General features: G+C 48.3%; 6 protein-coding genes across 12 annotated transcripts; 4 read left to right on the top strand and 2 right to left on the bottom strand.

Annotated features, from left to right (window-relative positions):
- Positions 1–3662: 3662 nt before the first annotated feature.
- On the top strand, positions 3663–19508 carry TMEM125 (transmembrane protein 125). Of its 2 annotated transcripts, none has more exons than XM_074221655.1 (2): positions 3663–3779; positions 14750–19508. In XM_074221655.1, exon 2 carries the CDS (start codon positions 14907–14909, stop codon positions 15597–15599), a length of 693 nt encoding a protein of 230 aa, XP_074077756.1. In that variant the 5' UTR covers positions 3663–3779; positions 14750–14906; the 3' UTR covers positions 15600–19508. The 2 variants fall into 2 exon arrangements, with proteins under 2 accessions (XP_074077756.1, XP_074077755.1); XM_074221654.1 differs by lacking the exon at positions 3663–3779 and adding an exon at positions 12243–14600.
- An 8941-nt stretch (positions 19509–28449) lies between these two features.
- Positions 28450–42719, bottom strand: C2H1orf210 (chromosome 2 C1orf210 homolog). 4 transcript variants are annotated; one of them, XM_074221651.1, is made up of 7 exons: positions 41441–42719; positions 36186–36253; positions 35827–35932; positions 35551–35693; positions 29631–29858; positions 29164–29332; positions 28450–28838 (listed from the first exon to the last, which is right to left on the bottom strand). In XM_074221651.1, the coding sequence occupies exons 6-7, from the start codon at positions 29180–29182 to the stop codon at positions 28516–28518; spliced, it is 342 nt and encodes a 113-aa protein (XP_074077752.1). In that variant the 5' UTR covers positions 29183–29332; positions 29631–29858; positions 35551–35693; positions 35827–35932; positions 36186–36253; positions 41441–42719; the 3' UTR covers positions 28450–28515. The 4 variants fall into 4 exon arrangements, with proteins under 4 accessions (XP_074077752.1, XP_074077753.1, XP_074077751.1 ...); XM_074221652.1 differs by lacking the exon at positions 29631–29858; XM_074221650.1 differs by lacking the exons at positions 29631–29858; positions 35551–35693; positions 35827–35932; positions 36186–36253; positions 41441–42719 and adding an exon at positions 34334–34455.
- Positions 34934–65560, top strand: TIE1 (tyrosine kinase with immunoglobulin like and EGF like domains 1). Of its 2 annotated transcripts, XM_074221648.1 has the most exons (23): positions 34934–35561; positions 35760–36074; positions 36157–36267; positions 41527–41682; positions 41826–41957; positions 42231–42371; positions 42910–43038; positions 43274–43419; positions 44620–44764; positions 51777–51935; positions 52116–52253; positions 52380–52676; positions 52779–53066; positions 53172–53362; positions 56823–57033; positions 57307–57417; positions 57508–57698; positions 59830–59943; positions 60086–60156; positions 60885–60925; positions 61147–61243; positions 61790–61889; positions 65120–65560. In XM_074221648.1, the coding sequence occupies exons 1-23, from the start codon at positions 35510–35512 to the stop codon at positions 65189–65191; spliced, it is 3408 nt and encodes a 1135-aa protein (XP_074077749.1). In that variant the 5' UTR covers positions 34934–35509; the 3' UTR covers positions 65192–65560. The 2 variants fall into 2 exon arrangements, with proteins under 2 accessions (XP_074077749.1, XP_074077750.1); XM_074221649.1 differs by lacking the exon at positions 52380–52676.
- A 2749-nt stretch (positions 65561–68309) lies between these two features.
- MPL (MPL proto-oncogene, thrombopoietin receptor) lies at positions 68310–92073 on the top strand. Its single transcript, XM_074220859.1, has 11 exons — positions 68310–68391; positions 71158–71347; positions 71697–71893; positions 76827–77233; positions 77723–77876; positions 78062–78191; positions 81021–81876; positions 82069–82228; positions 82344–82437; positions 90770–90860; positions 90939–92073. Exons 1-11 carry the CDS (start codon positions 68310–68312, stop codon positions 91293–91295), a joined length of 2718 nt encoding a protein of 905 aa, XP_074076960.1. The 3' UTR covers positions 91296–92073.
- A 3693-nt stretch (positions 92074–95766) lies between these two features.
- On the top strand, positions 95767–100013 carry CDC20 (cell division cycle 20). Its single transcript, XM_074221645.1, has 8 exons — positions 95767–95962; positions 97722–97912; positions 98033–98178; positions 98312–98540; positions 98625–98821; positions 98908–99002; positions 99204–99432; positions 99521–100013. Exons 1-8 carry the CDS (start codon positions 95856–95858, stop codon positions 99941–99943), a joined length of 1617 nt encoding a protein of 538 aa, XP_074077746.1. The 5' UTR covers positions 95767–95855; the 3' UTR covers positions 99944–100013.
- Positions 100014–100178: 165 nt separating this feature from the next.
- Positions 100179–104777, bottom strand: ELOVL1 (ELOVL fatty acid elongase 1). Of its 2 annotated transcripts, none has more exons than XM_074221646.1 (8): positions 104578–104777; positions 102300–102362; positions 101958–102148; positions 101656–101736; positions 101515–101571; positions 101327–101432; positions 101091–101227; positions 100179–100941 (listed from the first exon to the last, which is right to left on the bottom strand). In XM_074221646.1, the coding sequence occupies exons 2-8, from the start codon at positions 102343–102345 to the stop codon at positions 100729–100731; spliced, it is 831 nt and encodes a 276-aa protein (XP_074077747.1). In that variant the 5' UTR covers positions 102346–102362; positions 104578–104777; the 3' UTR covers positions 100179–100728. The 2 variants fall into 2 exon arrangements, with proteins under 2 accessions (XP_074077747.1, XP_074077748.1); XM_074221647.1 differs by lacking the exon at positions 104578–104777 and adding an exon at positions 102911–103146.
- Positions 104778–119549: the final 14772 nt, after the last annotated feature.

Here is a 119549-nt window from a genome sequence, read left to right as displayed (position 1 = left end):
GAGGCCAGACTAAGGCTCTCCCCAGGCTCTTGCCACCACTTCTCCCCAGAAAGAGCCCATGTGCCCAGCCACCCTCTTCCCCATGGAAGAGGAAGCAGCTTCATTCTCTCCATCACTCCCAGACAATCCCTTTGCCCTTATCAATTCTACCAGTAACAATTATGATAGCACTTGTATACAACTTTTAAGATTTGCAAAGGACTTTGTTGTTTGATCTTCAAAACAACCCTGAGAGACAGGTGCTGTTACTGTTTACAAGAAACTGAAGTCCACAAAGGTTAGACTTGCCCAAGGTCACAGGGCAAGGAAGCATCTGAGATTGGATACCTAACTGCAAGTCCAGATCAACCCACTGCAGCACCCAGGGGGCTCTAGAATGCTCTCCACCCCACCCACACACCCTAACCCATGACTCTCTGTGAGTTCATCTTTCATCACTTCCCTTGGTTTTGGTTTCCTTCCCTGATGCCCAGATCTCAGAAAATACACCTTCACTTGAGCCTACTGTCTCCCTCAAGCTGTTGTCCTGTATCATCATACAGGATGAATGAATAATGAATAAAAAGGCATTTACTAAGCACCAAGTGGCAAGAGCTGTAAGATTCAAAGAGAGAAGACAAACTCCGTGTTCTCAGGAGCCCACAATCTGCCAAGGGAAGACAACACATGGAAGTGGGTATGGGTGTGGGCCAGATAGACCCAGGAGGCTCCTAGAACACAATGATAAGATTTGCTTGAAGGCTACTTTGATTGGAATGTGGCGGGGAAATAGAGCTTCAAATTAGGTAAGTTATGTAGAGGACCTTGCAAACCCTCAAGTGGCATAGAATTATTAGATCACATCAGTATGGAGGCCAGTATGTGGTACAGTGAATAGAGCACTGGACTGGGTCAAGAAAACCTGAGTTCAAATCCCATCTCAGACATTAGCTGTGTGACCTTGGCAAAGTCTTCACTTATATCTGCCTCAGTTTCCTCACCTATAAAATAGGGATAGTAGCAATGTCTACCTTCCAGGGTTGTTGCAGTGTTTTGTAAACCTTAAATCCCTATTTAGATAGATGCTAGCTTATTATACGATATTAGATGCTTTATGCGAATCTTGTGATGTAGTAATCTTACCTTCTTCAATGTCTTTCCAATTTATAAAACCATAGTGGTTTCTGAGGTTGAGCCATGTTGCCAAGGACTTAAGAGATTAGAACTTTTTTTTACTGGCTCTCTGGTAGCTATGGCAGATGAGAAGGTGGGGACAAAAGTAGCAAGGGCAAAATCCAAATCTTAAAGCTTGCTCCAGTGAGCAATGGCAGAGGTTTTCACGAGCAAAATCTTAAAGCTGGAAGGGATTGTGGAAGCTCTCTAATCCAACCTCATTTTTATAGAGGAGGAGGTCAGAGAGGTGGTGACTTGGCCAAGGTCATGCCAGTAGCCCATGGCAAAGCTGGGGTTCAGGTTTTTTTCTCCCTGTCACAAACTCCTAGGAAATTTTGTCCACACTCCGGCCTCCATTTTCTTATCTCCAACTCATTTCTCACCTTCCTCCAATTGGGCTTCAAATTCTGCCACTGAACAGAAGAGCTCACTTCAAGGTCACCAGTGATCTCAACCTCGCTACTCAATGGCATTTCCTCAGTCTCCAGTTTGACCTCTCCAACTTTCTATATTGCCATCCATCCTCCCTTGGCTTCCATGACCCTGCTCTCTCCTAACTCTCCTCCTATCAGTCAGTCTGATTGTCCCTAGTCAGACTAGGAAAAGCCTAGTTCACCTTCTCTTCTATTTTCTCTCACTTAGTGAGGTCTCCAGCACCCATGGGTTCAGATATCCCTCTGCCAATGACTTCTCTTTTAAGCTCTAGGCTCACACTTTCTCTTGGACAATTAAGATTAGACTGTAGGCTACTTGACAAGGAATGTTCCCTAGTGCTTATCACAATGCCTGGCACCCAGCAGGTGTTTGAGAAGTGTTTGTTGTCTGAAGGACTGATATCACTACCCATAGGAATTCCAAACTCACCACTGCCAAATCAGTTTTCCTTGTATTCCCTGCCCCAGAGCCCCTTCATCTGCCCAACTCTCCCATTTCTACCCAGATTACTACCCTCCTTCCACTCATCCAGGCCCCAAACCTCTGATCTATTCTTGGGCCCTCATTCTCTGTCTCTCTCATCCTACATTCCAAATGACTGACCAGCCATGTCAGCCTTCCCTGCACAATTCTGGGGCTGCCCCTTCTCTTCACTCACATAGCCACAGCTTCGGTGCAAGCCCTCAGACCCCAGCATCTTCACAATCTGGCTCCAATCCACTTCTCCAGTCTTATGACCCTTGAGTCACACACTTGTCAGATCAGCTCACTTGGCCTTGCTTATTTCCTATACACAACTTCATCTGCTGACTCTGGGTCTTGGCCCCAGGGTTTTCCCTCCTCAGGTCGACTTCTTAGACTACCTGACTCCCTGGAATCCCTACCTTGTCTCAAGCCTGACTCCCTGGAATCCCTACCTTGTCTCAAGCCTGACTCCCTGGAATCTCTACCTTGTCTCAAGCCTGACTCCCTGGAATCCCTACCTTGTCTCAAGCCTGACTCCCTGGAATCCCTACCTTGTCTCAAGGTGCTCCCACCTAAATCACCAGCTGAGGACTTGTTTGTACACAAATTGCATCTCTGACTCGAATGTAAACTCCATGAGAGAAGGAACTGTTTGGGGCTTAATAAACGTTCAATGGATGAAAGTGAATGGGCCTGGAACCACATAGGGATAGGCTCATCAGACCTTGGCAGGATTCAGACTTTCCTCTTCCCTTAGAATCTATCAGACCCAAAGCAGGACCCAAACTACCCCATTGGGCTGGGTTCCCCATAAATACTCCCCAACCATCTGCCTTAAGCAATCTGAAGGGAGGCAGCCAGAGGAAAGTCGGAGCCCACTAGTGGCAACGGGGGACACGGGGCTCAGGGATCAGCTGGGAGGGAGGTCTGGATTCCGGGACCTGGGAGAAATGGCCAGTGAAAAGACCTAGAGCTTGGGGTGAGGGGCTGAGCCGAGTTAGAGTACCTGGAGCTATACTGTGAGGGTCCTGCTGGGCCAGGGATAGCTTATCCTGGGGCAGGCAAAGTCATATCAGGAGGAAGCTAACGAGTCAGGGACAGGTGTTACCGTGGATAGGGCCCCGGCCCTGGAGTCAGGAGGACCTGAGTTCAAATCCGGCCTCAGACACTTAATAGTGACCTAGCTGTGTGGCCTTGGGCAGGCCACTGAACCCCACTGCCTTGCCAAAAAAAACCCTAAAAGTAAATACAAATAAAAGAGTCAGGGATTGGATAGAGAGTGCGTAATGGGGGCAGTTGTACCCTGAGGGCCCAGGGGTGTGGGGCGGGGGAGCAGGCGGCCGGGCAGCACGCCCCCCCATCCACTTCAAGCCTGCACCCCCTCTGCTTTTCTACCTTCTCCCCCTCCTCCAGCCCGGAATCCCAGGGATCTGGTTTCAAGTGTGGCCCCCGCCCTGCCCAGCCGGGGAATGTCTCCGCCCAGGCCCTTCGGGGAGCGAAGGAGGCGGGCAGCCCGAAGAGCTGCGGCCAATCCAGGGCCAGGCCCAGGAGTGGGCAGGGCCACCGCTGCCTGCCTGGCTTTCTGCCCCAGCTCACCTGAGGCCGCCAGGACAGGTAATCTTCCGTCCGGATTTTCCCTGGATTTGGGGCTCCCTTCCGGGCTCCCTGCCGCCCCAGCTTCGCGGCTGCCGTCCTTGGACCCCATGGCCCCACGCCTCTGCCTGCAGGTCAGTCCTCAGTGTGTCCCCTTGAGATCCCAGACCTGGGGGGGGCAAGTAGGAGCCCAGCCTACACCCCCCCCCACTTCTCTCCTCCGCTCCTGGACCAGTCACTGACCCTCCTGGAGGACAAAAGCTGTCCCGCCCCGCCCGCATCCCAGTGAGGGAGATGGGGGTGCTGGGGGGGGGGGTCGGTGGAGACAACAGGACAACTAAAAGTTCGCGCCTGCCCCCCAGAATTTCGGGCTCTTTCTGGGGAGCTCCATCCAGAGTCCCCAGCTAAATCGGGGCCAAGCGGCGGCGGCTCCCTGGTGGGAGCTGTCCAGGGGCTGAGCAGACCTTCGGGCCCCCGAGGGCGGCCCGAGCTCAGTTTCTCCTGCTCAGTGATAACCTCCTCTCCCCTCTTTGCACCGCCTCGTCCCCCTCCCCCAGCTCCTGCTTCTGCCCCCCACCCCCCACCCCCCCTCCCCCCCTGGGAGCCCCTCGGACGCCTCACCTTCTGCAGGCCAAACACTCCCAGTCCTTGCAATCCCCAGCCTAGAAGTCAATAAACATTTATTGAGCACCTACTGTGTACCAGATGCTGCTCGAAATATGCTGGGGATCCAAACAAAGATCACGGACCACTCTTGCCCTCAAGGAGCCTTCTGGAACGACATGCTCTGGCCCATCCGCGCCCTTCCTGGCGGACCGACCCAAGCACATTGATCCAGATGAGGTCTGAGGGGGCAAAGATAGCTGGGAGTCTCTTCTCCCTCTTCAACCATCCAAACAACAAATATTCCTCTCTGAGTGATCCAAAATGATCTCTTTTATAAAAGATTAGATTTTTGCCGAGGACCTGCGGCAAGCTTTTCAGCCAAAACAGTCAAGATACATCTTTCAAAATTACAATACTCATCGTGTTCCTGTGGTCAAGTTCACCCCATCCCCCACTCTCCTCCCCCCCAGTCCTCTCATTGCCATGAGACAGTCAGGCCTGGAGCCTTGGTCACTTGATTAGGTCAAGCATCTTCTCTTCACTGCAAGCACTAACCTATCCATTAGCCAATCTACAAACATTTATTTGGCACCTATTTTTTGCCAGACAAGTCTAACCAGGCCCTGCCCTCTAGCTGCCTATGGGGTGAACAATCTGATCAAATTCTAAGACTTTGAAATAAAAAGTAATCGTATGTATGAATGTGTTGAGGGGAAGGGGAGACCAGCACCTGGGGGGATCAGGAACAGTTTCCCATAGAGGGGTATTTGCATTTTAAGAGGTGATGCCCTGAGAGAGTGATTCACATCTGGGGATAAGAGACTGGAGATGGGGGAATGGCAAGAAAGCCATTTTGACTAGGATATGGTCTGTATGAGCAGTAATGTATTGTTATAAATGAATGAAAGAAAAACCTGCTAGAGTGAGAGAAAATTGTAGATTTATTCACAAATCCTGCAGGATACGGGTACCTCACCTGGCATGAGGCATGAGGCAGCATTTGAACATCAGATAATTTATAGTCTTCAGAAACTTTCCCCTCCTTCTTGGATTTTCATAGGCTCTCAGAGGTCCACCCATCCCATGACATGTCCCTAATATGATTCCCCCCCAATCATACAATGCATGATAAGCTGATGAGCCCCAATTATCATAGGAGGTGTGGGGGATAATATTCAATTACCTAATTGTGCAAAATCAATTGCATTAGGTCAATATCTCTAGGTCATTTCTTGACCACTTGAGAACTGGGTTCTTCTAATCTTGGGTTTATCATCTCTGCAATGGGATTAGGAAGATTCTCCCAGTTTTGTGATTGGCTGTAATGGATTCCCTAGAGACCCCCCTCCACTCTGTGAAGACCAACAAGGCCCTATATTCCTCACATGTATAATAAGATTTTACATACCAAACACCATGTGTTTTAATGGTGATGGTGAAGTGGGGAATGGGAGACCCCTATGTGCCATTGGGAAAAGAAAAAGAATAGCTCCTGCCCTCTTGGAGCTTCCAGTCTACTGGAAAAAATAGCATATAAATAAATAGGCCCAAGACATGCCAAGAATAGATAACAGCTAATCTTGAGGAAGAAGACTTTGATCCATGAAAGATAGCTCATTACCATAAATTTCTTGTCAATTAGGTTGGTCTGTACTTTAGTAGTATAAGCTGCTAAATTGTAAAAACCTGTTCATTTTAGGAGGCTAGTGCAATGGTCCAGGCAAGAGGTGATTGCTAGAGGGAAAGGGAAAAACCTCAGAAATGGAAAAAAAGTAATAGAAGTTTTGGACTAGCCTTCCCAGAGAATCTGAGACTTGGAAAGGTCACATTTATCCTAACTCGATTCCCCCACCATCACTGACCTACTCTTCTTAATGAGGAATGTGGTCTTACAATCTAAACACAAAAACTACCCTAGAGAAAGGGGCAGAGAATTCAAACAAAGCAAACCAATCTAGGGAAAAGAGCATAAAATTCAGACGAAACCAGATTATCTCTTTAGTCCCAGGAATTGAATGATTCTCCAGACATCACCAGATAAAATGTAGTCAGTTGAGTCTTCAACAATATCCCAGAAGTTTGCTTTGTCAAGGGAGGAGGGACACATAGTTAACCAAATTCAATCTATTATATTTTACTGAAGAAATCTCAAAACTTTGTCCCACACAATCCCTCCTCTTTTATTTTGATGAGATTTCTTCATGTTTCTGAGTTGGCCCTTAAATCTAAATAACAACTCCCAGATCACCTCCTTACTTCCTAGGGACCCTTTTAGATAAGCCCTATAATCACCATGATAATAGGTACTTTTCCAAAATTGTACCTCCTTCCACTGCAAGTTTTTATACCAAAGTCTTTAGAAAGGTCTTCCTGGCTCCAAAATTGATCAAACTAAATTCCTGATTTTGTGTCATTGGATTAACCCCAAGAATAGCTAATATACCTAGTGATGTTCCTTAAATTATTTTTCTGGCAAATGGCCATTTCCACACTTTCCTTGCAAGTCCATACTAACTCACAATCAGTTTCCCTTAATAAATGCCCCAGTTTGCACATCTTTACAAAGGATCCAGGTACCATCATTAATCTCACATGAGTCTGAGGCCACCTATCTCTAAGTTGTACAATCCAGGATATATGCACCCTGCTTCTGGACATATTCAGACATTTTCTGCTCCCCAGGTAAATATCCTGGCCAGTCAGTTATAAACAATAGTCACCCTGAACTGACTCAGTCATATGCCACTGGTGTTTCTCTCCTCTGGATCAGAATCCTGTGCCACAGTGCACCTCTGACCAGGAGCTGAGAATCTAGGTCAGACCCAGGGCTACTGCCACCCACTAATCTCTCTTTCTTTCTCAATGGAGAACATTTTCACCCTGCCTCCCCTCTTCCTTTCCATAAGGAGAAGGGCATAAGTAGGAGTATCATCCTTACAGAGTCAAGAAGAAGTTACAGATAAACAATGTACACATAGGTGAGAGATGGTAGAGATGGAACTGATTCAGTGTCTCTCCTCTCCTCTTCTCCCTTGGAGGCATCCAATGTCCTTCAGCATCCTCTGAATCTATTCCAAAAAAGTCCTCTCCAGCTCTGGTAAATACTTGTCTTCTGGTAAAGAAACTGCTTAACATCTTATTTCAGTTCAAAATGCATGTCTTCCATCACAAAACAATGAGATTCTGGAGCTTATTACAATTTATATTTTGCCTTACTGTCATATTGACACACATACTTCACTTTGAACACTTTTAACTTCCATTTGTATTTTATTACATGAGCAAACTCACAAGCTTGTAACATATACATTCAACAGCCATCTTTGTTCTAAGAGTACCCAACATCTGGTTTAAAATAAAACAATTTTAACATTTGTTCCCATTACAATGACTCTAACATCCTTAACCAAAATGATATTTTTTTCCAAATATTCCCATATTTTCCTTTTCCTGGTGTACTTATCTAACTCACATTCCTTTCCTTAAACTAGAATTTGAAGCTGTAATTATCCCAAGAATTTCCCATTCTTCTCCTTACCTAAATATCCCCTTGAACGCAAATACTAAGGAAACTTAATTCCTATCTTAGCATGTAGCTGATAGCAGGCGTCAGAGACAGGCACCTAACCTATCTCTGGCTATTAGATCCAATTCACCTAAACTTTTTTTAGTTTGCTTAGTAACTAACTATAAAGATCCAGGACATTAAAGGAAAATTCCTTTACAGATATAAGTATTGAATGTCAGTGTCCAGGCAGGTCACGTGGGTAAATCAAATGTCTTAGGTCAGATTTATTCCAGGTGAGATATTATCCAAATGTCATTTTGGGGAAATCAAGTCAAAGGGGTCCAACCTCAGCCATGCTGAAAAGTTGCCCCTTCGGCTGCCCATCCCTGTCACCTGACATCCTTGACCCATTGGCTTCCTTGGCTCCAAGAACATGACATTTTACCCAGTAGCATTTCTTTTTGTTGACCATCCTGGTATCTGACATAAGAGAAAATCAATTAAAAGTCCTGTGATCTCAAATGGTTGTTTTACCTAGTTAGAACTTCCAGTGAATACAATTCACTAAATTCCAATCATAATCTTAATGGAGTCCCAGTGAATGAAACCCCTACCAAAAGCTCGATTATCCTTCCTGGGTCTTTGCCTAAAACCTGGTATTCTAACTATGACTGGCCCTACAAGCCTCTTACTAGAGACATCCCTTTGTCTGAAATCATCTCTACTCTACCTGTATATGAAGATGGTATATCAGAATCCCCGTGGCTAGTGAAACCTCCTTCTAGTCTGTTGTATCTTACAACAAATAAATGCCTCCTTTGTCCAGGAGATTGCATAGAGAAATATCAAATTATCTTGTGTTTATATTTCCTATATTATATAGTGCTTTTACGCTAAAGCAAACAACCACTGCTTTGGCATATGGAGGGATCTCTTTCCCTTTAAGGTTCCTCTCCTGTCTATCCCCTCTCCCTCCACCAGTAGGCAGGCTCTCAGATGGACTCGGTCTAGGGTTCAAGTCTTAACAAGATGGTGGATGGGATTGAGACCACCACGTGTGCAACCCACCACCCCTTCCCCAACCCAGGGAGAAAGCATGGAATCTTTCTCAGACACTCCTAAGGATAAAAAAATCTTTCCTCCTAAAACTTCTTGGTCTTCCCCTTAAAGGTTCTTTCTTCTCTTAAACTCTTCTAAACTCTCCCCAAACCACAGCTTTTCTCTTTAAGAAACCCCCCTCCCTTCCCTTAATTCTGCACAACTACCACTGGCTGATTTCCACATGGGGGCTGCTGCACAACCACCTCCTTCTCCTCTTAGAATGATTTGTAAGCCACTTTACAAAGTTCCCAAAATCCATCTGTGGTATACAAAGTCAAACCTGCTCAAACCTTCTGTCTACATGCTTCAATCCATTTCTATACTTACTTCCTTTTCATTAGCTCCTCTTGACTTTAATTCATACTATTCTGAACTAGAATCACATAGTTTATCCAGCTATAGAAACCACAGATAGGATTCCACTTTTCACAATCCATTTTCCATCCCCAGCTTTTAATAGTTAGCATTTCTTGATTATAACTGCTAAAACCCTGGAGAAAGCAGTCATCCAAAAATCCCTTAGCCTAATCAGAACATTCTGTGTCCCTCCCCGCCCCTTTCTTCAAATGGAGTAAAGCTGAATAACCTTTACAGAGGGACAATCCTTTCTGGAGGGGGGGGCGGCAGTTGATCTATTCTTAAATCCTTACATGTCCCATAAGCTTCTGTAATAACCAACATTGCCAGAATCTAAACTGATAAACACCTGAAGCTTGTTACCATGTCATTCTGGGAAAAGATTAACTATTTAGTTTCCCCTATACTGGCATATCTTGGTAACCACATTATATACTTTAGGATTAACCTGACTCTCTTAACAACCTCTTTTTTTTTTCAAATTAAAATAGCATTTCTTTCTATGATAATATTCACTCTCTTTCCTGTTTCTTTTTATTTCAAAATAAGGTCCCTTTGAACATTTATTTTACTAATTCTTCCTGAAGTAATTTTCTCTCTTAGTCCTTTTTCTAAAAGAGAGTGGGGGAAAAACATTTTAGCACCACAGAATCATGGAGAACTGGGAAGAGAAGGGAACATAAACAGGGAAGGGGGGGCCCTTCTCATATCCATTCCTTTTTAATCAAACTAAAAATCCCTCTTTAAGTGCTCAAGAGACAACCTAGGAGTGAGGAGGGAGGTATCATATTATCTATTGTAACACAGGCAGAAAGCAGGCTCAAGGGAAGAGCCAGAGAGTTAGATAAATACTGCCTAAAAATCCAAAACAAAATGAGGCTACCCAAGGAACTCTTTAGGGGAACTTGCAAACTCCTTTCCCTATTTAACAAATCACACAAGTAAATAGACATTCTAAACACAAAGACAGACAAGGCACAAACACAGATCACACAAAATGCAACAGAATTTTCCAAACTGAATTTCAAAACACAGGCCAATGGCAAATTCCTGACGTCTCAGGAATGTAGAGAGAGGAGATTTCAGCCTATCCTCTGACAATCTCTTTATTTTCCCAGACAAGACAACAATACTTAATCATTTTCTTCTTACTTTTTCCTTTATATTTTAGTCTTATTTACCTGATTTGCCTCGGGGGAAGGCTTAGGACAGGGCCTTTCCCATTTTAAATATTGACAGAGACCTCTCAGGATCAAGTGCCCTTAGATTCAAGTCCCTTACAGCCAAACCAGAAGGGGTCACCCCCAACCCTCAGTCACCCAAATGGACCCTCCAGGAATCTAGTGCCCTCAGATTCCAAGGTCTAGGCTTACCCAAATGGACCCTCTAGGAATTTAGTGCCCTCAGATTCCAAGGTCTAGGCTTAATGTCTTTTGGATCTTTATGCATAGAGGTTTAAAGACTGTTCTTTGTCCTCACTGATGTCAGGTTCTTGCTGTGGATTTGCTGTTCTCTCTGCTTCAGGTCATTTGCACAGAGGGGAAACCAAGGCTTCTCAGAAAATGACAAACTGCCAGAATTTGTGGCAGCAGCGCTGTTTTGCCAAGGCCTGAGAAGCCAAGGTCCCCAATGGGCTTGCTATCCTGGTGACGAGCCCCCAAACTGTGTGGGACAAATGCCACTTAAATAAATTTCAGAGTTCTCTCAAGGTATGAAGAGAAGGCTTTATTCATGGGCCACAATCGATTAGAGAGATTGAGGCAAAAGCAAAAGGTTCAAGAATCACATTTATCCTAATTCGATCCCCCCCACCCACCTTACCCACCCTCATTAATGAGGAGTGTGGTCTTACAATCTAAACACAAAAACTACCCTAGGGAAAGGGGCAGAGAATTCAAAGAAAGCAAACTAATCTAGGGAAAAGAGCATAAAATTCAGACCCAAACCAGATTATCTCTTTAGTCCCAGGAATTGAATGATTCTCCAGACATCAACAGATAAGATGAAGTCTTTTGAGTCTTCCACAATATCCCAGAAGTTAGCTTTGTCAAGGGAGGAGGGGCCATAGTTAACCAAATTCAATCTATTATATTTTACTGAAGAAATCTCAAAACTTTATCCCACACAACTCCATGAGTTACCAAATAAAAGTGTAGAGAGAAGCAAGAACCCAGGACAAAGCTTGGGGACTTCCACAGTGAAGGAATGTGATATAAATGAAGGAATCTGAAAAGGAGTGGTTAGTCTGGTTGGAAGCAAAGAGAGGGTAGAATCCAGAGAAAAAGAGATGAAAAGGCTATCAATGTGTCAAAGACGGCTGAGAGCCCAAAAAGGATGAAGATTGAGAAAAGACCCGTTAAGAAAGATCACCAGTAACTTTGGAGACAGTGGTTTGAGTTGAATGTTGAGGCTGGAAACCAGGTTAAGAAAGGGTTATGAAATGAGTCAGAGGGGCAGCTAGGTAGCAATGGATAGAGCATCAGCCCTGAAGTCAGGAAAATCTGAGTTTCAAATCTGGTCTCAGACACTTAATGATTACCTAGCTGTTAGGGGTGGCTAGGTGGTGCAGTGGATAAAGCACCGGCCCTGGAGTCAGGAGTAGCTGGGTTCAAATCTGGTCTCAGACACTTAATAATTACCTAGCTTTGTGGCCTTGGGAAAGCCACTTAACAGCATTTGCCTTACAAAAACCTAAAAAACAAACAAACAAAAAACCAAATGATTACCTTTACCTAGCTATGTGACTTGGGGCAAGTCACTTAACCCCATTGCCTTGCTAAAAAAGAAAAGAGTCAGAGAAAGGAAGCAACAACAAGAATTTTAGACAGCTTTTCTGGGACTTTGTAAAAGGAAGAAGAGCTTGAGGGGATGGTAGGGTCAAATAAGTTCTGTTTGGGGTTTTTTCCCAGGTTAGGGGAAAGATAAGTGTATGTAGCAAAAGTATAGCCAGGAGACCAGGAGAGACTGCAGATTAGAGAGTGGGGCATGATGGGGAGATGGGGGTGGGGAAGAGAGACATGGCTCTGCTGGAGAAGATAGGATGCAACAGGAACATGTGCTTCTGGAGGATATTGTCTTGCCAAGAATAAGGGCTATCTCTTTTTTCCCCTCCCCATTGAGAAGGCAAGAAATATGATATCCATTCATACAAGTTATACAGAACATTTCCACATGTCATGTGGCAGAAAAATCAATAAAAAGAAAACTTTGAAATGTTTTAATTGAATTCAGAATTCATCAGCTCCCTGTAGGCTGAAACATGTTTCATTATTAGTCCTTTGGCATTGTCTGGCTCATTGTATTAGCTAAATCTTTCAAAGCAGATTTTCTTTACAATATTGCTGTTACTCTGTATAATGTCCTCTTGGTTCTGCTCTGCATCAGCTCATATATATCTTCCCAGGTTGTTCTGAAACCATTTCCTTCAGCATTATTTTTGACAAGGCAATGGGGTTAAGTGACTTGCTAAGTCTTAAATGTCCCCTGAGCTGCCTAGCTGCCCCTCCTCCAATCATTTTTTACAGCACAGGAGTATTCCATCATTTATCACAACTTGATTAGCCATCCCTTAATTGATGGGCGTCCCCCCAGTTTCCAATTCTTTGCCACCACGAAAAGGGCTGCTATCAATATCCTTGTACAAATCCTTTTCCTTCTCCTTTGATATCTGGGATACTGACCTATTGGTATTGCTAGGTCAAAGATATGCATAGTTTTAAAACTCAGAACTACTTCTTCAGAGATGGTGAGGAGAAGATATCAGGTAGGTCTAAGATGAGAGGAGAAGAAGAGGTAGCTTAAGGTGAATGGCCTCAATTTTCTCAATTAAAGGATGAAGTAAGGGTCTCATCTGAGAAGTGGAAGACTAGAAGGGAGAAGAGAAAGCTAGAAACAGCCATTGTGAATTGGAAAGGAGCACAATAGGAGTCAAAGGATGGCATTGCTGTATGAATGAGCCAGTTAAGATGCCTAGCAGATTCATAATGGACCCAGTCAGGACAGGTGGGTGACTTCTGATCTCTCATGGATTAATAGAATTGAGGATTAAGGACAGTATGGAGGTGAACTAGTCAGTTTCAAGATTAAGACTGGAAGAGAGGAAGGTGAAGCCACAGCAAGAAACCAAGGGAGACCGGGGAGGAAGGTCCTGGGGAGCAGAATAGGTGTCAGAGGAGTAAGGCAGAGGGAAAGATGGAATGATGGGAAGTTAGGATCACATAAAAGATTTCCAGATTTTATAAACACTTGTAGGTGACAGATCAAGGGTGTGATCATCACCAGGTGTGGCTAGGGTAGAGGTGTGAAGGAGGAAGTCATGGTAGTTGAAGAAACTGGGGAATTGGAAGGGCAGGGCATTTGAAGGAACATCAGTGGATATACTGGTCTCTTAATGCAGTGATAGAGGAAGATTGAGGCAGGAATCCAATTCCTCCTGAAAGAGGGAAAATTATTTTGGAGCTAGTGGCTACTGGGGTTTGGATTGGGTGACAAATTTGACTAGAGGAAGAGAGATTGCTGAACCACAGCACAGAAGGAGGGTCTGGAAATGGCAGTAGGGAACAAAGACATCTGTGCTCTGGGGAGCACAAGAAAAGGTGCAGCCACTCCTGAGAGGATGACCAGGGATGCCAGATCTTAGAGGGGAGCAAGATCTCAATGAATGCCAGAAAGGGGAAGCATCACTGGAAGAATGCTTCTCAAAGTCTCATCTTGGAAAGCCTAAGATTTTTTCAAGGGAGTCAATGAAATCAAAGTCAGTTTCATGTACCAAGACTTTCATTTTGAATATAATAACTATCTGTAGAAAAAATCCACATAAATAAAAGCTCTCAGGGATAGAGGAAAAGAGCAAATTTTTAAGAGTGTAAAGGGATCTTGGCCCCCTAAAGTTTGCTTAAAGAAAGAAGTCCAACATGAAGTTGTTTGTTCATGTACCAGGGCTTTCAGAGGGCCCTTTGCCAGGGAGCCTCTTACTGATTTTGGCATCTGGCTTCACCTGCTGTCTTCTATTGATCAGGAGCTCTTGGGCATTTGGTTTCAGATTCTAAGTGAGCATTAGGGATCCAGTCCTGAGTGTAACAACTAGCAAGAGCTTGCTATTAGCCAGGCCTGGGAGCCCCAGAGAGGGACTCTTCTCCTTCGGGAAAGGGAGTGCCAGGAAGGGTGTGGGGCTCTATCTCTCTGGGTGCTGAAGGGTTACACTGCAGTCCCATGGAGCTGGTGGTGACAAGAGGCGACTGAGGTCATAGGAGTGGTCTGAGGCTCAATGGGCCTTTATTCTTGGATCTGCTGGGGACACTGGTGGGAGCCCTGCTTTGGAGCTGTCCAGCTAGAAGCCCTACCAGCTTAACATGAAGGAGCCAGAACACTGGAATCTTGAAAGGTGGGGAAGAGGGACTGCTGGCAAGATGGAAGGGGAGAAAGGGCAGTGTTGTTGGGGAAGGGGGATGGTTCTGGAGGGAGCAGAGATCTTTCCGGGGCATCTCTCAGGAACCGCAAGCATGGATCTCATCTATGTCTCTGTCTTCCTAGGTGGCCATGGCTGTGCTGCAGACTGTGAGAAGGGGGGAAAGGCAATCATGAAGCTAAGCTCCTGAGACCCCGTGACTCTCCTTAAGTCTCTTCCAGGCCCCCTACCTGCGTTGCTCCACTCTAGTTCCAGCCTGGGCCTCAAGTGCAACTGCAGCAGATGGCCCACTTGCAAGAATCCCCTGGTCTGCAGCAGCAGGGGGTTCCCATGCCTGTGAGTGGGGTGGGAGCCCCAGATGCATTGGAGGACCATGTGGAACTGTGGTGGTCTCAGGAGCCACGGCGTGCAGCCCTGTGCTTCTCTGTGGCTGTGGGACTAGTGGCCGGCTGTGGAGCAGGTGGGGTGGCCCTCCTGTATTCCACCAACAGTCGCTCGGGTGAATGGCGCCTGGCCATGGGCACCGTCCTCTGCCTGTTGGCCCTACTTGTGCTGGTGAAGCAGCTACTGGGCTCAGCTGTGCAGGATATGAACTGTATCCGGCAACCCCAGCATGTGGCCCTGCTGCGCAGTGGGGGAGGAACAGACAGTCTTGTGGTCCTAGTCAGTGGCCTGGTACTGCTGGTCAGTGGCCTAGTGCTAGTTGGCCTGGCTGCTTCCCCCACTTCTGGCCCAGGACCCAGCCCCAGCCCCACCAGGCCCCTGGCCACTATGCTAACTGCGGGCATTGTCTTGAGTATCATTGGAGCCCTCCTGCTGTTGGGACTACTGCTGTATCAAGCTGGCATGGGAAGTCGCTGTCTCCTGCCCACCACAGCTGCAGGCTCAGGTCGAGGCCGGGGACTAAGGGGTAGCAGCATCTTCAGTATCTCTGGACGGCTGCCAGCCACACCCAGCGTCGCCAACCTTCTCTGACAGCCCTGACTCTCACCAGTGACCTCTAGGTCCAACCACCGCTGCCCTCCCACCTCACTGGCAACCTGCCCCATCAAGAGCCACCTTCCAGCTGCCGCTCTCTTGTCTCTACCCTTCAGTCTCCACCTTTACCTTCTGTCCTCCTCTGACTGCCACACCTGAACTCCCACCTCCAGGACCCTTCTTCAGCCCCTTCTCTGTTCTCCCATCTTTCATCACTAACAGGTTTGGCCTACAAGGGGTGTTGGTGAATGTGGTCTTTCTTGGGCATGTATGTTATCTGGGATCTGAAACCCCATATCTATGCTTATTTATTCTGTCCCTTTCCCATACACAAAAACTCCATCTTTCTTGGGGATCATCGAACCTTCCACTTTTCACCAACTCCCTAAAAGTAGCCAAGCAGAAAAGTCCTCCATCCCAAGTGAGACTCCCTCTGAATCCTTTAAAGGATATATTTGTAAATATTATCTGCATGGCATGTGAGTTAATTAATAAATGCATGCTAACTCCCTCCCCTATAACCTTCATCCCACTTTAGGGACGCCCTTTAATTTCCCTATACCAACTCAGAGATTCCCTTTCATCTAGATCAAGGACCCCCTGAGCTTCCCTATCTCACTTCAGAGATTCCCCTCTGACTCCTTCCATAGCTTAGTCTTACCCCCACCATGAGTCTGTCAGTTCAGAGACCCTGCCCCTCTGACCTTTCATCTCAGATCAGGTTCCCAAATAAAGGTGCTGGACCACACCGTGCATTGCAGTCCACGTTCATGAAGCACTCCCATGCACTGAGTTCTTAGGACAGAACTAGTTCTGACCCTGGCGATGGCTCAAAGTGATCCAGGTTGTTTCAAGGAGCCCCTTGGAGAGGTGCAAACCCAAGGCTTGGTGAAGCCTGAGGCATCCTGGTTGTGGAATGGAACTTTGAGACATCCTATCCAGGTGACCCCTTTTACAGATGAGAGCACTGAGATTGCATAAAGGAAAAGAGCCTGCCTAAGCCCACACAGGGAGCTGCTCAAATAGGTGGGATTTGATCTGATCCCAGAACCACCCCACCATACTGCTAACATTAATTAGCAGCAGCTTTATAAAAAAAATGTCAAGTTGTGTCCTCTGGGACCAAACAAAATATTAATGCCTTGACAACTTTTCACGTGTCTGATGGCAGCGGTCAGTCGGGCAGCCCCTGGGCTTTCAATTCTGGACACAAACCGTGTGACATTTGGCAGGTTGTTAGCTTTCATAAGCCTTCAGATTCTCATTTCTCAGGTGTCTGTCCACTCATCTCACAGGATTGTGAAATTGTGAAGATCAAAGAAAGTAATGGGTAGGGATCCAGAATAGTCCATAGCAGGCTCAGCATCCCCTGGTCTTCCATCCAAGCCTGGGCAGAGATGGCCCTGGCTGGCTCCTCTAAGTGCTCTGGGGCTTAGCAAAGCCCTTCCTAACCACTCTCAGATCTCTGATTATCTCCAGCTTCTCCAAGACCTCCAGAATCTTAGGGATCTCTGACAAATATTGAGACCTCTACAGTATGTATTATCTCTGACCATTTCTAGAGTCTCTGAGATCTCTGGGATTCTGAGGCTTCTCATGCTATTTATACTTAAGGACAAGATGGAGAGAAGAAAGTATAGTGCAGCTAGATATATACCTTCAGGAATACAAGTATCTAGACATGGAATCTGGAGGGCCTGAGTTCAAATCCAATCTAGCTGTAGGACCCTAAGAAATTCACTCAGTTTCTTCATCTGTAATATGAGAATAATAGTAATAGAACCTTCTTGACAAGGCTGTTGAAAGGGTCAAATGAGATAAAGCTTTGTAAACCTTAAAACATTGTTTAAATATTAGATATTGCTATTATCAGGTGACTTGACCTGTGAGTTGTTCTTCAATGGGTTAATATCAACAAGGAAGGAGGTATCCAGAAAAGAGCTCCAGGAATCTGCTATTTAACATTTTCTCTTTTAAAAGTTCATATTTTTTTTTTTAGGCTTTTGCAAGGCAGTTGGGGTTAAGTGGCTTGCCCAAGGCCACACAGCTAGGTAATTATTAAGTGTCTGAGGCTGGATTTGAACTCAGGTACTCCTGACTCCAGGGCCAGTGCTCTATCCAGTGCACCACCTAGCCGCCCCCATTTTTCTCTTTTAGATGGCAGGTTCATACTTTCAGATGCCATAAAACTGCAAAGAATAGTTAATACTGTGAATGGGAGGCAGGATCCAAATATACAGTATTTGGCTCTGGTATCAAATGGAATCTAATAAGATAAAATTATTAGGTTGATACAAAAAGTCTTGCACTTGTGTTTCTAAAAATAATTTGCACAATTATAGTATTAAGGAAAAAAATGACCAGATAATAGTTCCTATAGGGGAAAAAATCTGGGGGAACAGATAAGTGTTCAATGAAAATGAGCCAATTAAACTATTGACAACCATATGAGTAAACACTCCAAATCACTAATAAGAAAAGCGCGAATAAAAATAACTTTAAGGATTTACCTTATTCCAGAAAATTAGCAGATTGACCTAAGATGGAAATGGCCGCTGTTGGAAAAGCTGTGCAAAGACAGGCGTGCTAATGTAATGATGGTGGAGCTCTGGATTGGTCCAAACGAAATTTGGAATCATGCAAAGAAAGTGACTAAAATATCCATAGGTACTGCTAACCCAGAAATCACAATATAAGGAACATACTCTAAGAGGTCAAAGACAGAAAGATTCTACAGCATCAAAATATTCATTCTATTTTTTTGAGGTAGCAAAGAATTATAAACAAAGTAGATTCTCATCAGTGGGGGAATGGCTAAATAAAGGTAGAAAAATATAGTGGAATCTTGTTGGGCTTTAAGAAATTATGAACATGAATAATTCAAAGGAGCATGGGAAAACTTATAAGGACTTCTCCCTCTAGATTATTTCATTTGGGAATCTTATCCGCTCCTATGACCTCAATTATCTCTATCCAAAAGTCTCTCATATCCATTTGTGAAACCCTGACCTCCAGTCTCACATCTCTCACTGCCTTTTAGTTATCTCATATTGGGCATCTGGTAAGCATCCTAAACTCAGCCTGTTGAAAACTGAATTCATCTTTTCCTGCAAACCCTCCCCTCTTCCTAACTTTCCTCACACTGTCCTTGCCACCACCAATTTCCCAGTCGCCCAGGCTCAGAACTTAGGTATCATCTTTGATTCCTCACTTTTTCCCTGATTCCAATCTGTTGCCTAGTCCTGTTGATATTTCCTTCATAGCATCTCTCCTATGCCTCTCTATCTCCTCTGTACCCTTTGGTACAAGGGCTTCCAACACCCTTCATAACCAGTCTCCTTATGCCTTCTATAACCCCACTTACCTTTTAATCAAGGTGCACTGGCTCCTTGCTGTGGTTTAACTAAAACTCTCCATTCCATTGTTTTCACTCACTGTCTTCTATACTGGGACTGCTCTCCCTCTTCATCTCTCCAATTCCTAACTTCTTTTGGGGGGCTTTTTTTTTTTAGGTTTTTGCAAGACAATGGGGTTAAGTGGCTTGCCCAAGGCCACACAGCTAGGTAATTAAGTGTCTGAGACTGAATTTGAACTCAGATCCTCCTGGCTCCAGGGCTGGTGCTCTATCTACTGCTCCACCTAGCTTTTCCCCCCAATTCCTAACTTCTCTGGCTTTAAGTCCAAGATAAAATCCTCCCTTCTACAAGAAGCCTTTCCCCAATCCTCTTTAATACTAGAACCTTTTCTCTTTTGATGACCACCAATTTATCCTGTCTCTCTTTGTATACGATTGTTTACATTTTGTCCCCTTTAAATTGTGAGCTCCTTAAGAGCACGAACTGTTTTTTATTGTTGCTGGTTTGTTTTTTGCTGTCTTGTATTATCCATACTGAGTATAAAAGAGATTTTAATAAATGCTAATTTAACTCACTGATGTAAAAGTTGAGTAACCAGAACCAGAAAACTATATATATATATATAATGACTACAACAATATAACTGAAAAGAACCACAACAAAAAAAGGGAAAGTGAATGTTTGCCATTTTAATGAGTGGTTGGTCCTGGAGAAACGATGAGAAAATGCAGCACCCAGTCATCTGTGCAGAGGTAGAGGATTATGGGTACGGAACACTGCATATCTCAGTTAATATGTTGTTGCTCAGTTTTACTGAACCATTTTAAAATTTTTATTCTTTATGACAAGGCATTGTTCTCTGGGGAGAGGAGGAGGAAGGGTTATATTTGTAAATGAAGGTGACAAAAGAGATCAATAAAATTAAAGCACTCATTTGGAAGGAAATAGAACAATATAGAGAGAGTCAGGTGGGTGTTGGCTAGTTGCTATTCAAGGTGGTGATTACCTGAATAAACACACCAAGCACCACCTCTCACTGCAAGGGCTCATTTCATTGTTAAGTCTCTCCAGAGGTCGCCACCAGTCTGGGGCTTGGGGATCTCAGGTATCATTAGCTGCAGTAATTAACTCTCTAGTTGGTTCAGCCCCCTTCCCAGCCTGAGCTAAGTAAAATCTGTCCCTCGTGGGTTAGCATCCCGTGTCTCAATCTCCGTATATTTATTGGCTGAGATCAGAATTCTTGTAAAATGACTGAACGTTTCAATTAAATAGCAATATAACTATGCATTTAAAGAACAGAACCATTTTCAGGTCACTGTGGTGGAGGGATGGGCCCCTCCCCCTTCCGTCAATTGGAGAGGAAGTAAATGGTGGTGTTTTTCCATGACAACATTCAAAGAAAAGGGGCAGCCAGGTGACGGGGGCTGGACTGGTATAGTCACCCCGGCTCTTGTCTGCCCAGACTCCTGTCTCCTGCCCCTGCTTACCCCAAAGCATCTCTTCCCACTTCCATGCAGGATCCCCACTGCAAGAGTGGGGGAGGGGGGCAATTCTTTCCTGACTACCTCCATTTCTGGTTCCCCATAGATTCTCACCTGGCTTTTGGTAGAAGAAAGTTATCTTCCAAAACCTCAGAAACTTGGGGAGTGCTAGGTAATGTGCATCTCCATGGCAATGCTCCTGGGGAAGGAAGGGGGAGACGGAAGGTCTGGGATCTGATGGACTTGATCCTTGGTGCACAATCAGCAGGGAGAGGAAGCAGCTGAACCAAAATGGGTGCAATCTTAAGAAAGGTAAAGCTTTTGGGCTCATCCCCAGCCAGATCTCATTGGGAGAACTGTGCTCAGTTCTGGGGGGCTCTGCCTGAGAAGAACATTGATTAGCCACGGTGTCCAGAGGAGGGTGACCAGAATGGTGAGGGGCTTTCAGAACTTCAGACTGAGGATTGGTTCAAGGAACTAAGGTTGTGCAACCTGAGTATACTCAGGAGAATAGTGTTGTCTTCACGTGCTTGAAAGACTCTGCTGAGAAGGAACCAGCCTCCCAGTGGGCAAAACCAGTGCAATTAGGAGAAGCTGTGGGAGGTCAGCTTTAAGTGTGATGTCAGGAAAAACTTAGAATGAGAGTTATGCAAAAGTTGAAGGGTCTGCCTTGAGTGGCATCCTTCTAATGGAGGGCAGCATAATAAAATTTATTACTAAAAGTCAGCTTTTATATAGCAATCTAAGATTTATAGAGCACTTTACAAATATGATCTCATTTTATACTCAAAAATCCTGAGTAAGGTACTAATATCCCCATTTTATAGATGAGGAAACAGAGACTGAGAGATTTAATGATTTGCTCAAGGTCACACAGCTAGTTAAGTGTCTTAAAACTGGTCTAGCTGCTATACCACTTAGCTATGTGACAAAGAGATCTGAAGCCAGGATATCCTACCTCTGACCCTTGGCAGTCTTGGGGTCATAGGCAATTCACTAGACTTCTGCCTCAGTTTCCTCATCGATAAAGGATAATAACAATCCTTGCTTGCCCAATTCAAAGTATGGTATGTGTAGAGGCTCCCAATTATTATTAACTAGAGGCTTTTGAGTGAAAGCTGAATACAATAAAATGCAATAATCATTTATTGATGTAACCTCTGAATCAAAGTCTGTAACTATGGGATTCTCCTTATTGGTGGAGATGAATGACCTGCCCTATGTGAGAGGCAGGTAGGAGCTGTCCAGAGGTAAGAGTTTCAGCTCCTGGACAGTCTCCCTTTGGGATTTTCCAAGCAAGTGTCTTTTCTGAGCATCCATCCAATAGACTTCCAACTTCAAGAGAGAATATGGATGTGGGTGTATATTTAAAATATATTTTAAAATATAAAATATATATGTGAATATAAATATATTCTCTGATTTGTTTGCTAGGATTTGGACAAATGAGTTTTCCTGGCTAATTACGATATATATAATATATATATACATATATATATATGTATATATATATTCATTGTGAAATTGATATTTGGTCGGAAAAGGGTTATTCTTGGAGTTAGAGCTTGGGGTTCCCCTCTCCTTTCCAAAATGGCAAACCAAAAGTTAGTTTGAACCTAATTCTATCCCTCAATCTAACATTTAAGAGAGCAGATAGATTTCTAACCAGGTATTCCCTCTCTGAGAACAGCCCTCACACCTCCTGCTGCCCTTTCTAGCAAGAATGAAAGTCTGCCTTGGAGAAAGGTGGAGAGAGAAGAGGCTAGAGATATCTATTCTTCCTCCTTTGGCTCTATCCCATGCCCAAAATGGGGGATATTGATGCAAGAGATTCTCTACCCTCAAGGAGCCTATGTGCCAATGGACAGGAAAGAACATCTTGACCATATATACAGTAATTTGGGAAGAGGGTTGGGAAAGGCCTCTTAAATACAACTTCATTTTTAGTGACCTTTGGTTTCCTTTGTAGGCATCTGTATTTTATTTCCTATAGTTATTTATTTGTTTATTTATTTTTAGGCTTTTGCAAGGCAAATGGGGTTAAGTGGCTTGCCCGGGGCCACACAGCTAGGTTATTATTAAGTGTCTGAGATCACATTTGAACCCAGGTACTCCTGACTCCAGGGCCAGTGCTCTTTCCACTGCGCCACCTAGCTGCCCTGAAAGACCTCTTAGAGAAGGTGAGATTTAAGCTGAGTCTTGATGGAAGCCAAGGATTCTTTTTTTTTTTTTTTAAGGATTTTTGCAAGGCAAACGGGGTTAAGTGGCTTGCCCGGGGCCACACAGCTAGGTAATTATTAAGTGTCTGAGGCCGGATTTGAACCCAGGTACTCCTGACTCCAGGGCAGGTGCTCTATCCACTGCACCATCTAGCCACCCCAGAAGCCAAGGATTCTTAAAAGCATGATGTGAGTAGAGAGAGCGTTCTAGAGGATGAACATCTTGTTCTAGGAAGAGGAAGGAGGTTGGTGTTTCTGGGTCCTGGAGTGCATGAAGAGAAGTAAAGTATTATTAATCTGGAAAGGTAAAAAGAGGTCAGTCTCTGAAGGACTTTAAAAGCCAGTGTTGTTTATAGTTTTTCCTGGAGATAATAGGGAGTTAGTGGAGTTTATTATATAATATGGTCAAACCTATTGAGAAAATTACTTTAGTGACTGAGTGGAGACCAACAAGAGGCCAACAAGTGAACATTCTCCTAGGTTCAGGAGAACCAGTGGAATTTTCCCAAAACCAACAGCCTCTAGTCAAGGCAGGGAGACCCACTGGGGGCTACTGAAGTGGTCCAGGGCTGAGGCGATGAGGGCCAGAGGATGTAATTGAATAGCATTACAAAGATAGAAATGAGAAAATTTGGCCATTGGGAAGATGGGAGAATTTGAAGAGGGTTATCCATCAGAGAGGGGATGGAAAGGTTAAGGAAAGTAGGAAGAGCCTCTGATTAAACCTTAAAAGAAGCTAAGGATCTAGGAAGGAGACAGATAAGCAGGAAATGTGCTCTAGGCAAGGGACCAGTTAGTTCAAAGGCATGGAGGTAGGAGATGGGAATCAGTCAATTTAGCTGGAATGGTGAGTTTGAACAGGGAGGCCATGCATGGCAAGGTGGGCTCAAGTGAGACAGAGGGGGCTGAAGGAAGCAGAATCTCTAGCCTCCTCTTCCCTGCCACCTTTCTCCAAGGCACTTTCAATCTTGCTAGGAAGGGCAGCAGGAGGTTGGGGCTAGTGGCTACCCCTTTGCTATTCTCAGAGGGAAAGGGAATACTGTTAGAAATATATCTGTCTGAGGGGCGGCTAGGTAGCGTAGTGAATAAAGCACTGGCCTTGGAGTCAGGAGTACCTGGGTTCAAATCCGGTCTCAAACACTTAATAATTACCTAGCTGTGTGGCCTTGGGCAAGCCACTTAACCCCATTTGCCTTGCAAAAAAACATATATATATATATATCTGTTCCCTTAAATATGATTAAACTGAGGCATATGATCAAGCTCAAACTACTTTTTGACTGATTTGGGGGGAAGAGGGGTACCCCAAGCTCTTATCTCCAAGGCTTGACTCTTCTAATCAAAATAAGTGCCACAATAAATACACATAGTAATTAGCCAAGAAAGGTGGGAAATTATACAGAGGGAATTCCAAGCTCAAGTACTGGTTGGACTGCATTCTGAGGTCCTCTCCCCCCAACCCAGGATTGGAGGGGAGGGGTTGGAAAGTTTTTTGAGTTTCCTTGGTTTCTCAGATTTGGGGGATCTCAGGGCCTTGAGGTCCCTGAGCTCCAGTTCAAGGGTTAGCTAGATCCAGGACCCCAGATGAGGCAACAAACTGTCTCCTTGGCCCTCCCTCCCCCCACAGCAGCCTCTATCCTCTGGGAAAGTCAGAAAGCCAGAGCTGCAGAAGGGTGCCACCCAACCAGCCTGGGGTCAATGTCCACAGCCTTCTCTTTGCCTTCCGTTTCCTGAACTTCTCTCCCAGCCTGCTCGGGCTGGTCAGGCCCTGCCCCCAGGTATCTGTGCTCACTGCCTTCCAAGGACACGGAGCCCTTACAAGTGGACATTCTCCTCCGTTCAGGAGAACCAATGGAATTTTCCCAAAAGCAATTTTACTAAAGAACTCAAGGCTCAAATGACAGAGAAACAGGAAGCAAGAATGTACAGATCAAAGGTCTCCAAAACTAATTTCTGTATCAGGCTAAGTGTCCAGCACTGATAGAAACCTCCCTGCCTCTCCCATGGACCCCAGGGTGATAGAATACTGGGTTTGGGAATCAAGAAGACCGTAGTGCAAATTCTGCCCCGACTGCTTCCACCTCACCCACTTAAGTTCTCCATCTTTAAAACGGGGACTGTGATAGCTATAATTCTCCCTTTGCTAGCTGGTTGTGAGGATCAAATATAATTCTGACTAAACTGTATTCTCTCCAAGCATTTTTGATCATGATTGCCCTGCTTCCTCTTATTTTCAGGTCTTTCCACTTTGACTTTGCAGAAGCCTCCCCTTCCCCCAAAGCTTCCATACCATAAAATCACAGACTCTCAAGGGATGAGGGATTTTTAGAAGTCTTCCACTCAACTCCCTGCCTTCTGGCTACATCCGTGCCACCTACAAACACGCCCAGGCCTCCCCTACCTTAAAAAGAGCCCTCCCCATTGATCCATCCAACCTTGATAGCCAGCACCCCATAATCTGGCACTTGAGAAGGTTGCCTTCAACGGGTACCTCTACTTCCTTTCCTGTCACTGCCTTCTTAACTCTTTACAGACCTCAGCAGCCACCTGAAACCACTCCCTCTGGGGTGTCTATCAGCTCTCTACTGATTAATCTAATAGGCTTTTAAAAAATCCTTCATGACCTCTCTGCAGCCTTTGATATTGTTGATCACCTCTTCTCCTGGACATTTTCTTCTAAGTTTTTGTGACATTGCTCTCTCCTGACCCATCTTACTCATCCTTCTCAGGCCCCTTTGCTGGATATTCATCCATAGCCCATAAGCTAACAATGGGGGGTCCCCTTAAGACTCTCTCCTGGGTCTTCCTCTCTTCTCCCTCTATACCCTCTTCCCCTGGGTGATTTCATCTTTCATCTTTTTGTTAATGATTTTCAGACTTTTTTTTTTTAGGTTTTTGCAAGGCATTGGGGTTAAGTGGCTTGCCCAAGGCCACACAGCTAGGTAATTATTAAGTGTCTGAGACCAGATTTGAACCCAGGTCCTCCTGACTCCAGGGCCAGTGCTTTATCCACTACGGCACCTAGCTACCCCTTCTCAGACCTTTTAACCTCTTTCCTAATCTCTATTCTCCACTCTCCTAACTGCCTACTGCCCATCTCAAACTGGATGGTCCCCCAGACATCTTGAATTAATCACATCTAAAGTTGAACTAAGACAACTAGGTGGCACAGTGGATAGTGTGTCAGGTCAGGAGGACTCCTCTTCCTGAGTTCGGATCTGGTTTCAGACATTTTACTAGCTGTCTGACCTCGAGCAAATCACTTCATCTCCATTGCCTCCATTTCCCTAATGGAGAAATGAACTAGAAAGGAAATGGCAAACCATTCCAAGATCTTTGGCAAGAAAACCCCAATTGGGGTCACAAAGAGTCAGACAATCAATCACAGCATCAGAGGTTGAGAGGTAAAAGAGACCTCAGTCATATCTAATTCAACTCCCACACAAAAGGAACTGCCATTACTTCACGAAAGCAATAAGTATGGACTGAACACTTACCATGTGCCTAACACTATGCTGGGGTTGCCCCTACTCTGGAAGAGGAGGGGAGCTACAGGGGCCTTGGGGACACAAGTCATACATTAGTTTTCTTTCTGTCACAAGCCAGGCAGCTAGAAATTCTCGACTTGCCTTCACATTTAGTTAATTCTTCAAAAAGTAAAAGACATGACCAGATCTTGCTGTCCCAGTCCTGGTGCTGATTCCTTGTGACTGGATGCTCATAAAAAGGGAAGGAAGCCCTCTGCCCTTAAGAGAGACTGGTAAAGGGCAGCTAGGTGGCAAAGTGGACAGAGCACTGGCCCTAGAGTCAGGAGGACCTGAGTTCAAATCTGCCCTCACAAACTTAATTGCCTAGCTGTGTGACCTTGGGCAAGTCAATTAACCCCATTGCTTTAAATTTAAAAAAAAAATTTAAAAACTAGAGACTAGTAAGGAGAAAAGCCCAGGCATCTGACGTCCACCCTTAGGGTGAACAGAATGTTGGAAAGGAAGGATCCCAGCCTCTTCAGTTCTACAGGGATAGTTTGCTGAGGGGAAGTTATCAAAAAGGACATTCTAAGAGGCCAAGCACAAATGATTCTGATTGAGGATACACAGGGAACTCCTAAGCTAACTAAGCTTATACAGAAAATGGGAGCCCAATGCCCATGGAATCCTTCAATCCAAAGCAGACCACCAGGTTGCCCAGACCACACTAAGATGCTTCTCAGTGGATATCTAGAAAGCCTCCTGGCTTAGCAGGACCTTGGGGAATTCACCTTCTGCCAATGGAGTCAAGGCAGAGATTGCCATGGTTTAGGGGAAAAAGTGAGAATGAAAAAAGGGTGAGGGGGACAGGGAGGATACATCCTATAACATGGGCAAGGTCTCTAAGAATCATGTTGGGCTGAGGCTAGCCATGAAGGAATGGGAAGCACCACAGGGCACCCAAGTCCCCTCTCCCAAAATTTTGCAAGTTGTCTCTCTTCTTTCAGACCCAACACAAAGTACAGCTCCTTCCACAGAAATCTGAGCCAGCCTTGGAACCAATCCCAAAGGATGCAAGATCTTTCTGGCACTCTTCAAACCCACAGTTCAGGACCTTCTGTGTCTACTATAGCCCCTCCAGGGATGGGTCCTGGCCCTTGAAGTCCAGGAACATGGTGTTCAGAAACTCTTCCCCTCACCTGAGAACAGGGAGGTGCCAGTTGCCTCTCCGCCCTGGGGCAGCCATTAGACAGTTTATTTCTACCGAGGGGATGATGCCAACAAATGAAATAAATATTTATAACTTTCCTGTCCTACTTTTACTTCTGTTTTCTCTGCTAGTAAGTTTGGTTTGAGGCCTGAAAAAAATACAAAATTAACAGTGTTTGGCCCTGAATTTAATCCTTGGGGGGATGAAAGCCACTGTCAGGTACCTTTGAAAGCCCTCCAAGAATAAGGGCACTGGTCCCTTCTCTTTTAAACATGAAGAAAGAAGTTGCAGTCTCCCAACTCCAAGTTGGGGAACTGCCCTTTGAGTCCTGGGGAAATTCTAAGACATGTCATAAAAGAGGTGATTCATGATTACTACCTTAAAAAGGGAATCTTTGACCAACAAAACAGAGCAGAGGAAGGGACAAATGAACCCCTCCACCCTTTCTCACAGATACCTAAATTTCAAAGCTAGAAGAGACCTCAGCTGTCCCCCAAGGTCCAACTCAAATAATGCCCCAAAAAGGAGTCCTACAACAATGAACCAGGCCAACAGCCTGGATGGGGAGATCAGAGATAGATTTTTGGCCAGTCTTAGCAGAGCTGAAGTTCAGCAAGGACTTGAACAGTATCTTGTCTCTGGACATGAAACCAAGAAGACCTGGATTCTAATCCTGCCTCTAATGCTTACTAGACATGGATTCTCCTTTGGTTTCCTCATCTGTGAAATGACAGTTTTGGACTTGACTCTAAGGAAGTCTTTAATCTATGATCCCACAATTGCTACAAGGTGAAACACAATCCCAATGGATTCACTCTCTGGTGGCAGAAATCCCTCTCCATCCTTGGGGACTAGATGGAATAATCCTGACTGGACTCGAGTAGGATAGGGAGAAGAAAGGCTGAAAGGGTACTTGCAGAACTTCAGGGAGGCCACTGAATTTACTAGTATTGTGATGAAGCTGTACCTCCTGCACTACTCACCATTCCCTACATCCGCCATACCTCCAGCACTCCTGTCTGTACTGTATCATGCCACCCTCAGTCCCCCAATGCCCCTCCACCTCCCTCAAATACAGACAGGACAGAGCTGTCTACACTGTCTTCAGGTCTGAGTTTATTGGCCATCCCTGAGAACAGTAAAGTGAAAAAGAGAACTGGCAGTGGAAAAGGGGCTTCATTCAGAGGGAGAACCGGACCTCGCTGACTCCTGGCCGTGACCCCTCAGCCTCGGGCTGGATGTAGTTGTCCTCAATGAAGCCGTCATCATCCTTATCATCATCTTGTGGGATCCCGAAAGGGACAATCTTCCCTGACCCAGAGAGTGGACGGTGCCCATAGCTGGCACGGTGCTGGCGGTGGACATGGCACTTGGCAGCCAATGCAATGAGGAGAGACAGCAGCAGAGCCGCAAGAATCACCCCTACCAGAGCAGGCCAGGCTGTGATCCCAGTCCCAGCCTCTGTCTCTGGTACTGCTGAGCTCACTGAGGTCTCTGGACTTGCTGCAGAGACAAAAACATAGACTGAGAAGCATGCTCTAGAGGCACAGCCAGAGCCGGGCCTTGAGGAATGGAATGAACTGGCAAAATGAAAGGGCATCAAGGGCAATGAGAAGAAAGGCATCAGAAGAAAATATTATGACTAACACTAGGCTAAGGGAGAAGGACAGGACATGATTAAAGCCCTGGAGAGGGGAATCTGTTTGCACCTTTGCCTCTCTCAGATCTCATGTTCACTACAGAGAGGGCTAGTAACCCCAGGAAACAGAAAACAAGCCTAGTGGGTGATGCCCACTACTTCCTGCCCTCCCCCCATCACTGAACTCACTGGTGTTTGCCTCTGTCATGGTCCTGAGGCTGCTTTCTTCCTTTACTACCAACCTCAGGGACCAGTCTTGGATCCTATGGGATCACTGAGCTCAAGCAGCTCCTTGACCCACAGCTAGGAAGGAGTCACAGGAATCAGGGAAGAAAATGAATCTCCAGGCCTGAAGAATCTAGGAAAGGAGGGAAGCAAGAGGTCTGTGTTCAGGTTCTGTCTGAAAAGAACAGGAGCCTCCTTCTAAACTCCCCTCAGTCCTCATCCCCAAGGTTTCCCATTCCATTTTCAGTCACTCACTCTCCCTTGACAAGAATACACACACACACACACACACCACACACCCATACACATACTCACAACACACAATCACACCCATACACATACTCACAACACACACACACACACACACACCCCCATACACATACTCACAACACACACACACAGTTATCATCTGTCCCCTTCTCTTTACTCACATGGTCACCACACTGGTTCATTCAAATCCTCATCACAGGATGAACCTCCTAGCTTCTAGGAGACAGCTAGGCTGGCCTCAGAGTCAGGAGAACCAGAGTTTGAATCCAGCCTCAGACATTTGCCACTTACTGTGTGACCTTGGGCAAATCACTAAACCCTGACTGCCTCACATCCAGGGCCATTTCTAGTCGCTCTGATTCACACCAGTCCACTGGACCCAGATGGCTCTGGAGGAGAAAGTGAGGGTAGTGACTTAGTACAGTCACCTCCTCCCTCACTCAAATCCAATTAATGTACTTGTTGTGGCATTACCTCCCTGAGGTTATAGTCTTCTTGGAGAATGAAGAACAAATATCATCAATATGATGAACCAACCCCTTCCTGATCATATCCTTCCCGTCCCCGTGATTCCATACCCCCAGGTGTCATTCATCACTCAAACACCATTCTCCGTCATCCTGTGCCTTATTCCTACTCAACCCATCTCAACAATTTTCTACTCCATGTACTCTGGAATTCCTGTGCCATAAATAACACATTTGTTTTCATCTTAACCCTTTTCTTTTCCCGCTCCTTTCATCTTCCAGCTCATGGAGACCTCATTGAGGTCTATTTCTCTCTTGATCACAAAGCCTCTTGGATGCCCTTTCCAACACTGTTTGCACTTATGTCCATTTCCCCAATTCACAGATGGGGTGGGGAAGTCAGAATATGCTTCCTCCTTATTTCCACTTCCAGGTTCCCCTCCCCCCATCATCACTCAGGAACCTTGTTTGAGGTTTACTCAATCTGTATCTATCACCCACTCAAAATCTTGGTATTTGCTGCCTGCCAACCTCCAAGACATAGCCCTTTCTTCCTCAAAGAGTTCAGCATCTAGTTCACAACTTTTCTTTCCTCCTTAACTCCTATCCTCATACTAGGGGACTTGAACATATATATTGGTGCTCTCTCAGATCCCTTAAATCCTAGTTCCTCAACTTACTGATTTTCCATGACCTTTTCCTCCACCCCACCTCAGCCATACATAAAGATCATACCTTAATCTTGTCATCACCTGGAAATGTATCATTTCCATGTTTATGAACTCTGAAATTCCTTTATCTGATCACAATTTACTGTCATTCTACCTCTGCTTCTCTAGTGCAACCCCAAACTTTGTTCTTTGTTGTCTGTCTCCTCCAATCTTTTCTAGACTATTCCCCCCCCCACTAGCTACACTCTCCTCTCTTCCCCATCTTGATCCCACTGGTGAAACCAGGTCAATCCTACATTTTAATTTTTACTGCTTTCAAAAGTCTCTTGCCCCTATATCCTAACATCAATCTTGCCCTACCAACCTTCAGTCTTTAATTATTCCCACCATCCACTGCTCATCACCCCTATCCATATTCTGAACCAAAATGATGAAAACTGCAAAATTGTACTGCCTAGAACCACTATAAATTTATGTCACATCATCTCAACCCTCACTAGGGCAAGGCATACTTCCCTAATCAACTCTTTCTCTGACCCTCCACAGTACTTCTTCCTAACCTTTTCATCCCTCTTCCAATCTCCTATGACTTCTCCTGCCCCAATAATCCTAGCTCAGAACCTGACCTCTATTTCATTAAAAAAATTGAGACCATTCGATAAGAGCTTCCATTTCTCCCTTCCTCTTCATCTCACATCTGAGAGGAGAGCCTCACACTGAGGTAGGCAGGTGATTCAGGGTAGAGTGCCGGCTCTAGAGTTCAATTCCATCCTCAGACACTTGCTAGCTATGTACACTCGGGCACACAGTAGGTGTATAATATATGCTCGTTTCCTCCTCCTTCTTCCTTTCCAGATGCCTTGTACTACAAGCCCTCTTTATGGCCAAACTCTTCTGTTTACGTAAGTATACAAGTGATCCCATTCCATTCCACCTTCTCTAGCAGCTTGGTCTATCATCCCTATTCTTTCACTTATTTCCAGTCTCTGTCTACTGAGTGTTTCCATCCTACAGAGGAAAAAACCCTCATTTGACACGTCCATCCCTGCTACTTGTCATCCTATGACTCTTCTTCCACTTGTGGCTAGACGACGTGAGAAGGCCGTCGACCGTCAGTGCTTCCACTTCTTTTCCTCTCATCGCCTTCATGCTCTACAGGTAGGTTTTGGACCTCATCATTCAACCTTACAGCTGCTTTCTCCGAAGTTCCCTATGATCTCTTCCTAACCAAATGGAATGGTTCTTTCTCAATCCTCATCCTTCTTGAGCTTTTGCTTTCTACCTTTGTTTCCAAAGGTTGCCATCTTCTCCGTAATACCCTCTTCTCTTTTAGGCTACTCCTCTCTCCAGGTTCTCCCCCTACCTGGCTGATGGCTTCCTATTTGTCTTTTTTACTGGATCTTCATCCAGGTCAAGCCCATTAATTCCTCCAAGGTTCTGTCTCCTCCCAATAAACTCCATCATCTCTATGTAGATGATTCTCAGATTTTTTTGTCCAGCCCTAATCTCTCTTCCTGACCCCCCAGTCTCACATTCTAACTGCTTATTGGACATTTCAAATTCTATGATCTCATAGACATCTTAAACCAATGTGTTCAAAAGTGAACTCATTATCTTCCCCTTTAGCCAGTGCTCCCCTCTTCCTACCTTCCCTATTGCCATCAAGGGCATCACGATTTTCTGAGACACCCAGGGTCGATACCTAGGTGTCAGTTTAGACCCTTCCCTCTTTTTTCCACCCCCTAATCAGTTGGGAAGTCCTGACAATTCTACCTTGCTAACATCTCTCCTTCTCTCCTCTGACACTGTCCCCATGCTAGAGTAAAACCTCATCACTTCTCCCTGGACTACTGGAATAATTTCCTGTTGGTTCTCCCTGCCTCAAGTTTCTCTCTACTCTGCTCAGCTGTCACACTAAATGAAAATCTGACCATCTCACACCCTCACACTCCAGTCAATCAATTCCATTGGCTCCTTATGACCTCCAGGATCAAATATAAAATCCCATTTAGATTTTAAAGTTCTCTGTAACCCAGTTCCTTCCTGCTCCTCACTCTTTATAGCCACCCTCTCCTCATCATGTTCTCTTTGATCCAATGACACTGACTTTCTTGCTGTTCCTCCTCCCCAAGACAGGCGTTCTCATTATTGTCCCCCATTTCTGAAATTCTCCCCCTCCTCACTTGTGCCTCCTGGCTTCTCTGGCTTTCTCCAAACCGCAGCTAAAAACCACTCCCTCTGCAGAACCTCTCCTATCTCCCCTTAATGCCTTGCATCTGCTGCTGATCTCCAATTTGTCCTGCAGATAAATTCTTTGTCCATAATTGTTTGCCTATTTATTTTCTCCTTCATTAGACTGAGTTTCTTGAGAAACTTCCTTTGTATCTTGGCATTTAATACTTGTTGGTTGATGATTATAATAACCCTACAAGGGTTGTTGTGAGGAGCAAGAGAGCTAATGGAAGCAAAGCATTAACAAACCTCAAAGTACTAGCTTGTACTATAACTGCAATCATTCTCCTTATTTCCCCAACCCTCCCTCTCCAATTCACCCTCCACACAGTCACAAAATCATCTCCATGAGGTACAGATAAAACTCTCACTCAAGAAACTTCATTGGCTCCCTATTGCCTCTGAGAATGAAAAAAAAAAAAACATTTAAAGTCTTTTTAGCCTGTCTGTTTTTTCATGGTTATCACACCCATTACTTTACTTTATGACCATGATGTTCTTCTGTTGTTTCCTCAGACTCAAGTTTCCCACTTCCCATCTCTGAAACTTTATCTCAGCTGTCCCTCATGCCTAGTATGCCATCCCTCTCTTCCTCTTGGGAACTCTTCCTTCAGTGGTTGTCTCAGGTACCACCTTCTACAGGAAGTCCATCTTGCTCTCCACCCCTGGGTGAGCATTCACTGTCCCTCTCTTTTTCTGTCTTCTCCCGTTTCCTTATTGGTACCCCAAATAGAATGTAAGTCCCTCAGGACAGGGACTGCTTATTCTTGTCATTGTAACCCTCACAGCTAGTCTGGGTAGAAGTCTAACAATATTTTAGTATCAGTGTGCCAGGGGAAGGATGAAAGGAGGGATGATAGTCCCAGGCGCCCATCAGGAACACAATCACCCTCCCACCAAGTTCTGAGTCTCAGAGCCTCTGTGGGGGTTCAGCATAACACACACAAATACACAGACACACACGCACACCCCGCCTTAAGAACTGGCTCCAAGACAACCCCTGGGCCCTTCCCTGGCTCTATACACACCCAGCCCAGACCACAGATACAGTGAAGACCCAGAGGCACAAACACAACCAACACAGCAGACACACAGGTGTAGGTGTGGAGGCTGCCAGGAGAGACCCAGGAAAATCAGCAGGTGCCAGAACAGAACTCGGGAGGAGGGCATCTAAGGCACCTGAAAGCTGTCAGTGCTGAGGGAGCCCCACCCCCCGCATCGACAGACTCTGGACTCAATGCCCCCCCCCCAGGAACTACCTCCCTGCCCTTGCACCGACTGGACTACACGGGCATTCACCAGTCACCACGCACTTGCAGAGACCTGCCCTCAGAGGCACAACCCGATGCCCCCCTTTCCCCCACAGGCACACACCCTAAATCTGTGACCCACCCCCAGGGACACACACTGACAGCACCTCCCCTCCAGGGCAATGAATGCTCGCGCACTCAGTCCCGCCCCCCACGGCCCCCCAGTACCCAAGGACCCACTCACTCCCAGGGCCACACTAGCCAGAGCCAAAGAGGAGCCCGTTCTCCTGCCCTCCGCCGGATCGCCCCACCTGAGGCTCCTGGACAAGGCTTCCGGACAGGCGGGGGCGGGGCGCACCTGGGCCGGAGGGGCGGGGCGCACCTGGGCCGGAGGGGCGGGGCGCACCTGGGCCGGAGGGGCGGGGCGCACCTGGGCCGGAGGGGCGGGGCGCACCTGGGCCGGAGGGGCGGGGCGCACCTGGCTCCCGAGGCGGGCCCAAGGCGGGGGGGCGGAGATGCCAGTGGGCGGGGCCCCATTTTTGACCAGACCTGTGGAAGGCCTCACGGAGCCCAGGCTTCGTGACCTCCTCCCGTGTCCGAGGCGTGGCCGTGGCTGGAGAGCGGGGGAGCGGGGGGGGGGGGGGCAAGATCTCTACCAGCCTGAGCCTGGCTGCCAAGGAGGGAGGGAGGCCTGGGCTGGGCTGGCCAAGGAGGCCCACGCTGTCGGTGCCCGCCCCCTCCCCGGCCAGAACAATGACCCCCTCCTCCCCCTCTCGCCGCCCCAGCCCCTGCCCCTTTCCCTCCCCCTGAATGCTCGGAAGCCCAGCCTGTTTCCTCCTTTTCCTGCCTAGGGGCTGGGAGGGGGCAGGGTAACCAACCAGAGGAGGAGAAGGAGGGGGCACTGTGGTGTCCCCTGCCTTGGGAGGGAGGGTTCCCCCAAGTTCTCCGGACCGGCCTGGGGAAATGAGCCCCTTCCCTCGATCCAAGAGACACAGGGAAAGCCCCCGAGAAAGGAAGAGAACCCCAGTCCTGAGCTTCCTGACCCCCTCACTGCCTAATTGTGCCCCTCCCCCTTTACCCTCCTACCCCTCCCCACCCCCAGCCCTAGCTGCCTCATTTCCTCCTGGGGCCCAGTGAGCAGGACAAGCCAACCCAGGCACCAGCATCAGTACGCACACACTGACCCACGAGCGCTGATGGAGCCATTGCCATCGCCGGGCGGAGGTCCTCACTAGCACACACACACACACACACACACACACACACACATCTGGCCTGTCCACACTGATGGGCACACAACCAGACCAACACAAAACCTAGTCTGACCCCCAGGGAACCAGACGGGCTCAGACACGAATCCGGAAAACATTGCAGCCACAGCAAACACAGGGCAGACCTGGCCTGACTTCATCCTTAGGCCATGGGCCAAGGAGGCCCCCTTCTTCTCCTCTTCCTTCTTACCTCCCAAGTCGGTAAGTCTTGCCCCAGAGCCGAACTTCAAGCTTATTTGCTGTCCCTTCACGCTATGGGCTAGATTGTATCCCAATCCTCACCAGAAGCTGAGGATGGTGCGGGGTCAGTGGGGATCATGCAGTCTCGGGTCCCTAGGAGTCATCCAGTGGTCAGCTGGGGCCCTGAGTCCTGATCACTCTCCTTATCTTGAACCCCAGGGGCAGCAATGGATCTCACGCTGCTGGCAGACCTCCGCCTCACCGACCCCCAGCGCTTTTTTCTGACCTGTGTGTCTGGAGAGCCTGGGTCAGGACGGGGCCTAGATGTCTGGGACCCTCCATTGCTTCTAGAGAAGGATGATCGCATCATTCGGACCCTCCCTCGCCAACCCCTACATTCAACAAGAAACGGGTCTCGTCACATCACCCTTCGGGGCTTCTCTCAGCCCTCTGACCTCGTTGGTGTGTTTTCCTGCATAGGTGGAACAGGGGCCCGGCATACACGTGTGATCTATGTACATAATAGTCCCAGGGGTAAGTGTGGAAAGGGGCAAAGTGGGGGTTTGGGGTGATGCTGGCCCTACTTGCCCCCCCTGACCTCACCCTGGTCCCCCAGCCCACCTGTTCCCAGATAAAGTGACTCACACCGTGAATGTTGGCGACACGGCTGTGTTGACTGCTCGAATCCGAACAAAAAAGCAAGGAGATGTGATCTGGAAGAGTAATGGTGAGTGTGAGCCCTCCGTTGCCCCACCATACATGTGGACATGCTGCCACAAACACCCGTGGCCACACGACAAACTCTGTGTTGCCAAGAACATCCCCACCCCCACCCCCTCACTCCTTGGGCCTCCATTTCCCAGTCTGTAAAATGAGAAGACTGGACTAGGCAATGTCTAAGGGCCCTTTGCGTCTATAAGGGGACTACAAGATGGAAAGGCAAAGGCAGAGGGTCATTCATTTCTCTAGCTCATGGCAGACTGGGCCCTCACCAGCACCAACAGCTCCCTGCTTCCTCTCTTTTCCTGACTATGCCAACTTGAATGAGTTAGACACTCCCTATTGCTTAGAGTGATTGGGATTCCTTTGCTTGGCATTCAAGACCCTCCACAGTTTGATACCACTTGCTCAGGCCAGTTATGTTCCCTTCTACAGTATAAGCTCCAGCTAAGTCAGAAAGAAGGCTCCATGAGGGCAGGGTTCCCATGCCTAGGTGCTTGTTCAGATGCATCTAGAGAATAGGCAGACAATTGTCATGCCATCTACCTCAGCAGACTTTCCTGACGTCTGCCATTTGCAGGGTCCACTGCTAAGCAATGAAGAGGCTAGGGAGACAGACGGGCAATACATCCATGAATAAAGGTGACCCCTCTCCTGAGAGCCCATAATTTAATAGGAAGAAGGACTCTACTCAGAAAACCACCCTCCAGAGAAGGGTGTGATGAAAGCTAGGAGAGTTCACATCCCAGAGGTACCAGGCTAAGGAGGAGGGAGGGATTTCTAGCTGGGGGAATCAGGAGTGCCTTCAAAATGGACCTGGCTGCTGTGGGGTACAGAGGATTCTAAGCCAGGAGCAGAGGTGGAGAACTGCAGGATTTGTCAGGGTGGGCCTCAGTAGGGCTGGGGCAATATGGAGGCCTGGGAAGGCCACACTGGTCTGGCGTTTCTCCCTCCCAAAGACTCCCTCTCCTAGCTCTTCTCTCCTTCATTTGCCATACATCCCTCCTTCATCCTCTTACTTTGAACACTAAGATACCCAGCCCCCAGGAGCCCACTACAAATAACCCCATCCACTTCATTTGGGGGCGGGGTGGGGGGAAGAGGGGCTATTCTCTTACAGGTCACTGCACCACTGACCTCATCCTCCACCTCTCCTGGTGACTTGTCTGAACTGCAACATCCTAATGTTCTTTCTCCTTATAGACTCTACACACACACACACACACACACACACACACACACACACCCTTCTCCACCTGTCTGAGCTGTAGCCCATCTTCAGTCATTTCAGCCATGCCCTTGAACTCCCCCTCAATGCAGAATCTCACTTCCCCAGGATCTTTCTTCCAATGCTCAGCCCTGAATGACCCCTGTGCCTCTATAGTTCCTCTGCTCCTCCCAGAAATGTGTATAGAGGCAAGCAGAAATGATGCCTTTTGGTAGGTCTGGGCTCAGTCACCATGAGTCTGATTGGTCTTGCCCAACTCCCTTCCTCTGCTAACTGGACAAGGGAGCCATCCAAACCTCATTCAAGACACTGATCAAGTATTAGCTAGCAGAAAGCCTCACACACATGACCTCTTGCACCATACTGACATAGACCCAAAGATCACGACATGTTCAGTTCACCTAAAGGAGGTTACATCTCTCTAGCTTGTCCACAAGGTGGTCATGGGAGACTTTGCCAAAGGCCTTGCTGAAATCCAGAGGTACCCTACCCAGCAGCACCTGCCCTGAGCTGCTGGAAAAGAACCAAAAGCTAGTCCACTCTGGCTAATTCTGGATTGCTCCATCCTGGCTCTTAGGGCTTCCAGCTTCCCTTGAAACTCAGTACTTGGGATTTGATGGCATGATAGCATGATAGAAAGGGGCTCCCAGGGACCTAGAAGACCTGAGCATATTTCTATGCAAATGGAAAGAGGGCCTGGAAGACAACAAAATGCCAAAAAGCAGAGGGATGAGAGCTAAAAAGTTCTGGAGGCAATAGGAAGGAAGGGAATCAGGACCCAAAAGGAGACTAGAGATAGTTGGGGGGTGACAGTCAGATCTGCATTTTAGGAGGGTCAGTTTGGCTTGGGATCCCCTGTACCCCACAGCAGCCAGCTCTGTGAAGAACAGATTAGAATGAGGCAAGGAGACCACCCAGCAGGTAAATGGAAATAATCCAGAGGTGAGCTAAGGAACAGTACCTGAATTGTGACTTTGGGCAAAGAGAGAAGGGGGCACAGAACAGGAATGTTCCAAGGGTAGAAATAGCAGGATCTGACAACTGATTGGATATGGGAGGATGATGGTGCCCTCTACCCTATAGGGAAGCTAGGAAGAGGTTGAGGGGAAAGGTGGTGGATTTGCTTCTGGACATACTGAGGTTAAGATGTCTGCAGAATATCCAATTCAAGATGTCCAAGAGGCAACTGTAGATGAGAGGATTGAGGGTGATAGGGAGAGAGGTTAAGGCTGGACAAATAAATTGAGGAGTCATCTGCAAAGATGATAACTGAATCCTTGGGAGCTGATGAGATCACCAAGTGAAATGGTATAGAGGGAGAAGAAAAGGGGGAAGGGAGGCAGGGGAAAACACAGATGGGACGAGGAAAGAGGAGACGCTTGGGAGCAAGTTCTGTATAGAATGAGGGAGGGAAACAATACTAAAAACCAGATCAGGGCAGCTAGGTGGCACAGTGGAGCCCTGGAGTCAAGAGAACCTGAGTTCAAATATGGTCTCAAGACACTTAATAATGGCCTAGCTGTGTGACCTTGGGCAAGTCATTTAATCCCATTGCCGAAAGAAAGAAAGAAAGAAAGAAAGAAAGAAAGAAAGAAAGAAAGAAAGAAAGAGAAAGAGATCATCAAGCAGTGGTGAAAGGAGGCCTTTCTGAAGCTGTGAATTATAGACCTGCCCAGAGGGAAGTCAGATGCTTGGTCAGTGACCTACCTGGTCAAGCAAAACTTAGCAGCCCAGGAATAGGAATGGATATAGTGGGAGCGGGAGGAGACCCTGAGTTTTTCTTATCAGTCTCTCCTACATCTTTAACCTTTTTCCTCCTCTCTGATGTTAACATTTATATAGAATTTGACATATATTATCTCATTTTATCCTTGTGATATCCTTGAAATCTCTATTTTACAGATGAGGAAACTGAGACAGAGGTGACATGACTTCTCTAGAGTTGTAGGTATTAAGGCAAGATCTGAACTCAGATCTTTCTAACTTGAAGTTCAATGTTCTGTCCATTGCACCATCCAACTGCTCTATAAATACTTGCTCTTTGCCCTTTATCAGTCCCCTCAGTGTACATAACCCTCAAGTCTCTGATCTAGTGTTTTGCGATCCTCTCTAGGCCCTCTTGTTTTGCTGTTCAGTCATTTTCAGTCAAATCCAACTCTGTGACTCCATTTGTGGTTTTCTTGGCAGAGATAGTAGAGTGGTTTGCCATTTCCTTTTCCAGTTCACTTTACAGATGGGAAAACTGAGGCAAAAGACTTAAGTGACTTGCCCAGGATCATGTAATTAGTGTCTGAGGCTGGATTTGAACTCAGGAAGATGAGTCTTCTTGACATCAGGTCCAATGCTCTATGTCATATGGTTCCACCTAGCTGTCCCATTTGTTAGTCCTATGCACATATCGGCTGAGCATTCCATACACACACGCGCACCTCCCTCCAAACCTGCTCCTCCTCCCTTGTGTGTCCTGAGGGACACCTCATGGGTTGGCACCATGACTTATCATCTCAGCTTTCACCGTTCATGTTCTGTAAAACTCTTTCCTTATGACAGCTCTGTATGATTGGTAGTTTTGGGGGGGCTGGAACTGGAGGATTAGATGGGGGGACAGGAAGGCAGAACCTAGCATGTTACTAAAAAAAGTGTCAGAGCAGGCAGCAGGAACCACAGAGGGTCTAGGAATGGAAAAGGAAATGGGTAAGCTAGGTCAAAGGACAGCTTCCTTTTTCTGGGAGTGGTGGCTATCTGGGGGGGTGGGCCCTGTCTGGACTATGTCAGCTTCCCAGGACCGAAAGAGGCTGACTGAATTTACTGAAGATCTGAACAAAGTACCCCAAATAGCTGGATCAGAGCAGGGGAATGGAGTTGGGGCTCCCGGCAGAGGGATGGACAGAGCCTCCCAGCCACCACCAGGGAAAGCAGGGCTACAATGTGTCCCTCCTCCCTCCCTGTATACAGTTAGGCAGGGGGCACACGGTTACAATGTAGTCTGTAAGGAATCTCCCAGTATCCATCTGCCATTGCGTCCTCGAGGATCCCCTGCCCTGGCTGAGGAGCAGCCAAGGCTCAGAATAGGGAAACCTCCATTCCATTCGATTGGCCAAGCCTTCCATAGGTATGCCGGATGATGCGATTGTCCCTTGATGCTTGCCCCCATGCTCTGGCATACTGGAACTAGGGGACACCCACCCACCACCTTCCACTGCATCTGATTCTTTCTCCAGTTGGAGGTATGACCTCAGAGATCCCAATGCCCATAGGTCCCACTTAGTTTTCCTCCTTCAGGCAGGGCCTCTGCCTCCGTCTGCCTGCCATTCTCTGCTCTGCTACCCTGAGGGGCTGCCCCACCAACATCCACACACTCCCTGTGTATTCTTCACCAGGACATTGCTCCTTTCCTCTTCCTCATCATACCTAACAAATGCCAGTCCAATCCATTCTTCTCTCAGGATCTCCAAAGAAGGGGAATTCACTCCCCCTTGAGGTAGCCCAATTCTCAGGCTACCGCCTTATAGCTTCTCCCACAATGCTTAGGGCTCAGTCCTTTGGAAGGACTAATCCTTCCAGAAGAATTCTCTTCAAATACCTTGTCCCTTGGACTTCAGAATAAATAGGCCCATTTTCTTTAACTCATTCTCACTTGGCAAGAAGGCATCCATATAGCTTAGAGCCCCTAGGTTACATGTGGGAGCCTCCCCCTCTCCCCGAGGATTCTCCAGGCCTAGAGGGCTAAAATGGACTATTATGTATCAATAGGCAATCCAGGCAGTCTCCCTTCTGTTTCCTACTTCGTGGCTGCTAAGGAATCTCCCTAGACCTTTCAGAAGCAAAGTCATTAGAGCCTCTAATTGATCCAAGTCTCCCAGCTGCACCACCCCCATCCACTTCTCAAGAGGCCTCCCCCTGCTCTGAGCTCTGAGCTAGCCTAAGGTCTCAGGCAGAAAAGGGACCTTACCTCAAAGCCTGGGTGTGCAGCATGGAGGACAAGGATGGTAGGTCCTGATCACCATCACCACCTTCCTCTTTCTCCACCTTCCCCAGGTTCCTTATTCAATTTTCTGGACTTCCAAGAAGCCCAGGATGGGCAATTCAAGATGAAGCTTCAAAACCTGAGGGCCTCTGATGGGGGCATCTACAGTGCCACCTACCTGCAAGGCAACCCCCTGACCAGTGCCTTCTTCAGGGTCATTGTTCGAGGTTAGAGAGGACATGAATGGGGCAGCTGGGAGGGAGTTGGGGGGAAGGGCAGGGTGTGAAACATGGTCTGGGCTGTCCATGAAGCTATTGGGCACAGGTTTGGGTGAGGGAAACTGGTCAGGCTGGTGACTCCTCTCCCCCAGGTTGTGGTGCAGGGCAATGGGGACCAAACTGTGCCAGAGACTGCCCCATCTGCCTTCATGGTGGCATCTGCCATGACCAGAATGGCGAGTGTGTGTGCCCCCCTGGCTTCACAGGAACCCGCTGCGAGCAGGGTAAGAGGCCCATGGATCATGTTGGAGTCAGTTGATACCTGGGAAGGCTGGTGGTACATGTATTCAGGGAGGGGGCTAGAATGGGACCAGGGCTCAGGGCTACTAGGGGCCTGAGGTAAGGGATGAGCTAAGGGTAGGGTCTGTCTTATGACCCAGGGAAAGGAACAGGAGATTCAGGTCCCTGGAGTTACTGGGAGGCCTCAGGACTCAGTCTCAGAAATCCTGAGAGGATTCCTGGGGAGGGCAGAGCCACCCATACACTTGTCTATCCAGCCTGCAGGGAGGGCCGATTTGGGCAAGACTGTCAGCAGCAATGTCCAGGGACATCAGGCTGCCGGGGCCTCACCTTCTGCCTCCCTGACCCCTATGGCTGCTCCTGTGGGGCTGGCTGGCATGGTGGCCAGTGCCAAGATGGTAGGTGTCTCCTGATTGCCTTGATGTTGCAAGACACTGACCTTTCAGTCTATCTGCCATAAGGGCCTGCAGGTACCCCATCCCCCAGAGTCAAGGAATCCCTCTTTCCCCTTCCACTGTGCCCACTCCATCCTCACAGAGCAGATACTACAAAGGGCAGGACAAAGAAAGGCAGAAACACAAAAACCGTCTATCCTTATGGAGCTTCCATTCTAATGGAAGGAACAGGTGTGCAAATAGAATGGTAGATACAATACATCTGCAAAGAAGGAAAGTCTCCTTAGAAGGAAAGGCTCCTTGGTCGAAGGGAATTCAGGAAATCCTCCAGCAGATGTTAGAGGATTGTGTGCCCTCTGCCCCCCACCTGTACCCCTCTGTCCCCCTACCTGTGCTGCCCATTCTGTTTGCCCCCAGCCCATGCCCCCTGTCTTCTCCCAACTCGTATGCCCTGTCTCTTCTTCCTCCTTAACCAGTATCCCTTCTGTCTCTTTAGCTAATGTTCTCCCATTTTCCTACCTGTGCCCTCTCTTCCCTCTAGCCTGTGCCCCTGGCTGGTTTGGGGCCTCCTGTTACCTGCAGTGTCGATGCCAGAATGGAGGAACCTGTGACCGCTTCAGTGGCTGTGTCTGCCCCTCAGGATGGCATGGAGAACACTGCGAGAAATCAGGTCTGGGGGAAGGCTTAGCTTGTAAAGAGTGGGGAGGGCCGGGGTGGGGGAGGGCCCAGGGCAGAGCAGGGGAGCTCCTGGGGGCACGGGGGCTACACGCCCTGGTTCCACCTTAGCCAAAGTCTTTGGACAGGCATAGGCTGCCCACTAACCCATCTGCCCCCTCATGTGTCCCTGAGAAGCTACATACAGGTTTACATATACACACACATGAGTATCTCCACCCTCCTCCTAGACCGAATCCCAAAGATCGTGAACATGGCCTCGGAGCTGGACTTCAACGTGGGAGCCATGCCTGTGGTCAGCTGTGCAGCCACAGGGAACCCCTCCCCTGTACGGGGCAGCATGGAGCTGCGAAGACCCGACAACACAGTCTTTATGGTCAGTGCCTCTGGTGACTACACTGGCTGACCTTTAACCTTGCCCATTGGCTTCATCCTTGTTCCACTCTGACCCCAGAGAGTGGAAAGAGCTCTGGGCGGTGACTAGAGGCAGAGGGGCCTCCACCCAAATCCTCCTTGGATGTCCACTGCTCATCTGTAAAAGAAGGGGGAAGCCAGGACCTTACAGTTATAATGATACTCTAGTCCTGTGACCTAGTGACCTCTTTATTATCTTCTGAGCAGCCCTTGACTGGCCTCAGGGAGCATTTTGCCCTCAGCCCAAGTCCCCATCCCAGCAAATATATTGGCCCAAAGCTCCTTCCTTTCTCTCACTCTCACTCTGCCTCTCTGACTCTTTCCTCTATTTCTGTCTCTCTTACTATTTCTCTCTGTCTCTGCTTTTCTCTTTCCTCTCTGTTTCTATTTCTCTTGCTCCCTCCTCTTTATCTTTCCCTCTCTGCCTTTTTCTGCTTTTCTGTCTCCATCTTTTTCCCTGTTTCTCTCTGAATCTCTGTCCCTCTCTCTCTCCCTCTGGCTTTCTTCTTTCTATCTCTCTGCTTCTGTCTTGGTTTTTGTCTCTCTGCCTGTCTCTGTCTTTTTTTTTTTTTTTAGGTTTTTGCAAGGCAGTGGGGTTAAGTGGCTTGCCCAAGGCCACACAACTAGGTAATTATTAAGTGTCTGAGACCGGATTTGAACCCAGGTACTCCTAACTCCAGGGCCGGTGCTTTATCCACTGCACCACCTAGTCACCCCCCTGCCTTTTTTTAATCTGTTTCTGTTTGTCTCTGTCTCTCTCACACACATACACACAACACACAGCTTCCTCCATTCTCTCCTTCATAAAATGAGCTAGCCCAGATCACCTATAATCCTGTGAACTTTTACATAGACTCTTACATGAAAAGTGTGTACAAACATGTGGAATAGGAACAATCAACACCTTTATGGTGCTTTATATCCAGGGTTTCATTTCTCTACCACCTGGTGATGGAGGCACTACAAGCACATGTGCATCCCCATTTTACAGGTGACCTGCCCAAGGTCACACCTAGAAATCATCAAAGGTAGGACTTCAGTCTGGTCTCCCAGCCCTCTATGCTCCCTTGCTGCCTCTCCATGGATGTGGGCTCTTAACCTGCCCATGTCCATGTCAGTCTCTGGATCTGCACTAACCAAGCTCCCTGTTCACCATCCACAGCCATCAAAGGCGATCATGGAAATAGACAAGACCACTTCTGAGTTCCAGGTGCCACCTGTGAGCCTTGCGGACAGTGGCCTGTGGGAGTGTCGAGTATCCACATCCGGGGGGCAGGACAGCCGGCACTTCAAGGTCAACATCAAAGGTTAGGAGATCTGGGAGTATCTGAGGGATGGAAAGAGAATACGATCCAGGGGTCCGAGATGGAGGAATGGCATCAGGAAGGGTCAGGGATGAGGTCAGAAAGCCCTGGGACTGGGCTCTCTTGTTTAGCAGAGCCAGAGAATGTGATAAGGAAAAGTTGGGGAAAATGAGATCAAGGAGCTAAGGTACCAGGGATCCTAGAATCTGGCATCTGCCAGAACTAGGTTCTTCCCCAGCACAGTTTGGTCCTATCCCCAGTCCCCATGGCTAAAAGAGGTATCCCACCCATTTCTTCTAGCTAGTCTGTTCCCCCCCTATCTCTAGCCCCAACCTTGCCCTGAGCAGTTTGTTCACTTCCCAGTGTATCTCATTTTCCAGTCTGATTCTGTCAGCTGAGTCACATTCAGGGGTTGCTTCTCCCACCTAGATCTCTTTTAGGGGATTCACCTGGCTTCCAAAATACAGTTTAAGCCCAATCCCCTGTGGGCCTCCAATGAACTGAGCCTGGCCACCTCCTCAGACTCCTAAACCTGGTCCTTGACCCATAGGAAGGAGGGAAACAACCATTTAGGAAATACCCACTAAGTGATGGTAACTGCTTTATAAATATTATTCATTTGATCCTCCCAACCACCCTAGAAAGTAGGCACTATTATTTATAGTTGAGTACATTGAGACAAACAGAGCTTAAAGTACCTTGCCCAAGGGTACACAGCTAGCAAGTAAAAATTCAAACTCAAGTCTTCCTAACTCCAGGCCCAGCATTCTATACACTGTACCATCTAGCTGCCACTACAGAGGTGTTTAATGAATACTTGTTTAGCTGACTTATTCCATGGTACCCTCCAAAGTGGAATTCCTTCTCCACATCATCTCTTGTTCTTGTCCAATTCAGGCCTCCCCCCTCCCCAGGTCCATGTCCATTGGGTCTGGGTCCCTTCTTCCACAGCAAATGAGCTTCCTTCATTCCTAAGCTCTCCATTTCATGAGATGGACACTAGACTGAAATAAAGTAGGATGTCCCCACAGGACATCCCTTAAAACAGTTGGAGAGAGTTCTCATGAACCTTGAATCTCCCTTTTTTTTAGGTTTTTTTACAAGGCAATGGGGTTAAGTGGCTTGCCCAAGACCACACGGCTAGGTAATTATTAAGTGTCTGAGACCGGATTTGAACCCAGATACTCCTGACTCCAGGGCCGGTGCTTTATCCACTGCGCCACCTAGCCACCCCTGAACCTTTTCTCTGGCTAAACAACCCCAGACCCCAGCCTGGCTATCATCCTTGGCCAATCACCAAGTCACCGATACCACTCAATTATAGTACCCAGAACCAAACATAAAATTTCAGTGTAATCTGGCCAGGACAGAAGAGGTGCAGCTGCCTCCTGATTCCTACCTACTCTGCCTCTCTTAAAGAAAGCTTACCTTTGCATCAGCTATCTTTGGATACTATATCCCATTAGGACTTACGCTGGGCTTGTGGTCAGCTAAAACTCCCAGATCTTTTTCAGAGCAATGGCATCATTACCATGCGTCCCCCAGAGGACTCTTTTGCAGTTGATATCTTGAACCTGTGTGAGGCTTTACAATATTTCTCTTGGATATTGTTATCTTATTCAATTCAGCCCAATTCTCTAGCCTTTTTAATTGATTTTTGGAGCCCAGGTCTGTATTAGCTATCATTCCCAGCTTGATATCAGCTACAAATAGCATAAGCCTACCAACTGATAACAATGTTCAGTGGTAAAGGGAGCAGCATAGATCCCTGGGACTCCACTAGGGACAGCTTGCCAAGGTGACATCAGACTATGAAATGCTTTTTAAATGTAGCTGTATTTGTATTCTAATCTTGTCCTCATGGAATCTAGAGCTTCGCTGTTGTTTGGTTGTGTCCCTCTTTTCTTGATCCCATTTGGAATTTTCTTGGCAAAGATACTAAATTGGTTTGCCATTTCTTTCTCCTTCTCATTTTACACATAAGGCATGGAGGCAAACAGGGTGAAGTACTTACCCAGGGTCACACAGCTGGGAAGGATTTGAGGCTGGATTTGAACTCACAGAGTCTTCCTGAATCCAGGCTTAGCACTTTATGCACTATGGTATCAACCAGCTGCCCAGAACAAACCTTAGAAGTCAACCAGTCAGGGGGCAGCTAGGTGGCACAGTGGATAAAGCACTGGCCCTGGAGTCAGGAGTACCTGGGTTCAAATCTGGTCTCAGACACTTAATAATTACCTAGTCCTGTGGTCTTGGGCAAGCCACTTAACCCCATTTGCCTTGCAAAAAAAAAAAAACTAAACTAAAAAAAAAAGTCAACCAGTCCAACCCTCTCATTTTCTCTCTTTTTTCCCATCTCATCATCTTTCCCACAAGAATAGTATAGTCAAACACTCCTTCCAATGGCTTAGTGACCTTGAACCAAAAAAAGGGAATGAGGGAAGTTAAGTATGACCCATTTTTGATGAAGCTAGGCTGGCTCTTTGTGATCACCGCTTCCTTTTCTAGATCCACATTAACCTCTTTAATGAAACTAAAATGTTCTCAGGAATCAAAATTTCCCTTTCTTGAAAACCAAGACATTTGTCTTTCTCCAGTATCGTGGTGCCTCTCCTGTTCATCATCTTCTAGGTATCATTGAGGGTGGCTCTGCCGTCCCCCTGCCAATTCTTTTAGGACCCAAGGGTGTCATTCATCCAGGCCAATGGACTTGATTTCATTCAAGGCAGCTCTTACCATCTCCTTTCTTAGTTTGTTAGAGCTGCACTTGCAATCTAAAGGTCTTTTTTTCTTTGCAGAGAAAAAAAGAAATAAAACTAGAACTGAGCAATTCTGTTTTCTCTCTTTTGTCAGTGACTATCCTGGTCTAACTCCAGTCTATGACCAATCCTTTTTTGCTCATTATTTTCTTCATATTCACAAATACTGCAATGATTCCATGATCTCCTTAATTCTGAAATTCTAGGGGCGGCTAGGTGGCACAGTGAATAGAGCACCGGCCTTGGAGTCAGGAGTACCTGGGTTTAAATCTGACCTCAGACACTTAATAATTACCTAGCTGTGTGGCCTTGGGCAAGCCACTTAACCCCATTGCCTTGAAAAAAAATCTAAAAAAAAAAAAGAAATTCTATCATGGTTCCAACAATATCCTTTTCTCCAGATCCATAGAGTCCTTCATTTGTTCTATCTCAGAATCTGCTTTTGTCATAAAAAGATAAATCCAATAGATAACTGGATAATTGAAGTCACTCATCATAACACTGTCCTTCCTCCTTAGGCTTCTGATCTGTTTCCCAAATTCCTCAACTATTTTCTCTGTCTAGTTACTAGGTTTTTCATTTATGCTTCTCTGAGGACCTTCATCCAAATATTCTTAACCATCTTTCCCCCCTTTGATTCTGCATTTCCTTAGGTGACTATTTCATCTTAGCATACAATTCCCTATCCTCTTTTCCCTATCCTGTCTTCTTAATAAGGCATACATATCTGGTCCAGTCAAGGGTTTCATACCATCAAATCTTAAGTGATGCCAATAAGATCAGACTTAAGTCCTTGTGCTGACTTCATTCTTCTCATATTTTGGTTTCTGGTCTCACTCTACTGAAAGTTCTGTTTTAGATACTAGTCATTCAGATGGACAGCTAAGTGGTTCACTGGATAGAGTACTGAGCCAGGAGTCAGGAAGACTCCTTAAGTTCAAATCTTACTTCAGTGTGACCCTGGACAAGTCACTTAACCCTATGCCTCAGTTTCTACATCTGAAAAACTAAAGAAGGAAATAAACCACTCCAATATCTCTGTCAAGAAAAGCCTAAGGGGCAGCTAGGTGGTGTAGTGGATAAAGCACCGACCTTGGAGTCAGGAGTACCTGGGTTCAAATCAGGTCTCAGACACTTAATAATGACCTAGCTGTGTGGCCTTGGGCAAGCCACTTAACCCCATTGCCTTGCAAAAACCTAAAAAAAAAAAAACCTAAATGGGATCACAAAGAGTCGGACACAACTGAAAATCAACTAAACAAAGTAAAACAGATAGCACCAAGGCCAGTAGCTTTCCTCAAACTTCAATTTCAGCAACCTCTATTAGGCTGCCTACACCTTCTGATTCTCTCCCCCCTTCCTTCTCTCCTCCTTCCCTTTCCTCCCCTATCCTTTTCTACTTTTCCTGATTTCTCTTTTTCAGCTCTTCCTCTGTCTGCCTCCAATACAACACCATCACTACTCTCCCAAGGCATTTCCCTTGGCTTTTATCTTTCAATTAGCAATCTTATCTGCCCTAGGGCTTATATTATTATCTCCCTGAAAAGGATATCCAGGTTGAGTCCCATTTTTGATGTCCTCTCTTTGAAGGATCACTCCCAAATTTCTCCTTGGATATTCTGAATCAGGAAGAGGAACAAGGAAATATTAAGTGCCTATTTTTTCAAATAGTTTTCAAAGTGTTTTCAAATTATTAATTCCTAGCTTCTTACCTTGTTTCCATGAAATATCATCTCATTTGATCTTCACAGCATCTCTGGTAGATAGGGATTATTCTAGTTCCATTTTAGTTGAGGAAATTGAGATAGAAAAGATGTTAAGTGACTTGCCCAGGGAGTCACAGCTTCTATGCCACCTAGCTGCCATATCTGGTACCTCAGACTCATCCTGCCCCAAGCAACTCACCATCAGCTCCCAAAACTACTACTTTCCCTTCTCTCATTCCAGGGCACCTAAACTCAAAAGTCAGAGCATTCCTTTCCCTCTCATCCTCTCTCCATCTCATCAGTGGCCAGCACCAATTGGTTTTTCCACATAATCTATCCTATGCTCTTTTATTGTAGTTGTGTGTATGTTTTGCCTCACCCAACTCCTTTGTCACTCAGACAACTCAAGGGGTGCAGTGGATAGAGTTACGGGTTTTTCAGTCAGGAACATCTGAGTTCAAAGTGGCCCTCAGACACTAGCTAGTGACCCTGAGCAAATCACCTAACTTCTATCCACCTTGGTTTCCCCCACTGTAAATAGGGATGATAATAGCAGCTGAATACTATGGTGGTTGTGAGAATCCAATGAGATAAATGTAAAGTGCTCTTTGTTTCACTTGATACATCCTGGGAGCTACTGAAGACTTTTACCAGGTGCAGGCCGTGGTCTGTCCTCAACCTTAGCCATAAGGAATGATGGAGGAGGGGTCAGCTTGAGGGGAATATGAGTTTCATTTTGGAACGGATGAGAAATGCCAAGCAGACATCTAGGTAGAGAGCACCCATAGATCCTGGTAGTGGAGATCTGCAGAAAGAAGGGGGCCCAGATGACAGAGTCCTTTGTAGAAAGAAGAAATGAGAAGATATAGAGATGGTGACTCAGGTCAGGGCCCTAGGGAGACATGAGGGAGCAGGATACTGGTCACCAAAATGAATGGTCTAAGAAAGAGGAGGCAAGAACTGTTAAGGCCAACAGAACATGTTGGTCCATGGAGAGGCAGCTCAGTGTGCAATGAGATTTGAGGGAGCAGGATTGAGAAGAGACTATTGAATTTAACAGTGACCCTGGAGTCTGGCAGAAAACTAGGAAGCCAGAAAGGTAACAGGGAGGTGAGGAAATGGAGGCACCGAGTGGGAAGGCCCCATTCAATGGGGACAAAAGCTTGAGGGGAAGTCAGGTCCCAGGCTTATTAATGGACAGTAGGAAAGGAGCCAGTGGTTAAGGGGAGATTGCACATCCATGTGAGAAGGCATGATGGAGACAGCAATTCCCTGGAGGAAACAGGAAGGCCTGGGATCAAGGGCACTAGGAGAGGGCTGGCATTGGCCATCTCTTCCTCAGATGCTAGAGCAGGGCTGGGGCTGGGAAATGGTGAAGAGGGGTGTTGGGCTATAGAAGAGATCTGGCCTGGAGCTAAATTGGAGGTTAGCGCTCTCTGAGGAGTTGGGGGAGGTCGTTGGATGGGAGACTCAGGCGGAGAGGAGGAGGCCTGCATCAGTGTTGCAGATTCTGACAACAGTCAAAAGATTGCCCTGCCCTGGCTGGGCATGTGGAGCAAGCTAAGAAGGCAGGCCACTTGGCTTCCTATCTCCCTTATCAGCTATGGAACTTCCATGGAGGTCCATGGCATGAAAAGATCCATTCAAGAATGTGAGGAGTGGGCATGGGGCAGTGATTGGCACATGCTTACCTTTTGTTCTGCTCTGTCCCAAAGACAGAATTCAGAGTCATGGGTAGAAGAAACAAAGAGAGATTTAAACCTGTTATTGGGTGGGGGGATACAATGGAGCTGTCCCACAGTGAAGGGGACTGCTGCATAAGGTCGTGAGGTGTATGGGCACAGGTTAAGAGGGTCATTTGGAAGGATTCTGAAGCTGGCTTCAGGAAGACCAGATACAATATTTAAGGCTGACTTCCAATTATGGAATCCTATTATCTTCAAGATCCCCCTGGGAGGGGGCAGCTAGGTGGTACAGTGGATAGAACACCAGCCCTAGAGTCAGGAGTACCTGAGCTCAAATCCAGTCTCAGACACTTGATAATTACCTAGCTGTGTGGCCTTGGGCAAGCCACTTAACTCCATTGCCTTGCAAAAAAAAAAACTAAAAAAAAAAAGATCCCCCTGGGAGTGGGGAACAGAAGCCAGCTGTCTGGCCTACACACCACCTCTTTCCATCTCCTGCACTGTCCTATTTGGGGATCTCACATCTCCCTATGGTATGATCTTAAAGTCTCACAGATTTGGGGATCCAAAGCAGGAAGGCATCTATTTTCCTCATTTTATTGATGAGGAAACTGAGGCATGTGGGCATGTGCATATATTATACCCAATGCCACCCCAGAAGTAGGTTGTCAAGAGCTGTGAACCTCCACCCTCAGCTCTAGACCTGTGATCATGGCCTTTCCCATGTTTCAGGGACCACCCCTGCCTTCAATGGGCACTGGGAGCAGGAAGGCACCTCTCTAGCCTAGGGTTGGCTCTCTCCTTTCTATTAGTCTGTAAACCCTACAAAGCACTCATCTTCATATAATGCATTCCCCTCTCCTAGTTCCTCCAGTGCCCAAGGACCCACCCAGGCTCCTGGCTCGCCTCAGTCGTCAACTTGTGGTCTCTCCATTGGTGCCATTCTCAGGGGATGGGCCCATCTCATCAGTGCGCCTATGCTACCGGCCTCAGGACAGCTCTGCAGCCTGGTCCACAATTGTGGGTGAGTGAGCAAAGGGGCAAGGGGAATCAAGGGAGAACAAGAAGAGCGAGGAAAAAGGCATTGGCTCTGGGCCAGGGGGAGGTGTCAAAGGAAGGTTCATCCTGGTCGATGGGAACCCTCCATGTTCTCCCTGCATTTCCTTCTTACTTTTTTGACCCCTGGGACTTTCCTTCTCGGCAGTGGACCCCAGTGAGAACGTGACACTGATGAACCTCCGACCTCAGACAGAATACAGTGTTCTGGTGCAGTTGAGCCGCCCAGGAGAGGGGGGTGAGGGAGCCTGGGGGCCACCCTCCATCATGGCCACTGACTGCCTTGGTGAGATTCCTGTCCATCCCTGGGGGAGTGAGGGTGGGGTAGACACCTGACTGATGAACGCTGTAGCCCTTTTTCCCTCCTTTGACCCTTGGCCCTAGTCTGCCTAATGCTGCCCTCTGGCTGCAGAGCCCACATTGCGACCCCGACTGGAGGACTGGCATGTGGAGACCCCGGACTGTCTTCAAGTGACCTGGTCCTTGCCTACTGTGCCTGGTCCCCTGGTGGGGGATGGTTTTCTATTACAACTGTGGGACCCAATCCGGGGTCAGGAACTGCGCAAGAATGTCACCTCCCCCCAGGCCCGTACTGCTAAACTGAACGGCCTCGTGCCCGGCATCTTCTACCAGCTGGAAGTGCGACTCTACCATTGTTCACACCTGGGCCCCACTTCCCCAGCAACACGTGTGCAACTGCCCCCCACTGGTACAGGGACACTGGATGGAGGGGAAGGGAGGGCTCATACTGGGAGGGAGTGGGAATGTGGGAAGGCCTGGAGGACACCAGTGGTCTGCTTTCCTTCCCCAGGTCCCCCAGCTCCAAGGTTGCTCCGAGCTGAGGCCTTGTCAGACTCTTCAATCCAACTGACCTGGCAGCGTCCAGAGGCTCCAGCCGGAACCATTGCCAAGTACATTGTGGAGCTGCAGGCTGTCGGGGGCTCTGGGGAGCCATTATGGATAGACACAGAAGGAAATGAGGAGAGCACCATCATCCAGAGTCTCAATGCCAGCACATGCTACCATTTCCGGGTTCGAGCCAGCGCTCAGGGCCCGGGAGATTGGAGTGAAGTAGTAGAAGAGACTACGCTGGATAATGGTAAGGGGAGAGGAGATCCTTCTCTAGAGGAAGCCATGGAGGGGGGGAGCCATCTGTGACCTGACCAGTCTCTCGTCATCTCCCTCCTTGCCTCCTTCTTCCCAGGACTGAAGAGTGAGAGCCCGGCCCAGAAGAGCAGAATGACAAACCCTGACCTGGACCAGCAGCTGGTGCTGGCGGTCGTGGGCTCCGTGTCAGCCACATGTCTCACCATTCTGGCTGCGCTGCTGGCCCTAGTCTGTATCCGCAAAAGCTGCCTCCATCGAAGACGGACCTTCACATACCAGTCCGGCTCGGTCAGTGGCCTGGGCTCTAGCCTGGGGCTCCAGACAGCAGTATGTGTGTGGGTGGATGAATGTTTGCGTCTCTTCATGGCTTGACCTGCTGCTGCCTCTCTCATCTGTGTCTGTCCATCCCAGTGGGTCTGTCTGTCCTTATGGAATTGGGGCTGTGCCCTCCAGCCCTTATGAGGGGGCTCTGTCTGTCAAGGGATGTCAGAAAGGGGAAGACTGGGATTCCCAGAGGTGGGGGTGCCAGACTGGACCAGACCTGAGACAAGGACCTCTCAGCCCTAGAGGTCCTTCTCAAGTCTGGTGGGCCCTCTGCCTCAGGTTCTGAGGTTCTTTCCCCTTCACTTTAGCCTTCTGCCAGGTAGTGTGAGAGGTGGGCTATAGACCCTCCACCAAGGTCAGGCCAGGCCATCACTGTGTAAGACCCTGCACATAAGAATCATAACCAAAAGGAGTCCTCGTCTTCAAAGAGTTCACCCCCTTCTAACTCTTTTTTGTGTCACCTTACCCTATTAGAACATAAGCTCACTGTCTTTTTCATTTCTACTCTCAGTGCTTAGCATAGGGCCTGTCATGGAATAAGCCCTTCATAAAGGCTTCTTCTACCTACTTTAGAGATGGTGTAGGAGTGGGGGAGCACAGCTTAGACACAGAGACAGAAAGTCATTCAAGGAGAGAGATGACCTTGGCAAGAACTACGCAGCCGAGCTGGGCCTGGAAGGAAGCTCAGGGTCCTGTGCATGAGAAGGTGAAGGAGTGTGTTCCCCAGATGAGTCTGGACCACAATCATGTGGCTAGAGGCAGGAGATGGATGGAGTGATGTTGTAGAAGAGATTTGACAGCAGAGTGGATGAGAGAGATCCAGGAGGACCCTTTTGTAGTAAAACCTGCGTCACCGAGAGAGACCGAAGGTCAACAATTCTAGGAAATTTCAGAAGAGGTGGATCTGGGAACATCCAGGTGGAGATGTCCAGGGAGTAGATGGTGATATGGGACTGAGGCTCATGGGAGAGGCTGAGGTTTACAAGAGAAATCCAGACCTCATCTATTCAAGAGTGATCATTGCATCCAGGGGAACTGGGAAAGTCGAAATGTCAAAGTGAGAGAGAGGAGAAGAGGGCCCAACAGGTCAGAACCTTGAGAGACTGCCATTGTTAGGGATAAAGGTGAGCCAGTAAGACCTATTCTGGGTCCATCTCAGAGCTGGAAACTGGGAAAGGATCACATCTAGCTGTTTAGTGGCCAGATTAGAGGGGCAGGGACCACTAGGTGACTCCAGAGAGTCCTATGCTTGAACTCAAGAAGAGTTGTGTGATCCCAGGAAAGTCACTTTGCTGTTCCCTGCCTCAGCTTCCTCAGTTATAAATGGGGATACTAATAGCATCCACCTCCCAAGTCATTATGAAGACTGAGATATTTGCAAATTTTGGAGTTCTATGATGTTGTGGTTGTTAAGACTGCAAATCGTTCCTGCCTTTGGGAAGGTCATTCTTCTGGGGACACAGATACAGCCTTAGGTAATACAGAAAGTAATGCTGGGAGGAAAGAAGCTACTGCTCAGATTGGGGCACAAGGATAAGGGAAGGTTTCTTGGAGGAGCTCACATTTGATCAGGGTCTTGAAGGACAGATGAGCACTTTGCTGGTCAAGCTCGGGGGGGGGAGTGTTGTGAGCTGAGGGGGAAGCATGAGAAAATTCAAGGCCTTGGGTCAGCACCAGGCATTGTGAGGAATCCAACAAGGGACAGAGAGGAGGTGGAGGGAATAAGATGGGTGATACAGCCAAGGTGGCGGAGTAAAGAGTTAGACTACTGGACTGTGGAGGAACTCCTCCAAAGGGTTGGGGTACCGGCAAGGGCAGCTTCAAGGGAAAGCTAAGGGTTCACAAGTGAGTAGCAGAGAAACCATTTGGACTGGACCATGGATGGGAGGGGGGGAGAGAAGCATACGACCGGAAAAGCAGGAAGGGGCCTAGTTGCAAAGGACGTTAAGTGCCAAACAGAGAAGTTTGTATTTGATGCTGGAAATGGGGGCGGGGAGCCACTGGAATATACCAAGCCAGGGAGCACCTAGAGTCTGCTTCTCCAGGCAGTGAGCTTGGCTCCTATTCTTTGCTAAATTCTAAATTGGATGATAAAAATGAGAGCTAATGAATATCTATAAATGAGGAGGCAGATTGGAAGGATGATTGCAAAGGACTGTTCCATTTCTATCTCTGATCCCATGCTTGCCTGCAGAAAGGAAAGTGGGGACCACAAAGAGCCAGAATGCTTTTCAATGAACAGCCATACTAGTCTAGCCATGTTTCCCTTCCTGGCAGCAGCCCCAGGAGGATGGATGGAGGTGATGGTGAAGATAAGATCTTCCCTGGATTTTTTGTTTTTGTTTTTATAAGGCAATGGGGTTAAGTGACTTATCCAAGGTCACACAGCTAGGTAAATATTAAGTGTCTGAGGCCAAATGTGAACTAAGTAACTTGACTTCAGGACCGGTGCACCATCCACTGTGCCACCCAGTTGCCCTCATCTCTGGATTTTAGCAAGGTTTTTGATAAAGTATCTCATGTTGTTTTGTGGAGGGATTTGGGCAATAAGGTGGATTCAAAAGCAGTTGACCAGTTGAACTTAAAAACTAAGCCATCAATAAACCATTATCAACTTAGGATGTCTAATGGATGGTCCCAGGGGTCAGTTGAACATTTGTACCATGGATTTGGTACATTCATTAATCTTGCTGATAACACAAAGCTGAAAATTACCCAAAGGTTTAAGGGAATTGTGAACTCAATATAAGTGGGAAATTAGAAAGCAAATGGAAGGATAGGCCATGTTGAGAAGCATTCTGTTCAAGAGGGAGGAGGTAATAGCTCCATCTTGTCCTGATCTGATTAAATCTCAACTGGGGTCTTGTGACATCACGTCCGGTTCTGGGAACTAGTCCAGAAGACGACCATTGGTGACCTGGGGTGGGGGGTGTCTAGAGGAGAGCAATCAGGGTGGAGCCCGTATCCTTGAGGATCAGTTGTGGAAACTGAGCATTCTACCTTGGAGAAGAGAATCTTGGGGGAGACAATGAGATATGTGTGAAGAACTAATCTGGAAAGGAGCTCAACCTGTTTCTTCATGGGGAACAGTAGGGGGTACTCTGCAAAAAGGCACAAAGAAGGTCCTAATGCAGAGAGCTGTCCCAGCATGGAAAGGGCCACCTTAGGAGCTAAAGGACTTAGCTTCCTGGAGGTATGAGATATGGCAATTCTTGTTCAGGAACCAATGGCCCCAAGACACTGTGACTCTACATTAACCTATATCTCTGCATGTAGGGCAATGTGTCTGGCAGTATTGTTTCTCTCTCCATGTTCACACGTTGCTGAACCCATGAGCCCTTATCTGCCAATAGCTCGGGATGAAGGCTGGGTGCTGTCCCTATTTTTCATTACCTCAGGTGATGGTCTATTCTGTCCTCACAAGGGAGAAGAGACCGTCCTACAGTTCAGCTCTGGGACACTGACCTTGACCCGTCGTCCGAAGCCACAGCCGGAGCCTCTGAGCTACCCGGTCCTGGAGTGGGAAGACATTACCTTTGAGGACCTCATCGGGGAGGGTAACTTCGGCCAGGTCCTTCGAGCCATGATCAGGAAGGATGGGCTCCAGATGAATGCAGCTGTGAAGATGCTGAAAGGTTCCAATCCTGTCCCAGCCTCCAGTCTCCAAAGTCCATTCTAATTCTAATATGGCAAGCCCTGACCCCTGAGCTTCTACCACAGCTCTGACCCTTGACCCCCTGACCCCAACTGCCCAGCTGTAATCCAAATCCCCTGCCTCCATTCTGACCCATACACCTCCACCCCCATTTAATCAAACCCCAATCTACCGAATCCAAAGTCCATGTTTCATCCCAATCCTGGGGCCCAGTGGTCAACTTGACTCTGATACTGACTCCCACTGGCTCCAGAGTTCGCCTCAGAGAATGACCACCGGGACTTTGCTGGAGAACTGGAGGTGCTGTGTAAGCTCGGACACCACCCAAATATCATCAATCTGCTGGGAGCCTGTGAGAACCGAGGTGAGACCCTCCTCCCCCGGCCCCCTGACCCCTGACCCCAGAATCACTCCTGATTCTGATCTGACAGGCCTCCACCTTCACCACCCCCAGGGTACCTGTACATCGCCATCGAGTACGCTCCCTACGGGAACCTTCTGGACTTCCTTCGAAAAAGCCGAGTGCTGGAGACTGACCCTGCCTTTGCCCATGAGCATGGCACAGCCTCCACACTCACTTCCCAGCAGCTGCTGCGCTTTGCCAGTGATGTGTCCAAGGGCATGCAGTACCTGAGTGAGAAGCAGGTGCAGTCCTTGGGGAGATGGGGAAAGAGGGGGTGGAGCTGGGTGAGCTAAGAGGAAAGCTAGGCAGATTAGTTAAGTGGCCAGCATTTATTTAGTCCCTACTGTATATCGGAAACATGCTGTGATATGGTCCAGATCCCCAGCCCAGGAGGAACCTCTTGCTCATATCTTGTCTTCCTTCTTCCTTTTCTCTTCTAATGGCTAAACTCTTGCCCCGGGAAGGATCTCATCTCCCCTTTTTTCCCTGGCTCCCTCTAGTCTTATTCCATTCCTCCATCTGGGAAGTCCAAGGGTAAGGGCTCCAGCAGGCAGCCCCTCCCTTCTCTTTCATACTGCCTCTAGAAGTGCATAGGGGAGCAACATGGTGGCACAGTAGATAAACACTTGCCCTGGAGTCAGGAGGACCTGAGTTCAAATTTGACCTCAGATTGCTACTTGCTGTATCAACTTGAGCAAGTCACTTAACTCTGTTGCCTTGCAAAAAACAAAAAACCTTGGCTCTCTGCCAGGAACTAAGCCCTAAGGATATGAAAAAAAAAGCCTTCTAAGGATTCACATTCTAAGGAGAGACAATGTTTGAGTTAAGAATGGAATAGTTGGAAGGTGACTCCAGAGGGAGATAGCCCTGGCAGCTGAGGAGCTGAGAGAAGTCAGGAGCTCCCCTAAATCACCACTGATCAAATCTAATAGTCTTTTTCCAGTCTTCACCCTTTTCTACTTCTTTGCAGCCTGTGATGCTATTGATCACCCTTTCCTCTGGGATCAAATCTTCTCCAAGTTTTCAAGATACTTCTCTCTTGTTTCTCCCCCAAGGCTTTTCTCTGTTTTTCTCTCTCTGTACTCATTCCTTTGGTAATCTCAGTGGCTCTTATGGGTTCCATTGTCATCCCTGTAAAGGATTCCCAGTTCTATATATTCAGCCCTAACCTCTCTCCTGATCATCAATCCTATTGTAAAACTAACTGCCTATTGGACATCTAAATTGAATGTCTTAAGCATGACCTTCACCATTTGCAGTGGCCTCTGGAATGGGACAGGGTCTTCCCAAGTCATTTCCCAGGACCTGGGAATGAACTCTCTTTTAGAAAGGGCCTGGCTAGCCTGGCTGGTCTGATAATTCTCCACCCAGAAATGGTCTGAGACCTGAGGCAATGAGGCAAGGTGATCTAACATGGAGAGCACTGAATTTGGAGAGAAAAGACCAGGGGGTTCACCTCTCCCCTCTTATAATCTTGGATCAGTCTCATCTCCCTGGACCTCAGTTTCCTCATCTGTGAAGTAAAAGAATTTGGACAAGATCAGAGATTCACAGAATTGGAAACATCTAGTTTCCCCAAAAGGAATTCCTTCCTTCCCCTTCCCATGGCAAACTCAACAAACATCTGTTCATCCTCTGCTGAGTCTTCCCTGAATTGTGATGAGCTCATTTCTTTATTAGCTTTGTGCTCCTCGAAGCAGTGCAGCCCTGCCCCTGTATCCAGGTTCCCCTTTCCCAGCCACCCACCCGAACCCAGGAGGCTGGAGAAGCTTTGGGATCAGAGGCCTAAGGCTATTTGTCCACATCCAGATAGTCTGCATTTCCTAGGGAAGTCAAAACTATGCCCTTCCCAAAAAAAAAAGAATCTTTCTCACCTATAATTGATGCCCCAGATATGCTTTGTAGGAGATGGACTCTGTGCTAAGCTAGCCCCCCTCCCCTAGGATCCAACTTACTCTGTGGTTGGAGCAGACCCCCTGGCATGCCCATGACCTGCCGTCTCCATGAGCTCTGTGCCCAGCCCAAGCCCTCTGCCTTGTTCTATGGCCACATTCCACCTTGTACAACCTCCTTTCATCTCTGGAGCCACAATGTCCCTACTACAAGGCCTTCTAGATGCTCAGTAAACTTCATGACCTGTGCCCTCTGCCCTCATACCTGTCAGCAGTGTCCCCCTTCCTTGAACCTGTTAGATGCCCCGTACCCTCCTCTTTTCACCTCTAGGCCCACAGTGGCCCCATGTCCTTCACACATCGACCTTTACATCTGCTCTCAGCTCTGGACTCACAATGCCCCCTTGCCCTGTACCCACACCACTCCCTGAGTCCATCTGCTCTCAACCCTGGACCCACAATGCCCCCATGTCCTCTGAAGTTCATCCACAGGGATCTGGCAGCCAGGAATGTGCTTGTTGGAGAGAATCTGGCCTCCAAAATTGCAGACTTTGGCCTGTCCCGAGGGGAGGAGGTCTATGTGAAGAAGACGATGGTGAGTCTGGGGCTACTCATAACAGTCCTCAGCAACCCCACAAGCCTCCACACCCCAGTCCCAAATCCCATTTATTATTATTCCCTCCCTCCTGCCCTCCATGTGGCCCTAACACTCTTACTTTGTTTCTCTTTGGTCTCAGGGTCGACTCCCTGTACGCTGGATGGCAATTGAGTCCCTGAACTACAGTGTCTACACCACCAAGAGTGATGTGTGAGTGAGAAAGGGGTATTAAGGTCAATCTAGAATATGGGGTCTGGGGAGAAAAGGGGTGATAGGCTAGGAATGGAGAAAGGTGATGAGGAGAAAGGGTAGGTGTAAGGAGAGGAGGAGGGGTGATGGGATGGGGTAGAGAAGGGGGGTGATGGGGTGGTAGAGTGAGGGAGAGGAGAAGAGATGAAGGATGGGTTTAAGGAGCATGAAACAGAAGGGTACCAGATAGATCTGGGGGGGGGGGGCCTGAAACATCTTCCTGAACTCTAGGGGTCTAGTGAATGTCATGGGGGATAGACTTCCCAACAGAACCTAGACTGAGGGCTCAGCCTAGCAGACACCTTTGGATCAAACTAGGAAGACATTCAGGGAGACACTGGGGGTTGAAGGAATGGCAAAGAATGGAGAGCCAATGGAGGATCTGGGGAACCTGGCCTGGGGTTAGGGGATATTGTCTATCTTGCTCAATGGTGCCGTTCCTCTTGCCCCCATCTCCTAGTAGCAGCCTCCTCCCTTCCCTGGAGGAAAGAGGACTTTATTGTTACATCATCCAATATATTGTTGTTAGGGGACACTATGACATTGTTGTCCATCAAGCTGGGTCTGGCCCCAGTGAGTCCCAGCTGGTGTTCTGGAAAGGGAGAGAGGATGAGTCAATGAGGGAGGAGTGTACGGGTGGCCACCCTGACTCACCAAGGCTTAACAACACTACTCTCTTCTCTTTGCAGTTGGTCCTTTGGGGTCTTGCTCTGGGAGATCGTTAGCCTTGGTAAATCCCCTGTCCCTTCTCCCTAGTCATGTTCCCCATTATCACCCCAACCCTCCCATCTCCATCCCAAACTCAATGGATCCCAACCCTATCCATTTTCATGGAAAGCCATTTCCAGTTCAGTCACATCTCCCTGAATGACCCCATCCGTTTTACCCATTCCCTACTTGAATCTCCCCTCATCAGCCCCTGCCCTGCCTTAGCCAGGCCTCCTCTTGCAGGGGGCACTCCATACTGTGGAATGACATGTGCTGAACTCTATGAGAAGCTGCCCCAGGGTTACCGGATGGAGCAACCTCGAAATTGTGATGATGAAGTGTATGTGAGGCCCTGCCCCTTCTTGCCAACACCCTTGAGGGCCCCGGGGCCCTTAGGACTGAGTGTTGGCAAAGTCTTACTTTAGCAAGACTGAAAATCAGAATTGTGCCACTCCTCAAGTCTGAAAATTGTCTGGGTCTTGAGGGTCTCCTCAGACTGAGGCAGTGTCACTCCCCCACCACCACCAACAGGCCTCAAGAGCAGAGACATACTGTCCAAACTCATGGCCCATGATACCTCACCCTCACACACACCAGGCCTTGAAATTAATGATTCCCCATCTATGGAGCTATCTGGTGAGCCCCTTTTAGGGCCCAAAGGTCTATAATTTCTCATCTCCTAGACCTGAGACTCCCCGCCCCACCCCGGCCTCAGGGCCTGACTGTCAATGTTTCCCCACTCCCCAGATCTGAGAGCCAGTAACCTCCCACCAAACCTCCAACCTGAGGATAAGTGATGCTTCACATTTACCCACATATTCACACCCTAGTCCTGGGGGTCCATATTCCCACCTCCGGTCTGATGTTAGTGACCCCCACCCTGTAGGTATGAGCTGATGCGCCAGTGTTGGAGGGATCGACCATATGAAAGGCCACCCTTTGCGCAGATCTCCGTACAGCTTGGCCGCATGTTAGAAGCCAGAAAGGTGAGAACATCTGGCTGACTGCAGGAGGGGAGGCCAGCTCCCAGAAGACCCTTTTCTCTTTCAGTATCACCCCCTCCCCTCCAAACTAACCCCCATCCCTGTTGCCAGGCCCCAGGACGACTTTGCTGACATCCTATCTTTCTTGGCCTCCCTCTGTCCTGGAGAACAGGACACAAACTTTAGGCTCTGAGCTCTGGGTTCCAGGTCCCAGGCTTTGGGTTCTGAGCTCTTCCCCTTCTGTCCCATCCTCATTGGGGCCCTTAGCCCTGTGATAGATAGCCCAGAATAGAAGCAAATGAGCAGAATGGGGTTAAAAAAAATCAAAAGGTTAAGGGACAACAATCTTCCAAGACTGGCGTCATGGCAGCTGAGGCTGCAGCAGGCCCTCTTTGGTCATTTCCATACTCAACCATATTCCCTTTATTCAGTTCTTCTTGGAAGCTGGGCCCTTTGCTCCAGACTGAGAGACTCTGATGTCTTAGAGAAGGAGGAGAAAGATGCTCAGAGCAGGATGGGGGAAGCAAGGAGAAAGGAGCACCTTCTGAGTTGGAGGGGGTTCCATAAGCTGAGATGACAGTGGAGGGTGGCCTTGAAGGATCCAATTCAGGTATGGAGGTGGGAGAAAAGAACACCAGAACTACAGGCAAAGCAGCCTGTTTTGACTGGAACACAACCTAGGCAAAAGTGAGGAATATGAGAAGAGGGAAGGGTTGTAGGCTAGGCCTTATAGCTTGGAGAAGCCATGTCAAGATCAGAAGTTGATGTTTTTTGTAATAGATATTGCAGAGTTATGCATGAGGATGAGTGACACGGGAAGAATTCCATCTGGGGTGTCTCAGAGAGTGCCACCAAGGCACACTGGTGAAGGGACTGCTGCCTTCTCTTCTAGCTCTGAGAGTCTGCAGTTCTAGGGAAGAGAAAGGAGAGCCTGGCTTAGGTGGAAGTCCAAGTCACAAAAGTGGAAGATACGGGGAACAGAGGAAGATGAACCAGGAGTCTGTCTTCTCCAGGGCCTCCTGGAGGGAAAGGAGAGAGACAAGGGTGACTGGGAAGCTGAATGGGCTTCCTAACAGGACTCAGGGAATTAGGAGAGGTAGATTTGGGGAAGGGGGATGAATTTAGTTTGGGGAAAAAAATGGGACTCAAGGATAATCAAGGCTAGACCTTGCAAGGTGAACACTGAGACCAGAAGAGAGAAGAGACAGAAAGTTATGTATTGAATAGAATCCTGGACTTGGAGTTTGGAAGACATGAGTTCAAATCCTGCCTCAGATACTTATAGTTGGGTGACCCTGAGCAAGTCAGGTAATGTCTGCCTGCCTCAGTTTCCTCCTCTGTAAAATAAGATTGATAATAGCACCTACTAATCAGAGTTGTTGTGAGGATCATAGAAGCTAACACTGGTAGAGTGCTTTTCAGATCTTGAAGAACTAGAAATGCTGAGGATCAGGGGAAGGTCTCAAGAGAAATAAAGACCAGTGAAAGAAGCTGGACAAGAAGCAGGAGCCACGTGGGGCCTTGATCTGGCATTGCTTTGGAGCTTTGGCTTGCCAACAGTCCTAGCAGCTGTTCTGTTGCCCATCCAGGCAAGAGACCAGGCCAGCCAGGCCATTACCACCTCCTCTTCCACAGGATCCTGGTGGGGGAAGGTCTCAGAGCCCACCCTGACTCTCCTAACCTCAGGAGGGCTTTTCTGATCAGCTCCAGGGCCCTTATGCAGGTCCTCTCAAAAGGAATGTCTGTGCCACTCTCCTCCATTGATTTTTATGTTGGGGGTGGCAACAGGAGGCAGACCTTGGACATTTTCCTGGTATTATTAAGATCACCTGGATAGCTCTCCTTGTTCCGTTTAGTTTGGGGTATTCCCATTCTGACTGAACTGAGTGTCTGAGCAACTTGAGACCTGCTGTCCATCATCTCCAGGAGGAGTCTGTGGCCACCTATCTCCCTTTTCACTAAGCTGGCCAGCCTCAGCCTGCCTATGTCCCTGTGGACATAGCCCTCCATCCCTTTCACATGACCCTCTCTTTAGAAGGTACTAGGGATAATCCCCACCAACGTCTTCATTTTCCAGATGAAAAAACTGGGGGTGGGGGAGGAAGTGACAAGGTCATCTGCTAGTAGTGGTAAAGCCAGGATTCAGACCCAGGACACTGGGAAACCACTACAAAATTCTCACAAGGGTGGAAGGGAAGGAGAGAAAGAAAGAAAGAAAGAAAGAAAGAAAGAAAGAAAGAAAGAAAGAAAGAAAGAAAGAAAGAAAGAAAGAAAAAAGGAGGAGGAAGGAAGGAAGGGAGGGAGGGAGGAAAAAAAGTGGTGAACTTCCTATCCTTAGGACTCATCAAGCAGAGATATTACAATACCTACAGGTGGGGGAAGATTCCTTTGGTGTTGAAGTTGTGCTGATATCCCTTCCAGTTCTCAAATTCTATAGTTCTGTGTTATTTACATCAGAATGGGAACACACACACACACACACACACACACACACACACACACACACACACACACACAAAATCTCCTAACAGGTTTATTATCCTTAGAAGCCCTCAGGTCCTACGTGTGAACTGCTTAGTTGTTTCCCAGTCCTTTATCCAAGATGGAGGAGGAGTTGACATTCATCCCTTTAATTTTGGCTCTGGAGATCCAGGCCTATTCTGAAGCCTATCAGTCACTGACACTCAGAGTGTCAGCTCTCTTCCCACCTCAAACTCTTTTGCAAACTAGATGAGCCTGCCATCTACACTTTTAGCCAAGTCACTGATAAAAGTGCTGACTGGCCCAAGGTCAAGCACAGATCCCCGGCCTTGCCTGGTGCCCTCTCCCCAAGTTGTCACTGAGCCCATCAGAGAACCACATCTGGTTATTCACCTAGCTCTCACTCCATCTGACCCTCCTTTCATCTAACCCACATGTCATCATCTTCTCCCCAAGAGCTTTATAAGAAACTGTTGAATGTCTTACTTGAAACCCGGTCAGACATAACAAGTATTCTCCAAAACTCTGAGTCTTCTCCAGGTGTCTCCTCCTAGCCTCTGTCCCCATCCCCAGAAAACTGGGTTTTCTATGACAAATTCCTGTTGCGGAATCTGGGGTTGGCAAGGATCCGGAGACATATAGAAAATGTAAATTGTTAGGAGGGGATGGGAGGAGGATTATCTCCTAGAGGATGGCTCTGGGGCGACCCTCTGATGCCAACACTCACCTCTCTTTCTCTCCCTCCCTCCCAGGCCTATGTGAACATGGCACTGTTTGAAAACTTCACCTACGCAGGCATTGATGCCACGGCCGAGGAGGCCTGAAAGTGTGTGGTGGCTCTGGCCTCCCTACTGGCCCTTCAGCCCCCGGTGGACAGGTGCATGCAAGTTGATCTCCTTCAGCTTGAGCCCACAAAGCCCCTATGATCTCAGACCAAACAAACTCAGTGAATCATAATTTTAGTTTGGCAAAGAGAAGGGGGTACAGATGCTGGCGCAAGGATCCTCATTCCAGCCCTGGACAGTTCCTACCTCCCAGGGTAGTGACTCCTCCTCCATTGGGTTATTACTACCCATCCCTTCCAGTAAGCAATCCTCCCTGACTGTAGTTACTCCTTCCCCATATAGGCCTTCCCACTCCTTTGCCCTCATTGGGGCAAATAAGGCCAATAAAATATTTGGTTCTGTCTCAAAGACTTGCTGTGATGGATTTTTTCTCTCTGACCTTGGGCAAGCTGGCCTTACCCAAGGATTGGAGGTGGGGTGGGCAGGGCAGGAAGGTTAGATGAGTCAGATATGAAGCCAGGGAAGCTACCAGGACTCCTGGGACTAGAAATTGGGCTCTGCCTCACATTGTCATCCTCCTGGATCATGTTCTCCCCTACATCAGACCAAGAAAATTAATTTAGAATTAATGGAGGATGGGGCAGAGAGGAGAAAAGAATCTGAGGTTACAGTGGTCCAGGTAGAGGTGGTGAGGGCCTGAACTGGAGTGATAGCCATGGAGGGAGATGGATGTTGAGGATGTAGAATAGTCTAGATCTGACAACTGACTAGATGGGTGGAAGAGGAAGTGAGGGAGTCAACAGTCCAAGGTGACTCCAAAATAGCAATCCTGGATGACTGGACTGATGGTAAAGAGAGGGAGGGAGGCTTGGAGGAGGGCTGGGCTTAGAAGGGAAGGCATTCTAAGTGGAGATGACCAGATAGTCATTAAAAGTACAGTCACCTGCCCAGGAAAGGGAACAGCAACCCATGGCAAGGAGTTGGCTAAGTGAGAGAGTATATCAAGAGGACTGGATGGTCCAGCAGGGAGCCTTGAATGAACCTCACAGTGAGGGGGAAGGATAGTGGTCCTTTGTGATGAAGAGCCAGCAAAGGAAACTGAGGACGGGCAATCAGACAGCAGTCAGAAAGACAGGAGGGGGAGTACCAAGGGGGAACAACTGCCTGGAGGGAAGGGAAGGTATCTCTGAGAAGGAGATGCTTCACCACTGCAAAAGAAACAAGAATCCAGAACAAAGGGAAAAGGCTAGATGTTGCTATTGATGACCAAGGAAGAAAATGGTTTCCATTTAGAGTTGGAGAGACACATTCCAGGCCAATCCAACCCAACCAGCATTGAGTAGATGTTTCCCCTTACCAGACACTTCCTAATGGGTTCCCAAAGACAAGTAACAATGGGGCCTACCCTCAAAGAACTGTGCATACCAGAACATATGCATGTATATGTATATAGACCTATAAACACATGCTCATAGACATATAGACAATATAGAAAATATTTTAATTTAATTTTTTATTTTTATTATATTGTATAATGTATAACATAGCTAAAGATAGATACATTAAAATTGTGTACACACACACACACACACACACACACACACACATATATACACACTGCCTCAGACAATCATTACTTAGCTGTGTGGTCTTGGGCAAGTCACTCAACCCATTGCTTTGCAAAAAATGCAGGGGGGAGAGCATTGACAGCTAAAAAAAAATCCAGAAAGGCTCCTAGCTGGAGAAGTCATGAGAGATGGGCCTTGAGGGACTTTTTGAGGGGTATTATTAAGCACCTACTATGGGCCAAGGACAGGAAAGGCTGTCTGTGCCAGATGTGGGAATGAGTAAGCTGGGCTGAAACCAAAAAAATGTGATGGGGAGAAGGAAGGAGACAATATGATAAGTCTCGGAAGGTGGGGCTGGCACCCAAGTCAGAAGGGTGTGTATGGGATGCTAGGGTAAGAGGGAGCCACTGAAGTGCCAGACATGAGAGCTGGTGAGACCTATGCTTTAGGAAAATCCCTTTGGCAGTTATGGGAAAGAGATGAGAAAGAGGAGACACTGAGGCTAGGAGATCTCCCCCAGAAGGTTATTCCAATAACACAATCATCCTCTCTAGACTCAACAAATAGTCCCCTTGTCTTTGCTTACCAAAGAAAATGCACCTAACTCCTCCTGAAGCAATCCCTTCTACCTTCAGAAAGCCCTGATTTCTAGGAAGCTTTTCCTAGTATCAAAGCTAAATTAGTTTCTTTGCCATTTCACCACCATCATCACCTTTGGTGATGGTTCTCCCAAGGCAACCAACTGGGTGGGAAGGGCTCAGCTCCAAGAAGGTTTATCATCAGTGTCCCGAGAGTGATAAATGGGTTAGAGGTATGAGAGGGAGCCCCAGGTTCCTAATATGTGACCAGGAGAGGTCAAGTAGATGGTCAACATCTCCAAGGGACTAGCAGCATTAGAGCGATGTGGGAGAAGGATTCTGGGCCCCTCCCAGTTGGAAAGCAAAATAGATAGAGTTCGTAGCTGACCTGAGATAATTACTAGCTAAGTGACCTTAGGTAAGTCATTTAACCTCTGATTATCTCAGGTTCCTCCTCTATAAAATAATGATAATAATAATAGCACCTCTCTCCATGAGTTATTGTGAGGATCAAATAATATAACAGTTGTAAAAGTATTTGACACATGATGGTTACTATATGTTAGCTATGATTATTACTAATAGTAATTATCCCTGGGAGTTTGGGGCAAAATGAGCAAGGAGAGATGCTAATTTGGCCCTCCCTGGTCCACTGTGAGCAGGAGGCAGCCTCTCTAGGACTGCTATAGGGTGGTGGATGAAGGGGGGGGGACAAAGAACCAGGCCATCCTGGTGCCCACCCCCTTCCTCTCCAAATCCACCCCACCTTCCCTCACAGGTCCCCAGACTTCCTCCTCCCAGACCCCAAGCCTGGGGCCCCAGTGTGGTCAGGGATCAGTTCCTCTCCGGCCCCTGGGCTGCCCAGAGCTGAGGCTGGGGCTAGGAAAGGGAAAGGGACAGGACGTAGGGCCATATCTGACAGGAACCTGTGGGCCTGGGGTAGAGAGAGAGAGCTGGGGCCCAGCTTCCTGAGGGGAGGACCAGGGTCGCACGGCCCACATGCCCAAAGGGATGCCAGCCTGGCTGTTGATCCTACTCACCTGCTGCCTCCTCCTCTTGCCCAGCTGGGCTACCACCCATGTCAGCAGTGAAGGTAAGGGGGCAGAGCAGAGGTCTTGTGACCCCCCCCAAAAAAAACCCTCCCCCAGAGCCCTGGCATCATAAGGTATGGGAGGAATAAAGGGAGAAGATGAAGGCGATAGGGGAGAGGCAGAAGGACATAAGGGGCAAGGGAGAAGGGAGAGGAAGAGGAGGGAAGAAGAATATAAGGACAGAGAATAAGGAGGGAGAAAAATGAGAGGGGGATGGGGGGAGATATGGGGAAGGAGGGCAGGGTGAAGGGGAGAGGAAGTCTGGGGAGAGGGAGAGGAGAGATCTGGAACACTGACTGTGCTGGGGATGGCGACTTTGTTGATGGAGGTTAGGATGATCCAATCAGAAATGGAGCAATGATCAAGGACCTACTGTGTGCACAGCACTGGGGGAGACCCAAAGGCTCCAGCCATACAACACATAATTGCACATTCATTTCTTCAGAAAAGGACTAACATAGGAACAAGTGTCCTGGGAAGCTGGGACTGACCAGAGATGGAGAGATGGGAGCGATCTCCTGCCGGAAATGACTTTTGAATTGGTCTATAATTTGGCAGGAGAAAGGGAAAGGAAAACGATCCTCCCTAGGCCTCAGGAGTAGGGTGCGCCAGAGAGAGATGAGAGCAGGACTCTCAGGATAGGATGAGAGCCAGACCTTGAATTTCCTAAGTCTGGAGGCCTGCCCCTACCAAAGCAGGCTGGCACCCTCTCACCTTTTCTGCCCGGCGATGGATGGGAGTATTCTACCATCCATGACACATGCCATGATTTAATACCTGCCACACTAAGACAAAGGTTGCTCCTGATGTATTTTTCCCCTGCCAGGCCATGGGGGCCAATGTCTCAGAAAAAGGAGAACCCACAGCTGCCTAGACTACTCATCTGGGTCTCACAGCCAGTAGGCGTCAGATGGGTGACTTGAACTCAGGTCTTTCCCATCCAACTGGCAACTCTGTTATTCTACTGTGCCTCTCAGATACTTCTCTCAAACCTCAGTTTCCTTAACTGTAAAATGGGGACAATCATGTTTGCACTGCCTACCTTTCAGGGTGAACTTTAGAGACAACAGTGGCACTTGGTGGCTGGAGAGCTGGCCTTGAGGTCAACAAACTCTGACACCTATTGATGGTATGACCATGAGCAAGAAATGTAACATCTTAGACTCTCTAAGGCTAGAAGTGGCAGAGAGGGTGCTATGCTGTACTAGTAAAGAGAATCTCTTCATGTGGGAGTTCCTCAGAAAATGAAAATCACTTCTGTATCCCTATTATTATTAAAGTGTGAAGGGACAAATTTTCATAGGAATATTTTATTCAGGGACAGGAGTGATAAGAGATAAAACTAGGAAGTAGAAAGGCCTTGAAGGCCAGACAGGGGGAATTTGAATATTGGGGAAATGATAGGGACCTGGCTTTGGTCCAGCAGTTCTTTGGGCAGCTTAGTAGTTCTCTGGCCTTATCTCATTGGTGATTCAAATCCTGGGATGATCCAAGACCTGCAGGCACTTTCTTTTGAGGCAGCCAGGTAGTTGAGTGCATAGAGAGTTGGATTCAGGAGGACCTGAGTTCAAATTCAGCCTCAGCCACTTACTAGCTTTCTGACCTTGGGCAAGGCACATAACCCTCTCTGCCTTAATCCACTGGAAAAGGCAATGCCGAATCACTCCAGTATCCTTGCCAAGAAAACCCCACAGATATTTGATGTGCTATGTATGGCCCATTGAGTCACAAAGAGTCACATAGGATAGAACAACAGCACTGAGGGTTTTTGGTTTTGTTAACAAAGAAGTGACCTGATTCAATGGAGGGAAGAGAACTATTATTTTGGCTGACCCTGGTGCACCTCTCCCACCTGGTCCTTCTCATTCTGGCCTCTGACTTGGCTGTCCTCATGGTCCAGGAACATCAGCGAGAGTTCAATACAGAATCAGTGTTGTAATTCTCTCCCCAGAGCCAAGGACTCAGGGCCAGCTCTGCTCCAGACTGAATTCTGGCTCTGCCCACTAGATCAACATTTATTAAGCCCCTCCTGTATTCAGGCAATGTGCTAAGTTTATGGAATACAAAGAAAGCAAAAGGATAGTGGAGTTCCCAATGTTCAGGGAGAGAATATGAAAACAGCTGTGTAGAAGAAGCAGCACCCCCCCCTTCCTTACACCCCAGACTCTTCTCCTCCCCCAGCCTGCCCAGGTCCTTCAAGTGGATCTCCTGTAGATCCTGGCCTTTCCCTACCTCTCCCCCTCTTTTTTTTAAATTTTGGTTTGTGCAAGAACTGGGCCCAAGGTCAAATAGCTAGATTCATTATTAAGTGTCTGTGATCAAATGTGAACCCAGGTCCTCCTGACTCCAGGGCTGGTGCTCTATCCACTGTGCTACCTAGCTGCCCCCTGGACTCCCTCTTTTAGAAAGGAACTTTACCCAAAGGCCAGAGGCCACCTTAGGCTCTGCCTCAGTGACAGGGTGAGCTGCGGCGCTGCCTTGAGTTTGGAGGGCTCAGCTCCTGGCTCATCAGTCTCCTTCAGGTGCTGGGAGACTGCTGGGAGCCTTCCTGCTCTCTGGCCCCTGTAGAGAGCTCCCTGTGCGGCCTGTTCCCCCCCCCCCCCCAGTGACCCAGGTCTCTCTTCTCCGGGGCACCCTAATAGCTGGAGGACCGGGAAGCTGAGGATGGGAGGGTGGATTGGTGACCAGCTCAGGATGCAGCCAGCCTGTGCCTCTCGCAGGGCCCGGTGACCCCTGATGGCCCGGCCTTGCTTTTGGCTCCTACCCAGATGCCTTGCTCCTGGCGGCTGAGCCCGAGCCCCTGCGCTGCTTCTCCAGGCAGTTTGAGGACCTCACGTGCTTCTGGGACGAGGTAGAAGAGGAGGAGGAGGAGGAGGAAGAGGAGGCCTGGGCTGAGGAAGAAGAGGAGGGGGGCCAGCAAGACCCAGGGCCCTACCAACTTTTCTTCGCCTACCCCGGGTGCGTGCTTTCCACGCAGAGATTAGTGCCAGCCTCACCCACCGGCTGGGACTGGGGGGTGGGAGAAAGAAGTGGGGAGGCGGGAGGGGGCAGGGCAGGGGCACAGGTCTTCCTCCAAGTGGCCCCCCTCCGCTCTCCTCCGCCCTTTCCGTCCTTCCCAAACTGATCCCCAGAGTCTGGGGGGTCCAGCACTATAGCCCGGGTGGAGGCGGGGTGGGGGGCGTCGGAAAAAGAGGTGACAGGGAGTAAGGCAACGGGGTGGAGGGGTGGGGGCGTCGCAGGATGGCAGCACGCTCTCCTCTGGCAGCTCCCACGCCGGGAGGGCACGGGGGCCTCTGGGGTCCCTTAGATCGTGCCCGGCCCGCAGGGAGGAGCCCCAGGTGTGCCCACTGAGCATCCAGAAGCTGCCCACCCGAGGCCTCCGCCACGTCTGTCAAATCCAGCCTGCAGACGGCGTGCGCCTCTTTGCCAAGCTGACCTTGTGGGTATGGGACCCTGCCAGGGATCGGAACCGGACCCAGCGAGTGCTCAGCTTGGAAAACGTGGGTGAGGCGCTGACTCTGAGGAGGGCGGGCACCTCCGCGCAGCCCTCCTCCTCCCCAGGCTCCTCTCCGCTGGCAGCCCTGTCCCTTCCCCTGCCCACGATCCTGTCCTCTCCTCCAGCTCTGTCCCTCCTCCTTCCCCACAGCTCTGTCCCCTCTCTCCAGAGGCCTGTCCTCTCTCCTCACAGCCCTGTCCCTCCTTCCTCTCCACAGTCTTGTCTTCTCTCCTAACACCTGTCATTCCTCCCTTCCCATAGTCCCATCTCTCACACCCTGTCCTTCCACCCTCCCCACCAGTCCTGTCCTCTGTCCTCACATCTCCCTCCCTCCTCATTCAGAATCATAGAATTTAAAAGCTGAAAGGGACCTCAAAAGCAACAGTCCAAATCACATCCAAAACTGCCCTCCCAACATAGCCAGGTAGAGGCCAGCCAATCTGTGCTTAATGACCTCCGAGAAGGGGGAGCCCATTATCGCCTAAGATGGCCCATTTCCATTTGGGACCTGTTCTGTTAGGAAGTTTTTAGTTTTTTTTCTGACATTCATTCTAAACTTATCTTTTACAACCCCCCCCTTTCACTCTCTCCCCCTGGGGTTATTGGAGCAGAACATATGGCATGTCCTTCAGAGACTTGAAGGCCGCTCTCATAACCCTCCAGAATCTTCTCATCTCCAGACAAACATTGGAGGTTCCTTTAGTCACTTGTCAACATACTTCTTAAACTTTGTCACCCAGACCAGACCACAAACTTCCAGGTGTGGTCTGAGCAAGACAGAGGACAGAAGGACTGTCAACCTCTCCCAGTGCTGCCCATCCATTTTTCTGGCTTCCACACTCCAGGGAAAAGGGTTGCAACATCCCAACATGCTCAGGCCTGGGCTAGACAAAATATGGATGGCCTTGGAAGCCCAGCCCTCTGCTTCTGGGCTCCTCTTATGTTTGTGAAATTGATTTTCTGCACTCTCTTATTATTGCAAGACCACATTTATGCCAACTGGATTGCATCTTATTAGATGTGACCAAACATAATGCTCTTATTAGCATGTGGGTGGAACTTTAGAGTTTCTTGAATGCTTTAAGAAACATCATCTCATTTGATACTTATATCAACCTGAGAAAACGGGTGTCATTGTAATCTCATTTTATAGATGAGGAAACTGGGGTAGATGAAAGTGAAGTCACTAAGGGCACTTGAAGTGAAGATGGGACAGATAGCTAGTAGTGTCTAAGGAAGGAAATGAATTGGAGACTTCCTCTAGTTCTCTAGCTACTAAATTTCCTAGTTACCCCTTAGGTCTTTTGGGTTCTTGTCAGTAGTAATAATGATTAATAACAATGATTATGGTAATCTGATATTCAGATAACAATTTTAGATTTACAATGGAGTTTACATAATCATCCCATGAAATGCCTCAAAAACCCTCTACTGAAGGGTACTGCTGAGGTTAGGATAAGAGGAATTAAGCAATTTTCTTAATCAGGGTCATGCTTCTAATGTGGAGATGGGATTTGTACCCAGTTCTTACTCATTCCAGGTCCAGTTGAATTTAGGTCCACTGAGTCACCTAGCTCATCCATCTAGCCTGTTTAGATTTTTGGGTTCCTGACTTTCCTCCTCCTCCTCTTCCTCCTCCTTTCTTCTTCTTCTTCTTCTCCTCCTCCTTCTCCTCCTTCTCCTCCTCCTCCTCCTCCTCCTTCTCCTTCTCCTCCTCCTCCTCCTCCTTTCTTCTCCTTTCCTCTTCCTTCTTTCTCTTTCCTCCTCCATTTCCTTCATCATCATCATCATCTTCATTGTCTTATCATTTCTGACATATTTAGATAGAACTTTTTGGTCTGCAGAATACATACACATATATGTGTATTTGTATATGTATTATAAATGCATATATATGTATATCATATCCCATAGAACCTGCTGGATCTGGAATGAGGAAGACTTACATTCAAATCCTGTGTCAGACTTTTCAGTTATCACTAGATATATGCTACCTTGTTATCATCAGCAGCAGCAGCAGCACCATCATTATCCTGTTAGGAGGGTATAGCTGAGGCTGAGAGGGAGTCAGTAATTTGCTGAGCATAACACTTCTAATAAATGCTGGGAGTTGAATTTGAACCCAGGTCTTTCTGACTGCAAGTCTAAAGCAATTTCAGTGCACAGTGTTGTTCCCCATGCCTTAGACTATGTGTCAGCTCACTCTCCCAGATTTCCAGACAGTGCAACATTGATAAACCTGCCATCTGTTCCCATGAAGCTAGTACTAAAAAAGGTAAAGCACATCTTAGGACCCTTCCATTGGAAACCTCTTGCCAAGATGCCACTGAACCATCAGTCACAGCTCTTAGAATCTGACTATTTCGCCAGTTCCTAGTTGAGCTAAATGTACTCTTCTCTATTTCCACAGCTCATCCTTTCCCCAAAGAATAGCATGAGATAACGTTATCGAATACTTAGTTGAAATCTAGATAAATAGCATGTATGCTACTTCTTGAACCCATTAGTCAAGCAACTCAATCAAGAGAGAAAGTAAGTTTAGTTTAGCAGGACCTATTCTTTTTTTTTAGGTTTTTTTGCAAGGCAACAGGGTTAAGTGACTTGCCCAAAGCCACACAGCTAGGTAATTATTAAGTGTCTGAGGTCACATTTGAACTCAGGTCCTCTTGACTCCAGGCCAGTGCTCTATCCACTGCACCACCTAGCTGCCCCCAAACAGGACCTATTCTTTAGGAAGCCAGGGTGGTCATTTGGAATTACTGCTTCCTTTTCTAGTAGTCACCTCTTAATAATTCATTAGAATTTTGCCAGGAATTGAAGTCAAATTGAAGTAGGAATCCATTTGCTTTCTTTTTTCTTTTTTCTTTAAAATATATGATTTTATTTAATTGTTTCTCAATTACATTAAAAAAACACTTTATATTGATTTTTTAAAATCTTGAGTTTGAAATGATCATCTTCTCTTCCTTGCCCCTTGAGAAGGCAAGAATATATTGATTCTTTTATATATATATATATATATGAAGTCATGCAAAACATCTTTTCATATTAGCCATGTTGTAAAAGAAGATACATAAAAATACTTTTTCAAAAATCATAATGCATAATTTGTCCCATTTGACATCTTTCAAGTATCACTACCAGAGACTTGGTAATCCATTCAATCCAATTCAATAAACATTTATTAAGATTAATGTACCAGCTATCTAGGATGCAAAGGCAAAACACAAAGTCCCTGCCCTCAAAAGGTTAACCTTTTGTTGCACCCAAGGGACTTGAACCTCAGGGCAGCCCAGTGCTCTCACCATCTTTTTCATTCTCTTCCACATCAACTCCCTCTTGGCTGCTTTTGTTCTGTTCTTTCCAATGCAAAGGTCATCATCCTTGGCAGAAAGAACAGAAGCAAAACAAGACACGAGCAGCTCAACTTTCTTGGTTGTCATTTATCATCAACCCTTCCATCTCTTCTCTGATTATTTTCTCTTTCCCAACAGACAAAAATCATATGAAAGAGCAAATGAATCCAAGCAAATCAAAAAATCTAATGAAACCAAGCAAATTAAAATTCTGATACCTCAAATTATTTTGTTCTCTTCCTTGCCAGTTTCAGTTTATTTTGAGCTTTCGTTCTTCTGATATGGTTCTCATAGGGCCATCTCAATCCTATTTTATTCATTGTTACTTTCCTTACTTTCATGTTCCATATTTATCTTTTCAAAATTGATGTTGGTTGATGTTTCCCTTACATTCACTATAGTCTCTTTAGACATCTTCCACTTTTCTACCTCATTACTATTATTTCCTTTTGGGTCTTCAGAATTTTATTCATTAGAGTTTCCAACCATTCCTGGGGCTGCATTAGGATTTGCGTCTATAGGACCCTGCCTACCCTTTCCCTGAACCATTTCAAATATGCTTTCCCCATATCTATGGTTATGCCCAGATGTTCTCTTCTTTATCACAAACTCCAAGAGGCATTGGTGACTTTTCTGTTCTTTTCCCATTATTTCTAGCCCCTAACCAAGTTCCTCTCCACTGATAAAACTCACACCCAGGCTTTCCTCTTGTCAATGCCTTTATCTTTTGAAAGAGGAAATTATCAGTAATTCATCAAGAAGTTATTGGCTTTTCTAGTTGTATGACCCTGGACCCAATTACCTCCCCCCCCCTTCAAAAAAATTATTAACTTCTGTTTTTTGAAGAGACAGAGATTCCCCAGCATAGAGTGAAACCTCCCATTATATAATTTCATGTCATGTGCTTCTATTCTGGTCATATGATATCTTTTCCAAACCCATCATCTCTTTCCTGCTTCTAAGTAGGTGGTCTGTAGTCTAATGAAAATTTCTCTTCAATTTCTGTTTCCTCTCATCTTCCCTCATGCTTTCCTCCTCTGATTCCTGGATTTCCTCCCAAGAACTTTTCTTCTTGTTATTCAATTCCATCCTAACTCTTGCCCCATGTCATATTCCTATTGTGGATTTTATCCCAACAACTTTCTTGTCTTTAGGTTTCCTAAACTTTAGGATTATTAGTTCATCCCATCTGTTACCTTTACCTTCTTCTGTGTAGACATCCAAGATCATGTTTTTCTACCAGCCTCCTTCCTGGATGTTGTCTCTTGTGAATCTTTGGGTGTCTAAACTGCTTTTTTCCTTCCTGCATTGTAGCTACTCACTCTGCTGTCTGGCTTGTTGGAGATTCTAGGGCAATTTTCTCCCTTTCCCCTCCTTTGCAATAAAAGCTCTTTAGATTGACAGAACACTAGGCTACTTCTTAGTTGTGGATACTCACTCTAGCTTTGTACTTACAGTCCTGTCCATCTTCATTCCCCTTGAAGGGATTATGTAGTAGTATGATTTGGGGAGTTCTTGAGATGGTAGTTGGGGAGCATTTGGAGTGATTAAGGAAGTACTGAGGTGGTGGGTCCTCTTCCCCCAGGCCTGCCTGCCCCACCTAGGAGCATCACTGCAGTAACTTCTGGTCAGACTGGGGAGTTGCAAGTCACATGGGAGGTATCACCCTCAGAAATTAGTGACTTCATGCAGCATGAACTCCAATATGGCCCATCGGAACCCAGCAAGTCTGTTCAGGCCACAGTCACAGCACTGCTCCAAGCTCCCATGTGCTGTCCCTTCATGAAATGGCCCCACAGCCAGCCACACCAGGCCACTGCAACCCCTAGGTCTGACCTGACTGCAGCTCAGCTTCTAGGGAACCAGTCTACACAGCAATACCCCACCATCAAGGGACCTTCCAGAAAAGGATACATGAACCAGGGACCAGCCATCAAGAGACATACAGTGCCACCGTGGGATGGACCAGGGCCGCCTGGGGCCACCAGAGAAGTACCCAGCTTTCTCTGGCCCCATCTTCTCCCATCGTAGACCAAAACACTTTGGTTATACACAGAAATGGCCATGGAACTCCCTAATGCCCTGTCTTGAAAGTTATCCCCTTCCTCCCCAAGATATATTCAGTATTTGAAGATCGAGGTCTCACATGACCCAGGAATATCAGCTTTCTCAGGGATACTTTGAGACCAAGTTCATTATGGATGAGCCATAGATTCATCACTGAATCAGTCCCTCAGGAACCCAATATAGCCCCCGCCCCACTCCAGTGAGGTTTTATATCCCTAGGAGGCTGGTCTTGGGAAAAGAACCACATACATAGCCTTCTTCTAGATGGTAATAAGCTACCCATTAGTGTAGGTATCCAAACAAAGGTTACGATAGGGATATGGTGGGTGGAGTAGAGTACATGGAGGTAGAATAGAGGAACCCTTAAGTACCACCCATCTCTGAATCTCAGATTCAATGATCCCTCCTTTTCAGTCCCTACTAATTGGTGGAAGCTGTATCATCTCAGGATTTCAACCTGGGACCTCATATTGGCTCCAGCTTCGGAGCAAGCCTGATGGGATCTCCCTCAAGGGTTTCTGGGGCCCCTGGTCATCTCCTGTGACTGTGACCCTGCCACGGGATGCAAGTGAGTCACCTGGAGGAGGGCAGATTGATTGTGTAGAGGAATAGATATGGGGAGAAAAGCAGAATTCACCCCCTCTCCCTGCCCCTCACACACACACAAAATGCAGGAGAAATTTGGGGGGGCTGGAGGGAAGGCAGAAGGGATATTTATATGGGGCCCAATCTAGTCTTCCTCTCTTGGCCTAGGGGAGATTGGGCTGCAGTGCTTCACTAAGGACCTGGAAAACATCAGATGCCAATGGCAAGTACCTGACCATCCCACCACCTCTCAAGGCTACTTCTACCACTGGAAAGCTGGCAGCTGCCCTAGGGCCAGGTGAGTAGGTAGGGGGTGAGTCAGTAGGACTGGGGGTCTGGGGTAAGGAGAGACCTAGGTCAAGGGTCACAGCTGCACCAATGAAGAAAGGTGTGGAATCAACTCTCCCTCTCCTTTACCATCCTTATCTAAACCAAAGTCAAACTCTGGCTACCATTCCTCTGCAAGGTCAATCAATAACAAGCATTGGGGCAACTAAAGTCTATGTATGGGGCGGCTAGGTGGTACAGTGAATAAAGCACTGGCCCTGGAGTCAGGAGGACCTGAATTCAAATCCAGTCTCAGACACTTAATAAATACCTAGCTGTGTGACCTTGGGAAAGTCACTTAACTCCCTTTGCCTTGCAAAAAAACAAACCAAAAAATTAATAATGAGCATTGATTGAACAGGGATGGTGGGCCAGGAGGGTTTGGGGATATAAAGAGCATGCTCCCTGCCCTCAAAAAAAACTCCCAATCTAGTGGAAGGCAAGTACACAACTACATACAAAAGAAAGAATAATCTGAGAGGAAAAGGCCCTGGGAGGGCTGAGGAGCAGGACCAGGAAATGCTGGATCTTACACTAAGAAGCAGATGAAGGGAAAGAGTATTCAAGCAGCTGGTGCAAAGGCTCAAAGACTCATTTGAAGAACCCCAAAGCAGGCAGGTAGAGCTGCATCATCGAGTGCATGGAGGGGAGTTGATGTCAAAAGACTGGAAAGGCAGGAAGGGGTTCAAATGTGAAGAGTTTTTGATTGCCAAATCAAGGACTTTTTATTTATCCTAGAGGCAACAGGGAGCTGACTCTTTAGGAAAGTCACTTTGGCAGTGGAGGATAGATTAGAAAGAGAGAGTCTTAAGCTAGGGAGATAAAATAGGAAGCTGTGGCAATCATCCTGAAAAGGGGGATGAGAGCCAATTAGGCTGATGATCATGTGAGAGGTAAGAAGTGGACAGTGAGATGTTGATGGGCTGGAAACAAGATCTGGTCAAGGCTTGGATATGTGAGATGAGAAAAAGGGAAAAGACATGGATAATAATAATGATAATAGCTAACAATAGTACTATCAATGGTTCATATTTATACGGTTTTATATTATTTAATCCTAATCATCATGGGGGAGTGTTATTACCCTCCCTTTTACAGATGAGCAAACTGAGACAGGTTGTGACTTGCTAAGGTCATTCAGGATTTGAATTCAGGTCTTCTTGATTCCAAGTACAGAGCTCTAACATAATTTGTGAACCTGCTGGATAACTTGGGAAATGGTGGTGCCTGTAACAGTAATAGGGAAGTGTAGAAGTGGGAAGAGTCTGGGGGGACAGGGAATGAATTCTGTTTGGAACATAGCAAGTTTGGGATGTCTTTGAGATATCCCATTTGAATATCCAATAGGCAGTAAGACTAAATGTGAGACAAAAGCACAGCCTGGGGCTGGTGCTACAGTCAGTCTGGCTAGAGATGGTGATGTCCCCCAAGGGAATTAATTTAGGGAATGAAAAGTCATTCATGAAATGCTCACTATGAGCAAAGTGCTGTTAAGTACAAATAGAAAAATGAGCTAGTCCCTGCTCTTACTGTGCTAATAGGAGACAATACATCTAGGAGGTTTCAGCTTCAAGTCAGCTGAGGCGAATGAGTCCTAAGAGTACAGCAGCAAGGCTGATGGTAATGCATCTCCTTTATGGTAATTTCCATCATTAAACCCTTATCTCTTTCTGGCATTGAGCCATTTGTTCCAAGGACTTTTGGGGAAAGAACTTTTCACTTTCCGAGCTTTATAGTGCTTATGGCTTCTGGGAAGGCAGACTCTGCAGGCAATGGTCATCTCTAGCTATGGAGACAGGACTGGAAGCGAGACTAGAAGTTGGGAAGGGGTGTGGGTTGCTGCTGGGCTCATGGTATCAAGTTCTGAACTGTATACCTCCAGACTCTGAGGGAAAGTGGTGGTCAAGGTGGTGGCTATGGTTTAACCCACCTGCCAACTCCTGTCTCAATTCCCAGAATGCCTTGCTATATTTGTTCTTCAGTCAGATCTGGTGGCAGTAGGGGCAGAACGGCTTTTTGCCACTAAAGTTGAGATCATGGATGATGGCTAAGGTATTGAGCTGGAAGTGGGACCGACCAGTAGTCTGGGAGACACTGCTGGTCCAGGGACTTTGGATTTGTTAGGAAAGATGATAGAGAAAAAAGTCCTCAATATGAAAAGCCCTTATATGAAACAGACATTTGACCCTGAGCAGGTCTGTTTGACTTCAGCCCAAGGGAACCCCAAGTTTCTCTGTTCTTGGATCAAATTAAGTCAAGTCACACTTCCTAATGTGCCAGGCAATCCGTTTTAAGCACTGAAGATACAAAGGGAAGGTCCAAAGCAGTCCCTGCCCACTTAGGGTCTACTGGGGAAACCAAACAATGATGGGCCAACAAGATAGTCCAAAAGCTGCACAGAGGTCCAAAAGGATGAGATGTGGTCATCTGGAGATGGGGGGGAGCTCTGCCTCCATTCTCAGAGGAGAGAGAGACAGAGAGAGAGAGAGAGAGAGAGAGAGAGAGAGAGAGAGAGAGACCTCCTAAGCCTGCCTGACATGTGAGACAGGGCAAGGGCAGTGCATTTGGAGAGCTCATCCTCAAAGCGGGGGACTATGTGCAAGCAGCTAGGCACATCCCCAAAGAGGCGCAGGGTAGCGGACGGGTCATCAGAGAGGGGAGGACTCCAGGAAAGAAGGGTGGGATTGGAGGTGTCTTAAAAGGAGCCAGCAAGTAGAGATCGGGGTAGGAGAGGGGACACCATCTCAGTAGCAGGGGAAGGCATGGCGATGGGGGCTGGAGAGTCTCCTTCACGGGACAGCAAGCAGGCCGGAGCCACTGCATCCCTGAGTGCGGGGAGAGAGGGAAATGTCCAAAGCCAGAAAGGGGCGAAGGGGACAGCGGTCGCCCCGCTAGCTCCTGGAGGTGGGGGGAAGCGCACTGAGCGTGGCCCCGGGAGCCGGGCTGGCCCGGCCCTGCGAGGCGGCAAGGGTCGGCTTCGCGCGGTCTATGCAGGGGCAGCGTCTACGCGGCCCGGCAGCGCATGCACATGTGGGCACTGGGCGTGTGCTGCGCCCTCAGTCTCCGCGTGGGGGCGGGCGCTTGTCCGCAGGGGCCCGGCCTGGGAGCCCTGCGAGAAGATGGAGCCCGGGCCGGGAGCCTCGGCGACCCTCTGCGGCTTCCAGGCCCAAAACGACAGCGCGGTCCATGTCCTGGTGGAGGCGGGCGGCGCGCGGGGCGGTGCCCGGCAGTACCTGGGCGGACCCTTCTGGACGCGCCAGATCGGTGAGCCCCGCCCCGCCCCGGGCTCTGAGCACCAGCTCTCCGCCCCACCCCGCCCCTGCCCCGCCCCAGCCCTGAGCACCAACTCCTCCGCCCCTGCCCTGCCCCTGCCCCGCCCCAGCCCTGAGCGCCCCTGCCCTGCCCCTGCCCCGCCCCAGCCCCGCCCCAGCCCTGAGCGCCCCTGCCCCGCCCCGCCCCACCCCACCCCTGCCCCGCCCCGGGCTCTGAGCGCCCCCTCCTCTGCCCCTCCAGTTCTCACTGAGGCTCCGGAGCTGCGGTGGGTGGCCGGGCCCAGCGGGCAGCTCAAGCTGACCTGGAGCCCCCCCCCGCCCGGGCTGCCAGGCAGGACCCACTACCAGCTCCGCTACAAGGGGCAGAAGGCCGGGCGCTGGCAGGTGAGGGCGCCGGCCCCTTCCCCGCCCGCCGAGGCGTGGCCACGGCGGGGCGGGGCCTGTGAGGGAGGGCGGGGGGGGGGGGGGCAGAGAAGCCGGTCCTTAGTCCGCCCCCGCCCGGACGAGCGGGCGCACGGACCAGTCAGAGGCCACAGAAGGCCTCTGCTCCCGCCCCCTCCGCGCGGGTCCCTGCAGGTGCTGGAGCCTCCGCGGGGGGCGCTGGGAGAAACGCTGGAGCTGCGACCCGGGGCCCAGTACCGACTGCAGCTGCGCGCGCGGCCTGACGGCCCCACCTATCACGGGCCTTGGAGCGCCTGGTCTGCGCCTGCGCTCGTGGAGCTGGCGCCCGAGAGCGGTGAGGGGCCGGGGCGGGGCTCGGGGCGGGGCTCGGGGGCTGGAGCCGGGGAATGCGGCTGCGCAGTGGGGGAGGGGGCGGAGTTGTGACCTCCGCGCCCCGGACCCCCCGCCAGGCTGGGTCTCCGCGGTGACGAGCGCGGTGCTGACGCTGAGCTTCGGCGGCCTCCTGGGCCTCGTGTTGCGGCGCCTCTTCCCCGCGCGGTTCAGGTACAGGCCCTGCCCTCGGGCGTGTGCGCATGCCTGGCCACTCTTCCCTCCCCCACCCGGACACTGCTGGATACAGATGGATACAAATGGATACATAGTAGCAGTGGGAGGAGCCCTTGGGAAGAGGCCGGCCCTTGTGAGCTGAGGCCGGGGCAGCCTGGGAGGCTAGAAGGGGCCAGGGGAGGAGGCAGCGCCTACCAGGCAGTGCCATGGCCTTTGAAAGGCAGGGAAAACCAGGGGCGAAGCGCCTCGAACGCCCTCGAGGGACTAGCTCGTTATCTGGAGACAGCAGGGAGCCACCGATGTTTGTTGAGTAAGGAGTGCCCGGTGACCCTGGATTAACTTGAAGTCTGTGAACTTGGGTTTTGTGCTATTTTGGATGTCTCCATAAGTGCTTTTATAGAATGGACTTCCTTTGTAATTCTAAGTATTTTATCCAGGAAGGTCTGTGACATCCATTTAACAACCCTTTTAAAGGTTCCAGAACAAGACCTATATTCTAGATAGTTAGAATGACTCTTTAGGGTCGTGGTTTCAACACGGGCTACTTTGGTGATGGCATTTGAAGGATCCACCACCTGGTCTTCCTTGCTGTCTCTCCTACGCAGTGCTGTCACTTGAAAGTCTCATAGGTATATCCTGTGCAGAACTCATTATCTTTCCTCCCAAACTATCCTCTCTTCTCAATTTCCTTACTATTGTGCAGGACACCAGCATCTTCTCAGTCTTGGTTCGCATCTTCAACCTCTCATTCTCTTGCCCCCCACACCCCCATCCAGGCCACTCTCCCCTTTTCTCCTTTGAGGACGCTACCATCCTCATTAACTTAGACCTGGACTATTGCCTACTTGCTGAGCTTACTGCCCACACCACCCCTTCCTCTGAGCAGATTCCAAAGGGATCTCCCAAAATCCAGGTCTGATCACCCCAGCTCCAAGTCAGCTCAGTCCCCTCTGTTGAGCATTTGAAGACCTCTCCCATCCAAGGCCCAAGCTACCAGTTCCTAATTGTACCTTTGCCCAGGTTGTCTCTCATACCTCCTCATCTCTCTCCTCTTTCAAATTCAGCTCAAACATCACTTTCAGAAGGCCTTTCTAAACCTTCCCTGGTATCTACTTTGTATATCATGGATATTGAGTTAGGGAGTCAGACACATTTATTAGGCTTCTACATTGTGCTAAATATTGGGGGAACAGATACTTTTTTTTTAATTTTTTTTTTTAGGTTTTTGCAAGGCAAATGGGGTTAAGTGGCCACACAGCTAGGTAATGATTAAGTGTCTGAGACCGGATTTGAACCCAGGTACTCCTGACTCCAGTGCCAGTGCTTTATCCACTGCGTCACCTAGCCGCCCCTAAACAGATACTTTCAAGAAGAGTTTCTGTTCTTAAAGAGCGGAAGGTTTAATGGGAAAGCCTACACCCAAGAAGAAGCTGAGGGGTGGGGAGAAGATGGAGGCCAGTTGGGTGAGAAAGGAAAGGGCGACCTGAATTGGACTGGGTCTGTAAGGTCATTGTCCTGAACAGGAACTTCCTCCACCATTACGGAGCTTAGACCTAGAGCTGACTGGGGTGCCCCAGCTGTCAACTGTTTTGCCTGGAGCCAGAGCTGATGGATATCCACACAAGATCTGAGGCCAGCTCTCTCCTCCATTAGAATGGAATCTCTTAGAGGACAGAGATGGCTGGAATCAGTCCAGCTTACTAGGCTGTGGTTTACAGCCAACAGTCCCATTGGTCTCCCTGGCCTCTCTGTGGTCCCCTCTGCCTTGTCTCAGGCCCTAAATCTGGGAAGGAATCTGGGGCAGTTGTAGCTGCCAGAGCATTCTGTCCTTCTCAGAGCAACAAATGTGTTTACAAATGTCTGCTGTAAGGCCTCAGGCTTAGGACAGTGCAGTCTCCAGGGGATGCTGGTTGTTTGCCCAAGTAAGCAAATGCTGAGGAAAGATCTAGATAGTCCACTCCACTGAAGTTGGGGTGGTGAGTAGGATGAATAAAGAGCAGCTTCATTTCACCAAATAGGGAAGGTGGACAGGGAGTAATATGAAATGAAGACAGAAAGGTGGGTGGGAGCCAGTTTGGTAGTAGGCCATTTGGGCCAGCAGTTACCATTCAAGCCTTCTTGCCCAGATTGTTCAATTTGGACCCCCTGAATTCCAGTACTTTTCTCCACCAAAATTATCTTACTAAACTCAGGTCTGACCATGACAGACTGCAGCTAATCTCCTCCTCAGCCCCCTCTGCTTTCTTTTTGCATGTTCTGGAATGCTCATCCGCTTCCCCTTCACTTCCTAGAATCCCTTGGATCCTGCAGGATTCCTTTCCTTATTCCTCTCATGCTCCTCCTCTCACCCCTTTCCCCTAAGCCTCTGAGCCCAGAAGGACAGGGACTGCACTTAACAGGATGCTTGGCCCCAGGGGTTGTCTCATAAACCAAATTGTACTAGATTGTTTAGAAGAGACTTTCCCTAAACCCATCTTGGCCCTTGAGACCTGCCCTTCTTTTCTTCAGATGCTTTGAGATCTGTTGTCCTTTTGTCCAGAGGGACATCTCACACCATCTCTGAACTATCAGATGAGGGGTCAGCCTTTGGTCAGGGCCGGGCCAGGTGACTCCCTCCTCATATCTACCACCTCTGGAACAAAGAGACATCATTCAATGATGTTTAAGTTTAGTAGTTGCCTTGCTGTTAGCAGAGAGAAATCACAGCCCCTCTCAAGCATTCAGCAGCATTTATTAGACATCTGCTGTGTGCTTGCAAAAAGTAACACTCAAACACAAAGTACTTTTGGAGGAAGACATGGTAGCCCTGGAAGTCTTAGTTTGGAGGTAGGAGACTGGGGACTTGTTTTGTTGTTTTTATTTTGATCACTGTATTTCATTTTTTTTTAAGGTTTTTTTGCAAGGCAAACGGGGTTAAGTGGCGTGCCCAAGGCCACACAGCTAGGTCATTATTAAGTGTCTGAGACCGGATTTGAATCCAGGTACCCCAGTGCGTTATCCCCTATGCCACCTAGCCGCCCCTGTATTTCATTTTTATTTTAAAAACAATACTGTGAGGACAAACACCCCGCATTAGTAATTAGGTGCTCAGATTTGGAAAGGATAAAGTGCTTTAGCTGAACTTTGAAGGAAAATAGCAACACTAAGAGGTAGAGAGGAGGAAGGAGGGCATACTAGGCATGGGGCACAGCCAGGGCAAAGGCCACAAGATGGAAAATGGAGTGTCAGGTGTGAGGAAGGCCAAGGTAACCAGACTATAGTGTGAGGAAGGTTTTCAAAGCTAACCAGAGGAGGACTTTGCTCTTTATCCCAGAAGCAAAAGAGGGCCTTTGGAGTTTTAGTAAGAGTGAAGGAGTCAGAGCTAAAGTTTAGCAGCTGGGTGATGGATGGATCAGGGAGGCCATCAGGGAAGGCCTTGCCATAAATTTGGTGAAAAGGGTGGCAGCTGTGCCATTAGAGCAGAGGGTTGGATCCAAAAGATGCTCCATGTCATCTGGGCTGAGGAGTCGTGAAGGATGACACTAGGGAGGTAATGGGGGGGGGGGGGTGCCCTAGACAGAAAAGGGAAAAGAGAAGGATGCCTCCTGTTCAGACCATGCTGAGTTTGATGGGCCTTCAGGAAACCCAGCTGCACATGCCTCTGTCCTGCCTCCATGCTATCAGGCCAGTCTGTTTCCTCCCTCTAGTGCTAAGGGCACCACCCCCCATTCTCTTCTTACCCTTCACAGCTTCATTCCTTCACCCATGTGCTGTACTCCCATGCTTCTCCCTTAAACTTCCTGGATTTCCTCACTAGAGTAGATCTTTGGGGCACAGTACCTCTCTACATCCTTCTACAATTTATGCCGAGTTACAGGGACCCCCTTAGGAGGTTGGCTTCCTTATAATTAAACCTCTCATTTTCCCTGCTTATTTCACATATATGATATTTTCTATATGGATTTGTGTAGACATCTCTAACCATGGGCTTTATTATTGTCTCTTTTCTTGGACATTTTGTCCTAGGAACTAAGGCTAAATCCCAATTAGTGCAAATAATTAATCCCATTATTGAATTCTCACTATTTGAAATTATCATTCTATGTAAAATCTGGCTTTTGTTGGTGTTTTTCAACTTATCTGAATCTTTGTGTGACCCCAAGGGGTTTTCTTGGCAAAGACACTGGAGTGGCTTGCCATTTCTTTCTCCAACTCATTTTACAGATGAGGAAGCAGGGTTAAGTGACTCCCTTCGTAAGTGGGTAAGGTCAAATTTGAACTCATATCTGACTCTAGGCCTGCCATTCTATCCACTGTGCTACCTAGTTGCCCCTAAATATGATAACCTGATGAAAAATAAAGCCCATTGAAAATAGAATAAAAAAAACTAAATTTATTATTGTAACACAATAGCAAAGAATAAGAAAAAATATTTTTTCTGATAAAGGTTTATTACAAAGTATAAATATAGTTATAGAAAGCAAAATTTAAAGAAATTACAATTACTAAATTTACCTGTAGATATAGGTAAGCCAACCCAAATTATGTAGATAAGCCTCTACTGATGTTGAAAATGTCATTTAAAATATTTTATCAACACAAACTGTAGTGCTCTCTTTAAATCTTCATGAGAAATCGGTACGCAGAATTTTATCCACATCTCATGAATTTGCATGCTCACATTCTCACATAATGAAACAAGTGTAGCTTGGTGGCCTGGAACATTTTCTAAAATCAATAATGCCTTTACTGTCCTTGCAATATTTCTTAACAGTTAGGTTAAAATGAACTTGAAAAACCAGTCTTTGGAAATAACTTCAGTCACGAAATCAGTGGTTGCCACCTCTCAAAATGGGATGGTTTCAATATTGATAAATACTCCTTTTCTGAATTATCTCCCAACAAAAGTGCTAGTCAAATTCAGGTAAAGTTTTTTGCTTTCTTAGAAATGAAAGTTCTGGAAGGTATCCTTTCCTAGAAGAAGCCTGTTTTATCCAACTGAAAAATGTGTTGATCAGTGTATCCACTCTCTTCAATTTTCTTCTTCAAAACATCAGGATATTTTGCTACCACATCCTCATCTTTTAAAAAAAATTTTAATATTATTCAATTGAACTCTTTTTAAAAATAATTTTATTTTCCCCAGATACATGTAAAGACAATTTTTTAACACTTCGAGTTCCAAATTTTCCCTCTCCCTCCTTGAAACAATAAGCAATTTGCTAGAGTTTGTACATTTGAACTCAATTTTTTTAAATTAATTTTTATTAAAGATATTATTTCAGTTTTACAATTTCCCCCATCTTACTTCCCTCCCCCACCCCCCACAGAAAGCAATCTGTCAGTCTTTACTTTTGAACTCAATTTTTAAAGCTATTAGCCAAGCACAGTAAAGTCTCTTCAGTATCCACTTCATTTTCTTTCCCTGCCTTAAATATACTTGAAGCTTTTGTCTAACGAATGGTTTTGTTGTGATAACAGGAATGCATTGATGATTGCAGACCACAATCTGCACTGCTAAAAGATACTCCACTCTGATCATTGTAACACTTCTGCTCTTCAGAGTTGTTTGCCATCCACAAAAGGCTGATGCAACTTTGCTTTTTCCTTTTATTTCCCCTCATATTTTATAAGATTCAGCCCCTCTGGCATCATGTCCTATATTTGGACCATGTTTGTATCATTTAATTACATCATTATTGTTTTAATGTCATAGCAATGCTGCCTTTTTGTGCTGGTTGTTTCCTTCTCATATATTCCTCCTGTTGTCCATTTTAGGAAGGGCTTTTTAAAACCCATTAACTCACCTATTAGGTGATTTGGTACAGAACAGCACACCTCACCCCCATGCCGTGACCCATATCTCATCTTTTAATTTGGCCTGCCTGAAATATGACCTGGTTGTTTTCATGATTTACACCAAATACTGGTCATAGAATCATAGATTCAGCCACAGAAGGGACTAGTGCAGCTACTCCAAGCCCGTTATCTTAAAAATAGAGCAGCTGAGGGCCAGAAGGGGGAAGTGACTAGCCCAAGGTCATCCAGCTATCCCATGCTGGGAGTAGATTTCAAGGCAAGGTCCTCTTTTGTTGGAACTGCATGTCCCTACAGGACCCAGCTGGGCTGGGTTTCAGGATTGTTCTCCCCTTTTCTCTTTAACTATAATTAGGCTCACAAATCTCTAGGACCCTGGTCTGCCCTTATTGGGGGCTTTTCATCAAGGTCAGGAGGCTTAAGTTAGGACCAGTGAATCCACAGCTCATCCTCAAGTACCTTCTTCTTAACCATCTGTTCCCCTTCTCCCATCTTCCTTTCTCTTTTGAATTGCAGCAGGGGAGGCCCAAGGTCCCCCTCTCCACTTGTGTTCTCTCCAAGCACAGTAGGCAGTATTTAATAGGAGTCCTCAGGGTCTGTCACTGAATTGGTAGCGGTAGCATTGTCCTAGATCCTAGAAAGGCTAATGATCAGGAACGATGGAGAAATGTGAACTAGATGATAAAAGGGAGAGGGGCTTAATAATGGATAACAAAGGGATTCACCAATTGAACAGCTTCAAAAAGTTGTTGGTAATAGTTTGGTGTCATCCTGCTAAGAGCATCGTGTGATAAAGGCCCTGGAGACCGGCCCTGGAGACCTAGGCTGACCTTTTTTTTAAAATCCATGAAGGGTGTCATCAGTCAACAAATATTTCTCATGTGTGAACTCTGTGCCAGTCTCTGCTAGTGACCAGGGATTCCAAGAAGAGTACAACCAGGAGGTCTGCCAACAAGGAAGGTGACAACATGTAGAGTAGACCAGAGATGGTACCGCCAGGTGTCAGAGAGCCAGGGTAAGCCCTTGGCCTGGTGCTGCTGGAATGAGAGGTAGGAGGGAGAACTGGACCCTCTACTGGGGGTCCTAAGGACAGGGTGAGGAAGAGTCAGACTTAGACAGATCCAGAACTGTCACAGAGGCCTCACTGTGTCAAGGGGCCAAATATTCAGACCCTTCCTAGGCAAGTCAAACCACCCCCATACCTCTATTGTGTACTGCAAAAGGAGACTCCTAATAGCCTCTATCCAGGTTGTTCTGAGGATCAAAAAGGAGAACCTACAGCAAAACATTTGATTATGCAGATCACCAATAGGCAGACCACCACCACTGATGTTTGAACCTAAGCATCTAGTAAATGCCTGCTGTATGCAGGCACTATGCTGAGGGCTAGAAATACAAGGGCAGAGCCAGCACCAGGTTTTAATGGGGGAGACCACAGGCAGACGAGTATGAAGCCAAAAGGTTTTGAGAGGAGAGGTATGAGTGTTATCAGGGATGTGGCTGCCAATTAAAGGAATGAGAGTTGGACCCCAGCTTTCAGAAGTCAGGAGCTCCAGTCAGATCTTGTTTGGTTCTGGTGGCCCCAGTTTAAAAAAGTGAGAAGCCAGAAGGTATCTTCAGGAATGACTGAGCAAGGACCCATCAAAGAAACAGGAGAGTCTCCAGGAATGAGGTCCCTGACTTCAAAACTATTGTGGGGGGGGGAGATTGAAAGTGGCCCCAGAGGCTAGATCCAGGAGTAGTGAGAGCAGCGACCAAGAGGACTGTTTGGGCCTGGATGTCAGGAGAAACAGCAATCTGGTTCCTGGTTTTTGAGAGGAGAGAGCTAAACTGCCCCTTCACTTCCTTTGGCCACTGTTCTCCAGGGATGCTAGCAGTGCGGGTCCTACTGGGGGACAGTTTCTTTCTATAGTGGTCAGAAACAGATAAGACGAGGATCTGAGACATGGGAATCCCTGGAGGATCGGCTACTTTGCCATTGCCCTGGGGACTCAGCTGCTTTAGATGAGGTTAGGATTTCTTGGGCTAGATCAGAAAGCCTTGGACAAGGTCCATGGCTGAAGTTTAGAAGAGTTTAGTCTCTTGTCTTGAGGCCAGTTGGAAGAGAGACAGGAGACCAAAGTGAGTCCTTCCTTCTGGGGCAGACTTGAGGGGGCAATTCTAGATTGATGAGAGAGTTCCCAAAAGCGATGGCCCTATAGGCTGGGGTTAGAGCCTGGTTCTACCATCATCCCAGGGGATGCTCATGGGCAGGCCCTAACTCATCCTACCCTGCTCTGCCCTATGTCAAGCTGTGAGAGGTCTTAAGAGAAGACACTGGGTGCCAGGTCAATGGACAGGGGAGGGGCAGGACACCTTGTTCTTGGAACATACTAGAGGAGCAACTTCTGAAGCCTGAAATGAGTACACCAAGACCAAACTTGCACCTTGTTGTAGGAGCCTGAATCCTAGAGCGCAGGTTCCTGGGTGCTCCCTGCTACCCCCTCCCCATTGCCAGTAATACCCATCTCATGGCTCCTTCCTCCGCATGCAGGGCCTTGTGGCAGACCCTCTGGCCTCCACTTCCTGACCTACATCGGGTCCTTGGGGGCTTTCTCACTGAGCCCCCAGCCTCCATGAACCAGGTGAGTGAAACCCTGTCTCCTTAGATTCCTCATCGGATCTGCTTCTTTCCTCATGGTCCCTGATCCCATCTCTTCTAGCCCAAGGCCTCAGGCTCAGGAGTAGACGAAGAGGAGGAACCAAGCCTCTTGGAGATCCTTTCTGCATCTGTGGATGGCCAGTCTCAGTTGGACTACCCAGTATTGCTGCAAGCTGACCATTTGGGGCCCTGGTCCCCACCCTTGGCCCCGACCCCTTCAGATTCTGAACTTGATCCCACAACCCATATTGACAACTACTCCTACCTACCTCATTTGTCCCAGCCTCCCCCACTCTCCAGTCACGGCCATCAACCCTTGGACAAAGTACCTTTCCCTAGAATCCCAGGGCATGAATGCCTTCCGGTGACCCCCTTCACTCCACTGCTTTCCCAGGTGAGCTCCAGCTCAGCTTACTGACCCTCTCAACCTCCTGGGGGTCTATTTCACAGGGTAGGTCACAAGCCTAACCGCATCCCCATCTTTGGAACAACCTTCCATCCTCTGCTGTTCACCCTCCCAGGAAGGTCTCCCAAACTAAGTCCCATAGAGCCCAGCTGTTGCACACTGCCCCCCCCCCCCCCCCCCCCCCCCCCGCCTCCCTGGTGTCCAGCCCTAACACCACTTCCCAAATAGGGATGATGAACAAGGCCACCTGCAGGGTCCCTGGCCTGGGCTTTGTCTCAGCAACCATTGCTCCCCAGAGTGGCCTACCCTAAGGACTAGAGCCTTGGGTCTGTTCTAAGGACAAACCTCTTAATGAACCAGCCACGTATCCTCTGCTTCTTGCATCCATGCCTCATGTGGCTCATTCCCTATCTAGTTGGAACCCTGGGGACTGGACAGGCCTCTTCTTCTCTTCCATTGCTTCTCAATAAAGGTTTTCTTGAATGACTAATTGAGTTTCATATGCTGGGGACAAAGCTGAGGAATGATCAGACCCTTACCCATTGTCACAGGGAAAAGGGGACCTGCCAGTCCCCCTCAGCCTGGCCTCACAGCAGGGGTCATTGAGCAATGACCAGAGCATTGAGCAAAGGCCCAGAAAAGCAGGTGAGGTTTTTCTCTAGAAAGAGGCACTGCCTTTCTCCACTCCACCTGGGGGTTGGGAAGAGCTATAAGCCCTCTTTGTAGGGCCATCCACCACCTGGAGATGAGAAGACCCAGCTAACTTTCAGTCCTGTGTGACCTTGGAGAAGCTAGGCCCTTTTGCTTCTGAACATCTATTCCTGGCCCAGCACAGGGCCTGGGACACAGGGACAGCCTCAGAGTCAAGAGGGCTGAACTGTGAGGGCTAGGGCTCTTTAGGACCCCAGGCCTGATAACCTGACATGTGGAACACTCTACAACTTGCTTATTTCTCAGTTCAGGCTCTATCCTCCCCTCCCCCCACTCCAATTTCACAGAGGAACAAACTAAGCTTCAGAGATGTCCATTGAGTGTCAAAAGGAGGATTTAGGCCAGGCCTCAGGATTCTTAAGGGGTCTGTACCAAATTGAAGAATACTGGAATTTGTGGGGGAGAGTGGATAGGAGAACAATGAATTGATGTGCCAGGCTCACCCAAGGCCTCAGAGTTGCCCCCAGCACATGCTCAAGGATTAATGTCTTGGGTAGAGCCAGATGGTAGAGAGCCTTAAATGCCAGAAAGAAGAGAAAGAGAAGAATCCTTTAATTTCTGAGGTCTAAAGAACTCTTTGATCTCCATGTTTCTGCCATATCTCTCAGAACCTGTCTTAAGAGGCCTTCAGTCAGCTGCCCTTCACCCTCTGGTGGAAACCCTCCAAAGAGGGGAACCCACCTCCTCCCAGGGCAGCCTGGAGAGAACTCCAAGCAGGCTTCCTCAGGTGGCCTACTTGCAGCTTCATTCCTTTTGATTCTGCCCTCTAAGGCCAGGCAGAATATCAGTTTCTTTCTGAAGATACCTGGCATGGTTCCCTTGGCCTCCTGGGCAGGTTGGATGGTTGTTTTTTAATCTTTTGCCAACTTTAAAGAGTGCCAGAATCCTAATCACTTGACTGACAACAGAGAGTTGGTCATTCCCTGTATTCATTATGAGCAAGTGATTCCTTCCTCTGAGCTAGAGCCTGCCTCCCACCTGGAGGCCTTTCAAGAGCTGAGGCAGGTGCTGAAGGTGGGTTTTGTGACCTCAAATTTCTATTTCTGTGCTTGCTTGCTTCCCACCCCATCTCTTAGGCCCTTTTCATTATTCTCAGTGCCCCTCTACCCCACACTCTACCTCTTGAGTCCTCACCTCTCAGCCCCCGCCCCCCCCTCCTCTTTGTACCTCCATGCCCACGTCAGCTCAGCCTCCCCTGAGGGTCTTCCCCTCCTAGATTTTTTTTTTTGGTGGGAAGAAGACTAGGTTAAAAAGGTCATTATCTGCCTCATCTCTCATCCACCTTAATCAGTGAATGGGCATTGCCTCACTCCAACAGAGATCTGTAAAGACCCCAGCTTATAAAGGTCAAGGTCTCCGGCTGTACCCAGGGCTATCTTCAGTGGTCTTGAACCATATCTGGCCACTGGAACTAGGTGGCTCCGGAGGAGAAAGGCTGATGACTTAGCACAATACCCCCTTACTCAAATTCCATTCACCTGCTTATCATGGCAATACCTCCCTGATGTCATGGTCCTTTTTGAGAACAAAGGACAAACATCATCCTCTAGTGAGTCAGTTACAAAGTCCTGTCCAATCTTCCTTTGACATGTTCTCCACAAGGCTGAGTGACGATTCCTTCCCCAGAAGGTCTTTGTACTGATTATCCCCTCCTCACCACTTCCCTGGAATATTCTCCCTCACCACCATCTTTCAAAATCCCTGGTTTCCTTTAGATCCTGGTCCAAATGTCCTCCCCCAAAGAGTAGGGCTTGCCTACCTCCTTCTTGGTGCTCCAGCTTCACTCTGACCAGTTCCCTGCTAGTTTAAATCCAAAAAGAGCATGAAATTAAACCCTTGTAAATCCATCCAGCTGCTAACAAAAGAACCTTCTTAGCTATGACCTATCTCTCAGGATAAAGCATTGATTCAGGGGCTCATCTCCTTAGGTGGATGTCTGGAGCTGGGCTAGCATCTGAAACAGTGACCATGTTACCCTCCAGAATGATTTCAAGATCTTTGAAGAGAGAAGCAAGCTAACTGGGCAAGATGAGCCAATTGTTCCCATCACATTCTTCTGCTTATCTCTCCCCTAGAATGTAAGCTCCTTGCTTCTTCTGTGCCTGTGCACAGAAGGTACTTAATCCTTTTTTGAATGGTTGAAGAGTTTCTTATGATTGACTTGTGATAGGTCACTTCCCAAGATCTAGGCTCACTAACTCAGTCCAGCAGCCTCAGGATCCTGACAGGAGCAGTCTGGCAAAATGGTCCTCATTATTCTCCTTGCCCCCAGCTTCCTTCCTCCAAATAATAATTCTGTGGATGCTGACAGATTAATTCTGAGCCCAGGCTGGATCATGTCATACCCTGACTCAGAAACCTTATGGAGTCATCTCCTCAACCCCATCACCCACAAAACCAAGTCCAGACTCCAGTTACCTTCAAGTTCGGGCATGACCCCTCCCCCCCAGCTTTTCTGTTGTCTCCTCACGCACCCCTCAAAACTGGCCAAGCTAGCAGCCAACCAAGCTGGTCTCAGGAAGACCTAGTAAGTTCAAGTGGTTTCTCTGATGATAACTGTAGGAGCCTGGGCAAATTATTGCCCTCTTCCTAGGGTATTATTGCAGGAAAAGCTCTCCCATGCTTCCATTTCCCACCTTCCTCTCTTGTGGTCTCCACAGCCTCACCAATCACTTCCCTTTGACCTTCAGTTCTGGAGCCAAAATCAAATCCACTGCCACCGGGTCACCCTCAAAGTCCTTTCTGGATCAAGGGCTCCGTCACTCATGTTTTCCCAATTAGGATTAGAGCTGGAGCTGGTTGGGGGCAGGGGCTCATAGTCGGATCCCCACTGCTTAGCCGAGTGCTCGGTACCACCCCAGAGCTCCAGAAATGCTTTTCATTCTTTTAGCCATTACTTATGCCAGCCTCTCAATGTGCCAGGCGACTCTCCAGGATTCCAAACCTCGGAATAGCTGCCTATCTGGCGACTGGCAGTTTCCTGCTCTGAAATCCCTGCCTGAAAACCCCAAACCTTCACTCTGCCACACTCCCCTCCCCGCCATGAAGCGCCTCTGCCTTGTGTGGAGGTCCAAGGCGGAGGGGTGTTCTCCCTGGGTGGCAGCCCCTGCGCCTGGCACAGCCTCTCTCCGGCCAGGCTTCTAGGATTCCACTCGGGTCTAGCCCCGGGGGACCCCCCAGGCCTCTGGGGCTGCTGCGCACAGGCAGCAAGGGCAGAGGCAGGCCTGGGATCCTGGGCCTGGGGGGCGCTTTCACTGCCCAAAGCCCCCTGAGGCGTGCCCACCAGGAGGGGCTCTCCTCCAGCCGGACCCGGGCCAACTCCAAGCCCGGCCGGCCGAGGGGCGGGGGTCGAGTCGGGCCGGACGCCTGGGAGGAGCGAGCCCCGCGGCCCGGCAGGGAGACCAGTGGCCGCGGCACCCCACGCCCAGCGCCCGGGGCTTAAACCGGAGCCTGGCACCGCCCCTCGCCCGCTCCGGCCTCCCTAGCGCCGGCCACGCCCCGCGGCTGCCGAGAGCCGCCTAGCGGCACCGCCCCACCCCCAAGCGCCGTGCTCCGCCTCTGCCTCGGATGCGGCTCCTCATTGGCCCCATCCCCAACGTGACCCCGCCTTATCCCCCCGCCTTAGCCTGAACCTTTGTTTCTCATTGGTTCCGTATCTGAAAAGATCCCGCCCTCACCTCTTCCCAGGCCCTCACTGGCTCTAGTCCCTCGTCAGGCTCCTCCTCTCCGTCCTCTTCACCATGCCTTCTGCCTGGCTGGGGTTGGCCTCTCGCGAGGAAGGCGGGTCTCGGAGGAAGTCCCGCCCCGAGTCCTGGAGCCAATGGAGGACGGCGGTTGAGGCCGTTGGATTTGAAGCGGCCAATGGGAGCCCGGCGGGAGTCTTCAAATGGCGGCGGCCGGAAGCCCCCGGCCTGCGCGGGCCGAGGACGAAGCGGCGGCGGCGGAGCACGAAGCGAGACCGGGCCGAGGTACGGGGGGGAGCTCCCAGCCGGGGAGCAGGGGGTCGGGGGAGCGAAGTGGGGCGCCGAGTGTGGCTGAAGTGCCGATTGCGCGCCGCCCCGGGCTCGGAGGCAGAGCAGGGCTCGCCGGGCCCAGACCCCCGCGGGAGGGAGCCCGGGGCCCGAACTGGGGGGAGGCGGAGCGGCGGCGCCGCCGGGCCGGGCCGGGCCCCCGGGGAGGGCAGGGGGAGGCCCCCGAGGCAGGACTGCGCGCAGGCCCTGGGGGACTGGCAGAGGCCGGGGTCTAGTGACGGCGCCCCCGGCCAGCGCACCGGCCCGCCTGTCCGGGCTTGGACCCGCCTGTCCGGGCTTGGACCGGCCTGTCCGGGCTTGGACCCGCCTGTCCGTGCTTGGACCCGCCTGTCCGTGCTTGGACCGGCCTGTCCGGGCTTGGACCGGCCTGTCCGGGCTTGGACCCGCCTGTCCGTGCTTGGACCGGCCTGTCCGGGCTTGGACCGGCCTGTCCGGGCTTGGACCCGCCTGTCCGTGCTTGGACCGGCCTGTCCGGGCTTGGATCCCCCTGTCCGGGCTTGGACCCGCCTGTCCGGGCTTGGACCGGCCTGTCCGGGCTTGGATCCCCCTGTCCGGGCTTGGACCCGCCTGTCCAGGCTTGGACCCGCCTGTCCAGGCTTGGACCCGCCTGCCCGGGCTTGGACCGGCCCGGCCCGAGGGGGAGGGCCGGGTCTCCCCCGCACCGGACCCCGCCCCTCTGCTCCCCGGGACCCCCTGCGGCTCCTCCCAGCCTTTGTCTGAGCCCCACGCTGACCGTTGCCCCGCCTCTCCTGCCGGGCAGCCCTGGCACCAACCCGCCTCCTGAGCGCCGCCCCCGCTCCATATTTGCCTTTATGGCCAGGCGCAGATTAAGCACTTGAACCTGCCCTTGACCCGAGCTCTCAGCCCTCTTCCTTAAGGGCTCCTTCAGGGAGAATTGAGTCAGGCGGTTCTCTTGACCCTATTTGGGTTTGTCTTGGCAGAACTACCCGAGTATTTGCCATTTCCTTCCCGCTCCTTTTGTGGAGGAGGAAGCTGAGGCGACTTGCCCAAGGTCACCCAGCTAGGGAGTGAGAGACCAAATTTGAACTCAGAAGATGAGTCTCCTTGTTCCAAGCACAGGGCTCCAGGCTCCTCCAGCAAGATAGTCCCTGCCTCCCGGGGGTTGGGCGCTCAGATGCTCTGTAAATACTGCTCATTACTATGTTCTGGAAGCAGGGAGCTAGTTGTTTTGTTCTGGTGAAACCCACAGAAGTCTTTGAATGTTTTTGCTTTGTTTTGCTTTTAATGTTTACAATGGATAGCCTTACAAAGGAAACAATCCTATTGAAATAGTAGTTTTCAAAACAAGTTTGGACCTCAGATGAAGAGGTTCTAAGCCTTCTGAGGCCTCTTCCTGTTGATAAATCCTCCATCTTCATTTTTAGAAGGTAAAAATCCACAGGTGTACCTTAGAGCAATGGCTCTACTGCCCCTTTGCTTCCTATTCCTGTATTGATGACTTTTTGAACCCAATTCTAGGACTTTACATTTATTCATTTAAAGTCAATCTTAATAAATTTTAGCCTTTTTTTTTTGAGGTATCTGCAGTGCACCATCATCCTTGATTCCCCTTACCCATGCTCTGTCCCTTTCTGTCCCCTGCTTGTCCCCGCCTAGTCCAGGTTCTCCCATTCTTCCACATGGAGAGCTGGCTGCCTTCCACCCGGCCTCTCCTCAGGAGCCTCTCTGTTCCCAGGTCCGGTACCATGGCTCAGTTTGTGTTTGAGAATGACCTGCACTCCCTGCTCCAGCTGGACACGTCTATTGCCAATGCACCTCCTGCTCGATGGCAGCGCAAAGCCAAAGAAACCCCTGGTCCCCCACCTTCCCCAATGCGCACAGCCAACCGATCACACAGTTCTGGGAGAACGCCGGGCCGGACTCCTGGTGAGTGAGGCCTGCAGGGAAGCTGGGCCTGGGAGGGGGACAAGTAGCAAATGACATTTTTGGCATGACCTAGGGATCATGGGAGAGGTCAACTCTCCCAGCCTCTCTCTGTCTTCTCAGGCAAATCTGGGTCTAAGACACAGAGTACCCCCAGTAAGGCGGGTGGAGATCGCTATATCCCCCATCGAAACGCCTCCCAGATGGAGGTGGCCAGCTTCCTGCTGAGCAAGGAGAATCAGCCTGCCAACCATACACCCACTAGGAAGGTGCGTCTGCAAGTGTGTGTGTGTGTGTGTGTGTGTGTGTGTGTGGTGGTGGTGGTGGTGGTGGTGGTGGGGCACCTGCTTGTTTGAAAAGCCAAGCTGACCCATCCCTGACCTGGAGACCTTCCCTCTTCAGGAGCAGCAAAAAGCTTGGTCCTTGAATCTCAATGGTTTCGATGTGGAAGAAGCCAAGATCCTGCGGCTCAGTGGGAAGCCCCAAAATGCTCCTGAGGGCTATCAGAACAGCCTTCGAGTACTGTACAGTCAGAAGGCCACCCCAGGCTCAAGCAGGAAGAAGACTTGCCGCTACATCCCCTCCCTTCCTGACCGAATCCTCGACGCCCCTGAGATCCGCAATGACTACTGTGAGTGGTCACAGACAACTGGGGGAGTGGGGGTAGGAGGGGTCAGGGACTCTGGATCCATCCATCCTCTGCTCTCTGTCTCAGACCTGAACCTGATGGACTGGAGCTGTACCAACATGCTGGCGGTGGCTCTGGACACATCTGTGTACCTGTGGAGTGCGGGCTCAGGGGAGATCCTTCAGCTCCTGCAGATGGAACGGCCGGGGGACTACGTGTCATCTGTGGCTTGGATTAAGGAGGGGAACTACCTGGCTGTGGGCACGAGTAGTGCAGAGGTTCAGGTGAGGGCTGGAGCAAGGGGCCCTGAGGGCAGCCCAGAGCAAGGAGGTACATCTGATGCCCTAACCTTCCTTCCCTCCCTCCCCAGCTGTGGGATGTCCATCAGCAAAAACGGCTTCGGAACATGAGCAGCCATTCAGCACGTGTGGGTGCCCTGGCCTGGAACAGCTACATACTCTCCAGGTCTGAGCAGGGCCCTTGTCCCTGGGAATACCCACCCACCCAGCTCTCTCTTTTTCTCTACATCTTCCTCTTTCCATCTCTTTCTCTCCCATGTTCAAGCATCTCGCCATGGTCCTGCTGGGGGAGGGTTGTTTGGACTTATAGGGGACTTATCCACCAGGGCAGTGATGGGTCTTAACCTTAGCTGTCTCCTCCTCCCAGCGGGTCTCGGTCTGGCCATGTCCATCACCATGACGTTCGAGTGGCTGACCACCACGTTGCCACACTGAATGGACACAGCCAGGAAGTGTGCGGCCTACGCTGGGCCCCTGATGGCCGCTACCTGGCCAGTGGTGGCAATGACAACTTAGTGAACGTGTGGCCCAGCGCTCCGACTGATGGGGGCTGGGGGCCCCTGCAGACCTTCACTCAGCATGTGGGCGCAGTCAAGGTGAGAGGCCAGGAAGACTGTGGTGGAGACACCTCAACTGTAAGGGGTTGGCACTCTCCTCACCCTTATTTCCCCTCCTCCCCTCTAGGCTGTGGCCTGGTGTCCATGGCAGTCCAATGTGTTGGCCACCGGAGGCGGCACCAGCGACCGGCACATTCGGATCTGGAACGTCTGCTCGGGAGCATGTCTCAGCGCCGTGGATGCCCAGTCTCAGGTGTGTGCCATCCTCTGGTCCCCACACTACAAAGAACTCATCTCTGGCCATGGCTTTGCCCAGAACCAGCTGGTCATCTGGAAGTACCCAAGCATGGCCAAGGTGGCCGAGCTCAAAGGTCACACAGCCCGAGTCCTAAGCCTGACCATGAGCCCCGATGGATGCACTGTGGCCTCTGCTGCTGCGGATGAGACCCTGCGCCTGTGGCGCTGCTTCGAGCTAGACCCTGCACAGAGGCGGGAACGGGAGAAGGCAAGCGCAGCCAAGAGCAGTCTCATCCACCAGGGCATCCGCTGAGGCTGGCCCCAGCTCTCTCCCCTGCCCCCTCCGGGTTTTATTTTTCTAATAAAGACATCTGTCCCCCTGCCTCCATCTGTCCTCCCTCAAATCCATGATGGGTATCCCCTTAGAGGGCTCAGAAAGATTTTCATTTGGAGCAATCCCCAAGCTTTCAGAGACCCTCCTCAGCTGCTGAGCCACAACTCTCCCCCTAAACATAAACGCCCCAGGACACATCACACCTCTAAGCCACTGATGTTTCCTGTCACTTTAATTAAGACAACGTGTGAGTGAGCAGCCTCTGTGGGCCACGTTCTCCCTGCCCCGTGCCCCTCCAGCAGCAGGGCAGATATGGGGTGAGAACCAAGTCCCCGGTGACCAGGGGAGGATTATTGCTGACCTCTTCAGTGTGAGAAAAGTTAAAAGGCCGCAGGCCTGTGGTTGGGGCCAGCCCTGAGTATTCCCGTTCCCCAGACAGGCTGGCCCAGGGTGGGGGGGAAGGGGGCATGTCCAGCTCAAGCTGCACCCCCACCCCCAGGGCTGTGCTGTGGCAGAGGGCAAGGGAGCCCCTGTGGTTAAGGGTAAGGTACAGGGAGGGAGGGTGGTTGTGGTCCCTGTGTGCCAGCTCATAGAAAGAAGGGAAGAGTCCGGGTCTGTCCCCCTGCTCTAGCCAGGTCCTGTGACCCAGCAGCAGAGACTGAGACATGATCCACAGACCCCCCCTGCCCAAAGGTATGGCTGCCCTCAGTGCAGCCCTGAGGCACTTAGGTGGTGGGCGAGGGCCAGGGTGAGACCAGCCTGGCTCAGTTCGCCTTGACTTTGGGCATCCCATTCTGCTGGGCAGCCCTTGGCAGCCGTTTGCCTTTTGTGTAGGATTGATACCAAAAGTTGGAGAACAGCACAAAGAAGATGGTGCCATACATCCAGATGAGGTGGATGATCACAGGGTACTGGTAGTCACAGCTAGGCAGGAAGTAATACTGAGAGATGTGCAACGAGACCAGCACAAACTGGATCTGGAGAAGAGAGGACTGGACTCAGGATCAAGGAGAGGGGAGGCCAATGGCCATGGCAAGAGCCAGGCTTGGGCTGCCCAGAGATGGAAGGAAAGGAAGAGAGGAGGAATGGGAAATGGAGGAGGCTGGAGAAGGGGGCAGGTTCTCACCAGCTGGATGGCTGTCATGTGTTTCTTCCACCAGAGATAGGGCTGAGCCGCAGGGCCTAGAGCAGACAGCCCATAGTAAAGGTACATGACCACATGGACGGAGGAGTTCACCATGGCATGGAAGGAACCCATTCCTCCTGGAAAGCAGAAAGCAGACCAATTGGGTCAATGCAATGTTGGCTCTTAAGTGAGCCAGCAGCCTCTCCAAGCCCACCACTAGCCTGTCCCCTCCTCACCTGGGGCCACCCTAATGCCCCACCACCAGCTCCAGGGCAGCACAGAGTGATGGAAGACATGCAAGAAAGTCACCTGACCGTCCTTCTTTCGAAGAATAAAGATTACCTGTAGGGGAAGGAGTAGTGGTCAGGGCTGAAACCTGGCTTTCCCCAACCTTACCTTGCCCCCCCAAGCCATAAACACTCACCGTGTCCATCAACTCGATGAACTTTGAAAAGAGAAAGAGCCAAGCCACGCGAACCATCTGCAAGGTGGAAGGAAGGAGGTCCCCAGTGAGGCCCCCACTTCAAGGCATCCCAACTCCACCCCAACCCAGAGTTCAACTCACCCGAAGGGCCTCAGGGTTCTGGGAATAGTCCACGGGGTCACAACGCCATGTGTAGGTGCTCAGCCAGCCAGACATCAGGAACTGGGGGTGGAGGGAAGAGATCAGGGGCCGTTTTCCCTCCTCAGACCCAAGGCCCTCAGAGGGCTCTGCTCCACCCACCCCTATTTGCCTGCCTTTCAAACTGGAGACACCCCTCTACATCCAGTCCATTGTGGGCAGGGGACAAGGAGAAGGGCAGCAGGGTAAACTGTGCTGAGCCAACTTCCCATGGAGCCCCTCCAGCACTGGACCCTTCACCTCACCTCATAGACTATGTAGAGGGAGAGAGCCACCAGGGAGAAGTTGTATATAACCATGAAGCCTCGAAGCTGGAATGGTTTCCGATTGGCCATCAGCCGGGGCCCCAAGGACAGCACAAAGTAGACATAACCGACAAGGATGGAGGTCATGAGCAGCGGAGTGTCCATTAAAGGATAGCCCTGGAGCCGGGGATCTGGAGACACAAACAGTTTTAGGGATTTGGGGGAGGGGGAGGTTGGGAGAGGTCAGTGACAGGGACCTGTGGGGGATACAAGCACAGGCTCAAGACTCGGGGAAGCTTGGAGGGCTGAGGAGGGAAGAAGTCAGAAGGACTCAAGTCTCACCTGCTCTCTTCATCACCTCCTGGTACATGTTCATTAAGAACTCCATCCTGGCTGGCTGAGCTTCTGGGAAGTGGGGGAAAGAGGAGGGTCAGATGGGGTCCATAGACATCCCACTGGCCTAAATGTGGAAGGCTGTGAACAAGCTGCCCAGGGATACCCGGATCCTCTGGGTAACTAAGTTCAAAAGGAGTGGGGACAGCAAAAGGCATGGGAAAAGAAGCAGAGATAGAGAAGCAAGGGGGAGTGGAGAGGAAAGGAGAGCAGGGACAGATTCGAGGCTGGCCGGAGAGGGGAGGAAAGCCCAATCAGGGTCGAGAAGCCAGGGGGCCCCTGGGATCCTCCTCCTCCTCCTCCTCCTCCTCAGAGCACTCCCTTGCCTGCCAGGGTCGGGGTGTTCGGGGTGTTGCTTTTGCCCTTTCACAAGCCCAGGATGCCTCTCCGTGGTTCCAGATGCTCTGCTCCCCACCTCTCCCTCTCCCCGCTTGCTCCCGGCCCCAAGCCTCCTTCCTTCACCCGGCCTCCTCTGCCCTCCCAGGGCTGGGCGGGCAGCCGGGCACCGGCGCCAGCCCCGGCACCCTTCGTCTTCTCTCCCAGCTCCCGGCCGCGCTCACCCAGCTCCTGGCTCTCCCCGGCCTGTTCTGAAGTGCAGGCGGCCCAGCAGCTGCACCTGTCTGACTAGATCGGCCAGCGGCCCCGCCCTCCACCCTCGCAGGGCGGGTCCGAGGAGGATCCGGGCCACAGGTCAGCCGCCAGTGGGAGCGGTGCAAGGGGAGCAGGTGGGCGGGGCCCGAGCCGGCCCCGATTGGGAAAGGACTCACTGCCCCGGTCCCGGTAGTAGTAGTCCCGGTCCCGGACCCCTCCCCATCCACATTCCCAACTGGCCAGACAGGCTCTCACCTCCAGGGGGCCTGGCAGGCCGGAAGGGCTGGGACTTGAGGCAGACGAGGGGAGCCCCCAGGCCGGGCCCCAGCCTTGGACCGAGCCCACACGCAGCAGGGGGAACCGGTTAAAGTGGGGAGCACAAGCCCCTCCTCAATGGGCCCCCAGGAGCGGTCCCTTCCGGGGGCCTGGCCAGCCCCAACCCCGAGCAGCTCCCTCTTCTGAGTGGGTGGCAGGAGTCCCTGGCATGTAAGGGGGAAGGCAGCCGCCATCTCCCAATCACCCCTTCCTGGAGGGAGGGGTCCCAACCAGTAGGCAGGAATGTCAGAGGAGGGGCGGCCACCCTGGGCCCTCCGGAATTCCCTGATTGGCCACTAGCCAGGCCCAGATGCAGCAGAACAAAGACAAACTGAGCCCCGAGTGGGCCGGAGAGCCAGGAGTGTGGGCCGCAGATAAGCTAGGGAAAAGGAGCCAGGGCCGTGGCCGCCACCCCCACCCCGGGCGCTCTGCGTGCACTGGCTCCCTATTGCCTCGGAAGCGAGGCCTCCCTGGAGCATCCGTGGCCCGGCTCTCTTCTTCAGGACCTTTCAGTGCTTAGGCAAGAGGCCTGGGGCATCCTCGGGCCAGCCCGTGCCTGGCCCCACACCCCTCCGCCTCTGCCTGGCCCGCCTCTCTCTTCCACCCCAGGCCGGGTTTCAGGGGCTTCAAAGCTCGGCTCAGGGCCGGCCTGGATCCCAGACCCCCCCCCCCCGCGCCGGGGCCGCCCTCCTCCCACCGCGCCCCCACAGCCACCCAGCAGTCTGTATATTCTGGTCGTGGGGGGCTTGCATTTTTATCTTTGTGGCCTCTGCCCGCAGTGCAGGCTCGGGGCACGGGGCATGCTTAAGATCCTTAACGAATGGAGGCAGGAAGGAAGGAGGGAGGGCAGGAGGGCAGGCAGGAAGCCGGGCAGGCCCCACCCGCGCCCCCACTGCCCGCCCCTCCCGGCCGCAGGTGCTCCGCCAGGCTCGTGGGCACAGCTGACGGCCCGTCGGGGGGCTGCGGGCCGGCCGGGCCGGGCCCCAGCGAGGAGGGAGGCGGGCCCCGCGAGGCCCAGCATGCCGGCCCAGGGCTGGCCCCGGCGGCCCCGGGGCGGCTCCCGGGCTGCGCGCACATGCCCGCGGCGCGGCCCCGGCCCGGCCCGCGCGGGCACTGCCAGGCACGGGCAGGGCCACGCGCGCACGTGCTCCTCCCCACCTGAGCTGGCCCCGGGCAGCCCCCCGCCCCCTCCTCCCCCCTCCGAGCCGGGCGCGCCGGGGAGGGGGCGAGGGGCAGCTGGGCGGAGCCCCGCCTCCCGGCCGCGCCGGCCCCCGCGCCCGGGCCCGAGCCCCGCCGGCCCCGCCCGGGCCCAGGAACTCACCGGGCCCAGCGAGCGCGCGCACAGCTCTGCGGGGCGGGGGCGGAGCGGCCGGCGGGGGGAGGGGGCGGCCCGGGGCGGTGGGTGGCTGGGTGGCTCAGGGCGTCCGTCCGTCCGGCCGTCGGTCCGTCCGTCCCAGGGCCAGCCCGGCCGCCACTTCCTCCTCCGCCTCCTCCTGCTCCCGGAGCTGCCGCCGACTTTCTGTCACCCCAGGGGGAGGGCGCCGGGGCCGGGCCCGAGGGGCGGGGGCGCCGCTGATTGGGCCGGCCGGGGCCTGGAGGCCTGGGAGGGCCGGGAGGGCCGGGAGGGCCGGGGGGTGGGGCGGGCCTCGGCTCGGCCCGGCCCGGCCCGGTCCGGCCCCGGGGGCGGGGCCTGGGAGGCGGCGGGGTCCGCTCCGGACCCGCCCGGAAGCTTTTACCCAGCCCCCCCCCCGCCGACTCTGCCTACTGCGCCCCAAGACCCCAGGTCCGGCCCCCCTCTTCCCCTGAGCTCCGAGGGCCTCGCCCCCCATGGCCCCCAAGGCCCCTTCCCATTCTGAGGCCGTGCTGCGGCCTGCCGGCCCCCTCAACCTGGCCCAGGCTAAGGCAGGTCCCAGATGACCCTCCCTGGAAGCTGTGGGCATCACCCGGCCTTCTGCTGGGCCCAGGGCCGGGATGCTGCAGAGCCCTCCGAGGGGAACACCGGGGAGGCAACGAGCTACCCCTGATTCTGAGCCCGCCTCCAGCCCCCCAAGACCTTGGGCATGGAGGAGGGACCTGAGCTGCCCTGTGGATCCCGCAGGACAGAGCCAGGAGCCACCGGAGAAGTGTCAGAGTTGGGTTATTAAGAACTTCCCAACATCCGGAGCCGTGCCGTGCCAGGGAGCTGCCCCCTGAGGGGATGAGCTCCCTGTCCTTGGAGGTTTTCAAACCGACTAAGAACCACTTGCTGTTGGGGCACGGATGTCTTTGGCACTTGAGCTCAGGAACTTGAGTTCCCTTCTCTCAAAACCGAGGATTTCCAACATCCCAGTCAACTTCTTCCCTAGTCAGAATCCCTTCCAAAATAAGGGGCCCCCTTCGGAACCTGTGCTGCAGCTGTGATCTGAGCAGAGCCCAGTTTGGGGGAGGCCATTGGCACCCAGGCTAGGAGCATGAGCTTTTACAGGCACCCAGAGGAAGGACCGGCCTCCCTTGATCTCTTGGCTGCTGCCATATTTAACCTGCCGTCAACCAAAATCCGTAGATTTTTCCTTCCTTGTGGTGAAGGCCTGTAATTCCCACTCCCCGTGTGGAAACTCCCTCTACCAAAGCAGATGGGCAGCCACTCTGCACATTAGTCTTAAGTTACAATCTCAGTAACACAAACCACAAGACTTCAAACAAGCCACTATTACGTGTTGTGTCCCTTGGCTGATTTTTTTTTTACATGAATTATTTTCTTGTCACAGCCACATCTTACCAATCCAGTTTTTATAGGACTGCTGGGTTTTGTTAAGAATGACCATTTATGGGGGCGGCTAGGTGGCACAGTGGATAAAGCACCGGCCCTGGAGTCAGGAGTACCTGGGTTCAAATCCGGTCTCAGACACTTAATCATTACTTAGCTGTGTGGCCACTTAACCCCATTTACCTTGCAAAAACCTAAAAAAAGAAGAAAAAAAGAGTGACCATTTCTATGGCATTTTATCTATGTTCTTTCATTTTATCCTCACAACCACAAACCGTGAGGTAGGGGTTATTGTGATCATTCTACATGAGAAAATTGAGGCCTGAACAGATGAAGGGACTTGCCCAGAGTCAGCTAGCTAATAAGTAGCCAATTCAGACTTTGAAAGAGCAATCCTCTAGACCCCAAAATTCAGTTTCAAAGATACTTAGATCTTAGATACTAAGAAACTAAGATCTTAGATAGTAAGATCTAAGAAACAGATCTTATCAAGTGCACAAAAGAACAAAGGACATTCAAAACCCTCCTGTTTTTAACACTTAAGATACAAACTTCTGGGAGAGGATTCTTTATTTTACAAGAACTACTAGAAAGCAGTTTGCAGAAAGTAGGCTTATACCAACATATTAACTGCAACACACACCACAAGAAGTTTCAAATGAATTTTGGTCTAGCCTTAGGATTTAGTGAATTTCTAAAGAGGAAACGCCCTCTGCCCTTGTAGAAAGGTATCTATTCTTCGATTTGTAATCTCAAAGACTTGCCTGGAGCCTGTTCAGGGTCACACAGCCAAGTGAGGCTTGAATGCAGGTCTTCCTATTCTGAGGGTAGCTCTCTATCTGCCAGGTATTACTGTCTCAGGTCTAACAAATGGATAATGGGAGTGAATGTCAAAGGTCACCTCATTAAAAAAAAGCAACAACAATCTAGAGGACAACAGAAAGTCCTATCTTTCATTAAAGCTGACAAGGGAGAAAGAAGAGGAATTTATATTGGCACAAACAAAATCAATGCCCATAGGATAATTTTTATAAAGGAGAGGAGGGGAAGAAATGTTTTCAGAATATGTCTTTGCTATATTTTGGATATCTTTGCTATTCAAAGTTTATTAGGAATTGACTCAAATCAAAGAGACTAGAATTCAAGACAACAGAAGAGGGGTTAAATCATATGAACAGTTTTCAAAAGAAGGAATTCCAACTACCAACAACCATATGAAAAAAAAATACTCCAAATCACAAATAAGGTAAATGCAAGTTAAAAACAACTTTGAGGATTCACCTCACAACCATCAAATTGTCAAAGATGGGAAGGAGTGGAAATAATGTTGGTGAGGCTTGAGGAAGACAGGCACACTAACTTCAGAATGCTGGACCTGAAGGCAGCAACACCTGAGTTCAAATCCTTCCTCAGACATTAACTAGCTACTCAGTTCTGAGTAAATTAGATAATCTCTGCCTCAGTATCCCCCTTTGTAAAGTTTGGATAATAATAGCACATACTCACAAGATTGATACAGGGACCAAATGATAATATTTGTAAAAGCACTTTGCAAACCTCCAATATGTTGATATCACATAAATGGTATCAACATACTCTGTGAATTGGTTCAGCCATTCTAGAAAACAATTTACAGATATGTGAGAAAAGTTACCAAACCTGTTTATATCCTTTTATATTGCAATCCCACTCCTGAGTTTATACCCTAAGTCAATCATAGTAAGAAGATGCCACCTATGCAAAATAGATATAGCAACCCTGTTTGTAATAACAAAAAAACTAGAGCAAACTGTGTGCCCAATGACTGGGAGCAGCTGAAGGATTATGAAATATGTAACGGAATATTACTTCACTCTTAAGTAATGATGAATATGAAGAATTCTGAGAAACACAAGAGTTATATGAACTGATGCAGAGGAAAGAAAAAAAATCAGAAGAACAACAGAAGCAGTAACTACAATTATGTCAAATGAAAGTACCACTAGAGGATAACTAAAGACTAAAAGCTGAGGTCAAATTCAATGATCAAGATTGGTTCATTCCTTCCCATTAAGTTGCCAAAGGGCAGCTATGTGGCAGAGTGACTAGAGCACCAGTCCTCCTTCAAATCTGCCTCAGACACTTGATACTTATTACTGTGTGACCTTGGTCAAGTCACTTAATCCCATTATTGCTTTGCAAAAATAAAAGAGGAAGAAATGATCAAATGGAAAATGCAAAGTTGAGAGCATATACTATCTTTTGCCTTTTTTTGAATCCCTCACCCCTAACACAATGCCTGTTGATTGACATGTAACATCAATTGTTTTTAACAGAACTGGTTTTTGTTTTTTAATTAGGGGAGGAGGATTATGGTTTTGTCCTTTTCCAGATAGTTAACTGATCTGTCAGAACCAAATGAGTGAACACAATTTAATGGAATGGAAGATTTACTAGAACTAAATTAACCTTCCCCCTTTTTAATTGTAGACTGTAATTCATTGATCATTTTCCCAATGTGCTCCTTCTACAAGTCAGGCCAGTTCCTTTGAGATAACTTTTGTTTATTTGAATATTAATTCAATAATATCTTTAATTAATTCAACAATATATTTAAGTACCCTTTTGCTCAGTATAAATGTTGGAGAGGGGAGGGGAGTTGATTTGCTTCTCTTTTAAACAGACCTAGAAGGCTTTCCTTAATTTAGTGAGATTCTTATGGACTAAAGGTCCTTAGGACAAGGTTTGCCTGCTGGCCTCAAAACCCCTAGTAATTAACCCCAGCTATATAATCCCTCTGGGGATTATACTTGTTTGGGGCTTGCCTGACCCTATTTTCTTCCTTGGCCATTGAACCTGCCTAGTTTATTGTTGAGTCTATTGGAAGTCTGTTTTGGATTTCCTTGCAGTGGCAGAGTTCCACTGAAGAAGTATCAGATGCCTTTTTGGAACCAGGAACCAGGATAAAATTTGGTCCTACAAAGGAATTCCTACGGTTCAGGGACCCCTGACAAAATTCTAACATGCTCTGTGTGGAAGGGGACACTTTGAGATTTTCTGAGTGATCATGATTCTAGCCTAGTTGAAGGACTTACCTGGCAATTTTACCCACATCTGTACATGAACTTGATGGGATCAATCTATGAGGGAACTGAGCTAATTTGAGAACCTGTATAGGGTGATATAGGGAAGTGTACACTCCAGAGGCATTGGGGGTAAATGCTTGTATTTTATTCTTGCTCTGAAATAAAATTGATGTCAAAACTGTCTGGCAAGTGATTAAAGGAAACTGAGACATTAATCCCTGACCCCTAAGTTTTGGAAAGAATACAACTGATAGGGGCATGATCCAATGACAGTAGAGAAAAAGTCACCCACAAATCCCTCAGGGTATCCTGGAATCATGAGGGAGAAATAGATAATCTGGCTAAGAGAAAGAAGACCAGAGTTTATTGATTTCTCTTAAAGTCCCTCTTTTTCAATTCCAAGTCAATTGTTTTTTCTGCCAATTATCTTGCCTTCTATTTTTTTAAATTTTTTGATTTTGTTCTACTAGTTCTCATTTCCTGAAGTCACTGCTTTCTATTTTATTTTTATTTTCAAGAAGTCAGTTCCCTGAACAAAGTTTACCACTTTCTTTTCTAAGTTATTTGTTCTCCTAATCCTTTTTTGTTTTTAGGTTTTTGCAAGGCAAATGGGGTTAAGTGGCTTGCCCAAGGCCACACAGCTAGGTAATTATTAAATGTCTGAGACCAGATCTGAACTCCAGGGCCACCTAGCCACCCCCATAAATGGTCATTCTTAACAAAACCCAGCAGTCCTATAAAAACTGGATTGGGAAGATGTGGCTGTGACAAGAGAATAATTCATGTAAAAAAAATCAGCCAAGGGACACAACACGTAATAGTGGCTTGTTTTGAGAAGATTTGGTTTGAAGTCTTGAGTTTTCTGTTACTGAGATTCTGTTACTTAAGACTAATTTGCAGAGTGGTTGCCCATGCTCTATCCACTGTGCCACCTAGCTGCCCCCTCCTAATTCTTTCTTATAGAACTTTTATTTCTTTTTTTAATCTCTTGCTTTATTGCTTCCAGGTAGTAAAAGAAATAAAGTCTTCATGTAGTTCTTGTGGAAAATCATTTTTTTCCATTTTGAGTCTCTGCTTATGGTTGATTCAGAATTACTGGTATGTTCTTTCAGGATTTCTTGATATTCTTTGATACTGGTTTTCTTTGAATTATTTTTTATTTTCTCCAATTTCAATTCCTGAATAGGGGCTCTGTACCCTTTTGAAATTCTGTCCCTTGCTTTACTTTTTTTGGGGGGAGTGACCTTTCTAGATCTCACCAGGTCCCCTGATCTCTTGTTTTCTCCATCTCTTGGGTCAGTCTATTCTAGAACTTTGAAGTTCAGAGTATTGACTCTTCAGAGCCCTCTCAGGAACAGAGTGCTAGGGACCTTGGAGTTCCTGAGTCTGGGCTACCCTGGTCTGAGCACCGCCATCCCCTCTCTGGCCATTTGTCAGACTTTCTGACCTCTCCAGGCCTTTCTTGGGAATCCTTCCACTCTTGCTGCATCTAGACAGAGATCTTTGTGGACTACATATGTCTCTGGTCTGGGGTAGAAACTGGAAGGGTGGGTATCATTAACTTTCTGTCCTCCCTTCCTCTTTCTTATCTGTGGGTTTCTGGCCAACTTTTGGTACTGTTTTAGAGTGAATGAGTGAGAAACTTTAGTATCTCAATCATTATTCAGACTAGTGTGAATGTCAAGATTTTTCAAGAATAGGAATTTTGGGAGTCTTCTTTAGTAACTGCAATTTTGGGACACCTTTAGCCACTGGCCTAGCTCAGTGGTACTTCTCTCTCTTTAGCTGGAGTATTGAAATTGTGTAGCACTGACCACACACAAGTATTGTAGCTTGAATTGATAGTGTTCTTTCAGCCTGAGCAACAATCTTAACCCAAGATTAAAAGATGTTTCTCTTCTTTGAATCTCTCAGAGCCTCAACCTTTCACTTTTAGCACCTACAGGCAAGAGGTGAGAAAGGTCTAACCTTTCCTAACTGAATATTCTTCCCATTTCAAAGTTTCTTCCCCCTATAAGGAATCAGTGAAAGGTTAAAAAAAAAGTTGTCATGCACTAAGGTTGAGCCCTCTCTTCCTGGTATATGTGTAAGAAGAGAATGTATCTTAGTATAGGGAGATATTTCTGTAAAAACTGTTTTCATTACCCTGCCTTAGTAAATACCCATTCTAATAGTTAATGACAACTGGCTGATAAGTCAATGCAGAACACACCAGTAGGGGCTTATGTTAGGAACTTCTACCTCCTTCAGGATTATTCCTAGAATACAGTCAGCTGCCTTCTGGGGAACTAGTCTACAAAACTGAGCAGTTGTGGATATAGCCCAGAATGGCAGGGGTGCTAAAAATTGAAGGAACTGGGTTTAGCCTGGAGAAGAGAAGATTCAAAGGGGATATAACAGTCATCCTTAAGTATTTGAAGCACTGTCCTGTGGAAGAGGGATTAGAGTTGTATTCTTTGGAAGTACTAGGAGCAATAGGTGTGAGGGAGAACAAAGAAAGATTGCAAAAAGGGAAATTTGGTCTTAAAATCAGAAAAATTTTCCTGGCAATGAGAGTTGATCCAAAATGGGATGCGTTGCCAGGGCAAATGATGAATTCTCAATCGTTGGGGATTTCTTGGTGATGTGGTACAAGTGATTTTTTTGTCTAAGCGTGCTTTGAATGAAATGATCACTTCCAAAATCTGAAACTTTTTGAGTTGGCTGGATTTGTTGATGGGTCCTGAAATGGGGGTGTGGAAGGATAGAGGGAGTGGATGAAGTAGGTACAGTGAGTCAAAGGTGATCCAAGATGCCTCAGAGGGTTTGACTAGTTCATGTGTGAGGATAGGCATACTGACAATTTGAGGGAATTCAGGATTAGGAACCAGTTTTTCAGGGAAGATGAAAATATTTGGCCTTAAAGGTGACAGCCCAACTTCCCAGTGTTGTCAACAGACAGCTGAACATGTGAAACAGGAATTCAGGAGTCTGGGACAGAATTGGGAGTCACCTGTATGGAGTTAGTCATTGAAACCCCAAACTTCAGATAATCTCCAGAGCAAGGGGAGCAAAGACAAGAATTAGAGTGGGAAGGAATCAGGGAGCAATCACCCACTCCCTTACCATCTCTGAAGATCTGTGGAGGGGAAGCACTGACCATACACACATCCCCCCAAAACTCAAAAGGGCAATATCAAGAAGGAACTTTTATATCTGAAGATGATGATGTGGTGGAGAGCCCTTGGAAGATCACTAACCAGCCAGTCATTCAGCGAGTCCTAACTAAGTTTCACCTAACCCCATTTTTGTGTTCTCCAGACCATGATTTCTGTTGTTGTGTTGTTCACCTTCTGTTCTTGAAGAGGGTCAATGATATCAGGAGGGTGATATTTTGACTAACTCATGATTTGAATTAAAGTGAGGCAGCTCGAAGAGCTAGACTAAAGTAAGATAGTCTGCCTTCAAAGGTCTCACAAGGGCAAACACTGGCTTACCCTAAAGTCCAGGAGGACAATGCTGGAGAGAGGAAAAAAACAAGCTGTAAGACACAAGAGATAGGTAATTTATGAAACCATAAAAATCATCAAATTTCATAAAATTTATGAAGGTTTTTTCCTTGTAAGAATGAAAAATGGAATTATATGCTCTGGTTAGCTGGGTTAAAGTTGGTGAGAAGATCATTGCCCTCTGAACTCTGGGATGTTTGGTTGAAGTATTCTCATCCCAATCTCATTTTTTGAATAATGTCCTCCTGTCAATGCCAGCGTAAGGAAGACATGAGGAGTCCACAATACCCCATAGACCAGATATCTGGGAACCAGGAAGGGGTACATACACAAGACACACAGACACAAACACACACATAGAATCACACACACACATATACTGACATAGACATACACAAACTTACACAGATACTAACATAGTCATACACATACATACACAGAGATGCATACAGGCACATACAGACCAACATAGAAAAACCTAGCTGCAGACACACAGGGACACACACAGACACACAGACATACAGATACCAACCCAGACACAGAGAAACACAGATGCTCAGATACTGACACAGACACATATGCAGACACAGACATAGACACACATATACACATACAAACACACACACATAATACTCTGGGAACTGGAGGGTGCTGGTGGGCAAGGTGAGACTTGACATCTCTAAACTAAAATGACCAAAAACAGAAACCCCTCTTGTATTTTACACCCTGGTTTTTCTCTCCCATAGAACTAAAGCTATTCCTGTCTTAAACTGTATACAGGCTTTAGGGACACCCTATATAATGAGATACAAAAGATATACAGAATAAATACCAGGTCACCAGTAGCTGGAGATGGGGTTGAGAATCAGTATAGGCTTTCTTTTGTTGTTTGATTCCATGATCCCATTTAGGGTTTTCTTGGCAGAGATACCAGAATAGTTTATCATTTCCTTCTTCAGCTCATTTTACAGATGGGGAAACTGAGGCAACTAGGATAGTGACTTGCCCGGGGTCACACAGCTAGGAAGTATCTGAGGCCACATTTGAACTAAAAGGAGTTGTCTTCCTGCCTCCAGGCTCAGCCCTCTATCCACTGAGCCACCTAACTGCTCCAGAATTCTTGCAATGGGGGAAACCTGGCCAATGACCTTAAGATGGACAGTGGGATGTCTTGTCCAGGGAACAGCAAGTGGGCCTGCTTGTCTAAAATAGAAAGTATATGGAGACAGTAAATATGGAGGAAGAATCCTGGGAAGTCACATTGGGACCAGGCTGTGAAAGACTTTAAAGTTGACTAAGGATGCTGAGATTTGATCCCAGAAACACTGAGGAGCCTGTGGGGCTGGCTGAGTGACAGGGGGTGTGGGCCAGTGACTTGGGCAGAGCCGAATTTGAGTAAAGCTACTCCAGTCATTGAGTCAAGTGGGGAGAGATCCAAGGCAGGCAGGGGAGCCAAATGGGAAACTCTGGATCTGGTCCAGGCCAAGCTTGGCAGGAGGGCCAGAGGAGGCCCGAGTCTTGACCAGCTGGAATGTTATGACCACTCCAAGTCAATTCCAAGGAGGCCGGGAGGCCCGGGGTGCTTTGGCCTTGGGGCAGAAGTCCAGATTGATTGCTCAGTGGGGGAATACAGGCAGCCAAACTCTCCCTGGGGCAGAGAATGAGGCCCAAGCCAAAGTGGGCTATCTGAGGCATTCCTGCCTGGGGGCCCCACCCACCCTGTTCCTGGAGTGGAGAATCTCCCCTCCCACCTCCACCCTCTAGCTTTCACTCCCCTCTCCACCAAACAGTTCCTTAAAATCCACGTGTTTTAGGAAGTCTCCTTGACTAATAGGAAGGAACTGAAGGTTTCCCCCAGCCCCACCCCATCTGACTCACTCTTCACTCATAACAGGCTGTCACTCAGCTTCCTGTGATTTGGGGAGGTGAGTCTTTCCCCATGGAAAAGTGCTGGCTTTGTAGGCTCAGGATGGACAGGAGGGAGAGTGGAGAGGAAAGAAAGAGACAGAGGCCCAGAGAGAAGGGAAGGGAAGCAGACCTGTAAGGGAAGACACCCCCCCCATGTCCATCTCCAAGCTGAACAAGGCTAGAGCTGGAATCCCCTGAGCAATACCCTGCTGGATAAATAGTCATCCCCTTGCAGGTTGGTAGCTATGCTCCTTTCATCAAAGGCTAGACTTCTCTAGTGTTCAAGAGGATACCCAGGGGCTCTAGTAGTCTAAACATGTTGGGGCTGGAGGCAACTTGGGCAGATGTATTCCTATTCTTGTCTTGAAGCAATTTATGGTCCCTTGGGACATTTGAAGCTCTGACTTCAGCACAGCAGAGGGCTGGGAAGGAAGAGGGCAGGTTTTCTGCCATTTCCTAGCTCCCCAGAGACCAAAGGGAAAGGGGCAGATAGAAGGAAGAGCCCTCGGAGTCACCTACAGCACTGGCTTCAGCCCAGCAGTAAGATGAGGAAGGGATTGGTCTCAGTAGCTTACTATGACTCTATGATACTCTGCCCAAGAGTGAAGAAGGAAAACACCTTCCGCCATGACTCCAACAAAGTAAATGGAAAGACCAGTAAGTGAAACTGAATGTTGTATAATTAGAGAAGCCCAACCCAGAAGAGCTGAGAGAATGTGTCTCTTCTCTGCAGAAACAGGGGATTATGGGTGTGGAATGCTGCCTTTGTTGTCAAATACAACCAACTGGTCCACTGGTTTTTCTGAACTGCTTCTTTTTTCTTTTTTAAAATCTTTGTCCAAAGGAGGACTCACTGATTATTGCTGAGAATAGCTAAATCAATCACAGCTAGATAATTGTGTACAATGTTCTCCTGGTTCTGCTCATTTCCCTTTGCATCAGTTCATCTAAGTCTTTTCAGGTTTTACTGAAATCCTCCTCCCCATCATTTCTTATAGCACAATATTATTCCATCACAGTTATATTACTATACCAATATATTACCATAAATTGTTCAGCCATATCCTATTGATGGGGCATCCCTTCAATTTCCAGTTCTTTGCACCAAAAATGAGGTGCTTTATTATTGTACATATAGGTCCTTTTCCTTTCCTGTTTTAATCTTTTTGGGACCTGACCTAGCAGTGGTATTGCTGTGCCAAAGAGAATGCTGGTTTTCCTAACTCTTTGGACATAGTTCCAAATGACTTTCTAGAATGGTTGAATCAGTTCACAACTCCATCAACCATGAATTACTGTCTCAATTTTCCCACATCCCCTCTAACATTTGTCACTTTCCTTCTATGTCATATTAGCCAATCTGATAGGTGAGGGGAAGTATCTCAGAGTTGTTTTAATTTGCATTTCTCTAATCAATAGTGATTTAGAGCAATAGTGATTTAGGTTTTATATGACTATAATTTTATGTTGTCTGAAAACAGCCTGTTCATATCATTTCATCATTTATCAATTGGAGAATGGTTCCTCTTTATAAATTGGACTTAATTCCCTACATATTTGAGAAATGAAGTCTTTTGTCAGAGATACTTGTGAAATTTTTTTAAGTTATGTTTATTAACTGTAATTCCTTCTTTTCTACTTCCCCCTTGTTTATTCTACTCTTTTCTTTTCACTTTGTCCATCCCCAAAACTATTTTGCTTCTGACCACCACCTCCCCAAATCCACCCTCCCTTCTTATCAACTCCCCCCCTTCTCTTATCCCCTTTCCTTCCTATTTTTCTATAAAGTAAGAGCTGGAAATTGAAAGATGTCCATCAAGTGGGAAATGATTGAATAAGTTGTGTTATATCAGTGTAAAAGGAATAATACATAAGAAATATATGAGGTTTCAGAAAAAATTGGAAAGACTGACAAGAACTGATACTGACGCATAGTATACCTTAACAGGAACATTGTGTGATGATCATCTATAATGGACTTAACTCTTCTCAGGAATACAGAGATCAAAGACAATTCTAAAAGACCTCTGAAGAAAATGCCATCCTCATCCAAAGAAAGAACTATACAATCTGAATGCAGATCAAACCATATTATTTTCACATTTTAAAATTTGTTTTGCTTTTTCCTTCTCACGGTTTTACCCTTGTTCTGATTCTTCTTTCACAGCTTGACTAATATGGAAATACATATGACAACATTGTACATGTATAAACTTTATTACATTACTTGCTATCTGAGTGTGGTGGGAGGGAGAAAACTTTACAAAAATGGATGTTGGAATCTTAACATATAATTAGAAAAAGAAAAAGATTTTAAAAGATAATCATCTCTTCATATTCACACCTGTGCCCTTTATATGTATTCCTTCTGACCACTCTAGTAATGAGAAAGTTAGTAGTAGTTAGAAGAATGGTCTCATTTAGGAATGTAATCAGTTTCTCTTTTCTGTACTTTTTAAGCTTGAGTCTTGTATTTGAAAGTTAAATTTTCTATTCAGCTCTGATCTTTTTATCATGAATGCTTTAATCCCAGCTTCTTTGCATTCCAAAATACCATATTCCAAGTCCTCTGATCTTTTAATGTAGAAGTTGTTAAATCATGTGCTATCTTGACTATGACCCCATGATATCTGATTTGTTTCTTTCTGGTTGTTTGCAATGTTTTCTCCTTGACCTGAGAACTCTAGTATTTGGTTCTACTATTCCTGGGTATTTTTATTTGGGGTTCTCTTCCAAGAGGTGATTGATGGATGCTTTTCATTTCTATTTTATTCTCTGATTCTAGAATATCAGTGCAGTTTTCCATGATAATTCGTTAAAAGATGATGTCTAGGCCCTTTTTTTGATCATGGCTTTCAGGCAATCCAGTTGTTCTTAAATTATTTCTCCTCAATCTATTTCCAAGTCAGTTGTTTTTCCAATGAGATATTTCACATTTTCTTCTACTTTTTCATTCCTTTGATTTCTTTTATTGCTTCTTGCTGTCTTATGGAATCTTTAGCATCCATTTGCCCAGTTCTGAATTTTAAGGAATCATTTTCTTCAATGAGATTTTGTATCTTTTTTCCATGTGACTAATTGTCCTTTTTAAATTGTTCTCTTCAGTGGATTTTTGTACCTCTTTTATCATTTGGTCTAGTCTGCTTTTTTTTTTGTTTTTTTTTTTGTTTGTTTTAGGTTTTTGCAAGGCAAATGGGATTAAGTGGCTTGCCCAAGGCCACACAGCTAGGCAATTATTAAGTGTCTGAGACCTGATTTGAACCCAGGTACTCCTGACTCCAAGGCCAGTGCTTTATCCACTATGCCACCTAGCCACCCTAGTCTGCTTTTTAAGGTGTTATTTCCTTCAATATTTTTTTGGTTGCCTCCTTAACAAAGCTGTTGCCTCTTTTTTCATATTTTTTTTTTGCATTATTGTTCTTTCTTTTCCCATCTTTTCCTCTAGCTCTCTTATTTTATTTTCAAAATCTTTTTGGAGTTCTTCCAGGAATTCATTATGAGTCTGAGATCAATTCAACATTTTTCTTTGAGATTTGGATGTAGCAGTTTTGACTCCTTAATCTTCTGAGTTTGTGTTCAAATCTTTCTGTCACCATAGTAACTTTCTCTGGTCTGGATCTTTTTTGTTAGCTCATCTTCCTTGCCTTTTTCTTGACTTTTAACTTTCTATTAAACATGGGATCTTTTACTTACATATAGGGGGTACTATTCAAGTTTTTTTTTATAGCTAGTCTTGGTGGATCTATAAACTTTTAGTTCTTCCAAAATATAATCTAAGGAGAGATATGTTTACTATTCTCCCTGCCTATGCTCTAGTCTTTGAGTGACCACAAGCACTCTTTTCTGCCTTGGAACAATGACCAGGGTCCTTCATTCTCCTGCAGCCTCAAGCTCTAATGTGCCAATATTCCTCCTCACCCTGAGATCATGACTCAGGATTGTGACCAAGATCCACATATGGGCAATACAATAGAGTGTCAGCAGAGAGATGCTGTAATCTCCTTGTGAGCTCTGGAAGAGTCACTGTCATCACTGATTCAGCTGCTCCAAGGCCTGATGCTGGTTTGCTGGGGTCTGGTCTACCGGCACTCCACACTCACCTTGGTACTATAGACCTTTTCTGTTGACCTTCCAAGTTTTTTTGGACTAGAAAATTGATTCATCCCATTCTTTCATATGTCTTTCATCTCCAGAACTTGTTGTGATGCATTATTTAAAGTTATTTGGAAGGAAATTTGGGAGGGCTCCAGGAAGTCTCTGACTTTTCTATGCCATCTTAGTTCTACCTGAGAAGGAAGGTTTTGACTGCTATTTGTAAAGAGACTCTATTATAACTATTGGAAAAAACTGTGAGAATACCTGAGGTATTGGTAGTGTCTTTCTAAAGCTTTTACCTCAAGCTTCCATCCTCGTGTGCTCTCCTCAATATCAGTCATCAATGATAGCATACCCATATGGTGCAGTAGATATACAAGACCTGGAGCCAAGAGGACTCATCTTCTTGAGTTCAAATTCAGTCTCAATCACTTCCTAGCTGTGTGGCTCTTGGCAAGTCATTTAACCATGTTTGCCTCAGTTTCCTCATCTGAAAAATGAGCTGGGTAAGCAAATCATTCTAGTATCATTGCCAAGAAAACTCCAAATGGGGATCCCAAAAAGTCAGACATGACTAAAAATGACTGAACAGGGACAGCTAGGTGGTGCAGTGGGTAGAGCACTGGCCCTGGAGTCAGGAGGATCTGAGTTCAAATCCAGTCTCAGACACATAATAATTGCCTAGCTGTGTGGCCTTGGGCAAGTTACTTAACCCCATTGCCTTAAATAAATAAATATATATATGTATATGTGTATATATATATATATATATATACATATATATATATATTTAAATGACTGAACAGCAAAGAGTCTTCAACCAATTTGCATCAATAGGGTTTTTACAAAGGGATATTTACTGAGAATATAACAAGAAGAGAAGTATAAAATATATCCCCTTAGACTGGGTATACATTCTCCTTTAGATCATCTTGGTCCCTGGGAAGAGTGGGTCTAACCTTAAAACAGTTGCTATAAGGCATTTAGAGCA

This window comes from Macrotis lagotis, chromosome 2 (genome assembly GCF_037893015.1).
Source record: "Macrotis lagotis isolate mMagLag1 chromosome 2, bilby.v1.9.chrom.fasta, whole genome shotgun sequence".
NCBI classification, from domain to species: Eukaryota; Metazoa; Chordata; class Mammalia; order Peramelemorphia; family Peramelidae; genus Macrotis; species Macrotis lagotis.
The sequence above is the reverse complement of the archived record's forward strand: the minus strand, read 5'-3'. Positions and strand labels throughout refer to the sequence as shown.

Excerpts from the sequence above, each read along its gene's own strand:
- TMEM125 (XM_074221655.1), top strand. The coding sequence starts at position 14,907 with ATGGCCCACTTGCAAGAATCCCCTGGTCTGCAGCAGCAGGGGGTTCCC.
- TIE1 (XM_074221648.1), top strand. The coding sequence starts at position 35,510 with ATGGGCCAAGGAGGCCCCCTTCTTCTCCTCTTCCTTCTTACCTCCCAA. Across the intron at positions 41,958-42,230 it reads AGGAACCCGCTGCGAGCAGG|CCTGCAGGGAGGGCCGATTT; the intron begins GTAAGAGGCCCA and ends TTGTCTATCCAG. Across the intron at positions 42,372-42,909 it reads TGGTGGCCAGTGCCAAGATG|CCTGTGCCCCTGGCTGGTTT; the intron begins GTAGGTGTCTCC and ends TCTTCCCTCTAG.
- MPL (XM_074220859.1), top strand. The coding sequence starts at position 68,310 with ATGCCAGCCTGGCTGTTGATCCTACTCACCTGCTGCCTCCTCCTCTTG. Across the intron at positions 82,438-90,769 it reads CTCTTCCCCGCGCGGTTCAG|GGCCTTGTGGCAGACCCTCT; the intron begins GTACAGGCCCTG and ends CTCCGCATGCAG. Across the intron at positions 90,861-90,938 it reads CCCCAGCCTCCATGAACCAG|CCCAAGGCCTCAGGCTCAGG; the intron begins GTGAGTGAAACC and ends CATCTCTTCTAG.
- CDC20 (XM_074221645.1), top strand. The coding sequence starts at position 95,856 with ATGGGAGCCCGGCGGGAGTCTTCAAATGGCGGCGGCCGGAAGCCCCCG. Across the intron at positions 95,963-97,721 it reads CGAAGCGAGACCGGGCCGAG|GTCCGGTACCATGGCTCAGT; the intron begins GTACGGGGGGGA and ends CTCTGTTCCCAG. Across the intron at positions 98,822-98,907 it reads CGAGTAGTGCAGAGGTTCAG|CTGTGGGATGTCCATCAGCA; the intron begins GTGAGGGCTGGA and ends CTCCCTCCCCAG.
- ELOVL1 (XM_074221646.1), bottom strand. The coding sequence starts at position 102,345 with ATGGAGTTCTTAATGAACATGTACCAGGAGGTGATGAAGAGAGCAG. Across the intron at positions 101,737-101,957 it reads CCCTCTACATAGTCTATGAG|TTCCTGATGTCTGGCTGGCT; the intron begins GTGAGGTGAAGG and ends CTCCACCCCCAG. Across the intron at positions 100,942-101,090 it reads ACATGACAGCCATCCAGCTG|ATCCAGTTTGTGCTGGTCTC; the intron begins GTGAGAACCTGC and ends TCTCTTCTCCAG.